General features: G+C 40.2%; 1 protein-coding gene and 1 pseudogene across 1 annotated transcript; one reads left to right on the forward strand and one right to left on the reverse strand.

The window, feature by feature from the left end:
• The first annotated feature begins 12008 nt into the window (after positions 1-12008).
• On the forward strand, positions 12009-92689 carry LOC118569940 (solute carrier family 5 member 4-like). Its single transcript, XM_036168233.1, has 15 exons — positions 12009-12143; positions 12761-12832; positions 16093-16197; positions 17560-17619; positions 37395-37499; positions 43715-43820; positions 45005-45085; positions 55020-55240; positions 66050-66185; positions 68547-68654; positions 74843-74993; positions 84356-84524; positions 86220-86435; positions 88636-88738; positions 92475-92689. Exons 1-15 carry the CDS (start codon positions 12009-12011, stop codon positions 92687-92689), a joined length of 1983 nt encoding a protein of 660 aa, XP_036024126.1.
• Positions 92690-117666: 24977 nt separating this feature from the next.
• Positions 117667-117785, reverse strand: LOC118570118 (annotated as a pseudogene).
• Between the last annotated feature and the right edge of the window lie 4499 nt (positions 117786-122284).

The following is a 122284-nucleotide window of genomic DNA, read 5'->3' on the forward strand; positions in this document are numbered from 1 at the left end:
TAAAAAAAAAAAAAAAAGCGAGTGAACAGGAATAGGGGCGTCGTTTCTCCCGGAAAAACTGCAGCTGACTTGGTGGGCATTGGTTGGCCCTTAGGAGGGTAGGGAAGGGGGCTTCTGAGGTAGACAGGTGTCCTGGGATGGAAGCCACATGGAGCAGCTGAACTATGCCAAGTGAGACGGAACCCAGCATTAAGGTCCTGGAGAAGTTCCACGAAAGACCACCATTCACGTACACAATCAACAAGAGCATTTATTATCTCAAGAAAGCTTCCAGCATGCTGGGGCAGGCCATCCCATACAAAGGCAAGATGGCGAAGACCTTGAGAAAAGTGTGTGAGCGCCTTTTAAGCCTAACTGAGGGGAGTATCTAAGGAAGTTAGCTCATCTTAGATATGATTGGCTTATGTAAGTGGCAATGACATTAGTAAATTAGCTAGGGTTAGTTGGGCGTTTGTCAGAGCTACAGTCAATCCATTTTGGTGCAGGCCTGGACAAGTCTCAGGCTTTGTCCTTGAGCTGCTGTGGGGGCTGGCTCAGTGGCCCAGGCTTGGTGCATCCTAGCTCCCTTGTCTTTGTTGTCAGGGGCACCAGTGATTAATTGCCCTTTGTGGCTCTTAGACCTCAGAAACTGCCTGAAATTGAGGCCTGATCTCTGAGAGAAGACCGAGTTAGGGCATCTGCTGGGTCCTCTCACCAGCACATGGACAAACAGAACCCTAGTACTCATGCCTGAAGTCCTCCCAGGGGGCACAAGTCAAGAGCCACAGTATTTTCCCCATGAGGTTGACACTGAGACTTTTGTCAGACCATCACAGTTATTACTGAAGTCAATTTTCCCTTTGAGTGTAAAAACAAACACAACTCACCAGGAAGACTCACATAAAACAACATAGACAAAAAATAGAAAAGGTACAGAAGCTACAAAATAAAGATGCAAACACTCAAACAGATGTGCATATCATGACGAAGTAACATAGGAAACACTGCTAACACACCAGACAACACTACAAACACGACAATCTGGCTGCCTCTCAGCACTGCCAAAGACAAAGACAAAAACAGTGGGGGATACCAGAAAGAGATTCCAGAGTACTGGAGGATGCAGATAAACAGATAATGAATTTAATTCAAGACATAAAGAAGAAACTTATGCTGGGCAGAGGTGGTACACACAGGCAGATCTCTGTGAGTTCAAGGACAGTCTACAGAGTGAGTTCCAGGACAGCCAGGACTGTTATACAGAGAAACCCTGTCTCAAAAGACAAAACAAACAAACAACAAAACAAAACAACGTAAAATCTGTTCACGACATAGACAAGACAATGACCAAAGTTGGCAAGAGGATCAGTTAGCTGGAGGAAAAAAATAAAAAATATCAAGGAAAAAATTGGCAATGGAATAGAAACACTGAAAAAAAGAATGAATATAAATTCTGGAAATGAAAGAATCAGTCAATCAAATAAATAACCCAATATAAAGCATCGTCAACAGAAAAAAAAAAAAAAAACCTGAGCAGAATAACTAATATTAAGGATGCCCTAGATAATAATATATACAGACATAGATCACAAGGAAAAATGATTATAGCCAAAACCTCCAAGAAACCTGGGATACATTCAAGAGATCCAAATCTGAGAATCAATGGAATAGAATAAGAGGTGAGATACAGACCATTGGTTCAGCCAAGCTTTTCATTGATATAGCTGTGAATTTAACAAAGAGACATGACATTTAAACACGAAAAGTGTTTAAAAATCCAAATAGACACAACCAGATGAACCTCCCCACAATCCATCAAAATACCAAAAATTCAAAGAAACAACTGTAAAATCTGTAAAATCTGTAAGGGAAAAATGACAACCATTACAGAGGCTAAAACATCAGACCAACGTCAGATAGATGGCTACAACCTGCAAAATTGTCTTTTACAATAGATGACTGGATTTAAATCATAGCTACTACTCTTCTATGTCATACAGCTAGCTTATATAGATGTATGTTATGGATCATAAAGGGGTTTAGAGGGCCACAGCATAGTTCAAGGAGTTTCAGGCACTGGGGAGATGGTTAAGAGCGCCTCTGCACCATCTTGAGGATCAGAGTTTGGATCCCAGGAACAAGCCAGGGATGTCAGCCTGTAACCCGGCTGACCAATGGGGAGGTAGGATTGGTTATGGGCTGAAAATATTGAGGCTACTATCACCAGGAAGGCAGGCACAGAGCAAATATATCAAGTCAGCAGCTCACCCTAGGCCCTATCATGGTGGGAACCTCCCTCCTTTAGGTTAAAAATGTATGGCCTCTCTCATTTATCACATAGGGAAATCCTAGATAACATGGTTAAGACTCACATTTGGAGTCACAAAAGCCAGAGCCTAATCACCAACTCCCAGAACTCTTTTTGTCCTTTATACTGTGGCACCTGTCTGAATCCTCCTTCTCCAAATGCCCTATGAATGTATTAAAAGTTCCTTGAATTATAACAATATGACTCTAGCTTCGAGAAGGACAGAGGCAGGAGGTTTGCTGGATCTTGCTGACTTCCAGATAAAATAAAATAAAATAAAATAAAATAAAATAAAATAAAATAAAATAAAAATAGATGAAGAGATTGAAGTATTTCAAAACAAACACAAGTTAAGGCAATTCATAACAATTAAACCAGCACTTCAGAAAATTCTCAAAAGAATGCTGTACACAGAGGAAGAAGAAAGTTGTACATACGAATATGGTACAGTATATACAAGAGTATGGTACAGTATATACAAGAGTATGGTACAGTACATACAAGAGTATGGTACAGTACATACAAGAGCATGGTACCATATATACAAGAGTATGGTACTGTATATACAAGAGTATGGTACAGTATATACAAGAGTATGGTATAGTATATACAAGAGCACGGTACAGTATATACAAGAGTATGGTATAGTATATACAAGAGTATGGTACAGTACATACAAGAGTATGGTACTGTACATACAAGAGTATGGTACAGTATATACAAGAGTATGGTACAGTATATACAAGAGCATGGTGCAGTATATACAAGAGCACGGTACAGTATATACAAGAGTATGGTATAGTATATACAAGAGTATGGTACAGTATATACAAGAGTATGGTACAGTATATACAAGAGTATGGTACAGTACATACAAGAGCATGGTACAGTACATACAAGAGCATGGTACAGTATATACAAGAGCACGGTACAGTACATACAAGAGTATGGTACAGTATATACAAGAGTATGGTACTGTATATACAAGAGCACGGTACAGTATATACAAGAGTATGGTACAGTACATACAAGAGCATGGTACCATATATACAAGAGTATGGTACCATATATACAAGAGTATGGTACAGTATATACAAGAGTATGGTACAGTATATAAAAGAGTATGGTACAGTATATACAAGAGCATGGTACAGTATATACAAGAGTATGGTACAGTATATACAAGAGTATGGTACTGTATATACAAGAGCATGGTGCAGTATATACAAGAGCACGGTACAGTATATACAAGAGTATGGTATAGTATATACAAGAGTATGGTACAGTATATACAAGAGTATGGTACAGTATATACAAGAGTATGGTACTGTACATAGAAGAGTATGGTACAGTATATACAAGAGCATGGTACAGTATATACAAGAGCATGGTATAGTATATACAAGAGTATGGTACAGTATATACAAGAGCATGGTACAGTATATACAAGAGCATGGTACAGTATATACAAGAGTATGGTACAGTATATACAAGAGCATGGTACAGTATATACAAGAGTATGGTACAGTATATACAAGAGTATGGTACAGTACATACAAGAGTATGGTACAGTATATACAAGAGCATGGTACAGTATATATAAGAGTATGGTACTGTATATACAAGAGCATGGTACAGTATATACAAGAGCATGGTACAGTATATATAAGAGTATGGTACAGTATATACAAGAGTATGCTACAGTACATACAAGAGTATGGTACCATATATACAAGAGTATGGTACAGTATATACAAGAGTATGGTACTGTATATACAAGAGCATGGTACAGTATATACAAGAGCATGGTACAGTATATATAAGAGTATGGTACAGTATATACAAGAGTATGCTACAGTACATACAAGAGTATGGTACAGTATATACAATAGTATGGTACCGTATATACAAGAGTATGGTACTGTATATACAAGAGTATGGTACAGTATATACAAGAGCATGGTACAGTATATACAAGAGCATGGTACAGTATATACAAGAGTATGGTACAGTACATACAAGAGTATGGTACTGTATATATAAGAGTATGGTACTGTATATACAAGAGCATGGTACAGTATATACAAGAGCATGGTACAGTATATATAAGAGTATGGTACAGTATATACAAGAGTATGCTACAGTACATACAAGAGTATGGTACAGTATATACAATAGTATGGTACCGTATATACAAGAGTATGGTACAGCCCCTGAAAGCAAGAGATCAGTCAAGGAGAATGGGGAAGGAGCCAGTCATATCCAATATAGCAAACCAGCAAGCACCCAGTACTACAACAATAAAAGAATATAACTAACAATTAGCCACTGAACAGAACAACTAAAATAAAATAACAAACCATAGCAAACTCTCCTCATTCATAATAGTGAACATAGTCACCTTAACTCACCAATTCCAAGACACACACTAATTGACTGGATTTTAAAAAACAATGACTCAGTCATGTGCTGACTCCAAGGTCTAGGTACTTCTGAAAAACATCTGTTCATTCTAATATCTATCCCATTAAATGATTCTGCTATATTCCTTCTGCTTTTCTTTATGTTAGTCCATCTTTTTGCCCTTGAGCATCTCTGGACCATTGACTACATCACTACTGACTCTGTGACGATTCTTCTATAGTTATCCCTTCCAAAATCATTGTCTCTATGACTCAACACCTACTTTTACTTCCCCATGATCAAACGAACTCTCAATTTTCTCTCTCCTTCCTGGACCCTATATTTCTAGAAATCAACTACATAAAATACAAAAGCAATGGTTCCACCTTGTGAGAAGCTTCCAAATGACCCCAGTGGTGTAGAGAACATTGGGGGAGAATCTACACAGCATACTGGGGGACCCTTTGGGAGAAAGTCCCTCATAGACAATGTCAAGAACTTGGCACCTGCTGCAGAAGCTTGATCTTATCTCTCCCCTCAATGATTTTGTGTAGTGTGTACATACTGGTGAGGGGAAGACACTGGTGTAAAAGAAAGTCAGGTCATGGTCTAAGTCTAGACAGATCATCCCTGGATGGACTTAGGAGTGACTGAGAATTATCACAAATACCTTTGCTCTTCCCTTGGTGTGTATATTCCCTAATTTTACAACAATAGTGTGAGGGCCTCCATTATATATCCAGCCTCCAGATATGCCCTTTGGTTAGAGTTTGATTCTGATAGTGCCATGGACTTTGCCTCTAGAGTCACGTTTAGATGGCCTTCAGTGTGACCCATGGGCTGCAGATAACTCAGCTGTTCCCCTTTAGCCTGTGACACTGTTCTTGCCTAATCTCTATGAGGTGCAGTTTCCACCCCATCTACATCAAGGCAGAGGGGAGTATCCACACATCTACAAATGAGCAGCATTCCAGAAGTAATCTCCAGAATACTTTTCTTCACTAACATCTTTGGAGTAAAACTTAATACTCAATCTCTTGGTCTACTGCTAAAAATATATGGGTGATGAAAATCCCATTCCTTTCCTGGAAGGGATCAGTGCCAAATGTGGCCTCAAACTGGTGAGAAATCTGTAAGGCCCTGTGTCATGACCACTGTGGTCATCTTTGCCTGGTGTGGGAACCTGAGTCTAGGACCACCCATGTGCTTTAAGAGATGCTTATCAGAAGGAATCAGAAGTGACCTGGCGTTACCCTGAGGGGCAGGAAAAGTCAGACCCCAGAGTGCTAAAGGAAACATACAGAGGCTGACCCCCAAAGGGCAAATATCACATATTCTGTTGGCATGCGGTTCTTGGAATAGGCAAACTCATTTTGACAGAAAGTAGAATTGACTTTACCAGAGGCTGCTGAGAGTGAGAAAGAGAGAGGTTCATCCAGTTCATGTTGGTTCACTTTAGACCTGCTACTAAAAGCAGAAGGGGAGCCTGGCCACCTCTTTGAGTCCCAGATTTATGGAGTAATCCCACACCTACAGAGTACAGGCAACAAGTTTTTCATGTCCCTTACATGATTACAAACAAAGTCATCCCAATATCCCATATATATACATTTACATCTAAGTAACTTATTGCAGATCAACAGAACATGAGCAGACAGAAAGCATCATTTCATAGCCAACTCCCTTGCTGGCAGGCTGAATGCCGAAGCTACCAAGAAAGAATTCTACTGTGTATCTATAAAGTTAATCTTACAAGGAATCCTAAAGGAATCACAAACCTAAACTTTTCTACATAAAAGACAGTCAGCTGTACTTTAGATCTTCAGGGTGTATACCCATTTATCAATAGCATCTTATCTCAGGAGATTGAGGACAGGAATGGGTACAAGAAGTTAATCATCACTTTGATCAACAACCAACCTTAAGAGTTGGGCTACTTTGTATTTCTTAACCTCAGCTATGTGTCCTTATGGACATTAGGTTGTTCTCTGTGGTTTTTCCATCTCAAAGTTTATTGTCAAAACGTCTGATTTAACTTGAAGTATTACAAGACTTTGTTTCAGCTAAATGATGCACACCAAAAACTTGTAACTGTATTTTTTCAGCTTTAAGAGAATCAGAGCCATTTTGGCTCCTGAGTAATTTCTGTTGTTCTCTTAATCATTAACCTGAGCTGTGATCTAAAGCTCAGGTGGAACTCATGGGCCTTAACTGTGAAACATATCCTTGTATTTACTTTTATTCATCAAGGCCCTGTATAAGCTAATGTTGTTATTCTCAGACAGCGCAGTCTAGGAGGGAGTCATCTTCATAATAATTTGCAGGTAAAACTGCCCAGTAGAATGGGAAGTTTCCATGAGATAAACACATTACCTTACAGGCAGTGGGGGATCTCCCACACCCAATTCAACCATATCAGAGAGAGATAAAAACAGCATGCAAAGGCACAGCAGAAGCAAAAGACATTCCTGGGTCTGTAGTCTTGGGGGGTGGGGCTTGCCTACCTGAGCATTATCCACGAGGCAGTTGCCTCCTGGTGGGCTAACACCCTGAATCTTAATCATCACCTGTTGCCACCCCACTGTGGCTACTGGCAGTACCACATTTTTACTATCCATTTATTGTTTGTAAGACGTTGAAGTTGTTTCCCTTTCCTAGCTATTATGAAGAGCAGCACCTGTGGAGTAGCATGTGAAGTCCCTGGGGAATATGCTAAGGAATGGTATGCCTGAGTCATGATAGATTCATTTTTAACCCTTTAGGGTTCTCCACACAGATACCATAGTGGCTGCACCAGTTTTCAATCCCATCAGCAGTGAACGAGGGTCCCCTTTCCTCTGCATCTCTTCCAGCATTTGTTGTGGCTTGTCCTGTTCGGTTTTTTTTTTTTTTTTTTTTTTTTTTTTGCCATTTTGACTGGGGAAAGATGAAATCTCGAAGTTACATTGTTTTGCTTTTTTTTTTTAATTGCTAGGGACAATGAACATTATTTGAGATATTTCTTACCCATCTTTTTCTTCTTTTGGGAACTCTGTTCAGGTTCTAGATCCATTTTCTGAAAGGAGAATGGATTGCTTTTTTGATTCCTTTTTTTTTTTCTTTTTAGTTCTTTAAATATTCAGTCCTCTGTCAGATGTATAACTGGCACAGATTCTCTCTCATTCTGTGGGCTTCCTCTTCACCCAGTTAGCTGTTTCTTTAGTGGTGCAGAAGGTTTTTAATTTTCTGAGGTCCACTTGTCAATCAATTGTTGGCCTTAATGGACAAATGGAGTCCTAACCAGTAAGTTCTCTCCTACACTGATATCATGTAGGGTACTGTAAGACCAATTGCTAAACTGTCCTATTAATAAAAAACATGGAGCCAGATATTGGTGTGAAATCTGAGAGATCAGAGGCATAGGACAAGCCACAGCAAACTTCACCTTACCAACTCCTCAGCCTCCAGAGAGAGCTACTTTCTGTATACTCACACCTTTATACCTTTCTGTATTCTGCAATCTTACTTCTTCTCTCTGCCCAGCTATATCACTTCCTCTTTCTGTCTAGCTCTATCACTTCCTGTCTGTCTGTACAGACCTCCAGACCTCTATTAAAGGCACTGGGATTAAAGGCATGTGCCACCGTGCCTGGTTCTGTTCCCAGTGTAGCCTTGAATTCACAGAGATCTGGATGAATTTCTGCCTCCTGAATGCTAGGATTAAAGGTATGTGCTACCACAGCCTGACCTCTATATTTAATATAGTGGCTGGGGTTTTCCTCTGATCCCTAGATAAGCTTTATTGGGGTGCACAAATAAAATATCAGGGTACTGCCTATGTTTTCTTCTAGCAGTTTCACATTTAAGTCTTTGATTCATTTGGTGTGCAAGGTGATAGATACAAGTCTGGTTTCACTTCTACATGTGGGCACCCAGTTTTCACAGCACCATTTGTTGAAGATATTTTATTTTCTCCAGCTCATGTTTTTGGCATCTTTGTCAAATATTAAATGGATGAAGTTACAGGTATCCATTTTTGGCTCTTTTGTTCCATGGGTCTACGTGTCTGTTTTGGTGCCAATATCATATTGTCTTAATTATTACGACTTTGTAATACATATTTTAATTTTTAAACAGTAGAAGGACATGAGTCCATCCTAAATACCCATGGCAATATTTAATGATATCTTTATACAGATGTAAATAAACTATTTTTTCTATATAGTACATCTTAAGATCTGGAATTGTGAACGGGTGGAATTATGGTGTGAATCTGTGTGTTTTTGTTTGTTTTCTGGAAAGCCTTTCTTAATATTTCAGTCTCCTCATTTGTTAGAGTCTGTTTAGGCTGCTGACTTCTTGGTTTAGTTTTGGTGGTTTGGCTGAAACTAGAAATTTTTCCATTTCTTTTAGGTTTTCCAGCTTAATGCAGTGCAGCTTTTATAAAAAAAATAATTTATTTATTTATTGTTGATTTATCCCTTCATCTCTGGGATAAGGCCCAGTTGTTCATGTTGGATGATCTTTTGATGTGTTCTCAGATTTGGTTTGCTAATATTTTATTGAGAATTTATGCATCTGTGTTCATAAGGCACTGTGTGGCATGAGATCAGGTGGCTCTATAAATACTGAACGTATTAGAAGAGTTCCAGCCTGGTAAGAGGATTTGGTTAAGCCCTGTTTGGGGGGACCCATTCCTTTAGATCGTTTTAGCTAATTGTTTCCCATCCTGGCATCATATGTGTAATCTCTCAGAGCTTTAACCCCATGTGATAGAAGTTTCTTACACTCCAGTAACCAATAAGACTCTCTACCACCTGTAACGGAGGTTTCAATTGCTTCTCCTTTCTCTGAATAATTTCCTCTTGGACTGGAGTTCTGTGTTAGGTGTTTCTCAGCAATCAGAACTCAACAAGGACTTCCATGAATCTATTAATCAAGACTTCACATCAGTTACACATCTAACTTCACTTTCTCTCCAAGATAACCCAACCCCTAAGGAATACTTTGCCTTTTTTTCTTTTCATTTTATACTTTAGTCTTGTGTGCAAGGGTTTTTTGGTCACCCATGGTATTTCTTTTGGCCCTCTCCATACTCCCAAGAAACTTTCTATCTGGGCATCATTCATCACCAGCACCTTGTCAGACCCAAACAGTCACAGAGCCTGAAGCAGCAGAAGGCGATGGATGATTCTCAAAGCAGTGGAGGGCAATCCACTGCCTTGGGACGTCCAGCTACCCCAAAAGCCCCGTTTAGTACCCTCAAAAGTTAATTGATGCCCACTGAGTCAGCTGGAAGAAGTTTTGGGAGACACCGAGCCCCCATTCCCATTCTGCTATTTTAATAATAAACCAAGAGTCTGGAATGTCAGAGTTCCTAGCCACTCCCCCAGGTACATGCCTGTACATGTGCTGTCCAGTGGCCAAGCAAGAGGCTTAGTCATCTGAGGACCTTATGTCCTATGTAATCTGTGCACTGCGTGATCACATAATTTGCATGCAGCATGATCATACAATCTATATGCATGCATGGCATAGCTACATAAGCCCATGTGTGTGTGTATAGGGAACCTATAAAAAGCGGGTTCCATCTATCCCTCTCCTCTCTTCCTGCATGATCTTTTATTCCATAGGCCTAAACACCCCCTTCTGTTCCCTTCCCCTAATAAACTCTTATAATGGGTTTTGTCATACCTCGTGGCTTTTCTCACACAGTAAACTGCACTGCTTAATGAATAACACAGCATTGCTTAATAAATAACACCTATGTCAACACAACGGATCTAAAACTCTTCAATTTAGCCTCAGGAAAACTTTTCTGACAAGGGCAAAAACAGCCACATTCTTGGCCAGAATATCATAAGAAAGATCTCTAGGCCACATACTAACATTGAGCGAGACTCTCACAGTACAAATCACACTCAACACCAGTGTCTCCCATGTTCCTACTGGGATGGCCAATTAAGGCCCACTTATAGTGTTCAACTGTTTTTCTAACTCAAAGTCCCAAAGTCTGTATTCCTTCATACAGAAGCATGGTCAGGCCTATCATAACAATACTTCAGTCCCTGGTAACAACCTCTGTCTTAGTTTGGGTTTTATTGCTATGAGGAGACACTATGATCACAGCAACTCTTATAAAGGAAAACATTTAATTGGGGCTGGCTTACAGTTTCAGAGGTTTAGTTTATTATTGTCATGGCAGGAAGCATGGTGGTGTGCAGGGAGGCATGGAGGCAGACATGGTGCTGGAGGAGGAGTTGAGAGTTCTACATCTTGATCTGCAGGCAGCAGGTCTTCCAGTGATGGTAAGCACTAAACCTGGGCTTGAGCTTCTGAGACCTCAAAGCCCACCCCCCAGTGACACACTACCTCTAACAAAGCCACACCTACTCCAACAAGGCCACATCTCTTCATATTGCCACTCCCTATGAGCCTATGGGGGCCATTTTTATTCAAACTACCATGGTAAGCCTTTCCAGAGTCCTTGAAAGAAGGAAAACACAGCTGCTATGCACCTTAGTCTCTGCCAAAAGGCTTATGTGAGACCTTGCTACATTGCCCAAGTAGCCCCCTCTTCCTCCACATCCAGGTCACCTATAGAATCACACCTTGAAGTTTTACAAGAACCCATAAAATGATAAGTTATCAGGTATGGGAGATGAAATAGCAGAAAATCACATTTAGAAAGCCCTATTATGCTGTTCTTGTCATTTGGTTCTTTTGAGCAGGGCCTCTGCCCAGTGTGTTAGCATAAATAAAACGTGTTCCACAGGGAAGCCTTAGAGTCCCATCCAGAACTCTGTCAGGATCCCACAGTACCCATAGTCTTGAACTGTGACGTAAATTTCATCCAAATTATAAGCCCCAAAGAAATACAGGGCTTTGGAAACTTTGAAATAAATAAAGAATTAACCTTGTTTTCAAGGGATACCGTTTTCACCATAGATAATACTATGTGCTTTAAAAGGAACCTTTCCCCAGCCCTTCCTCCGTTCTGCTCTGTCACCTCTTTGGCTCTCTTCCTCTCTCCCTAGTCTGCAGCTGAACCTGTCCAGTCGTGAATGTGCTGTCTTTTCCATCAACGAACACTCTGCTCATCACTTCCAGTTTGTACCCCATTTCTCACTTTTATCACTGACTCTTACACACTACCAAGTATATTGACTGCTGAAGGGGCCAAGGTCCCCAAACCTGGACACATGGGAGAAGTTTAAGGTCCATATGTCCAAGATCATCTCTGATATCTTGCTCCATTTGCCTGAGGATTGATCATTAACCCCATGCCTACATAAAGATAGAAGTCATCTGTAGGAAGGAAACATAACGGCCTGAAGCCATGGCTAGCACATTAAGTCCCGGTACTACAGCTCAGACCGAAGGGCCTCCTGCAATGTCAGCGCGCATTCAAAATGCCGCTGACATCTCTGTTATTATCATCTACTTCATACTTGTGCTGGCTGTGGGGCTGTGGGTATGTGGGAACCATGCAGGCTTTTGGGTGGGCAACAGGCTCGGGGGACAGTGTCTTAGAATGGAAGAGGTGTGTCAGGGTAAACCGACACAACAATAGATTGTTACTAATGTCATTGTCTTTCTATATGAATCATTTTCTGGTATGTGGTAGTGCTGGATGGGCTCATTTTTAAGGCAACCCAATTATTTGAATAGAGAGGTAAGACTGAGAGCAGCAGACTTACTCTGTTTACATCTCCAGCATCTGTAAAAAAAAAAGCGGGGGGGGGGGGGAAGACATACTATCTCTTCTTTATTTCTCCTTATTGACTGAATTTCTGACTTAGTGAGTTGACCACTGAAATCATTAGTGTTCTCTTCATTCACTTTTCAGTATTGAATTCTATGGTGCAAATATTTTACCTAGCACAGCACCTCGTACTGTTTTCGCAGCTCACAGTAAATGGCTGCTCCTCAGAGAGAATGGTTTCTTAAAATCCTCCTGGTCCTTAAATTCCACCGAGAACTGGTCCATGCAACAGTGCTGAAAACCCACGACTGCTGCCCCGTGGCCAGTGGCACTGGAGCACTGCACCTGCTGCTCTTTACCCCTCTCTCCTCTTCCTTCCTGCTCAGGCAATGGTGAAAAGCAACAGAGGCACTGTTGGAGGCTTCTTCCTAGCTGGTCGAGATGTGTCCTGGTGGCCGGTAAGTGGGACAGAGATTTCTGGAGATGAATTCATTTATTCATTCATTCTCTGTGTTTACATTGGGAATATTAATCATTAATGATGTGCTGGCGGCTCCTTTCTGAAATCCTTGACTTCATGGTTATGGCTGATTATAGAGAAGCTGGAGTGCCACCAATCGAGAGGCTCAGCCTTGCCTTCAGGAGGCCTCAGTTGAGCTCTACTCCTGTACTTTCCCCAGAAGTATTATCAAGAACCTTCTGCCAGCTGGGTGGTGGTGGCACACTCCTTTAATCTCAGCACTCGGGAGGCAGAGCCAGGCGGATCTCTGTGAGTTGGAGGCCAGCCTGGGCTACAGAGTGAGTTCCAGGAAAGGTGCAAAGCTACACAGAGAAACCCTGTCTTGAAAAACAAAAAACAATCAAACAAACAAACAAAAAAGGGTTGGGGATTTAGCTCAGTGGTAGACTGCAAGACCCTGGGTTTGATCCTCAGCTTCAAAAAAAAAGAACCTTCTGTCTTGGCTTCTTACTAGCTCCACACACTCTTCCTTTGTTCCCAATCCTGAGCTAATTCTGCCCTGTGTCCAGGTTAGTCTGACTCTGCTTTTCTTTCAATGTCCAGATAAGTCCCTGATCATTCCAGCCCTGTTAGGTATTTCTGGCTAACTCTTTTGTTGTGTGTAGTCTCTCTGATAGTCTTTTGTACCCTTGTGATGGTATTTATGGCCATCTTCTTCAACTCTTGCCTCTTGGGCATTTTCCTTTCTGTGTTTTAATGTGTAACTATTTTGGCTAGATGTCCATTGTAAGAAGCTGCATCTTTCTGACCCTAGAAAGTGTTGGAGTTGGATTCTGTGTGTACTAGGCTCTCAGGAAATGACTCTATCAAAAATCTGTTTTACTAGTCTATATTGGTTGGAAGGAAATGGGGATTGGGAAATGACCTACCTTGCTGCAAGTACAAAATAGACTTTCACTTTGGACATGTAGTCAGGCATTGCCTACCCCAAAGCTGCAATGTATCTCAATTTCATCCAGTTAGCTGAACAGAAAAAGCAATGTGTAGAGGACTGAAAGTGTGGGAGTAGATGCAGCACTCTGAGGTTCCCAAATACCAATTTTGCTGAATAAGGTTTGGTACTCATCCATGGCCTCTCATAAGACCACCCTTGGCATTTGAGGCTTAAGAACAGCAGCTAACAGTACAGAAAGGAAGGTGACTAAAACGAATGTCCTAGGCTTGGAGGTTGGAGAGGAATTCCCTCATTCTGGAGTATGAAGTCCTTACGATTGGTTTAAATCATAAAACTCTCTTGAGGGCCTGGCAGTGGGCCAAAGAGGCTAATTTAAATGTATATTGGCAGAAACATCAAAGTACCTCAAGGTGGTGCTCGAAAAGCTTTTCTGGGAGGCAAAATTATAAACGTGTTAGGGTCCATGGGCTGTATAACCTTCAACAACAAAGTCCTGCCAATGCAGCACAAAAGGTGCCCATAGTCAATGTGTTAAACCAGTGATCTTGGTTATCTTCCAACAAAACTGTTTACAGAAAAGGAATTTACCTTTATTTTCACTTTCCCCAAAATGTCATCACTCTGGAGCCATACAAAATCCTCAAGTTGCACTCTGTTGTGTAGATGAAGGGTTAGGTTTGCTCTGTGTCATGCAAGAATGCGTCCTCACCAATAGGCAGCTGACAGGGAAAACCTTGGAAACTCTACAGTTAAATGATACCATAATTCAATGAACCTAAGAGCTGTCTAAAGAAAATTCCACCTACACAGCAGCCCATGGAGCTTTCACCAAAACAGATCACAGATGAGAATCCAAAGCCAGTCTTACCAAAAACAGATAGGCTATTCTAAAGAATCATAAGAATTCCACACACTGGAAAATCTAGAAAAAAAGTGAATTCTAGATAGATATAACCTACCAAGACTAAAACAAGAAGAAGTAAATCACTTAAGCAGAAATACGGTTGTTGTGGTTATATGTTAAATTGGTGTGAAAAGAAACTCAGTTCCTATGAGAATAAGCAGTCAGTGGACCAATGGAGTCTTTAGGACTAGTCAAGAAGGAAAACATGCTTTAGAGATTGGGTGGTTAGTGTTTCTCCTCCTTCTTCTCCTTTTCTTCTTCTCCTTCTCCTCCTCTTCCTCCTTCTTCTTCATCTCCACCTCCTCCTCCTCCTCCTCCTCCTCCTCCTCCTCCTCCTCCTCTTTCTTCAAAAGAGGTATTTTGCTTTAAAATTTTTTTTAAAATTTGAGACAGGGTCTCTGGAACTAATTCCCAGGCTGGCCTCAGACTCAGTTCTTCTGGCTCCACCAGTCGAGTACTGGAATCATAGGTATGCAGTGCTCTACATGGCAGAGCAACCTGCTGTTTGCTTTGGTTTTTGTGAAGTAGGATCTTAGCGTACAGCAGAGGCTAGCTTTGAACTTGTGATCCTTTTACTTCAGCCTCCCATCTGCTACGTTTTCATGTATGTGCCACCACACCCAGCATGCAAAGTAATTGTTTTACCCTGTGTATGTGTGTGGTATTTGGTATGTGTGTGGATGCATGTCTGCATGTGTGTGGGTGTATGTGTGTATGGAGCTGTGCATTTGTATGAGTATACACTCATGTGGAGGCCTAAAGTTGACACTGTTTCTCCCTGGACCACTTTCCACTTCATTGATTTAGACAAGTCTCTCCCTGAACCTGGAGCTCACCACTTCTAGCAAGAATCAGCTTGACCCAGAGAGCCCCAGTTTCTACCCTTGAGTCCTGAGATTTAGGTTGCTGACACAACTGCTTGGATTTACTGATTCTGGGGTCTTAAGTACAGACCTCAACCTTGCACCAAAAGTGCCTTTATCCACTGATCCATCTCTCCAGTCCCTGTAAGGCAATGTTTAAAGGAAACCATTGGAGGGTGGGTATTTTTCATTGAAATTCAATGATACATCCTATGTAAACATCTGGTTTTCTTCTGCCTCAGATGGTGTCTTTTGTCCAGTAAAACAAAAGGACTCCTCCAAAATTTCTCTCTGTCTTTCTGTCTATCTGTTTGTCTCTGTCTCTGTCTCTGTCTGTCTGTCTGTCTCTCTCTCTCTCTCACACACACACACACACACACACACACCACACACATGTGCACACACAATTTTAGACCATGAACTGCAGTTGATAGAATCCTATTCTAAGAAGCGATTGAAACACAACATCCTCTATTGTCAATTACTCTACTTTGGATCTTTTTAACTCCTGACACACTCTTTCTTTTGCATTTCAGATGGGCGCCTCTCTCTTTGCCAGTAACATTGGCAGTAACCATTTTGTGGGTCTGGCTGGAACAGGAGCAGCTTCGGGGATCGCCACTGCAGCGGTGGAATGGAACGTGAGTGATGTCAAAAGATGTCCTATGACTCCACATCTGCTTTCACCTCTCCAGGACCAAACAAACTCTCCATTTTCTCTCTCCTTCCTGGACCCTATATTTCTAGAAATCAACTACATAAAATACAAAAGCAATGATTCTGCCTTGTGAGAAGCTTCCAAATGACCTCAGTGTTGTTGAGAACATTGGGGGAGAATCTGCACAGCATACTGAGGGACCCTTTGGGAGACCGTCCCTCATAGACAATGTCAAGGACTTGGCATATGCTGCAGAAGCTTGAGCTTATTTCTGTCCTCAAAGATTTTGTGTAGTGTGTGCATACTTGTGAGGGGAAGACACTGGTGTAGAAGAAAGTCAGATCATGGACAAAGTCTAGATAGACCAACCCTGGATGGACTTAGGAGTGACTGAGAATCATCATAAATACCTTTGCTCTTCCCTTGTTATGTATATCTCCTAATTTTTACAATAGTAGCATAAAGGCCTCCATTATATACCCATCCTCCAGATACTCCCTTTGGCTAGAGTTTGATTCTGATAGTGCCATGGACTTTGCCTCTAGAGTCATGTTCAGATGGCCCTCGGTGTGACCCATGGGCTGCAAATAACTCAGCTGTCCTCCTTTAGCCTGTGACATTATGCTTGTCTAATCTCTACAAGGTGCAGTTTCCACCTCCATAAGGATAACTGCTTAAAGTAGCTGAAGTGAGCGACATGGATACATCTGTCAAGAACATACAAATGCCATGTGCTAACAATCGGTTGTGTCTTTGCTATTGTTTTGTCTTGGGGGGTATGATTAGCACCCAGAATCTTGATGTAGCTCCAGATTTCCTTTTGATTGCTTTATCCATTCAAGAATATCATGCCCACTGCCTACCATTCAAGGGCAATACTTTGTGATAAGATTTTATGCTTTTCCAATGGCCCAACTAGGCCCCACCCTGCCATGTTGTCTGATCATCTTTCATCTCACATCTTGGGTCACATCCCATGTCTCAGAAAATGTTGGCCTCTATTTTTTTTTTTTTGTGTGTGTGTGTGTGGTTTTTTGAGACAGGGTTTCTCTGTGCAGCTTTGTATCTTCCTGGATCTCGCTCTGTAGACCAGGCTGACCTCAAACTCACAGAGATCCGCCTGGCTCTGCCTCCCAAGCCCTGGGATTAAAGACATGCACTATCACCACTGGGCAAGTGTTAGCCTCTGAATCACAGAGGAAAAGGAGTAACAGTTGTCCAAGGATCTCAAGTGTTCATTAAGACAAAATATAATGAAATGTCTTTTTCTGGTTTCCTATTCAGTGGTCTATTCCTCCCAAGCAGTAGCTCTTTAATTTCACACTCTTTCCTTGGTTTCTTACAGGCCCTCCTTATGGTGCTAGTTCTTGGGTGGGTGTTCGTCCCCATCTACATCAAGGCAGGGGTGAGTATCCACACATCTACAAATGAGCATTCCAGAAGTAATCTCCAGAATACTTTTCTTCACTAACATCTTTGGAGTGAAACTTAATACTCAACCTTCTCCTGGTCTACTGCTAAAAATATGTGGGTGACAAAAATCCCATTCCTTTCCTGGAAGGGATCAGTGCCGAATGTGGCCTCAGACTGGTGAGAAATCTGTAATGCCCTGTGTCATGACCACTGTGGTCATCTTTACCTGGTGTGGGAACCCGAGTCTAGGACCACCCATGTGCTTTAAGAGATGTTTATCAGAAGGAATCAGAAATGATCTGGTGTTACCCTGAGGGGCATCTCCTTTGTAGGCAGGAAAAGTCAGACCCTAAAGTACTAGAGAAAACATACAGAAGCTAAACATCATGAAACATCTTGCATTATTTGGAGGTCAGTTAAAAAAAATAGAGAGCATGTACAGGAAGTGTGGTGAAGATTTTTTCCCACTTGTAGGCTGTTGTTTTGTCTTATTTTACTGTGTCCTTTGCCTTACAGAAGCTTCTCAGTTTCAGGAGGTCCCATTTATTAATTGTTGTTCTCAGTGTCTGTGCTACTGGTGTTATATTTAGGAAGTGCTCTCCTGTGCCAATGCATTAGTCTACTTCCCACTTTCTTTTCTATCAGGTTCAGTGTAGCTGGATTTATGTTGAGATCTTTGATCCACTTGGACTTGAGTTTTGTACATGGCAATAGACATAGATCTACTTGCAATCTTCTACATGTTGATATCCAGTTATGCCAGCACCGTTTGTTGAAGATGCTTTCTCTTTTCCATTTTATGGTCTTGGCTTCTTTGTCAAAAATCAGGTGTTCATAGGTGTGTGGATAAATGTCAGGACCTTCAATTCAATTTCATTGGTCCACATGCCAGTTTTTATTACTATAGCTCTACTGTAGAGCTTGAAGTCAGGGATGATGATGCCTTCAGAAGTTGCTTTATTACAAAGGATTGTTTTAGCTATCCTAGTTTTTTTGTTTTTCCATATGAAGTTGAGTATTGTTCTTTTGAGGCCTGTGAAGAATTGTGTTGGGATTTGGATGGGGATTGCATTGAATCTGTTGATTGCTTTTGATAAGATTGCCATTTTTATTATTTTGGTTCTACCTATCCATGAGTATGACATTTCCATTTTCTGACATCTTCTTTAATTTCTTTATTCGAGGACTTAAAGTTCTTGTCATACAGGTCTTTCACTTGCTTGGTTAGAGTTACCCCCAGGTATTTTATATTATTTGTGGCTATTGTAAGGGGTGATGTTTCTCTGATTTCTTTCTTGGCTCATTTATCATTTGTATATAGGAGGGCTACTGGTTTTTTGTTGTTTTTTTTTGTTTTTGTTTTTTTTTTTTTGAGCTGAGGATTGAACCCAGGGCCTTGCGCTTGCTAGGCAAGTGCTCTACCACTGTGCTAAACCCCCAACCCTGATTTCTTTTTTTATTTAATCTTGTATCCTGCCACATTACTGAAAGTGTTTATCAGTTGTTGGAGTTCCCTGGTAGAATTTTAGGGGTCACTCATGTATACTGTCATAGCATCTTCAAATAGTGAAAGTTTGACTTCTTCCTTTCCAATTTGTATCCCCTTGATCTCCTTTAGTTGTCTTATTGCTCTAGCAAGAACTTCAAGTACTATGTTGAAGAGATATAGGGAGAGTGGACAGCCTTATCCTGTTCCTGATTTTAGTGGAATCACTTTGAGTTTCTCTCCATTTAGTTTGATGTTGGCTGTCAGCTTGCTGTAAATTGCTTTTATTATGTTTAGGTATGTTCCTTGTGTTACTGATCTCTCCAAGACCTTTATCATGAAGGGATGTGGGATTTTTGTCCAAGACCTTTTCAGCATCTAATGAAATGATCATGTGTTTTTTTTTCTTTCAGTTTGTTTATATGGTGGATTACATTGACAGATTTTCATATGTTGAACCATCCCTGCATTCCTGGGATGAAGCCTACTTGATCATGGTGTATGATACTTTTGATGTGTTCTTGGATTTGGTTTGCCAGTATTTTATTAAGTATTTTTGCATCTATGTTCATGAGGGAGATTGGTCTGTAATTCTCTTTCTTTGTTGCATCTTTGTGTGGCTTGGATATCAGGGTAACTGTAGCCTCATAGAAAGAGTTTGGCAATATTCTTTCTGTTTCTATTGTGTGGAACAACTTAAGGAGTATCAGTATCAGCTCTTCTTTGAAATTCTGGTAGAATTCTTCAGTGAAACCATCTGGCCCTTTTTTGTTTGGGTGACTTTTAATGACTGCTCCTATTTCCATAGGAGTTATATGTCTATTTAAATTGTTTATTTGGTCTTGATTTAATTTGGGTATGTGGTACCTATCCAGAAAATTGTCCATTTCTTTTAGATTTTCCAATTTTGTGGAGTACAGGTTTTTGAAGTATGACTTAATGATTCTCTGAGTTTCCTCATTGTATTGTTATGTTTCCCTTTTTTACTTCTGATTTTGTTAATTTGGATATTCTCTGTCTGCCTTTTGGTTAGTTTGGAGAAGAGTTTGTCTATCTTGTTGATTTTCTCAAAGAACCAACTCTTTGTTTCATTGATTCTTTTTGCTGTTCTCTTTGTTTCTATTTTATTGATTTCAGCCCTCAATTTGATTATTTCCTGGCATCTATTTCTCCTGGGTGAGTTTGCTTCTTTTTGTTCTAGAACTTTCAGGTGTGATGTTAAGTTGCTAGTGTGAGCTTTCTCCAACTACTTCTTCTTCTTCTTTTCTCCTCCTTCTCCTCCTTCTTCTCCTCCTCTTCCTCCTCCTCCTCCTCCTCCTCCTTTTCTTCTTCTTTTGGTTTTTTGAGACAGGGTTTCTCTGTGTAGCTTTGCACCTTTCCTGGAACTCACTTTGGAGACCAGGCTGGCCTGGAACACACAGAGATCCGCCTGCCTCTACCTCCCAAGTGCTGGAATTAAGAGCGTGTGCCACCATCTCGTGCGCCATCCAACTTCTTTATGTAGGCATTTAGAGTTATGAACTTTCCTCTTAGTACTGCATTCATAGTGTCCCATAAGTTTGGGTATGTTGTGGATTCATTCTCATTGAATTCTAGGAAGTCTTTAATTTCTCTCTTATTTCTTTCTTGACCCATTGGTGATTCAGTTGAGCATTATTCAGTTACTATGAGTTCATAGGCTTTCTGTAATTTGTGTTATTGTTGTTGAATTCTAGCTTTAAGCCATGATGGTCCAATAAAATACAGGAGGTTATTCCAATTTTTTTTTTTTTTTTTGGTATCTGTTGAGATTTGCTTTATGACAGAGTGTGTGGTCAATTTTAGAGAAGGTACTGTGGGATGCTGAGAAGAAGGTATATTCTTTTGTGTTTGGGTGAAATGTTCTGTAGATATCTATTAAGTCCATTTGAGTCATGTCTGTTAGTTCCCTTATTTCTCTGTTAAGTTTATATCTGGTAGACTTGCCCATTGGTGAGAGTGGGGTGTTGAAGTCTCCCACTACTAGTATGTGGTGTTTGATGTGCAATTTAAGCTTTAGCAATGTTTCTTTTACAAATGTTGGTGCCCTTGTATTTGGGATATAAGTGTTCAGAATTGAGACTTCATCTTGATGGATTTTTCCTGTGATGAATATGTCCTTCTCAATCTCTTTTGATTAATTTTAGTTTGAAATCTATTTTGTTAGATATTAGGATAGCTACATCAGCTTGCTCCTTAAGTACATTTGACTGGGGTTGGGGATTTAGCTCAGTGGTAGAGCACTTGCCTAGCAAGCACAAGGCCCTGAGTTCGCTCCTCAGCTCAAAAAAAAAAAACAAAACAAAACAGTACATTTGACTGGAAAGACTTTTCCCAGCCCTTTACTCTGAGGTAGTGTCTGTCTTTGAAGTTGAGGTGTGTTTCTTGTATGCAACAGAAGGATGGATCCTGTTTTCATGTCCATTCTGTTAGCCTGTGTCTTTTTATAGGTGATTTGAGTCTATTTATATTAAGGGATATTAATGACCAATGATTGTTAATTTTTGTTATTTTTTGGTGGTAGTTTTCCCTCCTTTGGGATTTGTTGGTGTGGGATTATCTATTGTCTCTGTTTTCATGGATGCATCTAACTTCCTTATGTTGGATTTTTCCATCTAGTGCCTTCTATAGGGCTGGATTTGTGGAAAGTTATTGTTTAAATCTGGTTTTATCATGGGATATCTTGTTTACTTTGTCTATGGTGATTGAGAGTTTTGCTGGGTATAATAGTCTGGGCTAGTATCTATGATCTCTTAGTTTGCCTAATGTCTTCCCAAGACTTTCTGGCTTTCAGAGTCTCCACTGAGAAGTCAGGTATTATTCTGATGGGTCTGCCTTTATATGTTATTTGGCCTTTTTCCTTTGCAGCTCTTAATATTTTTTCTTTATTCTGTATGCTTAATTGCTTGATTATTATTTGGTGAGGGGACTTTTTTGTGGGTCCAGTCTATTTGTTGTTTTGTAAGCTTCTTGTATCTTCCTAGGCATTTCCTTTTTTAGGTTGGGAAAGTTTTCTTCTATGATTTCATTGAATGTATTCTCTGTGCCTTTGAGCTGGTATTTTTCTCCTTCTATACCTCTTAATCTTAGGCTTGGTCTTTTCATGTTGTCCCAGACTTCCTGGATGTTTTGTGATATGACTTTGTTGGCTTTAATATTTTCTTTGACCAATAAATCTATTTTCTCTATTGTATCTTCAATGCCAGAGATTCTCTCTTCCATCTCTTGTATTCTGTTGGTTATGCTTGTATTTGTAGTTCCTGTTCATTTACTTAGATTTTCCATTCCCAGCATTCCCTCAGTTTGTGTCTTCTTTGTTGCCTCTTTTTCAGTTTTCTAGTATTGAACTGTTTCCTTCACCCGTTAATTGCTTTTTCTTGGCTTTCTTGACTTTCTTTAAGGGATTTATTGATTTCTTCCAATTTTTTGTTTGTCTTTTCCTCCATTTCTTTAAGGGATTTTTTTTTTCATTTCCTCTTTAAAGGCCTTTATCATTTTCATACATAAAGTCATTTTAAGGTCATTTTCTTTTGCTTCTTCTAGGTTGGCATGTTCAGCTCTTGCTGTAGTAGAACCATTAGGTGATGGTGGTGCCATGTTGCTCTTCATGTTGTTGAATGTATTCTTGCACTGGCGTCTACCCATCTCTTTCCTCTAATCAGTGCAAAAGGTGTCTGTGTCTCAGGGAGCCACTCTTTTTTTTTTGAGACAGGGTTTCTCCTTGTAGTTTTGGAGCTTGTCCTGGATCTCACTCTGTAGCCCAGGCTGGCCTTGAACTCACAGAGATCCACCTGCCTCTGCCTCCCAAGTGCTGGGATTGAAGGCATGTGCCACCACCACCCGGACAAGGGAGCCACTCTTGGTTGAATTGACAATGGCAGTGTTTGTGTCTCAGGAAGTTGCTGGGGCCTCAGGTGGATGGGTGAGTTTGGGGGACAGCGTGGGGCTTGTAGAATGCAGGGTCCAATGGGGGGATTTGAAGGTCTGCCCTCAGGATTCTTGCCTGCTGGCCTGCAACTGGGGCTGCAATGAATAGGAGTATAGGGGCACGGGTTGTGCCTCTGGGCCTAAGGCATAGAGGCTGGGGTGAGCAGTTAGGAGAATGAAGACTCACTTCTTGGTCCAATCAGAGCTGGAGGAGTCTCTGTCTCAGGGAGCAGCTGCAGTCTCCATGGGTGGGTTTGTGGGGTGGAGTGGATCTTGTAGGTTACGGGGTCTGATGGGGGGTTGTGGTGGTCAGGCATGCCTGCAGGAATCTTGCCTGCTCGCCTGAAACTGGGGCTCTTGGTCCAATTGGAGGTGGTGGAGACTGTGTCTCTGTTTTAGTTAATTTCATGTGTCTATCAAAAGGCCAGCTGTCAAATACTTTGTAGAGAAAACGAATTTATTTAGCTCACAGTCAGGGAGATCAAACCACATGGTACCTGAAACACTTTGGCTGCTGCCTCACCAAAATATAGAGAAGAGATGGAAAAGGAATGATTGCTTGGGGAAAAGTGCCGTGTACTTGCTTTATAACCACCCACCTCTAAAGAACTCACTCACTCCTGTGAGAACAGCACAATCCATCTTTGGTGGCAGAGCTCCCATTGCCTACTGTGTTCCCACTAGCCCTACCTTGTACAGATTGCCCAAGCCCAACACTGTCATGTGTAGCACCAGATTTGAACCTCATGAAACCTTAAGGAAAAGAATGATTCAAGTCAGAATCCTGTCCCTGGTCTCCAAAGAGCATGTCTTCCTCATCATAACACACACACACACACACACACACACACACACTCAAACTAGAGCAATGATTCCAAGGTCTGAGATCATCTTAGAAACGGCTCAAAAGTCCAAATTCAAATTCTTATCTGACACTTGGGAAAAACGCTTAACTGGGAGGCTGTAGACTTAGAAACTAAAAACAAACAAATTTATCTGCTGTCAAGATAAAATGCTATTGTGAGAATAAGATAACATTTACATTTCAAGATGGAGAAATAAGCTTACCTATAGAGGCTGACATTTCCTATCAATAAAAAAAATCACATCAGAACATTAAAAATTTCTTTTCAGATAGACTTTGAGTGTATTTCATTCATTGTATTTTTCTTTAATTTTTTTCTCTAAATTCTTTTCACATAATGTATTATTCTTTCCATTCTTCTAACTACTCCTAGATCCTCTCTCCATTACTACACACACTTCATGTTTTTTCCTTCTAATAAAAAAAGAAAGAAAAAAAATACTAAACCAAACCAAAACACTAACAACAAAACCCAAACAAACAAAAAACATGGGATCCATTTTGTGTTTGCCAACTACCTCTGAGCATGAGGCTCTGCCCTGGAGTGTGTTTGATATACCTTGATACTCAACTAGAGAAGATTGATTTTCCCTTTCTCAGCAGCTGTCTGTTGCAAATAACTTCTTTGTTAGGGGAGGGACTTTGTGCCCTCTTCTGCTTCTCTGTGCTGAGATAGTGTCTGGATTGAATGTGTGCGGGTCATGAACACGCTGTCACAATCTCTGTGAGTTCATATGTTCCTCAGCCCCGTTTGGCTAAAAATGCTGTTTCTTTGGAGTGGTCCACCATCTCCAGGCTCTTATACTCTTCCTGTGTAGGTCTGAATAGATCACTGTCTTAGTCGGTATTCCATTGCTGTGAAGAGACACCATGACCAAGACAGTTGTTATAAAAGAAAGCATTTAACTGGAGCCTTGCTCACAGTTTCAGAGATTTAATCCATTGTCGTTATGGCAGGGAGCATGGCAGCAAGCAAGTATGGTACTGGAGAAGTAGCTGAGAGCTATATCCTGATCCATAGGCTGAGAGAGATTCTGGTCTTGACATGGACTTTGAAAAACTCAAAACCCACACACAGTGTCACACTTCCTCCAATAAGACCATACCTCCCAATCACTGAGATTTAAGATGAGGAATGTGATAAAGACCTCCCATTTAGTGCTGAGTGCTCCAAAGTCTTTTATTCTCTGCACATGGACCGCTTCTGGATCTCTGGCAAAAAGAGGCCTCTCTGATGAAGGTTGAGTGATGCACTGATCTTTGGATATAGCATATGTCACTAGGAGACATTTTATTGCTTTGTTCATTTGGCAGACTAATAGTAGAAGGTTTCCCCCTATGGCATATAATCGGTCTTATCTCAGGTTCTTACCTTCAGTAACAATGTCAGTTATGGACCCATCTCTTGGAACAGGGCTTAAATCCAATCTAACATTGGTTGGTTACTCCCACATCATTTTTGCCCCTATTGCACCATGGATATATCTTGCAGCAGGTTACTATTATAGCTCACAGGGTTTGGAGGTGAGTGAGATTGGTGATTAATTTCCTCTCTCATTAGTTTCTTTTTCATGTATTTTTTAAATTAAATTATTTTTCCAATTTACATACCAACCCCAGTTCCCCCTTCCTCCCTTTCTCCTGCCTCCTCCCCTCCCTCCCACTCTATCTCCATCCACTCCTCAGAGTGGGTAAGACCTCCCATGGTAGTCAACAAAGTCTGGCATACCAAGTTGAAGGAGAGCCTAGCCCCTCTTCATTGTATCAAGGCTGAGCAAGGTATCCCACCGCAGGGAATGGGCTCCAAAAAGCCAGTTCATGCACCTGGGATAAGTCCTGGTCCTGCTGCCAGGGACCCCACAAACAGATCGAGTCACATAGCTGTCACTCACATTCAGTGGGCCTAGTTCGTTCCCATGTAGGTTCCTGAGCTGTCAGTCTAGATTCAGTGAGCTCCAACTAGCACCGGTCAGCTGTCTCTGTGGGGTTTCCCCATCATGTTCTTGATCCCTCCTCCTCCTCCTCCTCCTCCTCCTCCTCCTCCTCCTTCTTCTTCTTCTTCTTTTTTTTGGAATGTCAAACGTCATTTATTGAAGGAGGGAGGAGGTCTTGAATATAGACTTACAGCACAAAGGGGGAACCCCAGTTGGCAGAAGTTTGCTTCTGATGTGGTTTTTTTTTTTTTGTTTGTTTGTTTTGTTTTGAGCTGAGGATCGAACCCCAGGCCTTGCGCTTGCTAGGCTAGTGCTCTACCATTGAGCTAAATCCGCACCCCCACTCCTGATGTTTTACAATCTTGTATCTAAGTAGTTAAAGCCCAATATGCTGGATTCACAGATGAGGAGCTTCCCTTAAGAATTCAGGAGGGTGGAATCTTGCAGGGAATTAGCATAGGGAGGATATCAAGGTCAAAGTCAGCAAGCAAGACAACAGTTACCCAAAACAGGGGCCAGGGACCTATAGGTCCCCCCTTTTAATAAAAAATGAGCTTCTGACTTAGGTTGCATGGGACGTCAGCAGGTCACCTTACCTGTCATGGAGACACCTGTCTAAGGCCACACAGGTGTTCTGTCTTAAGTTGGTGAGCGCCACCCAGGTATTACCTGTCTCTGAATACTCATTATTATACAGGCTCAATTGTGTGAGAGCTGTATAGTTGACTGTTGCCTAAGATCTCTAAGTGGCACTGGGCTTGCAATCTCTGTGTTCGACACAGAAAAGACCAACAGAAGTTTTAATCCATCCATAGCCAGTAGGTTAAAGGCAACTGAGCCTTTCCCTTCCTTAATGAGTTTTACTGCAAATTGGAGACCTTGTAAGATGGTGTCCTGAGAGCATGTGGAACTTGAGTTTGTAAATTTATAGCTTTCAAGGCCAATTGAAATGTATATAACTATTGATTTCAATTTGTCACGCCCAATAGAATGAAAGATTAGTTAACTGTGGTAGCTACTTTTGCTGCCAGGGTCCCCACTGTGCTAGGTGTAGTAACTAATTGAAACGGCAATCCCCGAAACAGTAATAGCAGTGGTCACCACTGTTATACCAGCAACACTGGCAGCAGTGATGTCAAATTCTCTTTTGGAGCATGTGGGTATCCATTGGCATGGACGCAACTCCAAGAACATGAACTGCTAAGGCCCATTATTCTTGATCCAGCATGACCCAAGCTGGCAGCTCTTACTATTGTGATGTTTCATTGAGGGTTGCTCAGTAATTGAGTAAAACCAGATCTTATTATAAGCAACAGTCATCCTAGGGTCCTCCATGTCATATATATATATATATATCCTTATGGTTCTGTGGGTTGCAGTCTGATTGTTCTTTGCTTTCTATCTAGAATCCACTTATGAGTGAGTACATACCATGTTTGTCCTTCTGGGTTTGGGTTACCTCATTCAGGATGATATTTTCTAGTTCCATCCATTTGCCTGCAAATTTCATGCTGTCATTGTTTTTCTCTGCTGAGTAGTACTCCATTGTGTATATGTACCACATTTTCTTAATCCATTCTTCAGTTGATGGGCATCTAGGTTGTTTCCAGGTTCTGGCTATTACGAATAATGTTGCTATGAACATAGCTGAGCATGTATCTTTGTGGTTGAGCATTCCTTGGGTATATGCTCAAGAGTGGTATGGCTGGGTCTTGAGGTAGTTCAATTCCCAATTTTCTGAGAAACCACCATACTGACTTCCACAGTGGTTGTACAAGTTCGCATTCCCACCAAGAGTGGAGTAGTGTTCCCATTGCTCCACATCCTCTCCAACATTGACTGTCATTAGTGTTTTTGATCATAGCCATTCTGACATGTGTAAGGTGGTATCTCAGAGTCGTTTTGATTTGCATTTCTCTGATGATTAAGGACGTTGAGCATTTCTTTAAATGTCTTTCAGCCATTTGTGTTTCTTGTTTTGTGAATTCTCTGTTTAGCTCTTTAGCCCATTTTTCAATTGGATTGTTCGGTATTTTGATGTCTAATTTCTTGAGTTCTTTATATACTGTGGAGATCAGTCCTCTGTCAGATGTGGGGCTGGTGAAGACCTTTTCCCACTTTGTAGGCTGTCTTTTTGTCTTATTGACTGCATTTTTTGCCCTGCAAAAGCTTCTCAGTTTCAAGAGGTCCCATTTATTAATTGTTGTGCTCAGTGTCTATGCTGCTGGTGTTATATTTAGGAAGTGCTCTCCAGTGCCAATGTGTTCAAGACTACTTCCTACTTTCTCTTCTATTAAGTTTAGTGTAACAGGATTTATATTGAGGTCTTTGATCCACTTGGACTTGAGTTTTGTGCATGGTGACAGATATGGATCTATTTGTAATCTTTTACATATTGACATCCAGTTATACCAGCACCATTTCTTGAAGATATTTTCTTTTTTCCATTGTATGGTTTTGGCTTCTTTGTCAAAAATCAGGGGTTCATATGTGTGTGGATTAATGTCAGGGTCTTCAATTCGATTCCATTGGTCCATATGTTGGTTTTTATACCAGTACCAGGCTGTTTTTATTACTATAGCTCTATAGTAGAGCTTGAGGTCAGGGACAGTGATGCCTCCAGAGGTTACTTTATTGTACAGGATTCTTTTAGCTATCCTGGGTCTTTTGTTTTTCCATATGAAGTTGAGTATTGTTCTTTCCAAGTCTGTGAAGAATTGTGTTGGTATTTTGATGGGGATTGCATTGAATCTGGAGATTGCTTTTGGTAAGATTGCTATTTTTACTATGTTAATCCTACCTATCCATGAGTATGGGAGATCCTTCCACTTTCTGATATCTTCTATAATTTCTTTCTTTAGAGATTTAAAGTTTTTATCAAAAAGGTCCTTCACTTGTTTAGTTAGTGTTATCCCAAGGTATTTTATATTATTTGTGGCTATTGTAAAGGGTGATGTTTCTCTGACTTTTATCATTTGTGTATAGGAGGGCTACTGATTTTTTTGAGTTGATCTTGCATCCTGCCTCTTTACTGAAGGAGTTTATCAGCTGTAAGAGTTCCCTGGTAGAATTTTTGGGGTCACTTATGTATACTATCATATCTGCAAATAGTGAAAGTTTAACTTCTTCCTTTCCAATTTGTATCCCCTTGATCTCTTTTTGTTGTTTTATTGCTCTGGCTAGAACTTCTAGTACTATATTGAATAAATATAGGGAGAGTGGACAGCCTTGTCTTGTTTCTGATTTTAGTGGTATCAGTTTGAGTTTCTCTCCATTTAACTTGATAGTGGCTGCTGGCTTGCTGTAAATTGCCTTTATTATGTTTAGGAATGTTCCTTGTATTCCTGGTCTCTCTAAGACCTTTATCATGAAGGCGTGTTGGATTTTGTCAAATGCTTTTTCAGCATCTAATGAGATGATCATGTGTTTTTTTTCTTTCAGTTTGTTTATATGGTGTATTACATTGACAGATTTTCGTATGTTGAACCATCCTTGCATCCCTGGGATGATGGATAATTTTTTTGATGTATTCCTGGATTTGGTTTGCCAATATTTTGTTGAGTATTTTTGCATCAATGTTCATGAGGGAGACTGGTCTGTAATTCTCTTTCTTTGTTGTATCTTTGTTTGGTTTGGGTATCAGGGTAATTGTAACTTCATAGAAAGAGTTTGGTAGTGTTCCTTTTGTTTCTATTGTGTGGAACAATTTGAAGAGTATTGGTATTAGTTCTTCTTTGAAATTCTGGTAGAATTCTGCACTGAAACCATCTGGTCCTGGGCTTTTTTTGGTTGGAAGATTTTTGATGACTGTTTCTATTTCTTTAGGGGTTATTGGCCCATTTAAATGTTTTCTCTAGTCTTGATTTAACTTTGGTATGTGGTATCTATCTAGAAAATTGTCCATTTCTTCCAGATTTTCCAATTTTGTGGAGTACATGTTTTTGAAGTATGACCTGATGAGTCTCTGGATTTCCTGGTTGTCTGTTATGTTTCCCTTTTCATTTATGATTTTGTTAATTTGGGTGCTCTCTCTTTGCCTTTTGGTTAATTTGGCTAGGGATTTGTCTATCTTGTTGATTTTTTCAAAGAACCAACTCTTTGTTTCATTGAGTTTTTTGTATTGTTCTCTTGGTTTCTATTTCGTTGATTTCAATTTGATTATTTACTGGCATCTATTTCTCCTGGGTGAGGTTGTTTCTTTTTGTTCTAGTGCTTTCAGTTGTGCTGTTAATTCATTGGTATGAGATTTCTCCATCTTCTTTATGTGTGCGTTCAGGGCCATGCATTTTCCTCTTAGTATTGCTTTCATAGTGTCCCATAAGTTTGGGTATGTTGTACTTTCATTTTCATTGAATTCTAGGAAATCTTTAATTTCTTTCTTTAGTTCTTTCTTGACCCATTGATGTTTCAGGTGAGCATTATTCAGTTTCCATGAGATTGTAGGTTTTCTATAATTTTTGTTGTTGTTGAAGTCTAACTTTAAGGCATGGTGGTCCAATAAGATACAGGGGGTTTTTCCTATGTTTTTGTATCTGTTGAGATTTGTTTTGTGACCAAGCATGTGGTCAATTTTTGAGAAGGTTCCATGGGGTGCTGAGAAGAAGGTATATCCTTTTGTGTTAGGATGAAATGTTCTGTAGATATCTATTAAGTCCATTTGAGTCATAACATCTGTTAGATCCTCTATTTCTTTGTTGAGTTTCAGTCTGGTAGATCTATCTTTTGGTGAGAGTGGTGTGTTGAAATCTCCCACTACTAATGTGTGGGGTTTGATGTGCGTTTTAAGCTTTAGTAGTGTTTCTTTTATGAATGTGGGTGCCTTTGTATTTGGGGCATAAATGTTCAGGATCGAGACTTCATCTTGGTGTATTTTTCCTGTGATTAATACGTAATGTCCATCTTGATCTCTTTTGATTGATTTTAGTTTGAAGTCTATTTTATTAGATATAAGGATAGCTACACCAGTTTGTTTCTTAGGTCCATTTGTTTGGACAACCCTTTTCCCAGCCCTTTACTCTGAGGAAGTGTCTGTCTTTAAAGTTGAGGTGTGTTTCTTGTATGCAGCAGAAGGATGGATCCTGTTTTCTTATCCATTCTGTTAGTCTGTGTCTTTTTGTAGGTGAGTTGAGACCATTGATATTGATGGATATTAATGACCAGTGATTGTTGGTTCCTGCTATTTTTGTGGTCGTGTTGTGTTGTCCTTCTTTGGTGTTTGTTGGTGTGGAATTATCTATTGCCTGAGTTTTCATAGGCGTATTTAGCTTCTTTAGGTTGGATTTTTCCTTCTAGTGCTTTCTGTAGGGCTGGGTTTGTGGACAAGTATTGTTTAAATTTGGTTTTATCATGGAATATTTTGTTTACTCCTTCTTGGTGATTGAGAGTTTTGCTGGGTATAATAGTCTGGGTCGGCATCTGTGGTTCCTTAGTGTCTTCATAACATTTGTCCAGGACCTTCTAGTTTTCATAGTCTCTATTGAGAAGTCTGGTGTTATTCTGATGGGTCTGCCTTTATATGTTACTTGGTATTTTTCCTTTGTGGCTCTTAATATTTTTTCTTTGTTCTGTATGTTTAGTGTTTTGATTATTATGTGGCGAGGGGACTTTTTTTTTTTTTTTTTGGATCCAGCCTATTTGGTGTTCTGTAAGCTTCTTGTATCTTCATAGATATTTCTTTCTTTAGGTTAGGAAAGTTTTTTTCTACGATTTTGTTGAATATATTTTCTGTGCCTTTGAGTTGGTATTCTTCTCCTTCTATCCCTATTATTCTTAGGTTTGGTCTTTTCATGGTGTCCCATATTTCTTGGAAGTTTTGTGTTATGACTTTTTTGTCTTTAGTGTTTTCTTTGAGTGACACATCTATTTTCTCTGTTGTGTCTTCAGTGTCTGAGATTCTCTGTTCCATCTCTTGCATTCGGTTGGTTATGCTTGTTTCTGGAGTTCCTGTTCGTTTAGTCAGGATTTCTATTTCCAGCATTCTCTCAGTTTGTGTTTTCTTTATTGTCTCAATTTTATTTTTCAGATCTCGGATTGTTTCCTTCCTTTGTTTAATTACTTTTTCTTGGCTTTCTTTGATTTCTTCCATTTTTTTGTTTGTTTTTTCTTCCATTTCTTTAAGGGATGTTTTTGTTTCCTCTCTAAGGGAGTTTTTCACTTCCTCTTTAAGGGAAATTTTTATTTCTTCTTTAATGGAGTTTTTCATTTCCTCCTTAAGGGAATTTTTTATTTACTCTTTAAGGGAGTTTTTCACTTCCTCTTTAATGGAATTTTTCATTTCCTCTTTAAGGGAATTATTTATTTCCTCTTTAAGGGAGTTTTTCATTTCCTCTTTAAGGGCCTCTATCATCTTCTTAAAGTCATTTTTAGGGTTGATTTCTTCTGTTTCTTCTGCCTTGGTATGTTCAGGTCTTATAGATGTAGAATCACTAGTTTGTGATGTTGTCATATAGGTCTTCATGTTGCTACCTGTGTTTTTGCACTGGCGTCTACTCATCTCTTCCTATGTTCATTGCAGGCAGTGTCTGTATCTGAAGGTGCCTCTCTTGTTCTAATTGTTAGTCTTGGTTCACTAGGATTTCTTTGTTAAATTGGTGCTGTTGGTCTGATTCTGGTGATCTGGTTCGGTGGTTGGGTGTTGCCTTCTTTTGTGTGCTCAGGTCACGTTTTGCTCTTTCGTGAACCCCTCAGCTATTCTTGTTTCCTCAGACTGCAGACTGTAGGTTTCTGATTCCTCTTCCAGATGGATTTCAGCTGAGCAGGGTAGTCTCAGTAACACCTCCAAGTTGTTGGGTTTCACAGGATCAGCAGCTGGGCCCTGGGTTGGCCTCAGACAGTGTTCAGATCCGTTCTGGTCTCCTCCCACAGAGTCAGCTCCTTCCCCAGGTGTTGGTATTAAAGGCATCCTTGTTCCAAGCTTTTGATCAGGAGCTTGTTTTCATCAACTCCTCATTGGATGGCAGCTCAGCTCCTGGTTTTTATTATAATTGCATCTAGCCCCCCCCAACCCCGATCCGGGCCTGCCTGCCTCTGCGGCCCTCTCGTTAGTTTTTAAACACTACTCAGTAGGGGTGAAGCTTCTAGTTGAGCACCAACTCTACTTGCTTGGTTCAGTGACGTAAGTATGCAATAACTTCAACAATAAGATCTTACCATTAGGCTGTGGAAGGTAACCAGTAGCGTTGACAATAGTCTGTAATATTTGGAGTGGGGTTTGGGAACCCATTGGCCAGTGACTCAAAAAGATATAACTCATTTCTAGTACTGGGGGTTTTATTTGGTAGGATATGATGCCTAGTTAGGGTATTGGTACACAAGGAAGACAGTTGTAAAGAGGCAATTTCATAGGTTTAAAGCTTCTCTAAAGTGAGTTGGGTGAGGGACTGATCTACAGGTATAGCAATAGGTCATTGGGAGTCATTTTATTGCTATGTTACTTTATGGGAATACCAGTATTAGGTTTCCCCTTAGGCCTGTTGCCTACCTACTCAGGTTCTTGGCCTCTTTAGCACTGTCAGGTGTGGATTCCATTTCATGGAGTGGGCCTTAAAAATCTGATCACAAAGTGTTTGGTTACTCCCATAACCTTTGAGTCACTATTGCACCAGAATGTCTTATAAGCAGGTCACTGATGTAGGTCATAGGGTTTGTAGCTGGGTGATTTTGATAACTACCTTTCTCCTCCAGTGGCATGCAGTGGACTCTGCAGTACCATGAATGCTAGTTAGTGGGGGGTGAAATTTCTAGTTAGGCATCAGCTTGACTTCTCCATGACATAAGTAAATGTTGTCTTCAGCAATAGGACATGCCATCAGGTTGTGGAGAATAACCAGTAACTTGGCAATAGCCTGTGGTGTTTGGGGGTTTACATGAGCCCCCTTGTCAATGATTCAACCAGATGTAACTCATCCCTGGCACTGGAGATTTTACTTGGTGACATAAGATATCCAGTGGAGCATTATTTGGTGACTCCATTTAGGTTGCGTTCATTTATGTACACATTTTAGGCAGTTTCTACAGTAGTTGGTTTCCATATGTTTTTTCAAATGGCTTCTAGTGGTAGTTTTCCCTCCTCACATTCCCTCCTCCCCTTCTTTTCCATTTCCCTCCCTAGTTAATCCCCCTAGTTTCTCCATAACAATATATCCACCTTTTCCTTCCTTAGGAAACCCTCCCTCCCTAAATCCTTTACTTGGTACCCAACCTCTGTAGTTATTTGAATTGTGCCCCACATTTCAAAAGCTTAAAAAGCTACCATCCACATATAAGAAAAAAAAAAAACACCCAATATTTGTCTTTTGGGGTCTGGGTTACTTCAGGATGATTTTTTTTTTCTAGCTCCATTTATCTGCAAATTTCATTTTTCTTATAGCTCAATAATATCCCATCATGTAAATATAATATATTTTCATTATCCATCCACCAGTTGATGGACACCTAGGCTGTTTCCCAGTTCTTACTGTTATGAATAGAGAATCAATGAATATGATGAGCAAGGATCTCTGTGGTAGGGCGTAGAAGGAAGCCTTGGCATATATGCCCAAGAGTGGTTGGTATAGCTGGATCTTGAGATAGATCTATTCCAAGATTCCTGAGGAACCACCACAAAGACTTCCACAGTGGCTGTAGTTTTGATTTGCATTTTCCTGATGGCTTTGGGCACTGAACCTTTCTTTCAGTGTTCCTCAGCCATTTGTGTTTTATCTTTTGAGAACTCTGCTTATTTCTGTACCCCATTTTTACATTGGGCTATTTGTTTCCTCAATGTTCAGTTTTAAAAATTCCTTATGTATTTTAGATACTAATTGTCTTTTAGATATGGGGTTGGTAAAGGTCTTTTCCCATTCTGTAGGCTGCTGCTTTGTCTGAATGACAGTGTCCTTTGCAGCAAGAAGCTTTTCTGTTCAATGGTCCCATTTATAAATTGTTGATCTTAGTGCTTGTGCTATCTGTTTGTTTTTGTCTGGATAATCTGTCTTTTGGTAAGAGTGGGGAATTGGTGTTACTAACTCTCATGTGTCAAGGTCAGTATATGATTTTTGATGTAGTAGTGTTTCTTTTATGAAATTGTGTGTCCTTGTGTTTGGTGCACAAATGTTTGGGGCATTAATATCTTCTTGGTAGGTTTTTCTTTTAATGAGTAGATAGTGTCCTTCCCTATCTTCTCTGATTAGTCTTCACTTGAAGCTATTTTATCTAATATTAAAATAGCTACACCAGATTGCTACTTGGTTCCATTTGCTTTCAATAACATTCATCACGCTTTTGCCCTAAGGTGTTTTCTATCCTTGATGGTTATTTATGTTTCTTGGATGCAGCAGGAAGATGGATCCTGTTTTCTAATCTAATCTGTTAGTTTGTGTCTTTTAAATGAGACAGTTAATATTGAGGGTTATTATTTATCAGTGTTTAATTCTTGTTATGTTGTTGCTTTTACTTCCTTTGGTTAACTGTTCTGGGATTATTTATTCCTTGTGTCGTCTTGGGTACAGCTAACCTTCATTTCAGGCTTGAAAATTTCCTTCTGGTGTCTTTTGTAGAGCTGTATCAGTGGACAAAATTGGTTAAATATGTTTTTATTGTATACTTTTTTCTTTCTCCTTCAATTGTGGGAGATAGTTTTCTCTGGGTCTAGTAGACTGAGCAGGCATCTTCAGTCTTATAGAACATCCATCTAAGCCTTTCTGGTTTTCAGAATCTCTGTTGAAAGGTCAGATGTTATTTTTTTATTTTATTTTTTATTTTTTTTGTCGGAGCTGAGGACCAAACCCAGGGCCTTGCACTTGCTAGGCAAGCGCTCTAACACTGAGCTAAATCCCCAACCCCCAGATGTTATTCTAATAGGTCTGCCTTTATGTGTGAATTGGTCTTTTCCCCTGGCAACTTTTTTTTAAAATATAGATTTATTTCTTATGTATACAGTGTTCTGCCTGCCTACAGGCCTGCACACCAGAAGAGGGCACCAGATCTCATTACAGATGGTTGTGAGCCACCATGTGGTTACTGGGAATTGAACTCAGGACCTCGGGAAGAGCAGCCAGTACTCTTAACCATCTGAGCCATCTCTCCAGGCCCAGCTTTTGTCCTTTTTTTTTTTGTTGTTGTTGTTTTGCACATTTAATGTTTTGATGATTATGCATTGTGGAGAGTTTCTTTTCTGGCCCTGTATTGTTTGGTTCAGTGTGCCTTTTGCACCTTGTAGATACCTCTTGCTTCTATTACTTGAAAATTCTTCTATCATTGAAAAGAATATTTTCTGTGCCATTGCCCTGGGTTTCTTCTCCTTCCTCTATTCCTGTTATTCATAGATTTGGTCTTTTCATGGTGTCCCCGGTTTCCTGGATACCTTGTGCCTGGATTTTTCTTTTTAGATTGAACATTTTATTTGACTGAGCTATCGGTTTCTTCTACCTTGTCTTCAAGATCTAATGTTCATCTTCCATTTCATTTAGTCTGTTGATATGGTTTTCCTCTGAGCTCTGTGTTTGAGTTCCTGAATTTTCCATTTTGAGGTTTATTTCTGTTTGGCTCTTCTCTAGTAACTTTATTTCTTTGTTAAGTTCTGTTTCCATGTCTTGAATCGTTTTTATTATTTCATTCAACTGTTTGAGCTTTCATGGTCTTCATATGATATTTGTTCATATCCTTGTTAAGGTCCTTGAACAAATTCATAATTGCTGTTTTGAACCCATTGACTTGTGCTTCTAATAGATTGCTTTTCTTGGGGAATTTTGCAATAGTGGTGCTGGCTTCTGGAATAGGAATGTTGTTTTGGTTGCTCATATTTGTGTTTTTGTTCTGGGATTTAAGCATCTGAAGTTATGACAGTCATAGTATTTCTTGGTGTGGATATTTGGTCTCGCTTTTATTGGGTGGGTATTTGGTTATTTGGTTTCTGTTACTCCAAACTGACAGGTTGTTGACCAGCAGAGTGATGATCTGTTTTCAGTCTTTGGACCACTCTGGGTTTCAGGTTTCAGATTCTGACAGGTCCCAGATCTGACCTTTTGGTTGGAACTCTGAGGTCAGACTCTAAACAGTCCCAGACCAGGGCAATGGGTGGTGTGGGTAATTGTCTAGCAAGAAGGGGAAGGGACTGATGCTGGAAGTGTCTTAAGTAGGGTGTAGGGTCTGGCTCCATAGAGGACAGCAGAGGCAGAACAAGGGGTATCCTGGGTCCAGCCACAAGTGTCAGTGAGTCCTAAGGGAGTGGAGATTGTCTGAACAGAAGGCATGAGTTGGAAGGGTTAGAAATACCCTGGAGGGACTAGAATGGGGGAGGGGAAGGAGAACACAGGTAGCCTACCTTGTCAGAGATTCACAGATAATAACAAGATATTTAAAACTATTTTTCAAGGGTCAATACATCTAGTAAATGTCAGGAAGCAATTGTGAAATGACCTCCCTGTGATTCACCTTGTGATTCTACCATCCTTCCCAGTTGATTATTCCCAAGATACCATACATAGTACTTCACTGTCCATAGGTGCTTAGCAGACTTAGGCTCTGAGGTGAATTCCCGTTGATGTCTGTCTCTGCAGGTGATGACCATGCCAGAATACCTCAGGAAGCGGTTTGGTGGGAAGAGGCTCCAGATCTACCTATCGGTCCTCTCCCTCTTCATCATGGTGGCCATCCAAATCTCCGTGAGTTTGATGCCCCCTGACAGTGGGGCTGTCAGAGGTCACTTGATACGATTGGGGTGACAAGGTCACAAGATGGGGTGTGTGCTTTCTCAACAGCCTGGAGCCTTAACTTCCTTGAGGTTTTTCTACGAAGCATCAGTGAGATAAGGGGGAACTTTAGAGAGGCTGTATCCATAGAGGTGTAGACCATCAAATCCTATGAGCCTTAAGAGTGCAAATCTGTGGGCTGGAGAGATGGCTCAGAGGTTAAGAGCACTGACTGCTCTTCCAGAGGTCCTGAATTCAATTCCCAGTGACCACATGGTGGCTCACAACCATCTGTAATGAGATCTGGTGCCCTCTTCTGGCCTGCAGACAGAATACTGTGTACTAAATAAATAAATCTTAAAAAAAAAAAAAAGTGCAAATCTGCTGTCAGTAAGGATATGAAAGTTGGGTATAAATGTATATATATATATATACATACATATATGTATATGTAACATACTTGTGTAATATACATATAAATGTATATGTAATATACATATATAGTAAAACTTCTCTTTAAGCAAGAGCTATTCAACAATAGAGAGGGCACATCTTATGTCTTTCATAAGACTGGAGACAAACTGTACAGTCAGAGGAGCTAGGCAGGCATAGTAATGCCTTTCCAGGTTTTTGTTGTTGTTGTTCCTGGTTGTTTTTTTTTTTTTTTTTTTAATTTTTGTGATGGGCCTGTACATATATGTGACTTGGTCTTTCTCTCTTGCTGCTCTCAATAGCCTTTCTTAATTCTGTACATTTAGTCTTTTTGACTATTATATGACATGGGAAGTTTCTTTTCTCTTCCCATCTATTTGGTGTTCTTTACAAGTTTTGGACCTTGATACACATCTCTTTCTTCAGATTTAGGAAATTTTCTTCTGTGATTTGTTGAAAATATCTTCTGTGTCTTTGACCCGGGGTTCTTCTCCTTCTTATCTACCTATAATTCATAGGCTTGGTCCTTTGTAGTGTTACAGAGTTCACACTTGTTCTGTTCCTAGTTTTGCCTTTTCTTTCTTTTTAATTTAACATTTCTTTGACTGAGTGATCCATTTCCCCTACTTTGTCTTCAAGACTCGATATTCTTTCTTAATCCAATCTGTATATGATACTTTCCTCTGAACCCTTCAATTATTATACAAACCATTAGGTTCCCATGTAGCTTTTTAAAAAATATATCCTTGCCGGGCGGTGGTGGCACACGCCTTTAATCCCAGCACTCGGGAGGCAGAGGCAGGCGGATCTCTGTGAGTTCGAGGCCAGCCTTGTCTCCAAAGTGAGTTCCAGGAAAGGTGCAAAGCTACACAGAGAAACCCTGTCTCAAAAAACCAATATCTATATCTATATCTATATCTATATCTATCTATCTATCTATCTATCTATATCTATATCTATATATATATATCTATATCTATATATATCCTTAGCACTGTCTAAATCTTCCTCCACCCTCTCTTTTAACACATCCCCCTTCTTCTACCCTCCCTTCCACTGTCTGTCCCTGGTATTCCCTTTGCTTCTACCTTCATGTCCTAGGTATCTCCACAAACACTCTAAGAACACAAATCCAAAAATTAAAAGCATAGGACGTGTGGCATTTGTCTTTCTGGGCTTTGGTTACCCCAGTCAGTATATTTTACAGTTTTGTTTTCCTGAAAATTTCCTAATATCAACTTTTTATACAACTAAATAAAATCCTTTTGTGTTATGTGCTACGTTTTGATTATTCCTTCATCAGCTGGTGGCCATCAAGGCTGATTCTATTCCCTAGCTACTATGAAGACAAGCAAATATCCCTGCATTCTGCAGTAGAACACACAGCATAGATCCAGGAATGGTATAACTGGATCATATGCTAGTTCCCTTTTCAGCATTTTGAGAAACTTCCACCCCGATTTCCATAGTGACTTCATATAGTGGCTTATATTCTGTCTTCATTTTAGTAGCTTTCCTTCCTGTCACACTGGGGACTTGTATTTATCACATGCAGATTCTCAGTTTTCTGGCTGAGCAGGCAATACCTGATAAGTTTTGACCCCTGGCTGTTGGGTATCTGCTGCCACTCAGGTAACAAGCCAATGAAGCCAAACGAATAAATCCAGGATTAATGAAACAGCAAACAACCCAGGATGACCCTTGGAAAGGCAGGGGAGGAGTCACATGTTAAATATGGTTCCCAGACCTTAAGTAACCTGTAGTTGTGGTCTTGAGCAGCCCCTGGGGGGAGGAGCTGGCCTTTGGCGGGCTTTCTGAGTGGGGAGGGTCTAGGGAGAGGGAGAGGTGGAACTTCCACCTAGTCAATACCAGCCTACTGAGATCCCTAAATTTGTGTCTGTGTACTGGCTAATGTTCTAGGTGAGGTGGAACGTGTCTCCCAAGTCTATTGAGGTGGAGAAACAAACAAAACATGGAGAAACATGTGTCTGCATATGTTTCAGTACTTACAGAATTGGCTAAGCATTGATTTCACTGCTAGAGAGATGTAGCTGTGGATGTCAGGTGGTTCAGAGTTCTTGGTTTCCTCGGAAGTGAGACTCCTGGGAAACAGGTTGCTCCAGAGGATCATCTCTCTGCTGACCTTAGGGATATCAAATTCCAAAGTTATAATCAGTTGATTGGGTCTGCTTCTGTTCAGTAAGGGTGGGGTCCCTCACATCATTGCCCGAGCTGAGCCTCCTGCTGCTCCTGCTTTGCTATCTACTCTGAACGTTGCATCCAATGGTTACCCCTGGATTTGGAGCTGAGGCAGGTTGATGACTCCTCCATGTTCTCAGGTCTTGGATAGCCCAATATTAAACAACAGGCACGGGCTGGAGAGATGGCTCAGAGGTTAAGAGCACTGACTGCTCTTCCAGAGGTTCTGAGTTCAATTCCCAGCAACCCCCCATGGTGGCTCACAACCATCTGTAATGAGATCTGGTGCCCTCTTCTGGCCTGCCGCCATAAATAAATAAATAAATAAATAAATAAATAAATAAATAAATAAATAAATCTTAAAAAAGGTTCTGTTCTGGTTGGCTTTATGCCAATTTGATTCAAGCTGGAGTGTTTAGAGAGAAAGGAGCCCTTGTTGAGGAAATGCCTCCATGTGATCCAGCTGTAAGTGATCAATGGGGGAGAGCACAGTCCATGGTGGGTGGTGCCATCCCTGAGCTGGTGGTCCTGAGGTCTATAAGAAAGCAGGCTGAGCAAGCCAGGAGAAGCAAGCCAGGGACAGCAAGCCAGTAAGCAGCACTCCTCCATGGCCTCTGCAATAGCTCCTACCTCCAGGTTCCTGCCCTGCCTGAGTTGCTGTCCTGACTTCCTTCAATAAAGAATAGTGATGTGGAAGTGTGAGCTGGATAAACCCTTTCCTCCTCAACTTGCTTTTTTGGTCATGGTGTTTCATCACAGCCATAGAAACCCTAACAAAGACAGGCTCCCTCTCCCTCTGCAGATGGCACATGGCCACACTCTTTTTAGTCATGGGGAGTGACAGAGAAGAATTCCTCTCTGCGCTGACACATTCTACCACAGGAGTCACTGTGAGGGCTGGGAGGACGTGTCCTGTGGGCACTGCCAGCCTTTTCTCAGGGCTGTCTGGTTTACCTTCTGGATTTAGCTTTTGCTTGTCCTTCCCCTCCTGGGGAGAAGGAAGCTCTGTGTTGCTTGTTTCCCAGTGAGTCAGCTTATTTCTCTATGTTTTCCACTGTTCACTCCCTCCATGTTTTTTTTTTTTTTTTTTCTCTTCCTTTTCCCGTCTTGCTTTGGGAATAGTCTTTTTTTTTTGTTTTTTTTTTTGTTTTGTTTTGTTTTTTTTTTTTTTTTTTTTTTGTTTTTTTTTTTTTTTTTTTTTTTCTTCCTTTTCCCGTCTTGCTTTGGGAATAGTCTTTTTTGTTTGTTTTATCCCGGCTCTTCTTTTCCAACCCATGCTATAGAGGAAGCATCTCTCATTTGCATTCCCACCCAGGAGTCACACTGTTTTTACTGACAGTCAATTTCCGAAGAGTGATTTGCTTTCACCAGCTTCATCCATGCGTGTTTGTTCCTTCTTTTCGTAACTGAGAAAACCCAAGCCACCATTTATTTGACGAGCGCTGTATATCAGGTATGGGCTCATGTGGGTCCATGGAAAGAAGACGCACAGGCAGTTCCAAGGATGAGTTTTAGCCTTTCCAGCTGCAGGGGGAATCAATCTGACTCACTCACTCATAGCTTAGCAAAGGGCTTTTTTTTTTTTTTTTAATTGTTGTCCAATTTACATCTTTAGCAAGTTAGTTAATTTCCATATCCCCACCTCTCATCTAAGCTTCCCAAAGGGACAATGCCAAATGCAAATTCTCAGTTAAGAAAAACCACAGTTTTCTGGGTCATTCCCCAATCAAGTTTTGCACAGGCTTTGCACCTTCAGGAAACTCTCAGACAAGATTCTCATAGAAGGTACTGGAGACAATAGGTAGAAATCACAAAAAGCAGATTAAAACTCTGTGTTAACACTCCAGAATCAAACTAGCTGCAGCTCTGCAGGAATCCCCCCAGCAGACCAGTTTTATAATACATCAAAAAATGTTTTTATAATTGCCTCAGCTATAACACAAAAAATCCTCTAAGCCCCAATTCAGCATTTTTTTGTAAAAAAATACAAAAAAGATACAATTTATTCTATTTTGTAAAAAATACAAAAGATACAACTTATCCTATTTTGTAAAAAATACAAAAAAGATACAATTTATCCTATTTCTGGAAGTTTTCCTCAGTGAGAATCCTATTGTCAAAGTGAATTTGGTGGTTTGATTTTGGAATTTCACCTAGTCTCTTCTGACTTTGTTCAGAATATAAAATGATACTCTTACAATCACCTACAGGTTACAGAGAAAATTTTGACTAACTTTATCTATACTTTTAAAATTGATTCATTGCTTCCAAGCTAACAGATGTTGGCAAGATGCGAATGTCTAATTCCCACATCCTTCATAAAGGTCATCATCTCTCTCCTTTCTAGACCCTTCTATCATCATTATTAGGGCTGAAGTCAATTTGTCCACATGCCGTACATTTTTGACGCATATAATTATCTTTTTCTTGTTAGTTTGACTATAAAATTATCCTGTCTAATGTAGTAGTTCATGAAGGTTCAAAAAACAAAATCAGACAAACAAAAAACACTGTCTCAGCCATAACATCCGAGGATAATGTCTGCATTTCATCGAGTAAACTCCCACAAGAGCACGGTAACAAAGTGTTTAATAGTCTGGGATTTGGAGGAGCATCATACAGGTTCAAAACTTCAGCTTACAACTATCTGTCCAGGTGACATAGGACAACTAGTCTGAGCTTCAGTTTCCTTGGCTTCAAAATGATTGTAAGAGCAACACCTGTGTAGGATCCTGGTCTCACTCCCGCACATGCGCAGCTCGGGGTCTTGCATCTTACATCATCAAGGGATGCTGGCGTGGTCACACAAGCTGCACCTTAAAAGCCGCATGCAGACCCCCAGGCTCTCTCTGCTCTCTTTCTGCTCGGCTCTGCTCCCTCCTTCCGGTACCATCTTTCCCTCTCTAGGCCTGGCTCTCCTCTTTCTCCCCCCCCCCCCACTTCCCTCCTAATAAAGCTCTGAAAACTAACACTGGGTTCTGTCATGACCGTGACCTTTCCACACGCTAACCAGCACCATGTGCTGTTTAACATCCTTTCAATAGGTAAGTTAGAAACAGCAGAGAAGTGTGACTGTGAATTCTTTCAAGAATTCTATGATAAATATATCCTCGAAGTTAAAATACTTCAGAGCAGAGAAACAAATTCACCCCAGCCATATTTTTTTTTTTTTGAACAGACCTAATCCTCCATGTGAAAAATAAAACCTTATACTCGTAAAGTTTTCATTGATAGAATGCTAATGGTAGTATATATTCTTTGCTGAACTCTGATCAAGAGACTTTCTATAAGCAATTGCTGAGCCCCGATAAGCCTCTACATACAGAAAAAGCTTTTGGGACATTCCGCCTAATTTCACGTCTTGATTGAGTAGCTGCTACCAATGTACAGAAGAGAGAGTGAGAATAGTTTGCAGGGATATTGTCGTAGGACCATCTCCGTGGTGTCCCAACAGATTAACACAAGTCTACCGGGAAAAGGACACGCAGCTGTTAAGAGTACAAAAAGCAGATGTCTGAAATCGTGCTTCTTTCTCATCCGGACTGTTGCTTTTTTAGTCGAGCATGTTTTCCGGAGCCATATTCATTCAACTAGCGTTGGGATTGAATCTTTACCTGGCAATCTTCATCCTCTTGGCTATCACTGCTGTTTACACAGTTGCTGGTGAGTCCACAGCTTGTTTTTAGTCATTCATACTGTGTTCTGTGTATCTTTCCCCAATTTGTGATTAGCAACCTTAGTTGTAGCCTTCTGATCGCCAAACTAAGGGTATCATTCTATGGCCGCCATGGGAGTAAAGCGCAGGACCGGAACCACAACTATAGTAAACACAACAGAATGCCTGTGATTAGATTCAAGGGGATTGGTCAAGAAAAAGATGGATTGGGGAAGTTATGGTCTCGCTCAGCTGGGTGTTTGGCACCTAAATCACCATTAAGATTATGCTGATGGGATGCAGCTTGGACAAGGGAACAGTTCCAGTATAAGACTGGAGAACACAATGTGAGGCTGAAACTGCTCTAGAATGCCAGATCACAGAATTGAACCATGGTTGTCACAACTGATATAGAGGAGCTGCAGGGGTAGGTTGACTGTGGAAAGTCTGTGGCAATAGTCCAAATAGACTCTCCTGAATCTTAGATGTTGGTCTAGTGTCTCATGCATACTAAACTAAACTTATTTCATACATTTTGAATCAGTTGGTACAGTTATGCTAGCGGACTTGGAAGAATTAAGATAATTTGAGGTGACTGTCATGCACTGAACACAATTTCAGATTCATGAGTGATGGGCCTGACCTCTGATTTTCTGGGTCATCCTTGTCTCCTCATCATGCTCCCCAAAAGGAAACACCTTTGGATGGAAAATCCAATGAGTCTAGAATTTAAAGAGGATTTTTTTTTTTTTTTGCACACAACATTGTCATTATCTCTGGATTCCAACTAATAAAACAACGGTGTATCCCAAACAAACAAGGCTTGCTACATTTGAGACAGGAGATACCAACCTAAATGGGGGTAATTAAATACATAATTATGATAAACTTTCAGGGTATAAAATCTTCTCTTTTCCCTTATGCAATATTCAAGAACTCAGCAAGATGGAACTCCACCGTAATTCACAGAACTTTGAATCTCATTAAGACAAGAGAAAGAGGAAATGAACTAAAACATAAATAAGCACTTAGGAGAAAGTGGTGCCAAGATAATTTGTGGCTCCCACGGGAACTATAACATGCTGCCTGTTGACTCACTTCTGTGTTTGAGATAAAGGAGAGCCCAGAGGTGAAGACAGAGAAATCAGAATGCATGGCTAAAATGTTCTGGTTTATTATTTTCTCTCCACAGGGGGCTTGGCCTCAGTGATCTACACAGATACTATCCAGGCTTTCATCATGCTGGTTGGCTCTTTAATTCTCATGGGGTTTGGTAAGTACAGTGTGTTGTACCCTGGGCTAGGAAATTATGGGAGAGGTTTCTGTCTGTCTGCTCTGTAGTATTGCCTCCCAGTTTTACTGGATCATATTTTCATATCCTATAGTTCCCTTAATGGGAATGTTAAGAGTTAGCTGTCTGTGTCCTTCAGCTCTAGTGAATAGAAAACATGGGTAGACAAAGAAAATCTCTTCAGCACTGGTAGTGCCAGGCCCATTTATCTGTTGATCATCACTATCATATGAACTTTTCCTAGGTAGATGTGAACAAATACCTATTTACCCCAGATGGGGAGCTAAGTAACAACCCCATATTTTCATTCAAGTCTAACTTAATGGACCAATGAGTTTAGCTGGGTTACCTGTAGGAGCATAGGCCAGGTGATACCTACAGTAACACAAACATATTACTAGTAGCTACATCCATTCATCCAGTAACCACCAACTGCTTATTTTCTCAGGGATGGGGGGAGCCTTCTGCATGTAGTGTGCTGCCTTGTGAACCTTCCTTGCTCTCCGCTGGAGAGCGCCAGTGGGATCTACCTTGTTAGTACAGCATGCATGTAATCACAGCTGCTCTTGGTTTTGAGAATAGTCATGCCATGCCAGAGAACAGAGTTCCACAACAGGCACCCAGGCTGACTAAATAAAATTGTGAATGGTGCCATGATAAAGGGGTTTACAGGTGTCCATTAACTTTTGTTTTTAAAGACACGTATCTGGAAGTGATATAGCTATATCAGGTGGTAGTTCTGTTTTTATCTTTGGGGAGAACATCCTCACTCACTTCTATAGTAGTTGGACTAATTTGCATTCACATCAATAGTAAAAATTATAACTTGTCCTGAAACCTTGCCAGAATTGAGAGGGAATCCTAATGTAGTTTGGTTTGGATTTGACTGATGACTCAAGATGTTGAGCCATTTTGTCATATTTTCAATGGTCAATTATTCTTCATTTGAAAACTGATCACTCCCATTGCCCATTTATACCACGAAGCTGAATTTTTCTTCAGATGCTGAAGTTTTTGAGTTTATTATTTATTTATTTATTTATTTATTTTTAAAGGTTTATTTATTTATACATACAATGTTCTGTCTGCATGTGTCCTTGCAGGCCAGAAGAGGGCACCAGATCTCATTACAGACGGTTGTGAGCCACCATGTGGTTGCTGGGAACTGAACTCAGGACCTCTGGAAGAGCAGTTGGTACTCTTTAACCACTGAGCCATCTCTCCAGCCCAAGTTTTTTTTTTAAACATGATCTAATGATGTGGATCAAGGTGCTTGAGACTCACTAGGTTGGCCTCAAGATCACGATTGTCACATTCCTCAACCTCTCAAGTTCAGGGAGGCTTTATGCTTTTTAAATATCCAATATGCTAATTCTCTGTTGGCAAAATACTGTGCAAAGATTTTCTATCATTGTATCCATGCCCAGAAACATGTCTCCTAGGCAACTCTAGAGTTTGTCAGATTCAGAAGCGTCAGACCATCATACCCACCATGTTGATTTCTCTTTGGGGAGGCCTTTCCCCTATAGCAAAACCAGCTCTCCAGGGAAGCCATCACTGTGTAAGTGCCAGCTCTTTACTACAGGTTCCCAGTATGAGGACAATGCACAGAACTTTGACTTTTTTTTTTGATAGTTGGATTTTTTTTTTGATATTATAATACATTTACAACATGTCTTCTTTCCCTTTCATCCTTCCAAGCCTTCCTATTACCTGTTTTGTTTTCTTTCAAATTCATGGCCTCTATTTTCCCCCAGATACTTACATATTCCTAAATATAACCTTCTCAGTCTGTATACTGTTACCTGTATGTACATACATTTTAAATGCCAACTTGCCAAAATTTAGTATCAGCAAGAAGAGCACCTCAGTTAATGAACTCTAGATCAGGTAGGCCTGTGGACATATTTACATGGGGTTGTTTGTTACTTGAGATGTTAAAACCCCACCCTGGGTGTGGGTGCAACCATTTTCATGGCTGTTCCTTGAACTGAATAATAATGAAGGAAACTGCCTGAGCATGAGTCTCTTGGGTGCATTAGTTTCTTTCTGCTCCTGTCTGCGGATGTGCAGTAGCCAACTGTCTCAAGATCCTGGTCCTTTTTCCTTCCTTAAGATGAAGGACTATAACATGCAATGTGGGCCAAATCCCTGCTGTTGCTCTTTTTCTGGGTGGGAGACAGGGAGGATAAGAGCAACAGGAATGAAACAAGGTCACAGTGTGTTGCCTCAGAATTGTTAATGAAGTCCCTAAACTTCACTAGAATTGATATGTAACTCCTGGCATCCATCCTTCCTTTTCTTTTATTGGAATTAGATTTTTCATACAGCATATTCTAATTACTGTTCTATTTCCCTTCTCCTCTCAGTTGTCCCCCTTCCATCCCATCCAGATCCATCCCCTTACTGTCTCTTGTTAGAAAACAAAAAGGAATCTAAGGAATACTAATAACATAAAATAAAAAAACAAACAAATAAGAATAGAAAAAAACCAAAAGAAGAAAATAAGCAAAAGAAATACATATACAGAGACACATGTTCACACATACAGGAATCCCATAAAAACCCCAAACTGGAAGCCATTACACACACACACACACACACACACACACACACACACACACACACACCACATATGGACCTGTAAGACAGGAAGAAAAACAAGCCCTAAAACAATATTATGAGATGAAGAGTCTCAAAAGATGCCATTGAATTTGTTATGGGTTGGTCACCTACTGCTGGGCATGGTGCCTACCCTTAAGAGTGGTTTGTTTCCCCAGTGAGATGTCCTTGGAGACATGGTTATAAATTGGAGATATTGGAGATAGCTTCTGGGTTAAGGACAGGGGCTTGCATCTACTTCTGTCTTCAAGCTCTGGGACCCCAAATAGTGCAGACCCTGTGCATGCTGCTACAGTCGCTATGAATTTATATGTGCACTGGGCATGCTGTGTTCAGAAGACTTGATTCCATCCTCTGTGGCTCTCACACTCTTTCTGCCTCCTTTTCTGCAGAGTTCCCTGAGTCTGAGGGGAGGGGTTTGATGGAGACATTCCATTTAGGGCTGTTCCTAAGTCTCTCACTCTCTGCACCTTGTCTGAGTGTGAATGTTTTCTCCCATCTGTTGCAGGAGGAAACTTCTCTGTTGATGGCTGAGCAAGGCATTGATCTACAAGTATAGGCGAATGTCTTAGGAATCATTCTATTGCTACATTCCTTTAGTAGAACAGTAGTGTTTGGTTTTACCATAGGTTCTTGGTCTATCTAGTCTCAGGTTCTTTCTTGGCCATCCAACCAGTGTTAGGTATGGGTTATAGCTCATACAGCAGGTCCTAAGTCCAGTCAAATATTTGTTAGTTTCTTCTACAAGCTTTCTGCAACTACTGCATTGGTGTATCTTGCACGAAGGTCACCACTGTAATTCAAAGGGTTTGTAGCTGGGTTGGTATTTACCATAACCTTTGGTAGTGTGAAGAGTACTCTTCCAGTACATGAACATTAGTCCACAGGGGTGAAGGCTCTAGATAGGCACCAGCTCGACTTCTCCACGTTCAATGAGTTTTGTAGGTCTTATCTTCAGCTATAGGGCCTTACCTAAGTCAGTTTGTGGAAAGCAACCAATAGCTTTGGCAACAGACTAGGTTGTTTGGGGGTTCCATGGGACCCCTTTGGCCAACAACTTGATTAGATATAACCCATTCTTGGCACTGGAAGCTTCATTTGGTGATGAGAAATGTCTGTTAGGGACTGTGTCTCCTCCATCATTTGGCCCATTTAGACTGCCTTCCTATATGTGTATACTTTAGGAAGCTTCTACTGTATTAGGTTTCCATATGACCCTTCAAATGACCCGTAGTTTTACCTGTCCTTCCTCATATTCCCTCCCTCCTTCCCCTTACCTTCTCCCCCCTGTTTGATCCTCCTTTTCTAGTCCCCTTATCTCATCCGTTCATTACCATCTATTCTATTTCCCCTTCCTAGGGAGATCCATCCCTCCCCTAGTCCCTTACTCTATACTTTTTTTTTCCTTTTTTTTAATTATGAGATTTTCTATTCATTTTACATACCAGGCACAGATTCCCCTGTCCTCCCTCCTCCCCCAACCCCCAGCCTTAACCTTCAGCCTTAATTTTTTTTCTAGCTTACTAAACCAGTAAGTTTACTGAGATCTTGCAGGAGTTTGGGTAAAAGGTCACTAGAAGAGTCCAGGTGACCTGAGAGGCAGCTGCCTCCTCAGAGCTCCTGCAGAACCCACAGGCGCTGGCTGGAGACGACCTTCTTCCTGGCAGTTGTGTAGGGCTTCTAGCACCTAGGGCAAATGCCTTGTGAAACTTGTAACTTACTAGCTTTCTGAGCCTGGAGAGCTTCGTTAGCTTTCCACATCTTCCATTTATTCATTTTAAAGACAGGCTCTCACTGGGTAGTGGTGGCACATACCTTTAATCCCAGCACTCTGGAGGCCAGCCTGGTCTACAGAGTGAGTTCTAGGACAACAAGGGTATACAGAGAAACCCTGTCTCAAAACAAAACAAAACAAAACAAAACAAAAACCCCAAGTTCTGATGATGCAACCCTGGCTGGCCTCAGATTCACAGAGATCCACCCACCTCTGCCTCCCCACTGCTGGGATTACAAAGGCTTGTGCTGCCATGCCAGGAAGCTATCTTTCAGCTTTAATCTGTGGTAGTCAGATAGGGTGTGGGACGTCATATGAATTTTCTTATATCTGTTGAGACTTGCTTTGTATCTGAATATGTGGTCAATTTTGGAGAAAGATCCATGAGGTGCTGAGGAGAAAGTTTTTGTATTTGGGAGGAATGTTCTATAAATATTTTTTAAGTCCTTTTGGTTTATAGTGTCAGTTAGCTCCGAAATTTCTGTTTAGTCTTTGACTGGATGATCTGTCTATTTTTGAGTGTAGATTTCTCCCGCCTCTTTTGATTTGCCTTTTTCTCAGTATCTGACCACAAGGACCACCAGAAACTATTTGTTTTCACTTGGTAAAACCAGCAGTATACATTTACAGTTTTTTCTCCAGGCTATATGCACTCTCCAGTCATGTGTCATAACTTTGCTCAAAGGGATCTTGATCGTTTCTCTCACAAAATGTCACACTGATCTACCACATTATGACAGCCTGATTGGACCATTGAGCAGGAGGCAGCAATAACTTTGGACTTGATGGTGATATATATATATATATATATGAATGTGAAATAAATCCAGCCAAAATTCAAGGGTCTTCTACCTCAGTGAAATTCTTAGGAGTTCAGTAGTGTAGAGCATGCATATTCCTTCTAAGGTGAAAGCTAAATTATGGCTCCTGGCCCCTCCCACCACCAAGAAAAAAGAACAACGTTTAGTGGGCCTATTTGGATTCTGGAGACAGCACTTTCTCCTCTTGGATGTGTTACTCTAGTCTATATACCAAGTGACTCAGAAAGCTCTAGCTTTGAGTGGGGCTCAGAATAGGGGAAGGCTTTTTAACAGGTCCCGGCTCTTGTAAAGACTGCTCTACCATTTGGACTATGTGATCCAGAAGACTTGAGGGCACTTGAGGTGTCAGTGGCAGATAGTGGTGCTATCTGAAGGCTTTGGCTGGTGAATCACTGAAAAGACCCTTGGAATTTTGAAGCAAGGCTTCACCATCATCTGCAGACAGCTCTTGGCCTGCTTTTGGGTGTTAGTGGAAACTGAACATTTGACAATGAGCCATCAAGTTACCATATTACCTGAGCTACCCATTACGATCTGGGTGCTGTCTGACCATAATGCTATAAAATAGGATGTGCACAATACCAATCGATTATTAAATGAAAGTGGCATATATGTGATTAGGCCCAGCAGGTCCTGAAGGCACAAGCAAGTTACATGTAGAAGTTACCCACATGCCTATGGTTTCTACTCCTGTTATGATACCTTCTGCTCCCAAGTATGCACCTATAGCCTCATGGGGTATGGTGTATGGTCAGTTGATGGAGGAAGAGAAGACTAAGGCATAGTTTACTGATGGTTGTGCACATTGTACAGGCACCATCTGAAGTGATCACTGCAGTATTACAGCCCTTTTCTTGGACAATCCTGAATGATGCCTGTGAAGGGAAATCTTCACAGTGGGCAGAACTTTGTGCAGTACACATGGTCATACATTTTGCTTGGAAGGAGAGATGGCCAGATGTGTGATTGTTTACTGGCTCATGGGCTGTAACCAATGGATTGGCTGGATGGTCAGGTATGTAGGAAGAATATGATTGGATAAGTGATGAGAAAGATATCTGAAGAAGAAATACATGGATAGATGTCTTCAAATGGGCAAAGGATGTGAAAATATTCATATCTCATACAAATGTTCACCAAAAGGGGACTTTAGCAATAATGCAGTAGTTAGCACAACACATTCTGTGGAGAGATAGCAACTTTCTCCAGTTATCTTTGTCATTGCCCAATTGGCCCATGGTGGCAGAGATAGACGTTATGCATGGACTCAACAGCATGGACTGCCACTCATCAAGGCTGACCTTGCTATTGTTGCTGCTGAGTTCCAGGTCTGCCAACAGCAGAAACCAACACTGAGACCCCAATATGGTACCCTTACCTGGGTGTCCAACCAGTGATCTGGTGGCAGATTGACTGTATTAGACTATTTCCTTTGTAGAAAGGGTGGTGACAGTTTGTCTTTACTGGAATAAATATTTATTCTGGTTATGGATCTGCCTTTCCCACATGTAATGTTTCTGCCAAAGCTACCATCTGTGGACTTACAAAATGCCTTGTCCACCTTTGTGATATTCCACACTGCATTGCTTCTGAGCAAGAAATGCACTTCACAGCTAGAAGAATGTAACAATGGTTCCAGATTCATGGAATCCTCTAGTTTTGCCATGTTCCCCCATGACTTGAAGCAGCTAGCCTGTTAGAAGGGTGGAATGGCCTTTTGAAGACATACCACAGTGTCAGTTAAGTGGCAGTACACTGGAGGGCTGAAGCAGGGTTCTCTAGAAGGCAGAATATGCTTTGAATCAGCCTCCAACTCACCGGTCCAGGAATCAAGAGGTAGAAGTGAGCATGGTTATTACCACTCCTGGTGACCCACTACAAAAACGGCCTAGAAGTTTTGGTTCCAAATAGGGAGCATTACAACCTGGAGGCACAAAAAAAATATCCCATTGACCTGGAAGCTCAGACTTCTCCCTGAGCTTTGGGTATCTGTTGCCCACAAGCCAACAGATTAAAAAGGAGATAAAGGGGCGATTGAAGCAGACTGCCAGGGGAAACTGGATTGCATCTCCACAATGAAGATAAGGAAGATTGTATCTGGAGTGCAGGAAATGCTTTAGGAAGACTCCTGGTTTTACCATGTCCTGTGATTAAAGTCAATTGGAAACGATAACAACCCAAATCCAGGCAGGATGGCAAAGAGCCCAGACCCTTCAGGAATGAAGGCATGGGTCACTTCTCTAGGAAAAGAAACAGGACCTACTGTGGTGCTCATGGAGATTGAAGGAACTCAAAAGAGTATAAGAAGAAAGTAGTTATAAATACCAGCTGAGGCCGTGTGACCAGCTCTAGGACCGGATTGTAGTTGGCGTGAGTGTTTCTGTCTTCTTTTGTTTAAAATTGTGTTCCTGCATATATACACATATATTAAGCAATGTTTGTGTTTTCTTTACTCTATTTTCTCATTGTGTAATATAACATTGATTGAGATAAAAATCAGTGGCTACTATTACATTTAAGTTATGAGACACTGAAAGACTAAACATTCTTCAAGGGATATTACCACCTGTTCTGAAATATATAATGCATTTGTGGTAGTATGTGGGATATTTATATCATGTCAGGTGGAATTATGATCTGGTTATTGTTTTCATTTGGAAATTAAGCATGACACAAGGATGTGTGATTGTGTGTCAACTAGACTTGTGATGGCTAATCTTGGTTGTCAACTATACATCTGGAATAAACTAAAACCCAAGCATCTGGAAACTCCTATGAAGGATTTTTTTTTTTTTATTCAATCATTTGAGGTGAGAAGAACTACCCTAAATCTGGGTCACCCCTTCTGGTGGCAGCCCACAGAAGAGGACATAGAAGAAGGAAGCTTTTTCTCTTTGGCTTCTTGATCTCATTCTCACTGGCAAGTCCATATGTCCTGCTACTGAGGCATTCCTTCACTGATGTTAGAACCCACTTCTTGGACCACAACTTGTAAACCACACTAATAAATCCCTCTTTAATACATGACACACACACACACACACACACACACACACACACACACACACACACACACAGTTCTGTTCCTCTAGAGATCCCTAACTAATATACAGCTATTTCATTCTTCCTGTTGCTTTTAGAAGAAACTGGAATTTCCCATAGTTCACTATGAAATTTTCAGGAAAAATGGATGGACTTAGAATACATATTATTAAGAAAAGTATCCTATTCTTTTGCCTGCTCTTGGGACCCTTTTCCTCCTACTGGGTTGCCTCATCCAGCCTTGTTATGAGGGTATGTGCCTAGTCTTATTGTAACTTGTTATGCCATGTTTAGTTGATCTCCCTGGAAGGCCTGCTCTTTTTTGAAGGGAAATGAAGAGGGATGGATCTGGGAGAGAGAGGAGGAGGTGGGGAGGAACTGGGAGGAATGGAGGGAGGGGAAACTGTAGTCTGGATATAATGTATGAAAGAAGGGTAAACAAACAAATAATTAATAAAGAAGAAAAAGTAAGGAAGGGAGAGAGAGAGAGAGAGAGAGAGAGAGAGAGAGAGAGAACGCCTAAACTTACAAAGGAAAATGAACAAACAAAAATTTATGTTCTTTGGCTAACAGAATCAACTAATCAGGGCCCCTGGGGCACACAGAGATCAGGGATCCTGTATGGGTCTGACCTAGGTCCTCTGCATTTATGTTGTGGTTGTGTAGCTTGGTGTTTCTGTGGGATTCCTAACAGTGGGAATGGGCTGTCTCTGACTCTTTTGCCTGCTTATGAGACTCTTTTCTTCCTACTGGGTTGCCTTGTCCAGCCTTAATATGAGGGGATGTACCTAGATTTATTATAACTTGATATGCCATGTTTGGTTGACATCCCTGGGAGGCCTGCCCTTTTCTGAAGGAAAATGGAGGAGGAGTGAATCTGGGGGACATGGGGTGATGGTGGCAGGGGGAGGGACTGGGAAGAGAGGAGGGATAGGAAATTGTGGTTGGGATGTAATAGATGATAGAAGAGTAAATAAACTTAAAAAATGTGTGTTCTCTCTGATAGAAAGATCCTAGCCTAGAAAGTATTCTTGTATATATGTAAACAGATATATGTGTGGGTATAGGAGAAAGTGACTAAGAAATGTTCACGAGGAAAGACAGACTGCAGACCAAAGAACACATGAGTTATGAAAGAGGATGTAAAGCTTATTATCTTCTGGGTTCAAAGGTCATAGATTTGTGTGTGCATGTGCACATTGGAGCATGGTTGATAAATGAATAAATATGTAATTGATAGTGAAAGTGTAAAACAATAAACAAAGCATTATCACTTCAGAATGGCCATTATAACTATATAGAAAGTTCACTGAGCTGTACAGAGTTTGGTACTGGGCAAATTGCCTGTTTAAGGGCAAATGCTGTTAATGCTATCTTAATTGAGTTGTCTAGTTCATTTTTACTTGTGAATTCATTATAGTAAAATGGTTTCATTAAGTAAAAAGAAACAATATTAAAGAATTATTTGTGTTGAGTACTCTGTGAAAGTCAATATTCTGCCATGGACAATCCCAGTGGAGAAACTATAAAGGCATGCATGGATCATTGGGAAAAGTACTGAAGACATGACCATACTAATGAGTAGTACTCAAGTACTTCTCTGCAATGAACATGAGGTGTTTGAAATTCTCACACATTTTATCTGATGCCTTTTTAGCGTTTGCTGAAGTCGGAGGCTATGAGAGCTTTACAGAGAAGTACATGAACGCCATCCCCTCTGTAATCGAGGGGGACAACCTGACAATCAGCCCCAAGTGCTACACTCCTCAGCCGGACTCCTTCCACATCTTCCGAGATCCCATCACTGGAGACATTCCATGGCCAGGACTGATATTTGGAATGACCATTTTAGCTATCTGGTACTGGTGTGCAGACCAGGTGAGCATCTATGTTTGCATGTGTGACTGTGTTTATGTGTATTTTTCTTGTCTCATGTAAAAGCATCTAGCTTCTATTTTGAACACATAAACAGTATTCAGTGTCTAACACTTTTATATGTCTCATCTTGTAGAAAACAGATGTTTTGGGCCCTCCTCACTGAACTTGTCTCACCTGCAGAGAGAAATGTGTTCAGCTCTTTCATTTAAATGTTTCAGTGTTCCCTAAATTATTGTATTTAGTATTTTCTTTTATTTATTTTTTATTTAATAATTTAATTTAATTTTACATATCAGCCATGGATTCCCCTGTCCTCCCTCCCCTCCCACCTCCCCCCCCCCCGTCCTCCCCCAAGCTCAACCCCCATTCCCATCTCCTCCAGGGCAAGGACTCCCCTGGGGATTCAGCTCAACCTGGTAGATTCAGTTCAGGCAGGTCCAGTCCCCTCCTCCCAGCCTGAGCAAAGTGTCCCTGCATAAGCCCCAGGTTCCAAACAGCCAGCTCATGCACTAAGGACAGGTCCTGGTCCAATTGCCTGGGTGGCTCCCAAACAGTTCAAGCTAATCAACTGTCTCACTTATCCAGAGGGCCTGATCCAGTTGGGGGCTCCTCAGCTATTGGTTCATAGTTCATGTGTTTGCACTAGTTTGGCTATTTGTCCCTGTGCTTTTTCCAATCATGGTCTCAACAATTCTCGCTCATACAATTCCTCCTCTTTCTTGCTGATTGGACACCTGGAGCTCCACCTGGGGCCTGGCTGTGGATCTCTACATCCACTTCCATCAGTCATTGGATGAGAGTTCTAGCACGCCAGTTAGGGTGTTTGGCCTTCCTATCACCAGAGCAGGTCAGTTCAGGCTTTCTCTCGACCATTGCCAGTAGTCATTTATTGTGGAGGTATCTTTGTGGATTTCTGGAAACCTCTCTAGCACTTTGCTTCTTCCTATTCCCATGGGGTCTTCATTTATCATGTTCTCTTTTTCCTTGTTCTCCCTCTTTGTTCTTGAACCAGGTGGGATCTCCTGCTCCCCTAAGCTCTCTTTCCCTTAATCCTTGCCCTTCATTACCCACCCCCCATACACATCTCGTTTGCTCATGTAGATCTCATCCATTTCTCTGTCATTGGATGATCCCTGTGTCTTTCTTAGGGTCCTGTTTTATAGGTAGCCTCCCTGAAGTTGTGAGTAGCAGTCTAGTCATCTTTGTTTTACATCTAGTATCCTCCTATGAGTGAGTACATATCATGTTTGTCCTTCTGAGTCTGGGTTACCTCACTCAGGATGATTTTTTTCTGGATCCATCCATTTGCCTGCAAACCTCATGCTGTCATTTTTTTCCCTGCTGAGTAGTACTCCATTGTGTATATGTACCACATTTTATTTATCCATTCTTCAGTTGAAGGGCATCTAGGTTGTTTCCCGGTTCTGGCTATTACAAACAATGCTGATATGAACATAGCTGAGCATGTGCCCTTGTGGTATGATTGAGCATTCCTTGGGTATATGCCCAAGAGTGGTATAGCTGGGTCTTGGGGAAGACTGATTCCCAATTTTCAAATTGAAGACCCTGAAATTAATCCGCACACCTATGAACATGTAATTTTTGACAAAGAAGCCAAAATTGTACAATGGAAAAAAGAAAGCATCTTCAACACATGGTGCTGGCATAACTGGATGTCAACATGTAGAAGGCTGCAAATAGATCCATATCTGTATTTAGTATATTCTGTGACATGTCGGAATCATTGTTATTTCTGAAGAAATAGATACCCTCCAAGTGTACAGTGACACATGAAATCAGAATTTTGTCATTAACTTTCCTGGAAGTGGGAGTGATTCAAATGCTTATATCTCTCTCTTTAGAGAGATTTTTATTTTTATGATTTTTCTGTTGGTTAAGAATTCAACTTTCCTTTTTCAATTCCTATCTATCTATCTATCTATCTATCTATCTATCTATCTACCCACCTATCTATCTATCTATCTATCTATCTATCTATCTATCTATCTATCTATCATCACCTATCCAAATATTGTTGGATGTGTAGTCTTCCACTGGAGTATTGCCAACTTATCATGGGCTAAACTCATAGAGGAAACCGTCTCTTCCTCTCTCAACAGCTAACAATTGTCCTTTGCTCTATGGTTATGGGTGAGATTGTATGCCCCACTCCCTTCTCTATGGTGGGATTTGGTCTGGCTTGGGCTTGCACAGTTTTGTGCATGGTATCACAATCACTGAGTTTCTGTGTACAGCAGCTGCCCTATGTGTTCAGATATTTCTTTGTAGTCATTCACTTCCTCTTGTTCTTACACTCTTTCTGCCCCCTCTTCTTCACTGATCTCTGAACCTTGGAGGAGTTAGTAGTAGTATATATGTTCCTTTTTAAAGCTGATTATTCTGCCAAGTACTTGGCCAAGTATGGGTTTTCTATGTTAATCATTTACTGAAAATCTAAGATTCTCAGATGAGAGTTGAGTTATGAGTATAAGGATAAGCCATTAGCAGTGAGTTTGGTAATAAGTCCATTTAGTAGCATAATAGTATTAGTTTCTACTGTAGGACCCATGTTTTGTCTAGCTGTAGGTTCTTGGGATGATAACCATCCAAGTATGAGTTTCATATTGTAGAGTGAGACCTAAATTCAATTATAAAGTTGTTTATTCCCATGATCATGTTTATACTTCACCAATCAATGGTCATGTCTTGCTAGGCCAGGCATTATTATAGCTTTCAGGGTTTACAACTGAGTAGAACAAATGATGACTTTTCTTTTATAGCTTGTTTAGCACCTTCCAGCTCTATGAAAACTACCCAGTAAGGATGAAGTTTCCAGGTCTGCATCAGCTTGATTTTCATCACTCAACTATGTGATGTCTTTAGTAATGGGGTCTTATTGTCAAATTCTCAAGGGTCACCAAGAGCTAGGCAATAACCTGTAATTTTGAGGGAGCTGTCCATTGCTGTGGGCCACAGGATATATCATAAGAACTCAGCTGGTTATGGCAAAGTCACTACCTGGAGGTATCAAGGATTTCCTCCAGAGGAAGCCAAATTCCAAGGAGCTTTTGGTGTTACTTGGCTTGTTAGATATCAGCTGTATTCTGTTATGAAAATCATGTGTGCCTTCATAGTTTTCACAATTGATTTTTCCAAGGGCTAACAGTGTAGACTGATCACTCTCTGGACATATACATTCCAGGTATTTGGAGAACAGCCTCAGGAAAGGCTTTCTCTGGAATAATAAGGTATCTCCCTTAGCTACTTTCAAGTACTAGCAGTAATAACAGTCCACATGAAAGTCTCCTGATTTAAGGTAAATTCTACAAGGCAACACCACCTAGGTCAGGTGGACGTTAAATAATAGCTTTACACAATTCAGCTTGGACCCTCCTTTCTTACAGCCTTACTAACTTTATAGACCTCTAATTCCTTACCTAACCACTTCTAGGAATATTTAGATAACTTTCTGTGCTGACAGCTATGCTCAGTCAGAACCCCAGTTCAAGCCTCCCTGTAATTATCATCATTGGCAGCATCCGGCCAGGACCATCCCCAGATGGAGGAAAGTACCTTATCAGAGATACCTCTGTACTCTCTAAGAACAGACTTAAGCATCCAGGCTACCTGTTTGAGAAGGCCTGGCGGATGTGCCAATTAAACTTAACTTCCTCATTTCCCAGATCTTACCTCTAGTTTCAGATCTCCCTTTAACTATCACCAGAGACATCTAGCTGTACTAAGGTTGCCTAGTGACCAAGCACACTTTCCCCCACCCTGCAGAAAAAATGGCAGATAGCTTGGACAGATATGAGCCACAGGAAGAAAAGAAGGCAGTTTTATTTTCTCCCATTGACCTAGGAACTTATAGATTCTTAACATTTTCTACCAATCACGTTTGAGGTTATAGTTGAACATATAAGATCCCTCTTCTTAGATATTACCCAAATTTAGCCTTTAGTTAATTCATTCCCCATTGGTCACTTCCCTTTGGGGTTGCAAATGATAATTAATGGTTACTGCCTCTCTGTGATTCTTATCACCCCTCCATTTGACCCTGGTAGCCTGGGTTTGTACTGCTAAGGGAATACTGCTTATAAGTGTATATATACTGGGACTCCCAGGGCACAGGAGGACAGAGAAGAAAAAAGAGAATGGAAGAACTGGATGGGTAAGAACTTGAGAGGAACTAACTGAGATGGGGAAGAACTAGATTGAAGGGCTAGAAGAGAGTACTAGAGGAACGAGATGGAAGATGAGGAAGAGCCAGGTGGGGAAGTACTAGCTGGGTAAGAACATGCTGAAAAGGATCTAGATGCGGCAGAATTAACACGAGAGAATTGAAATAGAACTTAGAGGGAGCAATAGATAAGTATAGAGAGAAATCAGGCAATAAAGGAGCTAGGCACGAGAACAGAACTGAAGCTGTGTATATAGGATGTTATGCCAGAGGAATTAAAGCAAGTGGACTATAGAGCTCGGTGTGCTGAGATTCTACTTCCTGAATATAGTCCTTGCCATTAGTAGTTCTCTCTCCTGAGTCCCTGGGATGTATAACATTAAGGCTGGCCCTGCTAATATTTTTTAAATTATATTTGTGTTTTAATTTTACACATCAGCCATGGGTTCCCTTGTCCTCTCCCCTCCTGCCCCCACCCCCACCTTCCTCCCAGCCCCTCCCCTCCAGGGCCAAGACTCCCCCGGGGATTCATTTAAACCTGGTGGATTCAGTACAGGCAGGTCCAGTCCCCTCCTTCCAGGCTGAACAAAGTGTCCTTGCATATGCCCAAGGTTCCAAACAGCCAGCTCATGCACTAAGGACAGGTCCTGGTCCCACAGCCTGGATGCCTCCCAAACAGTTCAAGCTATTCAATTGTCTCACTTATCCAGAGGGCCTGATCCAGCTGGGGGTTCCACAGCCTTTGGTTCATAATTCATGTGCTTCCATTCATTTGGCTATTTGTCCCTGTGCCTCTCCAATGGTCGAGAGAAAGCCTGCTCTGACCTAGTCTGGTGATCAGATGGCCAAACACCCTAACGGTCGTGGTGGAACTCTCATCTAATAACTGATGGAAGTGGATGCAGAGATCCTCAGCCAGGCCCCAGGTGGAGCTCCAGGAGTCCAGTTGTCGAGAAAGAGGAGGGACTGTAAGAGAGTGAATTGTTGTGGTCCCGCTAATATTATACAAGAGTCCATAGGACCTCATTATCCAACACTTTCTAAAGAAGTAGCCCATTCCTAGCACTGGGCTATTTTTTGTTTGTTAGCCTCTGGTGTCTAGTAGTGACATTCCTGTCCTGTTATAGGGTAACTCCAGTGTGTGTGTGTGTGTGTGTGTGTGTGTGTGTGTGTGTGTGTGTGTAAACTTTTTATAGTAGTATGTTTCCATGTCTTTTCAAAAGATCTTTAGTGTTATTTACCCCTTCCCATAGTCTCTCTTCTACCTTCCCAGTTTAACCATTCCTATTCCAATATTCCCCTCTTTATCCTTTATAACAGTGTGTTCTATTCCCATGAAATTCCATAGCCTTTTAGTAACTCCTTGATTTCTGTAGATATTCCACATGAAACACAAATATCTTAAGATTCAAAGCTAATATTCGTAGGTGGGAGAAAATTTGTGACATTTGTCTTTCTGGATCTGGGCTACCTCATTCAGAATGATTGTTTCCAGCTCCATTCATTTACCCGCCAATTTCATTTTTAATAGTTGAATACTATTCAATTGCATAAATATGCCATTTTTATTATCTATTCATCAACTAAAAGGGATTCATGTGGAGAAGCAAGTATCTCTAGAGTAGGATATTAAGTCCTTTGGTCAAAACCCTGAGTGGAATAGCTGGATCATATGATCAATCTATTTTTAGCTTTTTGAGGGGCCTCCACATCGATTTTCGTGGCAGTTGTCTCCATTTACATTCTCATTAGCAGTGAATGAATGTTCCTCTTTCTTCACATACTCCCCAGCATTTGTTTTGATTGTATTGTTAATCTTAGCAAATCTGATTGGGGTAAGATGAAATATTAAAGTAGTTTTGATTTCCCTGGTGGTTAAGGATGTTGAACATTTTAGAAAATGCTCCTCAGCTATTTTTATTTAATCTTTTGGTAACTCTATGTTTAATTCTATGCTCCCTTCTTAATTGGGTTGTTTGTTTTCTTGTTTAATTTTTTTTGAGTTCTTTATACAGTCTAGGTATTAACCCTCAGATGTATATCTGGTAGAGATTTTTTTCCAATCTTATACATTGACTCTTTACTCTAGCTATGGTGTCCTTCACCATACAGAAACTTTTTAATTTTATGAGATCTCATTAATTAAATATGGATCTTAATGCCTGCACCATCAAGATCCTGCTTAGAAAGTCTTTTATGTGCCAATAAGCTTAAGCATAGTCTCTACTTCCTCCTCTTTGGGTTCAGGATAGCAGGTTTCACCTTGAAGTCCCTGATCCATTTGATGTTGAGTTTTGTTCAGGGTGAGAGATAAAAACCTAATTTTATTCTTCTACAACTAACTATCCACTTTGACCAGCACCATTTGTTAAAGATGCTGTCTTCCCCCAATGTATAATATTGGTTTCTTTGTAAAAAATCTAAGTGTGAGTATAGGTCTGTGTGTGGGCCTTCAATTCTATTCCATTGGTCAATGAACTTGTTTTTATGTTAATACCATGCTGTTTTCATCACCATAGCTCTAGAGTATAACTTGAAATTAAAACAAAATAAAAACCTTCAGCAGTGTTTTTTTTTCAGGGTTATTTTTGTTCTATTTTCATATTAAGTTTAAGATTTTTTCCAATTTCTATGAAGAATTATATTGTAATTTGAATAGGGATTTCATTGGCTTTTGGTAAGATGGACATTTTCACAACATGAATCTTACCAGTCCATGAGCACAGGATGTTTTTCAATTATCTGATATCATTTTTAATTTTATTTTTTTTCAGTGTCTTAACATTTTCATTGTACAAACCTTTTACTTCCTTATTAGATTTATTCCAAGATTTTTTGAAACAATTTTGAATGATATTGTTTCATGATTTCCTTCTTGGTATATTTATCATTTGTGTATAGGAAGGCTACTGATTTCTTTGGTATTAATTTTGTATTCTGCTATTTTGCTGAATGTATTATCTATTAGTTTTGTCATATCTGTCCATCTATCTATCTATCATCTATCTATCTACCTATCTCTATCCATCTATATAATCATATCATCTGCATATTGAGATTCTTTAACCTTCATCTGTCTTATTACTCTAGCCGGGACTTGAGGTACTATGTAGAACAGGGTTTGAAGAGTTGACATCCTTGTCTTCATCCTGATTTTCTTTTAAAAGATTTATTTATTACACATAGTGTTCCATCCGCATTTGTGCCTGCAGGCCACAAGAGGGCACCAGATCTCATTACAGATGGTTCTGAGCCACCATGTGATTGCCGGGAATTGAACTCAGGACCTCTGGAAGAGCAGTCAGCACTCTTAAGCTCTGAGCCATCTCTCCAGCCCTTCATCCCAATTTTAATGGAAACACTTTGAGTTTTCCTCTATTCAGGATGATGATGGCTGTAGGCTTTCTGTATATTGTCTTAGTTATGTTATAATGTAATAACAATTAATGAAAAAAGAGGCCATAAATTTGAAAAAGCTCAAGGAGCAATATATAGGAGGGCTTGAAGGGAGGGAAAAAAGGAGAAATGTAATTATATTATAATCTCAAAAACAAAGTGAAAAAAAGGTATGTACCTATTCTCTTCAGGACACTATAAAAAGTATTTATTTATTTTTATGTGTGTGGTTGTTTGGCTGCATGTATATCTGTACATGTGTGCCTTGTGCCTGCCAAAGCCAGTAGAGGGCATCATACCACCAGTTACAAGTGGTTGCTGTCCACCTTGTGGGTCCTATAACTCAAAACCAGGTCCCATGGAAGAGCAACCAATGCTTTTAACCACTGAGCCATCTCTCTAGCTCTTTCCTGGACTTTTACTATGAAGAGATGTTAGATTTTGGTCAAAGACCTTTTATGATTCTGATGAGAAGATCATGTGGTTTCTGTCCTTTAGTCTATTTATTTGGTGGATTATGGGTATTGATTTACATATATTGAATCATTCTTGAATCTCTAGGATGAATCTGATTTTATCATGATGAATAATGTTTTTGATATTATTATTTGATTTGAAAGTATCTTATTGAGAATTTTTGCATCTATGTTATTTAGAGACAATGACCTATTGTCTTTTCTGTTGTTGTAGTTGTTGGTTCCTTTTCTTTTCTAGTTTGTGGAATATTTTGAGGAGTGATGGTAATACTTTTTTTAAAGCCTGGTGGAATTCTTCGCTGAATTCATTTAGCCCTTGCCTTTTCTGGTTTGGATATTTTTACTTATTGCTTTTATTTCACTGGGTGTTTGAGTCTACTTAAAAATTTTATTTCATGTTGGTTTAATTTTGGTAGTGTGTAAATATCTAGAAGAATATCCATTTCTTTCAGATTTTCCAGTTTGGTGGAATATAGAACTAATATACTAAGAACAAAACAGTGTGTGTTACAAAAGTTCAAGGCACGTGAATGTCTCTTGGATGATGAGAGAAATAGATCACACACAAGAACAGTCAACTTAAATTTGGAGAGCTAGCTCTTTTATTTAATACACAGAAACCCACAGAGGGATTGAAAAAATGTAGAAACTGGAAAAGATTTTCCAACTAATAGTAAGTAAAATATCTGTAAATGGTTCATAATGAAATTGGAGATAAGTGATATATCTAACATAGAATTCAAAAAGATGCTTACAAAGATTGGGGGTGGGGGTGGAGAAAGCAATTAATGGACATGGCTTGTTATACTATCTCTGCTGGCCTTATATTTTTCCCATTTTTCCATCTCTTAGCCTCTGATCTATTTTTAGGAAACATTTTCCTCCAGTTCTCTTGACTTTGTCATTAAAGCTTCAAGGGTCTTTCTTGGTTCTGTTGCTTCCTGGAAGAATATATATATATTTATATATATATATATATATATATATATATATACATACATATTCACATTCAACAAGGCTTTGCATTTATGGTATGTACCCCAAGAGAGGCACTATTTAGTTGAAAGCACTGTTTATAGCCTCAGCATGTGGGAAACAAAGGAATAATTGGACTATATTATATACAGCTTATGAGCTGAAGTGAATTCAGAGTCAGGCTCAGTGTTGTGAGGATAAGCTTTAAAGCTTTACAACAGGTTAGGTGTTTTTGTTTGTTTTGTTTACTATTTTATTATTTAAAACAATTTTAAATTTTAAATATAATTTGATCATATTTTTCTCCTTCCCCAAGTTTGTCTAGCTCCTCCTTCTCCCGACCCATATATTTCCTTTTATATCATCTTGGTTTGGTTTTGTCTTTGTGTTTTCAAGGTCTCTCCTCCCTGAAAGTCTTGGTAAACTTGAGTAGGATTGACACCTGTTTTAGCATGTCATGAATCAATGGCTGTGTTTTTACTATGAAATAAATGATTTTTCTCAACAGATCTTGCAAGCAATGCACCATTTCACCATGGATTTACCAGATTTTCTCTATTCTACATATACTTAATGTATTTAATTTCTGAATCCCTTACCTTAAATGGTCCTGCATTTCCACTTAGATGTGATACCTGACCATGGTAATCTGTAGACTGGGTTCCCTCCTTATCTTTGACTTGTGTTTATTATCCATGTGTGTTAATGGTCCTCTAAAAATAATGCTTTCCAATACTGAATGTTCCTGTTTGTATTCCTGATGAACTGTTTTCCCTTAAAAAAGAATTAAGAGAAAAAGGCAGCTATAGTTTTTGAGAGTCCTTGAAAAGAAAAATGTCATGGATTTATGATATCATTAGAAATCCTGCTCTTCTTTCTAGGAAATAATTAGTGAAAAACCACAGAAGTAGAAATTATGATATTATAAGCACACCTACCCCCATAAATTCCATCACTTTCAATTCATAGCTAGATGAGTTTTCAGAATAGTCTAAAGAAATCAAGGAATAAATGTTTCAAAGTGATTTTTCTCTTGGTTTCCTGACTATGGTGTTTCCATGGGAACTGGCTTGACTGCCTAGAAGTAAGTTACCTGATAATAACAAGGAAGAAGATGATGATAAGTACAATGTTTAAGACAAGAAAACATAGCTTATGGCAGCATCAGTAGCGGCATTTCTGTACACTGAGAAGCAGTCTGCCTTGTGTTACAATCTGAGTGCTATAACCATGCTTTAATAACAGATAATGTATATTATTTTCTATTTACAAGGGGTCACGTGCACATTGTATGAAATATTTACAACATCCTGTGAGAACTATTCCTACTGTAGAGATGAGAAACAGAAGACTCACAGAGGTCCGACACTGCAGACTTGATAGTAATTCAAATCTTGAGGCTGCTACAAAGATCATTGATTTCCACTAACCATACATTTTAAAAAAATGTCTTTAGATTTATTTATCTTAATTACAAGGGTATGGATGATTTGCCTGCATGTATATATTGCAATATGTACATATCTGGTGTTCATGGAGGTTAAAGGAGAGTGTCCATTTCCCCTGGAACTGGAGTCATAGGTGGTTGTGAACTACCATATGGCTGCTGGGAACTGAACCTAGATCCTATGTAAGAGCAATACATGTTCGTCATCACTGAGCCATCTCTCCAGTGCCAACAATATGAATTCTTATTATGAAATTAAACTTGAAAAATATATCCTCACTCTCCTTGAAGTCATTATTGGATTGTTGTACTAGTATGCTGTGTTTTCCTGGCAGGTCATTGTACAGCGCTGCTTGTGTGGCAAGAACATGTCTCATGTGAAGGCTGCATGCATCCTCTGTGGCTACCTGAAGCTGCTGCCCATGTTCCTCATGGTAATGCCAGGGATGATCAGCCGGATTCTGTACACAGGCAAGCCATGGATGCACACATCCTCTTCTCCTATGCTTGATGCCTGTGGTTTTCAAGACCAGAACAAATTTGATATGTTAGAATGAGAGATGGAGAGAGGCACTTCTGAGAGAAGGGTCAGAGGTAGAACATTTGGCAAATTTAGCACTTCTCTGTATCACTTCAAAATTTTGCCTGTCTCTTTGTAGACATTTGAAACCGTGTGTCTTCATTGGGGTTCTATTGCTGTAAAGAGACACTATAACCATGGCAACTCTTATAAAGGAAAACATTTAATGGGGGCTGGTTTTTAGGTCCAGAGGTTTAGTCCATTATCATCATGGTGGGAAGCATGGTGGCACACAGGCAGACATGGTGCTAAAGGAGCAGCTGACAGTACTACATCCAGATTGGCAGGCAGCAGGAAGAGGGTGACACTGGGCTTGGTGTGGGCTTCTGAAACCCCAGAGCTCACCCCCAGTGATACGGTTCCTCCTCAGGGCCACACCTCCCAATAATACCACTCCCTGGGAGCCTAGGGGGTCATTTTTAGGTGTCAAACCACTACACTGTGCATCCTGTTCCCATGAGTGGATTTAATGTAAGATACTCCAGAAGTGTACTGGGTGATGAAGTGCAATTGAGCTAGGGTAAGTTAGCAGAGCTGTTGTGGTTACATGCAGCAATGTCTTTGACCAAGAAGGTCTTAGAGGAACATGCTCACCCTCTGAGACAACCACAAAATTAAATTTCTTTTCAATGTTTAGAATCATGTTGTTTGGCAAAAAGGAATTTCTAAGTTAGATGAGAATAAATACTTGATATTTTTACTTGACATTTTATTCTATTTTTCTATGAAAAGTAAAGAAAATGCAACCAATCTGTTTTGATGAGTGGAAGACACATTTCTATTGGTGCAATCACCAGATTACACAGCATCGACTGTTTTCCCAATTAGGCATAAGTGTCATTCATTCCAAGATGACCTTCAGTGACCATTATCTCATCCTTTGCATCATTGTTGTATTGTTCATAACAATGAAGAATGTAGACATAGCCAAGGGGCAAGGAATAGCTAAATAATGACTGTAACCTTGCTCCCCCTGCCCCCGGCCTTATAGAGCACTATGCACAAGATCTTGAAGGCTGTGTCAAAGCTTTGGGAAGTATTGAGATTATTATGTTAAATGTAGAAATAAAGACCCAAAATATCTTAATAGTGGTCAAATAGGACATTTCTTCAGGGTGAGTGAGGTAGCTCAGTCTGTAAAATGCCTGCCACAAAATCATAAAGATCTGAGTTCAGAATCCCAAGAACCCCATGAAAGCCAGGTGAAGCATCTATAACCCCAGTGTTGGAATAGCAGGGGCAGGTCCATCCCCAGAGCTCATTGGCCACCAGCCTAGGCAAAACAGTAGGCTCCAAGCTCAGGGAGAGACCCTGCCTCAAAAATCTTGTTGTGTAAGCATGAGGATCTGATTATGAGCATCCAGTACCCAGGAAAAAGCCAGGCATGGAAGTCTATGGTGTAACTCCAGTCTTGGGAGGCAGAGACAAGAGGATCCTGTGTCTTGCTACCCAGATAATTCAGCTGAAATAGTGAGTACTCAGTTCAGTTAGAGAGGCTGATCAAAAGACATGGAGAAGGGCTATAGAGAAAGATACTTAATACTGACCTCTGGCCTACACACACACACACACACACACACAGATACACATACCTATGTTCATATAACATGAATATAGATATACTGCATACATGAATACTGCTTCTTGGTGAACAAGAATTATAAATGAACAAAAGTAGTTTTTGAAAAGTCAGTGTGTTCAAGTATTCTTGGATTAGGTGGTTCTTTATCAGATTTTTTTTTAAAAACAATCATTATAAATGCTCCAAGTTAAAATTTCATCAAGGTATTATACACATCGGAAAGTGACAAATGCCATCATCTATTGTATTGTCACCCAGATGATCCTTGTGAGTAACACTTTAGATGCTTAGAACTGGATAAGCGTGACTAGGTATAGGACCTAGCTTTCTGAAGGGAGGAGGTGTTGTTTATATTTGGAATTCACTGCTTCTGAGAAAATTGAGTCTTATCTGAGGATGGGAATGTCTCCCATGTCTGTTCTAATGCTGACTACCTCCAAAAGGGATCCCTGCCCCTCAGGCCAGTGCCAGGGGAGCTACCAGTTTGAGACACTGTGGGAGGTTCTGTACTGAGCAAGGAGTAACTAGACCCATGGTATCAAATTCAAAGTTTAGTATCCATTATTAGGTAATTATAGCTTCTCTCATCTATGTTCTTGCATCTTACCTCTGTCCTGTTTGCGGACTGTGTTGAGTTGAATCCTGCTCAATGAACTATATCTCTTTCTAGATAAGGTGGCCTGCGTTGTGCCTTCTGAGTGTGTGAAACAGTGTGGCACTGAAGTTGGCTGCACCAACTATGCCTACGCTACACTGGTCCTGGAATTGATGCCTAATGGTTGGTAAACATCCATATCATGTCTTAGAGGGAAACATGGGCCATGAGGAAGGATTATGGAGGAATTCAGTCCTAGTCATCAGATGTCTCTTGAGAATTAGTCACAGTCTACTAGTCACATGCTGGTTGGGTCTGCAGATCTCAGAGAGGAGCTAACTTCTATTAGAGGATATTGCTTAGGGTAGAGACTCTCTCCCAGCTCAGTTAGCATTAAATGATTTGTTAGCCAAAGAAAAAATTACAAATGTGCAAACTCAGGAGACTAGAAGATAAGTTTGTCTTGACATCTTTAGAACAATACTTCTCAATCTGTGTGCTTTATACCTAAGTGCATACCATTTTTCAGGCATTGCTTTGGGTCTTACAATTAATCAGTTAAGTAAGCACAGTTGCCCTATACCTTGGAACTCATTGTGGTTTTGCAGTATAGATAATAGGCTGCATGAGGTTCAGATTATTCAAATTTCCATCAATGATCATTGCTATGGGCAACATAGCAGAGAAGACACAGAGCTCAGAAGTGACTGGGTGGTCTGGGATCTTGTCTAAAGGTTTTGTGCTGATTCTCCTCCCTGATAGATACAAACATATTCAGGATAAAAGGAATATACTCCAATAACTCAAAGTAGCATGCATGCCATCTACCCTGTACTGGGAGTCCTGGAGTCACCACTAATGGGTGGAAGTAGCTGTCTGTGAAGCTCCCACAATGACTTAAAACCATCAGCTCTGCCCATAAAGGTTTATCACCAATATACCCTGCCAGGACTCTCTCTCTCCAATTCTCAAAGTCTTCAGGAAGCCACGAGTTTCTCCTCCTCTGAAGAGATGGTACCATATTATTTCCGCTCTTCCAAAGTAGGTTCCAGAACATGACTTTTAAGTAAACATTTAGCACTAAATTTATACACTGCATCATTCTCAGATTACTAGAGGAAAACTCAATAATGGATGATCTTGTGACTTGCTCAAGAAACACATACCTAGAGTATGACTTACTGTGCCCCCTCTTTCATGCTATTGTCAGGTATGGAAGCCCAACATATGTCACTAGATTCATCCACTCCTGCTGAGGGCCCTTACCCCCTGCCTCCATCCTTAGGCATAAATCCTAGACTCCCACCACCAAGCCCACCCACCCCACAAATTCTACCCATTCCCACTGTGCACACTTGAGCCCCTTTCTGGGCAGATACAAGAATCAGGCTACCAACTCTATCCATCCCCATGACCCAAGGATTGCTCCTCTCCAGATAGAGTCACTAGGCATACACCAGCAACTCCACCCTCTACGATGATCTGCCTTCCAACACTTGCATTCCATGCCCACAGTGCCTCCTCTTCAAGTAGGGATCCTAGAAGCACATCTTCAACTCCATCCAAACCCATTGCCTTAGGGAAAAGTACCACCTCTATGGTCCTTGTTCAATAATAAGTCAACATTAATGCTCTCAAATCAATAGAAGCCAGGTGGTGGTGGCACACGCCTTTAATCCCAGCACTCAGGAGGCAGAGGCAGGTGGTTCTCTGTGAGTTTGAGGCCAGCCTGGGCTACAGAGTGAGTTCCAGGAAAGGTGCAAAGCTACACACAGAAAGCCTGTCTTGAAAAATAAAAATAAAAAATCATTAGAAATGAGACATGAACTATCATATTGGAGCAGAAAACAGCATCCATCTTTTCGCTGCTTCCAATAAACACAATCACCACCATTGACAGTTACCACCAAAGGGTAAAATGTTAGGAAAAAGTATTCAGAGCGAAGGGAACTAACAAGCAAGCAGGAATAGCTATTCTAATATACAATGAAATAGACTTCAAACCAAAACTAGTCAAAAGAAATAAAGAGGGCCACTTTATACACATTAAAGGAAATATTCAATGATAGGATATTACAATTCTAAATATATATATGCACCAAAATGAAGAGGTACACAGTTTCATAAAATAAACACGATTAGCTTTAAAATCATAGATTGACCCCAACACAGTGATAATTGATAATTTTAATACATAACTGCATCCAATAGATGGATCAACTGGAAAAAATGAAATACAGAAATTCTGTAGTTAATGGCATCATAAATCAAAAGGACTGAATTGTGTCTATAGAACATTCCATCCAAACACTGAGAAATACACATCATGGAACTTTCTCCAAAATAGACTACATACTATGAAAACAAGAAGTCTCAGCAAATTTAGGACATTTGAAATCATATCTTGCATTCTATATGACCACTATACATTAAAGATGGATATCAATAACACAGAAATGGGAGAAAGTACACAAATCCATGAAAGTGAAACAGCACACTGCTCAGCCAAATTAGCTGAAAGAAGAAATGAAGAAAACCTTTTTACATCCTAGAACTGAGTGAAAATGAAAACGCAAAATACCTAAAACTCTGCAACACGATGAAGGCAGCCATGAGAAGAAAGTTTATATCTTTATATATCTATATATAAAATTTTAAAAGATCTCAAATTAATAACTTAATGACGTACCTGACAGCTTTAAAAAACAAGACTGATCAACAATCCCCTACCAAATAGTCAAAAATATATCATCAAAATCAAGGCTGAAATAAATGAAATGAAAACAAAAATAAGGATACAAAGAATGAGTGAAATAAAGGTTTTATGAAATGTTTAACAAGAATGACAAATATTAACAAAATTATCCAGAAGAAAGAGAACTGTGATCCAAATAGATAAAATAAGGAATGAAAAGGGGAAGAAATTCAGAGAACCATAAGGATATACTTTAAAAGCGCATAAACCATCAAAGTGGAAAAATCTAATAGAAATGGATGAATGAAATATATTCAACCTACCAAAGTTAAATCAAGATTAAATAAATAATTTAAATAGACCATAACATCCAGCAAGATAAAAACTGTAATTAGTAATCTCCCAACTAAAAAATAAGGCCCAGGGCCATATGGATACACCATAGAATCATACCAGAATTATGACCAATACTTCTGAAACTATTTTGCAGAATAGAAAAGGATATTTTCCAAATACCCACTACAAATCCAATATTATCATGATACCAAAGCAAGAAAAGACCCAACAACAACAAAAAAGAAAATTATAGACCAATATCTATCATTAACATTAATATTAAAGTTCTCAATGGATTGCTTATAAACAAAAAGATTATCCACCATGATCAAGTCAGCTTCATCCCAGAGAAGCAGGGATAGTTCAACAAACATAAATTAATAGACATAATTCACCACAGAAATAGACACAAGCACAAAACCATACATTCATCTCCTGAGATGCAGAAAAGGTCTTGAACAAAATCCAATATCCATTTATGATAAAAATTCCTGGAGGAAATAAGGTTACTGGGGACATATCTCAATATAATAAAGGCAATATATAGGAATCCCACAACAAAAATCCTCAGCAAAGAAAAACTCAAAGTATTTACACACACACACACACACACACACACACACACACACACACACACGGAACAAGACATGAATGTACACCTTCTCCATACATACTCAACATAGTACTTGAAGTCTTCGCCAGAGCAATAAAACAAGTGAAGAAAAAGAGAATACAGATAGGAAAGTAGAAGTCAAAGTGTGTTTATTTGTGAATGATGATTTTGCATATAAAAGGCCATAAAGATTCCACTAGAAAACTCTAACTGGTAGAAACTGCAGGATGCAAATTTAACACACACAATAAAACCAGTAGCCTTTTTATATACAAATGATGAACACACACAAAAAAAAAATCAAGGAAGCAATATCATTCCAAATACCCTCAATAAATTATCTTTGAAGAAATTTAAGTAAGAAACTGAAGGACTTATACAACAAAAACTTTAAAATACTGAAAAAATTGTAGAAGATACCAGAAAATAGAAAAAGCTCCAATGCTCATGAATAGGTAAGATGAAAATTGTGAATATTGTGAAAATAGCCAGCCATCCTACCAAAAACAATTCTCAGATTCCCTACAATCCCAATCAAAATTCCAACACAGATTTTAAAAGAAATTGAGAAAATAACTTGAAACTTCATATAGAAATATATATTTAAAAAAACAAACCATGATAATCAAAATAATCTTGAACAGCAAAAAACTGCTGGAGGTATCACTATCTAAGATTTCAAGTTATGCTGCAGAGCTCAAACAGACTCATTGATCAAAGGGATAGAATTGAGGACCGACATATAAACCCACACTCCTACAACCACCTGATTCTTTTCTTTTCTTTCCTCTTCTTTTCTTTTCTTTTCTTTTCTTTTTTGACAAAGAGATCAATGAAACAATATTAGAGAAAAGTTAGTATCTTCAAAAATAATGTTGGTCAAATTGGATAGCTATACAATGAGATCCCCTTTTTATCATCTGCACAAAACAGAACTCCAAAATATGACCTGGTATCATGAATCTGACAGAGGAGAAAGTAGAAAATTCACTTGAACTCATCAGCTCAGGAAAGGACTTTCTGAACATGAATTTGATAGTGCAGGCATTAAAACCATCAATTAATAAATTGGACCTCATGAAACTAAAACATTTTTATGCGGCAAATGACATAATCAAATGAAGAAATATTCCAGGGAATGGGGCAGGTGGGGGATCTTTATCAACTATATATCTGACAGAGGGTCAAAGCATTTCTCAATCTGAGAAGTTTCTTTTTGCAGTAGAAGGTAATTAGAATAAGAAACTACAGAAAGCTTAGTCCTAAGAAGAGCAAATGAACCATAGCCCCTTCTCCCAATACTCAGGGATCATTATAGAAGAATATGAAGACAGAGTGTAATAGACAGGGGCAGCAAGTGGCTGCAAAACAAAACAAAACAAAAACCGGTGTCTTCGGACACATCAGGGCAGTTATATATAAGAGCTCAAGGCAGTTGCATTAGCATGAACAAGATCTACAAAATCCCCAGGCAGACAAATCCCAGCATAGATATGGGAGTTGAGCATGAAATCTCATAGCTGTATAGCTATTGGCAATTGTTAGATCCTAGGAGAGGAAGAAACAGTTTTCTCTAAGTGTTTAGCCTCTTGTAAGCTAAGCATGATCCTATGGAAGACAATACACCCAAGATGTTTGGGTAGTGCAATTTGGTCTTGATATTTTTGGGGGGGCAGGTTTTAGATACAGAGTTGGGTCGTTAGAGAAAGGGAGATGAATCTGGAAAGAGTTGGAGTTGGGAGTAAATATGGTCAAAACTCATTGTAGGACACTCTAAAAGCACTAGTAAAATTTTGAAAAGAATTCTCAGACTGAGAGTTTGCAAAATCCAGTACTTTATTTTCAGCAGAAACAATTGAATTTATAAAGTATAGTTTCAAGTGTATACTTCTTTTTAAGAAACTAATTCAAAATCAAAAGACTCACTAAGCTGAATCTGAGCAATGAACCTTAGAAAATATTTGCATTATAATCTAGATATTTACATCTTAAGCTAATTATAGAAACTAACTAGCCACATGATAGCTTTGTATTTTAAAAATTAAATTTTCAGTTCAAAAGTCAAGAATTTCACTACTGTAGCAGAATTGTTAGAAGTTCTTATTAATAAAATAAACTCAAAGCCAAGTATTGGGGTGTGGCATAACTTACAAATGAAAGGATAGGTAGGTTGTAGGGTCTGGCAAAGGTATGGCGCTGTCCGGTAGTGTTCTCTGGAGAACTCTGCTCAGTCTACCTCTAGCGTCCAGGGTCTGGGCACCAAGAGATCCCTCTCTGTTGGATCCTGGGTCTTCAGCGTCCTCTCTCAGCCCCACCTTGTAGGTGTGACCATTACCCAAACCTCAGTGGGGGTTGGAACTTCCAGGCTAAGGCTGGAATGGCTACCCACTGCACACTACCACATTGTTTTTTTTATATTCAAGTATGGTTAATTTGATTAAACCTTGCTATAAATATTCTGTAATGATGTATTCACTTTACATGAATAATCATAGTATCCAGCACACATTGAACCTCTACTGTGTTTCGATGACTTTCTAAACCTTTTGTGTGCTTTAACTGGTTAAATTTCTAAGAAAAATTCCGTGATGATGTACACTGATAATTATATTACCTAATAACTTTGTAAGTGACAGTTTTGTCTTTACATGGCTCTTTGATGTAGTAAATCACTCATAAGCCATGACATCCCATCTAACCAGAGCTTGCACCCTCTCCTGACCCCAGGACTTCGAGGCCTGATGCTGTCAGTCATGTTGGCCTCTCTCATGAGCTCCCTGACCTCCATCTTCAACAGCGCCAGCACCCTCTTCACCATGGACCTCTACACCAAGATCCGGAAGAAGGCATCAGAGAGAGAGCTCCTGATTGCTGGACGGTGAGGAACCTGGTCTCTGCCTAGCACTGCTCTGAGGAGGGTGGATATAGACAGGAACTACAGACCCCTGGTCTCTGGATTCAGGGAAACTAAAACTGCAGTTCTACAATGGGAAGAATCATCAGGGAATGTTCAATTCAACCTTTCTCTTTACAGACACAAAAATGTTAGCCGTACTTACTTATTCCTTCCTCTCTTCATTGTCCCTACACCATATCTTCACAAAACTTCATCCATGTTTAATGGAATATACTTCACACTGTAAGTCTGATAGCTAGCTAACTGTGTTTTCTTTAACAGTTTCTATGCATACCACATGGAGATGAGCAACTTCCTCATCCACACACTTAACATAGGGAAGTTTACCAACTGCATTCGTTAAAGGATGAATATGCTAGACCGAGGCAGACCCCTAAAGAGATAAAATCCAAGAGCTGTGTCAGCCCAGTGGATCCTGAGTAGCCTAGGGGTCGTGAAGACAGTAAGATGGAAGGAAACAAGAAGAAATAATAACCAACATGGCATCCTTTTCTCCTTTTAATTTTCAAGCAGAATCGATATTGAGATATATTTTAATTTTTAAGGTATTATTTATTTTAATTAAAATATAGTTATACAGCTGGGCGGTGGTGGTGCGCGCTTTTTTAAAAAATTTATTTTATTATTATTATTATTATGTGTTTTAATTTTATATATCAGCCATGGGTTCCCCTGTCCTCCCCCCTCCCGCCCCCAGCTCCACCTACCCCCCAGCCTCTCCCTTCCATTCCCATGTCCTCCAGGGCCAAGACTCCCCTGGGGATTCATTTAAACCTGGTGGATTCAGTACAGGCAGGTCCTGTCCCCTCCTTCCAGACTGAGCATGTGTCCCTGTGTAAGCCCAAGGTTCCAAACAGCCAGCTCATGCACTAAGGACAGATCCTGGTCCCACAGACTGGGTGCCTCCCAAACAGATCAAGCTATTTAATTGTCTCACTTATTCAGAGGGCCTGATCTAGCTGGGGGCTCCTCAGCCGTTGGTTCATAATTCATGTGCTTCCATTCGATTGGCTACTTGTCCCTGTGCTTTTTGCAATCTTGGATTCAACAATCCACACTCTTGCAGTCCCTTCTCTTTCTCAACAGTTGGACATCTGGAGCTCCACCTGGGCCCTGGCCGAGGATCTCTGCATCCACTTCCATCAGTTATTGGATGAGAGTTCCAAGGCGACTGTTAGGGTGTTTAGTCATCTGATCACCAGACTAGGTCAGATCAGGCTTTCTCTCGACCATTGCCAGCAGTCTACAGAGGATATATCATTGTGGATTTAAGGGGACCTCTCGAGCACTCTGCCTATTCCTGTTCTCATGTGGTCTTCATTTATCATGGTCTGTTATTCCTCGTTCTCCCTTTCTGTTCTTGATCCAGCTGGGATCTCCTGCTCCCCTAAGCTTTCTTTCCCTCAAATCTTGCCCTTCATTACTCCCACTGTCGTTCAGGTTGTTCATGTAGATCTCATCCATTTCTGTCATTGGGTGATTGCTGTGTCTTTCCTAGGGTCCCGTTTTCTAGGTAGCCTCCCTAGAGTTGTATAGCAGTCTAGTCATCTTTGTTTTACATCTAGCATCCTCCTATGAGTGAGTACATACCATGTTTGTCTTTCTGAGTCTGGGTTACCTCACTCAGGATGATTTTTTTCTAGATCCATCCATTTGCCTGCAAACCTCATGATGTCATTGTTTTTCTCTGCTGAGTAGTACTCTATTGTGTATATGTACCATATTTTCATTATCCATTCTTCAGTTGAAGGGCATCTAGGTTGTTTCCAGGTTCTGGCTATTACAAACAATGCTGATATGAACATAGCTGAGCAAATGCCCTTGTGGTATGATTGAGCATTCCTTGGGTATATGCCCAAGAGTGCTATAGCTGGGTCTTGGGAGAGATGGATTCCCAATTTTCTAAGGAAGAGCCATATTGATTTCCAAAGTGGCTGTACAAGTTTGCATTCCCACCAGCAGTGGAGGAGAGTTCCCCTTGCTCCACATCCTCTCCAGCATAAGCTGTCTTCTGTGTTTTTGATCTTAGCCACTCTGACAGGTGTAAGGTGGTATCTCAGAGTCGTTTTGATTTGTATTTCCCGGATAATTAGGGATGTTGAGCAAATCCTTAAATGTCTTTCAGCCATTTGAACTTCCTCTGTTGAGAATTCTCTGTTTAGTTCTATAGCCCATTTCTTAATTGGACTGTTGGGCATTTTGATGTCTAATTTCTTGAGTCTTTATATATTCTGGATATCAGCCCTCTGTCAGATGTGGGGTTGGTGAAGACCTTTTCCCATTCTGTAGGCTGTTGCTTTATCTTGTTGACCATGTCCTTTGCTCTACAAAATCTTCTCAGTTTCAACAAGTCCCATTGATTGGTTGTTTCTCTCAGTGTCTGTGCTACTGGTGTTATATTTAGAAAGTGATCTCTGGTGCCAATGCGTTTAAGAGTACTTCCTACTTTCTCTTCTATCAGGTTCAGAGTAACTGGATTTATGTTGAGGTCTTTGATCCACTTGGACTTAAGTTTTGTGGTGCATGCTTTTAATCCCAGCACGTGGGAAGCAGAGACAGGCGGATCTCTATGAGTTCGAGGCCAGCCTGGTCTACAGAGTGAGATCCAGGAGAGGCGCAAAGCTACATAGAGAAACCCTGTCTTGAAAAAGCAAAAAACCAAAACAAAACAAAATAAAACAAAAAATACTGTTATACAATTACCCCTCCTTCTATTCCCATAAACCCCCATTTCTCCTGCCTCCAACCCCTTCCATGTCCTGCTATACATCTTCTCAAATTCATGGCCTTTTTTTTTTTTAGATTATTACACACACACACACACACACACACACACACACACACACACACACATCCTGCTGAGTCTGTTAGTGACACTTTCATGTATATGATTTTAAGTTTGAACACTTGTTAACTAATTAGGGGACTCATCCCTGGGGAAGACTAATTTTCCCTTTCAGTAGTCATTAATTGCTTACAGTTCTTTGTCTAGGGGTGAGGCCCCAGTGATATTTTCCCCTTCTGTATTAGCACATCTGTTCATGTTGTTATTGTTCATATGTCATGAGTATAGCTTCCCTGTCATTTCTAGGAGACATAATCTCACAGAGATATTCTAGTCCTTTGGCTGTTGTAATCTTCTGTGATAATCTCTGAGCCTTGGGTATAAGGATTTGTGTTGTAGATGTATCCTCTGGAGATATGCATGCCAAGATCACCTGATATCTACATTTTGACCAGTTGTTTTCTGTAATTGTATCCACCTGCTGCAAAGAAAAGTTTCTTGAATAAGAGGTGAGATGTATATTTATCCATGAATATAAAGTTAAGTGCATAGAATACACTTAGTATTTCTGTGGGCTTAGTTAAGTGGTATAGTAGGTTCTCCTCTAAGATCTATGACCTCACGAATCCAAGGTAATTGGCTGGGTTCCTAGTACCAGGCATAATTTTCCTCCCCACTGAGCCAGTCTTAAGTCCAATCAGAGAACCATTGGTTACAGTCAAACCGTGAGTGCCACTTTTGCACCTTTAGGGTGTCTTGCCATGCTGGTTGTCGTGAGTCATAGGTGTCATCATCGGGCAGGACTACTGATTGCTTCCCTCCCTTGGCAGCTTGCACAGCACATTCTAATACCAGGAAAAATAGACTTCAGGGAAGAGGCTTAGATCCAGCTTGCATCTTCTGAGTCCTTGTCCAGAGGCTATCTATGGCATCTTGGGGAATAGACATCTCTGGGAAGGAGCCAACAGCAACAGTAATAGCCTATATTGTTTTATGTATCTCCTGGACTACCCTGATCAACAACTCAGGGGGAGGTTTTGTTGTGCCAGACACTGGGGTTTTTGTTAGATGACAGCCTATGGCTCTCATAGAAAGTTATGTCAGCCCAACTGCCACAAGTTCGTTTAAAATAGATATGTCTACACAAACACATATATGTAGTATATGTAATTTTAGGTAAATAGATAAAAGGATATGAGGTCTTATTAAGGCTGTTTCAAGCAAGCTCAGAGTTATTTGTCCCCACTCCCTTTTGAATTGACCTTCCTTCCCACTACCCAATAATAGCTGCCTGCTCATTTTTCTTACTTCCCCCAACATAATGACTGTATCCTGGCAGTCCCTTCTTCAATCTCCTGGCTCCCATAGTTCCTTTTTACTTTCTGCCATTTTTCCAAGTCATATACTCACATATGATGATTTGAAACAAAGAACCACAAATTAGAGAGACATGTGTGTGTGTGTGTGTGTGTGTGTGTATACACACACACACATATATATATATATATATGTATATGTATATCACATTTTCACTAGCCATTTGTCAGATGAAGGTCATTTCTGCTGCTTCCATTTCCTAGCTATTGTAGATAGAAAGGCAATGAATATTGCTTATCAAGTATCTATGAAGTAGGGTATTGAGTTCTTTGCTCATATGTCAAAGTGTGGTCTATCTGGATCATATGGTAGATTTATTTTTGGCTTTTTGAGAGTTCCCCACACTGATTTCTAAAATGACTTCACTAGTTTATAATCACACCAATAGCAAGTGAGGGCTCCTGTTCTCCCAAACCTCTCCAGAATTTGTTGTTGGGTGTTTTGTTGATATTAACCAGTCTGATTTGGGTAAGAAGACATCTCAAAGTTGTTTTAAATTACATTTCACTAATTGATAGAGCTGATAAATAATTTTGAGATACTTTTTTATAGCAAATTTTATTTTTTCTTTTGAGAACTTTCCATTAAGATCTGTAGCTCACTTTCTCAATGTGTCTTTTTAAAAACCTTTTTTAAAGTTATTTTTGTATTCTGGTATTAATCCAATGTCACATGTATAGCTGGCAAAAAGTCTCTCCCATTCTGTAAGCTTCCTTTTCACTCAAGTGATTGTCTCAGTAGCTGTGCAGAAGCTTTTAATTTTCATGAGGTACTGCTTATCAATTATTAGCTTTAATTCTTGGGCAAATAGAGTTCTATTGAGAAAGTCCATTCCCACACTAATACCATGTAGGTTACTGCCTATCTTTTCCTCTAGTAATTTCAATCTTTTCACTTTCACTGAAATTCACACTCAGTTCTTTGATCTTTTGTAGTTAGTTTTGTGCAAGGTAATAGTTGTGAGTCTAATTTCATCATTCAACATGTAGACATTCAGTTTTCCCACTACCATTTGTTGAAGATGTTATCTTTCTTTTGGTGTATGTTTTTGGCATCTTTGTCAAAGACCAGATAGTTGTAGTTACATACACTCATGTTTGAGTCTTCTATTTTAGTCAATTGGTCTACACATCTGTTTTTGTGCCACTATAAAATGTTTTTTATTAAAATAGATCTATAATATATTGAAATACAGAATGGTTATCACTCCATCAATGTTTTCTTTTCTGCTCAGAATTGCATTGGCTATCCAGGGTCTTTAAGGTTCTGTATATGAATTATAGGATGCTTTTATTTCTGTGAAGTATGAGATAGATTTTTATTGGGATTGCTTTTAATCTGTAAATAGCTTTTGGTAGGATGGTCATTTTCACAATATTAATGCAACTAGCCCATGATCATGGAAGGTCTTTCCATTTGCTAGTGTCCGTCCCGATCTCTCGCTTCAGAAATCTAACATTTTCATTATAGAGCTCTTTCTTCACCTTCTTGGTTGAGTTTATTCCTCAATATTTTAAGTTTTTGGGGCTCTCATGGATAGAACATATTCACAATCTTTTTCTTGGTGTTTGTTGTAGGTATATAGAAAAACTAATGTATTTTTGTGATTTGATTCTGTATCCTGCCACATTGCTAAAGTTTTTTTTTTTGTTGTTGTTTTTTGTCATTCACCTCAGCAGAATGCCGAATGCCGTTTATTGAAGGAGGGAGGAGGTCTTAAATACAGGCTTACAGCACAATGGGAGAACCCTGGAGGGCAGAAGTTCGCTACCGATGTTTTAAAATCTTTCATCTAAGCTGTTAATGCCCAATATGCAGGATACACAGACAAGGAACTTACTTTAAGCATCCAGGAGGGTGAAACCGGGCAGGGAATTAGCGTAGGGAGGATATCAAGGTCAAGGTCAGCAAGCAAGGTAACAGCTACCCAAAATGGGGGCCAGGGCCCTACAGGTCCCTCCCCCCCCTTTTACTAAAAAAAAAAAAAAATGAGCTTCTGACTTAGGTTGCATGGGACGTCAGCAGGTCACCTTACCCGTCATGGAGACACCTGTCCAGGCCACACAGGTGTTCTGTCTTAGGTTGGTGAACACCCCCACCCCCCAGGCATTACCCGTCTCTGAATACTCATTATCATACAGGCTCAGTCCTATGAGCTGCAGAGTTAACTGCTGCCAAAGATCTCAAAGTGGTGCTGGGCTTGCAATCTGTGTGTTCGACACAGAAAAGACCAACAAAAGTCCTAACTCACTCTTAGCCAGTAGGCTAAAGGCAGCTGAGCCATTCCCTTCCTTAACGAGCCTTACTGCAAATTGGAGTCCTTGTATGATGGTATCCTGAGAGCAAATGGAACTTGAGTTTATAAATTTATAACTTTCAGAATTTTTCTGGTGAAATTTTTGGGATCTCATGTATAATATCAGGTCATTTGCAAATAGGGATAGTTTGATTCTTCTTTTCCTATTTGTAACCCTTTAATTATCCTCTCTTGCCTCTCTTGGTCCAGCTAGTGCTTCCAAAACTATATTGAAAAGGACTGGGTATAGTGGGCAGCCCTGGCTTTTTTTCCTGTTTTTAATGGGATTGCTTTGACTTTTCTTCCATTTAGAATGATGATGGCTATGAGTTTGTTGTGGATAACTTTGATCATGTTAAGATATGCTCTCCCCAGTCCTGTTCTCTCTGGAACTTTCATTGTGAAGTCATTGGATAAAAGGCCCTTTCTGCATCTACTGAGATGATCATGTGACTTTCGTCTTTAAGTCCATTTATATGATTTATTACAATTAGGAGTCGTGTATGTTGAACTATTCCTGAATCTCTGGATAAAGCCTACTTGACTTTGGTGGATGATCTTTTTGATATATGTCTGTATTCTGTTTGCAAGTATTTTATTGAAGTTTTTTTTTTCAGTCATGTTTATCAGGGATATTGGTTTGTAGGTTTTGTTATTTGCTATATCTTTACATTATTTTGGTTTTAGAGTAATCCTGGCTTCATGCAAGGAGTTTGGAAGTATTTCTTCTGTTTCTAAATTGTTTAATAATTTTTACAAACTACTAATATACATACATAAAATATTTACTTATTTTAAAGGCCAAACATGAGAGATGCATCAGTATTTAATGCTAAAATACTTGGTGTGAATGCTACTCATTCATTCTCAATAATTTAAATTAAATATTATAACCTGATACTTATTTTGCATTTTGATGCTTATATCATGAATCATATGTTTCTCTCTCCACGGTATAAGTTTTTCCTAAAAATACAATACATATGCTATGGCAAGTTCCCTCCTCCAGAGGGCAGTGCAGTACAAACTCAGAGGCATTGAATGCACAAAAATCCCACATTCCTATCTCATTCTAATAATAAATCTACACAGAAAAAGGCTCAGAATCTGCCAAAATGCTAGAACTCTTGGCTGCAAGATTCAACTATTCACTATTCAACTATTCAACCAACCATTCAACTATTTCTTCCACATGCCGCTCAAGTCAATTTCCCTAATTAGAGTTATTTTAAAACACAAATACGAAAATGATCCTCAGTTGGTCAGACACATCAGCACACGGTTGTAAAAACACAGGTGACAAAAACAATTTGCTTCAGTTCCTATGAACCTTTAAAACAAATCTTCTGTGTTCTCCCACCCAATGGAAGGTTAAGTGATTTTATAGTTTAAGAAGTATTAGCTTTAATATTCTTTGAAAGTTTGGTAAAATTCTGCTGTGAACCCATCTGGACCTGAGATTTTTTTAGTTAGAATACTTTTCTTTTTTTAAATCACTGTTTATAACTGTTCCAACACCTTGGATCAAATTCTAGCTACTTTGAACATTCATCTTCTACCTTGCATCTTCTATACAAAAACCAGTGGACAGGATATGGTATTTTTATTGAAAGCAAAGAGTCAGGTTCGTATATAGGGCATGTGAGAGTGACACAGCATAAGCTTAGCATGGTAGACAAGAGACACGAAACAGGCTCTCTGACTGACAGCACGGATTTAGGTTTGAGTATGTCTGTGACGGGAGGCACTGAGGTTAGGTGAGCTGGAGGGGCACATGTTTGTTTTCCAGTGATAGTGATGGATATGGTGGGGAGAGTTAATTGAGTCATTAATGTTTTTTGACATTATGCTAAAACTTTTCATTATTTGTTGTTCTAATGTGTGTTGTTGTTAAGAGTATAGTGGTTTATGAAGTTTGAATGGGACACTTATCCATCTATACCCTGACAAGTTGGGCACCCATGCATCCCACCATCACTGTTTGCACAGGTGGACACACTGTCTAGTAAACTATTTATTGACAAGCACAAGACACTAGGGTTCAAAAATCAAGTCATCTCCCATGGACTGCAGCTACCTCTAACAGCGTAACAGTATTTTTTAAAATTTATTATATTTGTGTTTTCATTTTACACATCAGCCATGGGTTCCCCTGTCTTCCCCCCTCCCGCCCCCACCCCCACCTTCTCCCCAGCCCCTCCCCTCCATTCCCATCTCCTCCAGGGCCAAGACTCCCCTGGGGATTCATTTAAACCTGGTGGATTCAGTACAGGCAGGTCCAGTCCTCTCCTTCCAGGCTGAGCAAAGTGTCCCTGTGTAAGCCCAAGGTTCCAAACAGCCAGCTCATGTGCTAAGGACAGCATTTTAACACATTCATCTTAGTTGCTGCAATACTCTAGTTAGGAAATGCACGCATAGCATTTCTTGCCATGACATGCAACATTCTTAGATATTTGGTATTTTAATTTGAATCTATGTAAATTGACTCAATTTCCCTCAAGCTATGAAAAAAGCCAAAACGTAAGTCTGCTTTATTTACAATACAAATGATTACTGATAGGTATAAGTAGTCTAGTGTTTCTTGATGTATATATTACAAACTACTAATTGCTGCAGTTTGAGTTGATTTTGTGAGTGGGAAGTTAAGGCTATACACAAAAATGTAGTGGCTAATCATTGAAAAGAAGTTTATTCATTGACATTTCACTGCCAGGTACCTATTGGGCATGGTGTTGGTTCATGCAAGGTCAAGCAGCTTGACTTTGCCTGGGACACCAATGAAAGAGCAGAAGAATAGCTTCAGGAGTGGTGGAGGCTGACATGATGCTTTTGCTTAATCTTTAAATCACCGTGTTTCCCGGACAGGCTCTTCGCCATTGTTCTAATTGTCATCAGCATCCTGTGGGTCCCATTGGTACAGGCATCACAGAATGGACAGCTGTTCCACTATATGGCGTCATTTTCTAGCTACATTGGGCCTCCCGTAGGTGCCGTCTTCATGCTTGCAATCTTCTGTAAAAGAGTCAATGAACAGGTAAGGGGACATTTGCAAGAACGAGGCAAAAATTAGAACTTCTTCTGGGATGGGAAAAGGTCTTCTTTTACTCAGGTGTGGTGGCCCACACCTATAGTTCCAGAATCTTATTCAGGAGCTTGTGTCAGGAAGACATCTTGAATTCAGAAGTTCAAGACCAATCTGGGCAACACAGTGACAATCCATCTCAAAAATAATGCATTCTGTCTAACCTATGTCTATCACTTAAGGGCCATTTCAACTTCAGTTGTGGTCAGACACAATTTATAATCCTCATAGATATATATGACTATACAGTGCCCACTCAAATGAAAAGTCTTCACATGTCTCATAAATTACATACATTCATGGCAAAGTGTTGACCAAAACACATTTTGGAGAGACTTCCAGGGTCTGGTCATAGCTCTACAATTTTAGTGTATTGACCTCAAGTAAATTATGCAAACCTGTAATACAAAATCAACAGTGGTACCTACCTTATTTGAGTTCTACTAAGATGATAGAAACAGAGGACATGTAAAATGTTTATAAGAAAAATCTACTGCATTATTACTAACTCAAATAAGTTAAATGCTATTCTTTTTTTTTTTTTTTCAGAGCTGAGGACTGAACCCAGGGCCTTGAGCTTGCTAGGCAAGCACTCTACCACTGAGCTAAATCCCCAACCCCTAAATGCTATTATTTTATAAATGATTGATTCTTGCAGACCGTTACCTTAATCCATGTTTCTGAGTGTTAGTCCTATTAATATAATTGTCATTTAAGGAACACCTGGAGAAATGGATGTCTATTTTGCCTGCCATGTCTTACTTAATAAGTAGGGTGTTAGAATTCAGATGTGGTCTCCTGTAGTCTAGAGCCCATGATCCTAATCACCAGTCATGCTGGTTCCTGAGAGCAGAACTGAGAGCAGGTGTTTCCAACACCATCAATCTCTGGGAGAAAAGGGAAGCTTTGACTTATCAAACATACCTATTTTCAGCCCTTAAAGCTATATAAGTCATAGATCTGCTTATTTGGAGAAATAAGTAGCAAGTGTTTAAACCTATAGATTGAAAAACAAAAGTGAAGAAAACCTCAGCTTTGGTTAGAGTATACAGCAGAGTTCTGGAGTTAAAAAAAATTAAAATGTGATGTTCAAGTGTGGAAATTAAATAATATAAGTCATTTTGTAATATATACATCATAATATAAACTATTTGTACCCATAAGTGTATACAAATATCATTTGTCAATAATGAATGGAATATAAGAGAAAGAAATGCATGCTAGAGAGCCGGAGAGGTGGCTCAGGAGTTAAGAGCATTTGCTACTCCTGCAGAGGACCCAGGTTGGCTTCTAGAACCCACACTTGGGTGCTGTTCATTGCCTGTAACTCCAGGTTCAGGAAATCTAGCACCCTCTTCTGGCCTCTGCAGGTACTTCGTGCATGTGGTACACCTACAAATAAGCAGGCACACATACATAGACATAAATCAAAACCAACAGGTATTAAAGTGCTCTGGTACCTGAGAAACAAGGACAACAATATCCCACTAGTACAGACATATATCTTCAACTTTCTTTGAAAATCCATCCTCATGGTTTGCCACTTACTTTTCCTTGATGGAGCAGGCAGCATGGTGACTGTGCTTACTTCAAAAATCTCATGTTTCCTGAGCATTGATTTCATTCTTTTTTTTTTTTTTTTTTCAGGGAGCATTCTGGGGACTAATGGTTGGACTTGTGACAGGCCTTATTCGTATGATCACAGAGTTTGCATATGGAACAGGGAGTTGCTTAGCTCCCAGTAACTGTCCAACGATTATCTGTGGAGTGCACTATATGTACTTTGCCATCATCGTGTTTTTTGTGACTATATTAATAACCTTGGGGATCTCCTACCTAACAAAACCAATCCCTGATGTTCACGTGAGTAAGGAGTGATGACTCCAGGCTAATTTAAAAATCGCATTTCTTCTCTTCCTAGCACTGTTGGCTTCTGTACAGGCTCAGGCAATGGAATTGGGGTAACTCTGGAGCTAGAACCCATCTAAACAACTTTGCACCTAGTACATACAAAACACCAGAGAATGGAGAAGTGAGATTAGGGAATGAACTGGGAATTCAAAATTCTCATAATGGAGCTGGGAGAAAGCTCTATACCACTTTTTCAGGATACCACAATGACAGAACTTGGTGTGGTCTAGGAGACCACAAAACACCCGAGAGCAGAAGAGACACCAGAGCTGGGCAGACACAGGGGCAAACCAAATGTCATCCACAACATGAAAAGAGATAAAATGCACACAGCACCAGGGACAAGAACATAGGAAATATGATACTCATTTTTGACCAAAAAATGTTCAGTGTTGGTAGAAAAGTGAGAAAATTTCTTCAATCCACATTTATTGATGAATGTGTAAATTTTACAGTTTGTAAGAGGGCAACTTGTATTTGCTGTTAAAAAATTCTTATACCTATGAGTTAATAATTCTACCTTTATTAGTTTATGTAGAAATATATGCACAAAAACAAGAAATATAAGTAGTTTCCTACAAATGTTTTCAAGTAAAAATTGATGCAATCCATATTTCTATCAGTAAGAGAATAAATATACAATGAGGAAGCACTAATTTATATTTAAATGTTCATAACATGGTTGAATCAGAAAAAAGCAATCAGAATATTATACTACCCTATAATGTCATTTTAAAAATAAAATAGACTTATCTTTAAAACAAGGGACACTAGTCTTTTAAAAATATGTATACTAATTATTTAATAACAATGTTTCAGTTTATCACTAGCATGTAATAATACATGTATTTTGTGTTTGTCGTTCACAATTTTTATATGCTTGAGGAGTAGCCAGTTCAAGATGTCTATTTTGGGAACTTGAAACATGTAGCCACTAAAAACAAAACAAAACAAAAACTTTGTTGGTGACATGTTACAGAATTCATCACTAAACATTTTCGTTAGATAGTGGGCATTGAGGCCGGGTGGCGGTGGTGCACGCCTTTAATCCCAGCACTTGGGAGACAGAGCCAGGCAGATCTCTGTGAGTTCAAGGCCAACCTGGTCTACAGAGCGAGATCCAGGAAAGGCGCAAAGCTACACAGAGAAACCCTGCCTCAAAAAAAAAATAAAATAAAATAAAGTAAATAAATAAATAATAAATAAAAATAGTGGGCATGGAACGAAAGCACACAAGAAAACACCTACTCGCCAAAGCAAAAATGTAAATATGAAAATATATGACAATAGGAATACTCATAGCTTAGTAATGATTTTTAAAGAACTGGTCTCAAGGATGAATGAGATCATCGTTTGGTTCAAATGTACTGTGAACTTTCAACTTCTGAAGCAGACCGACTAGTATCAAGAGCTGCTTCACAGATAGTCATGAAAACAGCTGCAAACTCACCTACCAAAGCAGTGATGGAGTATGCCAGGCAACAGGGGAAGTCTAGAATGAAGCCAGTGCAAGTCAGGGTTGGAATTCAAGGACTCTAAAGAAGAATGTTTTAAAAAACAAGTGGATTAATATAATGCATGATATTTTAAGCGTTTATATTGTATGGTAAAGGAACCTTAGAGATAACATAAAAGCGTTTAATTTTTATATCAAGAACAAACAAGGAAGCTAAATACTCACTAACTGGTAGAAGAAAATCAAGGACCAATTTGCGTAAGTTTGACAACATTATCGTTATAAATTAGGCTAACATTGAATTCATAGTCTTCCTGCCTCTCTCCCTAGTGCTGGTATTAATCAACAAACAGATCAAGCATGAAAATCTGAAATGATAGCAACCAAAATGAAAGCAAATTTAGTTTAAAATTGCAGTAGTAGAAGTTTGCATGTGTGTTAAGAAAGGCACGTGGAAAGGTGGAAGGAAATCAAGAACAGCTCACAGACACTATCTAAGCATGATGGATCCAGAAACAGAATTGATTCAAAATGTTTGGTGTGTTTTGGTGAGAGAGTTTGTGGGACACCTTCCCTCTTTAACCTATACAGTCCCGGCACAGCTGTGTTTTTAAAACTGTATACCGAACAAGGTATCACTGGATCATTGTAAGTATCACCCCATCACTAATGAACTTGTGTGTTGTCTCTGGTTAGCTATACCGCCTGTGCTGGAGTCTTTGGAACAACACAGAAAAACGGATTGACTTAGATGCAGAAGAGGAAAGTCACGAAGAAGTTGGTAGTACTCTTGAAGAAGGTACTATCTAGCTTACATTTGTTTTAATAAAAGAACACTATATATGGCTTGGCTGTGTGGGCTTTTATGGGTTATGTTTGTTTTTAATCTCTCTAGATTCAGCTTCTGAGATTTAAATGCATGTGTATAAAACTAAAACACTTAAAAGCATGTTCTCAACATCTAAAGCTACTGATCATTCAATATGAGATTCATTTATTCATTTCCAGTCCATCAACCATCCATCCATCCATCCATCCATCCATCCATCCATCCATCCATCCATCCATCTATCCATCCATCATGTATCCATGAAAATGAGTGCCAGCTGCCAAATTAATAATTAGTTACAGACTGGCCTGTCTCTAATTACATATTGTGCTCAACAAATCAGTCTCAGTTGCTCATGCCTGAGTGTCTGACTAAGTCTCCTCTGCACCCATATTCCTCACTATTCTTCCCAATACATCTTCTAGTCCAGGCAGGCAGATTCCTTCATAAAGGATTAAGACTAACCTAGTCTATTTTTTAATCAATGAACTAACTTTTAGGTTTGTTTCTCTTGATCATTATTGTTCTGTCTTATTTTGTGACCTTTTGTCATTGGTTTATCCTTCCATTTATAGTATTTAGAGTCCTTTTATTTGATATTGTTTCTAACTTAGGTTGGGTGTTGGGTTGGGAATTTATTTTCAGGCTCCTAATTTCAGCCTCTTTTAGAAACAAATCCCATTGGCTTCTCACCATCCTTCCAAATCCTTTTGTTGTGTTTAATAGGTTTGCTTTGTATCAGTTCCATTACCATGTATTTCTGTTTTGTCTTACTTTTATTACAATTTTTTATAGATTTCTGTTTAGAAGTATGTTTAAAATTTTTCCAATTCTACAATGAAGAGCATTGCACACAACTTTTTGTATGTGACCCACTACACCATTTGAAGATTTGAAGAAGCTTGACTGTTGAAGGGCGAGTGTCTATATAATTTTGCTGTATTCTCCAAATTTCCATAATTGGGAGTTAAATTTCTTTGCAACAGCATATAACAACTCCTTTTTCCACACAGACTCCATAACACAAATATAAAACCTTATATGTTTATTAATGATGAATGAGAACTAGTATTTTGAAATACTTTAAATACTTCTTTGCTGAGTGATTTTCTAAAATATATTTTTTAACTTTTTATTGATTGTTTGTGAATTTCACATCAGGTACCCCAATCCCACTCATCTCCCCATCCCTCCATATCTACCCACCACCTCTACCTACAACCTCTCCCCAAAAAGAAAACAAACAAAAATCTCACTGTGGAAGCTGCAGTATATCACACAGTAACCCTTTTGCCCAAACAGCTTTAGTTGCAAATGTTCATTGCAATGAGACATTGGACTGGTTCGAGGTCTCTGGCTCTGCTACACTATCAATACTGGACCCTCACCAGGATTCCTCTTGGATATCCTGTTGTTGTCTTGTGTCTTGGGGAGGCTGCAGCTTTGGATCTGCATGGTTTCACCCACTCCAGCAGTTCATGGATAGGGTAGATGTTGGGGTGGGACAAGTCTCAGCCACAGATCTGGGCCTGGGTGCTAGCTGAGTTAGGTAGTCAGCCTGTCTGCTCTCCTATACCCATGCCGCCAGAGCCAGCTTTCCTACTTTGCCCCAGGTGAGGGGTGTGGCCAGCTCTCCTGCCTATGGCAGCTGGCAAGGGGCAGGACTAACTCTCCCATGCCCACAGCACCAGGGCAAGCTCTACTGTGCTGCCTAGGCGAGATGGGGGGCCTGCTTTCCTGAGTGCTACAGCGTGTGTGTGTGTGTGTGTGTGTGTGTGTGTGTATGGGGTGGGGTGGGGAGGCAATCTCTCCTGGCCTCAGGTGGCAGAGCAGGTCATTCAGATCTGCATGACTCCCAGCAGCAGCATGGCCCTCTGTTATCCACATGGCTTCAGGTGGCAGCCCAGATCACACTGTATGACCTTTGGTGGTAACTTGAGCCGTGGACATCAGTACAGACCCTGGCTGCAGTAGGACCATGGACATGGCCCTTGGTGGCAGCCCAGGCCCGGACATCACAATGGCTCCAGGTGGCAGCACAGGACACTCAGAGCAGTTTGGCTCCCCTCAGGCAGTATCCCAGACCATGGATATTCATGTGGCCCTTGGTGGCAACATGGGCCATGGACATCACTGACCCCGGTTGTGGCAGGGCCATGGACCCGGACATGGCCTTTGGTGGCAGCCTGGCCTCCAGCATCCCCTGGCCCCAGGTGGCAGCACAGGCCACTCAGATCAGTGGCAGCATGGACCCAGGACAGCAGCATGGCTTCAGTTGGCAGGGCAGGCTCCTCATGTCGGCCTGTTCCTCACCACCATCAAATCTCCAGTTCCACTTCTTTCCACAATGTGCAAACCACTCCACTTCTCTTTCCCTCTCGTCTCTCCATCACATACTCTATCGTTCCCATCTCTCCATTATATATTTGTTAACTGTAGTGGCACCTGCTGCCCTGGCCTTGGGGACTTCCAGCTGCAGAATGATTTTATGTCATCGTTCTTTTCATGGTTTCTTCGTCTTTTTAGCATGCTTACATGAGGTTGTTGATAGTCCTTTTATGTGTTTTTAAAAACTCATTGATATTATTGTTACATATATACACATATGTATGTGTATTCATATATATATTTGTGTGTGTGTGTGTGTGTGTGTGTGTGTATAGATATGTACAACCTGCTGAATCTGTTTTAGTTATTTGTGCATATATGGTTTCAGGGCTGACCACTTTGTCTTAGATAACCAATTGGGTCATCCCTGGGAGAAGCTAATTCTCCTTCTTCCAGCAATCAGTAGTTGCCTGTAGTTTTTTGTCAAGGGGTGGGAGCCCTCAACATGCTCCCCTCCCATGTTCACATGGCCATTGATACGGTCATTGTTCCAGACTTGTTTAAGCAGCCATTTCTAGGAGAGACTGTTTCCTGGCAGATCTCCTGGTCTTCTGGCTCTCCTAGTCCTTCCCACCTCTTTCATGATGCTCCCAGAGCCACAGATGCAGGAGCCGTGATGTAGATGTAGCCACCATGGCTGAGGTCTTCACGATCTGTCAGTCTCCGCATCGAGTCCAGTTGTGGTTTTCTGTGGCCGTCTCCATTTGATGAGGGATGGCAGCTACATTCATCTGCGGCTACCAAGATGAGATTTAGAGTAAGAAATTATGTTGGTCTAGCAAAGTGGTGGGAGTAAGTTCTTTCCCAGGGTCGGATGCTCTCACTCTGGCTGGGAGGTTTGCACTTCCAGCCATGGTTTCCTTCCTGTTGGTGGACCTTGAGAATGGGAGGCTCATGGGAGGGGTTCCAGGGAGGCTAGCTGGAGTTGGAGGGAGGGAAAGGAGAAAGAAAGTGATAGAACTCTATTTCAATGAAAATATTTTAAAAAAAGAAAGAATCCAGTATACAATAAGTGTAAAAATGCTCAAACTTTCCCTCTTAAATAAACAGGTTATGGTATTGAGATATCAAAAATAAACCCATGACTGTGCTGTGTCAAGGCACTACCACTGTCACTTCCATTTCATTTTACTTTGCTTACTAGATTCTTACCATGCAGGATTTCCTATTTTCTGTAGTCAAATTTAACCATATTTTCCCATAGATTTCCATGACACTTGTAAGCGGTGGTGACACAGCTCAGTCATTTGCACAGCGCCAACAGTGATTTCAGCTTCCTGTCTTTAGTGATAATGCAGCCATGCGTTTCCTGTTTTAGATGATCCTGAGCAATCCCGTGGATGTCTCAAGAGGGCATGCGGCCTATTCTGTGGATTGCAGAATACAGGGCCTAAGCTAACCAAAGAGGAGGAAGAAGCCCTAAGGGAAAAATTTACTGACACATCTGAGAAGCCCTTGTGGAGAAATGTGGTGAATATCAATGCCATCCTCCTCCTGGCTGTGACTGTCTTTGTCCATGCCTATTTTGCCTGAACTCTGAACGAAGCGAAGAGTAACTGTTGAACTTCCTTTTATAAATGTTTGCTCTCTGACAAACTTAGATGACCAATTGGAAGTGTTAAATAATAGATTACCATGCAAATTTCTTGTTTTTAGCACGCCTTTGTGTCAGTGAGGTAAAAATTCATTTTCCTCCTCTTTTTTAGATGTAACTTGAAATGAAAATTGTATATATTTAAGGTATACACAGTGATTTGAAATGTGCACACACTTTGAAGTGATTACCATGATCAGACTAATTAATATATCTATCACTTCATTTGGTCATTTGTATGTTTGTGGTGATAATGCTTAAGAATTGTTCATCTAGTAAGTTTTAGTTTCATAGACTATTTTTATGTATGGTGACAATCCCAAGAATTCTTTTTTTATATGAAAGTTTATTCCCTTTGACCATATCTCCTTACTTCAAAAGTTTACAACTTATGAAAACTTGGACCATCAATATTTGTGTTGGTTTGAATGAGACTAGCCCTTACAGGCTCATGTGTTTAGGTGCTCAGTCACCAGGGAGTAGAATTGTTTGAGAAGGATTAGAAGGATCAGGAGGTGTGGCCCTGTTGGAGAAAATGTGTCACTGGGGATGGGCTTTGAGGTTTCAATAGCTTATGCCAGGCTGCCTGCTCATCAGGCAGATATAGAACTCTTGACCACTGTTCCACTCTGTGCCTGTCTGCTTCCCATCATGATAAACATGGACTAACCCTCTGAAACTGCAAGCAAGCCCCCAGTCAAATGCTTTCTTTCCTAAGAGTTGCCTTGGCCGTGGTGTCTCTCCATGGCAGTAGAAGAGTAACCAAGACAGTATTCATCAGATGTTATGTAAAATGACAATGAATCAGTGTCACGTGGCTGCATAAACAAACTTGCTTCCTCCTGTGCACACGATTCAAGACAGTTTCTCCTCACCAATTGTTTCTGAGGAGTGAGTTTCCTTATGCATTGTATCTGTACTTACAAAGATTTGTTATACATTTGTACATTTGCCTTGTGTATATACCACCTCCCTGAAAATAAAAAGAATTTGAATATGATAACAATGAACTAAAACTCTCATTTTGTTTTTAATAGAAATCTCTACTCTCATCTATACACACATACGTGTAGTTAGAGTTTTCCTGCCTGGCCCACAGTCAGGACAAATCTCTCTCACCCGTCAGTCCCATAGTCGCTTAGACCCAACCAAGTAAGCACACAGAGACTGATATTGTTTACAAACTGTATGGCCGTGGCAGGCTTCTTGTTATCTACTTCTTCTGTCTTAAATTAACCCATTTCTATTTATCTATACTTTGCCACATGGCTCGTGGCTTACCAGTACCTTACATCTTGCTTCTCATGGTGGCGGCTTGCAATATCTCTCCCTCTGCCTTTCTGTTCCCAGAATTCTCTTCTCTCTTGTCCCGCCTATACTTCCTGCCTGGCCACTGGCCAATCAGAACTTTATTTACACAGAGTGATATCCACAGCACTTCCCCCCCCCCTTTTTTTTTTTAAAGGAAGGTTTTAACTTTTACATAGTAAAATTACATATAACAAAACAAGAATTACAGTTACAATATTAAAGAAGATATCCTATCCATCTTATATTTGTGAGTCTAAGGTTTTATATCTAACTTATCTTTTATCATAACTGAGGAAATTATAACCATCTAGTCTTCAACCACATCAAAGACCTCAGAAGGATATAATATTACCTGAGAACTGGGAGAAGGATTTAAGCAACTTTTGGGAGTCTTGCAGGGTAGACAGAGACAGCTGGCAGCCTGGACAGTCACCTAATGTTCCTTTGTAAAGTTGGGGCATTTGTGTTTAGCTCACAGGGCTAGAGTCTCTTGGTCACTTCTCTCAGTGTCCTGTAGAATGTCTGGCAGTTTTCTCTGCAAAGCAGGAACCTGAAGGACCATTTTGTCAAGCAAAGTTCAGTGGTCACCTTTCTATGGGTCTTGCATGTCCAGTCAATCAAGCAGTCCAGGCAAGAACAGTTTCTTGCCCAAATGGCTATTTTTGCCAAGGTGAAGATAAACTCCATATGAAGTGTCTTTAATACCCATCCTCCTCTCTGAAGTAAATTGGTGCTGCCAGGAGCAGACATGTCTCACTGTCCAGAAAGTCTAAATTTTAAAAATATTTTAAATGCCATATTCTGTAGACCTTTGAAGTGTTTGAAGATTACCTGTCTATCTGAAATATCTCTGTGTATACCTAGAAGACTTAACTAACATGGCTATGAGTATGATTATCATAGATGACCAGTTATTAATCTATTTTTAATTATCCATTACAATTTTAAATGAGCTGTACAAACATAATACCTTAAACAAGAGTAGAAATATACACATAGTATAACAAAATTAACTTTAAGTTTGTATCAATAGACTAAAATCTATACCAATGTAAAACATTTTAAATGAGTTGTTGCTCTTTAGAAGTAAGTTCATTAATCTACCCTTTCATCCTATCATATCTATATCATATCCCCTTTTTATCTTTAGAAAGAGATTGCATTTATAATCAACCTGTTTTAAATAAAATATTGGTTTTTTATCTGTCCCACACCAGAGGGCTCTTCTGATTTGGGACACAAGAATCTCTTAACCTTTTCTTTTAACAATGTGCTTAGGTTTAGAGAAGGAATGAGCCAATTCCATCTCCAAAGCCAGCTGGGAATTTGGGCATAGTTTTTCTTGCTACTTCCTGCTGGAGGGGGGCGCTGTATCTTATGGGGACACAAAGAAAATTTTAGGATTATGGAGTAGTCCGTAAGGGTAAACCTCTGAGCCAGTTGCCTTGAAACCATTTTGGATATCGGATCATCTGGGCCATAGTGTCATCGGAGACCTTTCAGGTGGTCTTGGCTGATCAAACCTGATGTATCTTAATCTGGAAGAAATCCATAGCCTCTGGCTTTCTGTGGAAACAAAAGCAGAGACTCTTTTCCAAAGCAACATATCCTTATATCCAAATTTTGAAGTCAAGGTACCTTTAAAATTTACATATTTGTTTAACTCAACAGCTTTTATGATCAAATCTTTTTTTTTGCAGTTAAAAATCCCAAAGACAAGACAAACCAGATTTTCTGTGTAATATCCATCTTTGTAAGCTTCCCAAAGTGGCGGTGGTACAGTTTACCGCCAGCTCTGGGTCTGGAGCCATGTGTACCATCAACTATCAGAAGCAGTTCTATCAAAGCAGTGCATAGTCCAGAAACTTTTTTTTTTTTTTTTTTTTAACTCGCAAAGGCTAAATCCAACATGCAGCAGAGTAAAGTGCCGCTTGTAGACTCATTTCTGCCACACTGCAGGTCAGACGCACACGCCAGGAACCCGCCATAGTAGCTCAAACCGGCAGGCTGCAGCTAACTTGAGAGAGACAACTAGGAAGCTGTTTTTAGCTCAGTTTTAGAATCTTTTTTCTTAGGTTTTAGGTGGAAATTCTTGCCAACATGTTGGGTGCCATTTGTAGTTAGGGTTTCCTGCCTGGCCCAAATCTCTCTTACCCACAGTCGCTCAGACCCAACCAAGTAAACACACAGCAACTTAAATTGCTTACAAACTGTATGGCCATCCGGGCAGGATGGGGTTGAAGATTAGCAGTTATAGTTACAACTTAGTATATATACATATATAAAATCTTAGATAGAATATATTAATTATTAGACTCAGTTTCTTTAGGATAGAACACCTTTTGGAATGATCTTTGTAACATGCCACCTACCCATGCTCTAGACTTCCCTGGATTTCACTATGTGTTTTTTGCTTGATATTGTTTGCACTTATTGTAATTCCAACTTATCTAGGTCATTATCCCTCATTACTCCTGGACAATATTTGATAACCATCTCTTTGTATATAGTCTTGTATTAGGTTAGAACTTTCTTATTTAGACAAAAGGGGGAGATGTAGTGGATAGCCATCCCAGCATTGGCCTGGAAGTTCTAACCCCCATTGAGGCTTTGGTAATGGTCACTCCCACAAGGCGGGGCGGAGGAGGAAGCGGAAGACCCAAGATCGAGAGGAGGGCTCTCTCTTGGTTCTGGGACACTGGACACAGGAGGTAGACTGAGCAGAGTTCTCCAGAGAACACCGCCAGACTGTGCCATACCTTTGCCAGACCCTACAACCTATCCCTTCATTTGTAAGTTACCCCACAAAATAAATCTCCCTTTTAACTACGTGGAGTGGCCTTAATAATTTCACCAATACATACGCTTCTTCCTAGGGAGATTATGTGGCTCATTTATATTCACACAATCTGATTGTGGGTAGTGCTTGTTCATAAATCAACATTTCCAAAGTTCCACATAGGTGCCTTTGTACAAAACCTCATGGTCACCCTTAATTACACAGGTTCTGGTATTTAATTCTAACCAAGACAAGTAGACTGAATTATGTATACTGTGCTCTGGTAAAGAAAGTCTGTGAAATTTGAAATTAGCATGTAATTGGCCTGTACTAGGACTTGATATTTTTCTTCAAGAGAGAGAGAAAACATTTTTTTCATTCTTTTATTCCTATAATTTTCTTCCTAGATGAAATCTACTTAGCACCCTTGATGTGAAACCATTAAGAAAGAATTGCTTTAAAATGCATTATATATAATATATATATAAATTTATTATATATAATATAAATATATTATATATAAATAATTTTTTTGGTTTAAAAAGAGTATTTTTTAAACCAAAAATATTGAGTTAACTGTGAAGTTTTTTTTCTTTAAGCGCATTACTGAGTTGCTAACTCAGGGTCCCACTAGATCTCCCTGGTGGCCCTTTCAGCCTTTCCTTCTAGACCATATGAGTCATTTGTGATTCCACAGAACTTTACTCTGCCAGGGACCAATAGCTGACACACTAAGCTGGGACTCAGGTAGGAGACATGTCTCCTCCTTTGTGCCCTCCATTATGGCCTTTCCAGACTTCCCCTTAGTCCTATTGCACCATGTCCACAGGATACTCTTCTCCCAACCCAACTCCATCCTCTTGGTGTGAACCTAGGGTCCCTCCAGCTCTTTCCGACTTCCCTTTTAACCCTTTCCTTCTAGCCCACTCCCATTCCTTCATGACTCTCTGCCAACTTGCAGAACAGATCTGCCAAGGACCACAGAGCCACCACACTTGGTTTGGACTCAGGGATCCCATAGCTGTGACACCTGGCTAGAACCCAGAGTGGGAAACAGTAATCAAAGAACAGAACACTCATCCAATAAAGAAGACCTGTTAGAATATCACCTTACTTTTCAGTGGCAGTTCTGAAAGCTAGAAGGGCCTGGACAAATGTTCTACATGTTCTAAGTGACTACAGATGCCACCCTAGACTACAATACCCAGCAAAACTATCAATCACAATTGATAGAGAAAGAAAAATATTTCCTGATAAAATAAATTTAATCAATTTCTGTCCTCCAAACCAGCTCCATAGAAGACACTAGAAAGAAAACTTCAAACCGAAGAGCATGTTAACCATATCCAAAAGGACACAAGGAATACATCATCTGCAACAGTTAGTCAAAGGGGCAATAATCCATACCACCACAACAAAATAACAAGGATTAATCAAAACTATTTGTTAATAATTCTCAATATTAATAACCTCAATTCCCCAGGAAAAGGACATAAACTAACGGATTAGATTAGAAAATAAGATCCATCTTTCTTCGGTGTCCAAGAAACATACCTGTGACCAAGAACAGGCATCACCTAAGGTAAAAGGACAGAAAATATTACAAGCAAATGGAGCCAAGACCAAACTAACATAAGAGATAGGGAAGGACACTACATATTTATTAAAGGAAAACCCACTAAGATGCTACAAACTGTAGGAAAATGTAGTGGAATTCAGCTACTGTGACAAAAGCTACTACCTGGAAAGTCAAGGACTTTTCCAGAGGTCAAGCCATAGCTTAAGGAGTCTTGATGATATTTTAGCTTTTATATATACATATATATGTATATATATGTATGTATGTATGTATAAGCTTATATATATATATGTTAGTTCCTGCAATGATTTTCTTGTATGGTATGTATACTTCCAAGAACTCTGAACAGTGTATTTATCTGAAATACTTCTCAAGTATCCCAGGCCATAATGGCAATCTCCTGAATTAAGGTAGACACCCTTCGGGAGACACCACCTAGCCTTGTTTCTTGTGCAAATGAGGCTTAGACCCTCCCTTTCTCTCACAGGCCAAAGGGCATTCCAGAGCAACTGACTCAGAACAAAATGACTTCTTTGGATACCAGGTGCAGTGAAGGCATGAGGCAGGTTTCCTAGCACCAGAGCAGAGTTGCCTAGTTTGAGGAGAAAGCAGCAGGGCAGGACTTTTTGCTCATGGTAGGTGTATTAGGAGGAAAGTAGGAGAGGAAGAGGGACAAGGATGGACAGAGGAACAGATGGAGACAAAGATGAGATCGAGATGAAAAGAGCTTAGTTAGGACTTGGACAATGAGAAGACATGCAGAGAAAGGACAGAAAGGAGCTGAGTGTGAGAACAGAGCAGAAGTCATGTAGAGAGAGAACTGACTCAGAAAATTAAAGCGAATGAACTAAGAGTTTCACACACATAGATTCATTTAGTATGACCAAAGATTAGATTATCAGCTGATTGTAGATTCTTCTCAGGCCCTAGGAGAGAGCTATCGAGGGGCTGGACCCCCCCCCCCATAGTCCCCATTGCTAAGAGGATATTATAGTTCTAAATATTTATACATTGAATACAGGATACTTAAATTGACACACACACACATTTTAAAAATGAAATATATATATTACCATTGATAAAATCACTTACTGACCTTGTCCCAGTGACTATGGGTAACTAGAATACCCCACTTTCACCAGTAGACAGATTATCTAGACAAAAAATAAGCAGAGATTGCTGAAGTTAAACAATATAGTGAGTTAAGTGCACCTAACAGACATCTAAGGAACATTACATCTAAACACCAAAGAATGTACTTTCTGAGATATAGGTGTAGAAGCTATGGTGTAGATGTATCTGTTGTGGCTGGGTTCCCCATGATCTGTTGATCTCTGTGTTGTGTCTAGCTGTGGATTTCTGTGAGGGTCTCCATTCAATATAAAGAAAAGCTTCTTTGATGGGGAGAGGTAGCTACACCTATCTGTGGTATAAGAATAAGATTTAGAATACAGTCTAGTAAAATAGCAGTAGCTGATTATTTTCAGATGTCCAAGTTCTCACTAGTTCCAGAAAGTTGGCTAGGTTTCCAGTGAAAGGAATGATTTTACAATGGAAAATGGGATGGGAAGATTACAAGAGCCAGAATACTAGGAAGTTTGCTGTAAATGGTTGCGCAATCTGAACAATAGAAATTATCAATGGACATGTTAAGATGGAAGGGAGAAATTTCATGGGTTCCCATCCTTAGACAAAGATCAACAGGCAACTATTAACTGCTGGGAGTAGACTTAGGTCTCCCAGGGATGAGTCCCCTTATTGGTTGTCCAGTGCAGAGTGGTCAGTTTTAAAACCATCTACATATAAACAACAAAAAAGACTAACAAGTTCTATTTTTACATGTTGACAAATATAATCAGTGAAAAGAAGCTATCAACTTGAGTGTGGGGAGGGCATAGGAGGGGTTCAAGGGGTGGCACCAGGAAGGGACTGAGGGAAGAAAGAGCAAGTGATCTAATTCTACCTCAATTAAAAACATCTTAAAAAGAAAGTCATAAAAATAAATAAAATTTATTTATAACCACTAATTGTTAATCAAATAATTAAAAAATAAAAATATACATTCATCTCAACAGCTCAAAAAACTTTTTACAAAATTGACCACATATTAGGACACCAAATAAGTCTCAACAGCTGTTTAAAAAATGAAATAATATCTTACATCCCATCTGACAACATATATTCAAACTGGATAGCAACAAAAATAGAAATGGCAGATAGTACACAAACTCAAGGAAGTGGAAATACTCACTTCTGAATGAAAAAAAAATGATGCAAGATATAAATCAAAAAGGAAATTTAAATTTTTTTGAAATTAAAGAAAATGGAAACAAAACATACCCAAACATGAGACACAGTGAGGGCTGTTCTAAAAGTCAAGTTCACAGCACTAAGTGCCTACATAAAAACAACTGGAGAAACCTCATGTTAATAATTTAACAACATACTTGAAATCTCCAGGAAAACAGGAAATAAAACTCCAAAAGTGTAGACTAGAAGAAATAATCAAATTTAGGCCTGAAAACAATGCAATAGAAACAAAAAAGTTACAAAGAATTAACTACATGAAGAGTTTGTTCTTTAAGATTGACAAACCTTTAGCCAAATTAACCAGAAGACAGAGAGACTCTAATTAATAAAAATTAGAGGTGAGAAAGGAGACATTATAACAGATACCAAGGCAATTCAGAGAATCTAGGGACACAGTTTAAAATTCTATATTCCACCTAACTGGGAAACCTTAAAGAAATGGATGAATTTCATGATATGTACAACCTATGAAAGTTAAATAAAGATGAAATAAACAAGTTAACAGACTTATAACCCCTAGTGAAAGAGTAGTAATAACTAAAAATTTCCCAACTAAAAAAGCTCAGAGCTAGAAGGATTCAGCACAAAAGTGTACCAGGCCTTCAAAGAAGAACCAATGCCAACATTCCTGAAATTATTCAGCACAATAGAAACAGGGGGAATAATTCCTAATTCTTATGAGACCACCATTACCCTGATACCAATACCACATATACTGAGAAAATAAAGAAAATTACAGACCAATATCCCTTATGAACATATATACAACAATAAAATACTTGCAAACTGAATTTAAGAACACATCAAAAAGGTTATTCTCAATTAACAAGTTGACTCATTACAGAGATGTATACACAATCAATAAATGTAATCCACCACATAAACAGATTTAAAAGACAAAGTCACATTATTGTGCAAAAAAAAAAAAAAAATGCTTTTAAGTCCAGTATCCAAGTATGATAAAAGCTCTTAAAAGACTAGGGATACAAGGGACATTCCTCAACATAATAAAGACAATGCATACTCACCCCAAAGCTAACATCAATCTAAATGAAGAGAATCTCAAAGCATTTCCACTAAAAACAGGAATAAGACAAGGTTGTCCTCTCTTTCTCTACCTAGTCAATATAGTACTCAAATTCTTAGCTAGAGCAATAAAACAACTGAAGGAAATCAAGGAAATAGGAAAAGAAATATAAGTATTCTTATTTTCAGGTGGTATTGTTTTATGCATAAAGGACCTTAAAGACTCCATCAGGAAACTCCTACAACCGATAAACACAATCAGGAAAGTAACAAGATTCAAAATTAATACACAAAACTCAGTAGCTTCCCTATATACAAATGACAAAATACTGGGAAAGAAATTGGGGAAACTACCTCTCACAATAGCCTCGAAAACACAAAATATCTCAGAAAAAATTATAGATAGATTATAAATTCATCTAAGCCATCAAGGTTAAACAAATAAAAGGTCAACAACTTAAACAGGCCCATAAAAAGGAAATTAAAATCGTAATAAAAAGTCTTACAACTATACAAAGTACAGACCCAGATGGATTCACAGCAGAATTCTAACAAACTTCCAGAGAAGATCTACCACCAAAACTAAATTATTCAGAATACTAACACAGAAGAAATTTTTCCAAATGCCTACAAAGCCAGCATTACTCTAATATCAAAACCAGGTAAAGACACAGGAAAGAAAGAGAGAGAGAGAGAGAGAGAGAGAGAGAGAGAGAGAGAGAGAGAGAGAAAGAAAGAAAGAAAGAAAGAAAGAAAGAAAGAAAGAAAGTTACAAGCCAATATTCCCGATGAACACAGATGTAAAAATTCTTTAAATACTCACAAGCCAAATATGGTCATATATCAAAAGGAATCACAATCAAGTTGGCTTTATCCTGGAGAGGCAGTGGTTCTTCAAAATAGGTAAACAAATAAATAGAGTAGATTAAACAAATACACTTTAAAGACAAAAGTCACATCATCATCATCATCATCATCTCAGTTAGACACAAAAAGGCTTCTGACAAAATCCAACATGACTTCATGATACCACTCCTAGAGAGAAAAGGACTATAAGGAATAAAGGCTATATACAACAAAGCCACAGAACATCATCCTAAATGGAGAAAAACTTGAAGCAATCTGGTATAAGTCAGGATCCTCACTTCTTAAAAATATAGCATGGGAAGCACCAGCTAGAGTGATAAGACAAGAGAAGGAAAATGAAGTTATATAAATAGCAAATGAAGTCAAACTTTTTCTGTTTGCAGATGATACAAAAGACATCCCCAAAATCCCACTAGAAAACTTCTAGAAATGAATACAACAAAGTCAACATGCAAAAATCTGTAGCATTTTTGGATACAAACAAGAAGCATGCTGAGAAAGAGATCATGGAAACACCCCCACTCGTTAAAGCCTCAAAAAGACAACAAAGATAATAATAAATTTAAGGAACAAACCTAACCAAGGAGGTGAAAAACCTCTATGGTGAAAACTTTACCTCTCTGAAGGAAGAGATTAAGGAAGGCTCTACAAGATGTAAAATCTACCCCCATCATACTCACAGATTGATAGAATTAAATTTGAGAAAATAAACTTTGTATCAAAAATACATTTACAGGTTCAATGCAATTCCAATCAAAATCCCCATTACATTCTTCAAAGAAATAGAGGAAAACCATCCTAAAATTTATGTCGAATCACAAGAGACCCTAAAGAGCCAAAGTAATCCTGAGCAAAAGGGACAATGCTGCAGGGATTATACTGGATTTCAGGGTATCTTACAGAGACACAGTAATAAAAACAGCCTGGTTACTGTCATAAAGGCATGGAGACCAGTGGAACAGAGTATAAGAGCCAGCCTTCAATGTGCATAATCAGAAGCACCTGAGTCATTTGACAACTATACCAAAAACCCTCCTTGGAGAAAAGGCATCTTCAACCAATAGTGCTAGGAAAACCAATGTCCATGTGAAGAAGTGAAATTAAACCTGTATACATCACCCTGCACGGAATTCAACTGAAATGTATCAAATATATCATTGTAGAACCCAAAATGCTAAAACCACTGGAGGAAAATGTAGACATTAGACCACAAGTTATAGAGGTAGGAAAGGATTCTCTGAATTTACTTGAGACTTCAGGTCAATTGATAGATGGGACCTCGTATAACTAAAAACCGTGCAGAAAAGAAAACACTCAGTAAAATGAAGATCAAGCCCACAGAGTGGGAGGGAAGCTTTGGCAGCTGTGCAACTGATATAGGACTATTTCCCAGAGTGTATAAAGAACTTAAAAGACAAGGAGTCGAGAAAACAAGCAACCCAGTTTTTTTATAAATTGTATTTGTGTTTTAATTTTATACATCAGCCATGGGTTCCCCTGTCCTCCCCCTCCCGCCCCCACTCCCCCCTTTCCCATCCCCTCCATTCCCATCTCCTCCAGGATCAAGGCACCCCTGGGGATTCATTTAAACCTGGTGGATTCAGTACAGGCAGGTCCTGTCCCCTCCTTCCAGATTGAGCAAAGTGTCCCTGTGTAAATCCAAGGTTCCCAACAGCCAGCTCATGCACTAAGGACAGATCCAGGTCCCACTGCCTGGGTGCCTCCCAAACAGTTCAAGCTATTCAACTGGCTCACTTATCCAGAGGGCCTGCTCCAGCTGGGGGCTCCACAGCCTTTGGTTCATAATTCATGTGCTTCCATTCGTTTGGCTATTTGTCCCTGTGCTTTTTCCAATCTTGGGCTCAACAATTCACACTCTACAGTCCCTCCTCTTTCTCGACAATTGGACACCTGGAGTTCCACCTGGGGCCTGGCCAAGGATCTCTGCATCCACTTCCATCAGTTATTGGATGAGAGTTCCAGCACAACAGTTAGGGTGTTTGGCCATCTGATCACCAGACTAGGTCAGATCAGGCTTTCTCTCGACCATTGCCAGCAGTCTACAGAGGATGTATCATTGTGGATTTAAGGGGACCTCTCGAGCACTCTGCCTATTCCTGTTTTCATGTGGTCTTCATTTATCATGGTCTGTTATTCCTTGTTCTCCCTTTCTGTTCTTGATCCAAACATAGGAGGATACTAAATGTAAAACAAAGATTACTAGACTGCTACACAACTCCAGGGAGGCTACCTAGAAAACGGGACCCTAGGAAAGATGCAGGGATCACCCAATGACAGAGAAATGGATGAGATCTACATGAACAATCTGGACGACAGTGGGAGTAATGAAGGGCAAAGTTTGAGGGAAAGAAAGCTTAGGGGAGCAGTCAACCCAGTTTTTAAAATCAGTTAAAGATCGGAATAGTTCTCAAAAGAAAACACAAAATGGCTAAGAAACATCGTTAAAAGTGTTCAGCATCTATGGTCCTTTTTTTTTTTTTTAAAAGATTTATTTATTTGTTTATTTATTATGTACACAGAAGAGGGCGCCAAATCTCATGACAGATGGTTGCGAGCAACCATGTGGTTGCTGGAAATTGAGCTCAGGACCTCTGGAAGAGCAGTCGGTGTTCTTAACCTCTAAGCCATCTCTCCAGCCCCATCTATGGTCCTTTAAATGAGAGCTTTATATAAGGTAAGATTCTGTTGCTGAAGACGTCATATACTTGAGTTACAGAACATGACACAACCAAACTGTCCTCACCTGGAAACTTCATCCTTTTTGGCTAGTGTTCACGGTGTTGGAAGGTGGCATGTAAGCCATTGGAGGAGAAATGTTATCCTCAGTCTCACCCAGCTGCAAACCCTGAAAGCAACAACAAAGACTGACCTCACAAGATATGCCTACCAATGCCATAGTGGCATGAATGTTATTGAAGTAACCACTTACTTGATGATTGGGTCTAATGCTTATTCCATAAGATGGAATCAGTAAATGGTACATTTCATGTGGCTGACAACCTATGACTTGATAGGTCTTGGGTCCTAGAGATAACTCCAGTTCTATTCCTCTGCTAAGTGGACATAGCACTAAAATGACTCTTAATGACTTATTATTAGAATTGAAAAACTTTATACGCAGGCTACATCTGCTGTCAGGTAGACCATACACCAAGACAGACCTCACTCCTAAGGCTCTCTGGGTAACACAGACTGGACTCAATGGAGAATAAATAAATAAATAAATATCTAAAATTGTGTGGGAAGGAATGGGTGGGCAGAGAGGGTGATAATCAGAGGAGCCGGGGATGGGGGAAGATATGTTCAAACTACACTTTATGAAATTCTCAAAGAAATATGAAAATTGCTTTCAAACCATCTTTAAAAGTATTCAACATCTGTGGTGGATGGAATGAGAAATATCTCCTGTAGAACCAGGTATTTGAATAATTGGTATGCCTTGCAGGAGGAAGCAGGTCACTGGGAGCAGGCTTTGAGAGTCCATAGCCTTGACCTAGATCTAATTCATTCTATCTTCTTTAGTGTTAGCAGTAAAATGAGTTATCTCCCAGCTTCTTATCTTCATGCTCTTTCTGCCAAGCCTGCATCCTGCCAGGTGTCCACACCATGTGCACTTTTACCCTCTGCAAGCACAAGCAAACAGCAACAAAAGACCTCTTCCTTCTATAAGGTGCCTTGGTCGTAGTATTTCATCATAGCAACAGAAATGTTTGAACGGAGAGTGAGGTGTTACTGTAAATAAACTGATCATATTATTTGGGGAAGAATATAGAGGATGTTGGAATTTTGGACTAGAAAAGCAGTTGGATATTCTAAGTAGAACTTCATAGTCCATCCTAGTAGAAGCCAGGAAGACAGCAGTGTGAAGGGTAAAGTGGAGTCTAAAGGCCCAAGCGAAAAGATTTCAGAAAAGATAACAGAAACTGGGCTAAAGGCTATTCCTCGGATATTTTGTCAAAAAACAATCCAGCCCCATCTGCCCTTGTCCTAAGAATTTTGCCTGAGGCTAAATCAAGAAGTTAAGGATTCTTTTTTTTTTAACAGATAATATTTCAAGACAATATATCTTGAGTCTGTGTTATGGTTTCTACTTAGAATATGTATGCAAATGTATAATGAAAAAGAGCAAGTGGGGCAGAAAGAAATACAAGATGTACATTTTGGAGAGAAAAAGAGAACTAGAAATCTTAATGTTACAGTCAAAACAGTGCTGAAAGAGAGGCTGTAGTCAATAAGGAGACTGATAACATTAAGGAGAGGATATAGGAACAATGAGAAACAATAAGGAAGATGCCCAAAGGGCAGGATCCCACTGGGCGAGGCTTTTAAATAGTGAAAGAGAGCCTAAGGGGTCTTCCTCTTCTATAAAAGAGAATAGACAAAAACTACTAGAAATATTATTCAAGGAGACCAGGGTGTAGGTAAAAAGAGGCAGGTGAGAAAAAGAAAGAAAGAAAGAAAGAAAGGCCTGACCCTGAGACCAGAGCCAAAGAAACACACTCTGCCGCTAACTAATTCAGGAATTGAAAACCAACCAATCCTGAGCACGAAATGCAACTGATCTCTGAACTTGTCCCAAGCTCAGGAATTGAAATCCTACCAATCCGCAGCCTGAAAACCTTGGAAAGTTCTGCCCCTAAGAAATCCTATAAGAGCCCTTTGTGAGTTCAGTTTGGGGCTGCCCTTTTCCACCTTGACAGAGGCAGTAGCCAACTCTCCTAAATTCCTCCCTTCTAATAAATCTCTTCAGTGAAGTTTGTGGTAAAGACCTTCTCTTGCCAGAGCAGAACAGAGATATAACAACTTTCACCAGGGCAGAGCAGAACTGCTGCATTTCTGAGCGGAAGCTCCTTTAGCAGAGCAGAACTGTAACAACTTTCCCCGGAGCATAGTAGTACTGTAACAGTTTGGCTGGGGAAACTTTCTCTTGCTGGAGCAAAGTGTTACATTCTGGGGACACTGAGCAGAGCTGTAACATTTTCCTGGGGCAGAGCAGAGCAGATCTGTGTCAGCCTGGCTGGGGAAATCCTCCCCTGCTGGAGCAGGTTTATTACACTTGCATTAGGGAAACCTTTCCTGGAGCAAGGACTGTGTGACACTTTGCTAGGGAAACCACCCGCACTCCCACCCCCCCCCCCCCAGAACAGAGCTATCAGTACTCTTTGGCTTCCAAAACTGGCAGGATACCTTTTCCTTCAGAGCTGTAGGTAATCCTGGACTTCTGACTGCCAGGATTGATAGATAATTACATGTCCACACGGTTGGGCTTGCCCAGTGGACCGCCTAACTATTTCCGGTTCAGAATAGCCATCTCCGGGTCAGACATCTCAAGGGACCGGGACTCTGTGGCTTTACGTGGTTGCATAAAGCGCGCGTGCAGCCATGTAATCTATGTGCATGCGTAGAGTACCCACAGGAGTCCCTGTACGCATGCGCGGCCCAACCTTTAAAAAGCCGGTGCCATCTTGCATGAGTCTCTCAGTCTCTCTCTCCTCACCCACGTGTGTTTCACACAGGCCTGTCACCTCTATCCTCTTTAATAAAACTCTTCTGTGGTTTTGTTGTGTTCGGGACATGTTCCTAGCACCACTTAAATACTAACAAGGATACCTTCCCCTAAGAGCTGTAACACTTGCAGATAGGCATTCCTTGACTTCCAACTGCCAGGATACCCTTCCCTTCACAGGGTACACCCCAAAACAGCTGCTGAACTTGGCCATGTCATCCATGTGCTGCTGGCTTTAGCATCATGAAGGTGCACAAATGAAGAGGTTGTGTAGTCCTCTACTGAATTTTCTGAGAGCCTCTAAGAGCAGACACCATGGAGCAGGGAAATTCCCATGTGAAGTCTGAGAGAGAGCAGGAGGCTGTGAAAAGTTGCTGCAAGCCACGGAGAAAATGTCATGGAATCCAGCTGCCATCACAAAATCGACTACTTGGAATGGTCAAGGACTTTTCTGAAGGCCAAGCCATAGCTTAAGTCTTGGTGATATTTTAGCATATATATACATACATACATACATATATATATTAGCTGGTTCCTACAATGATTTTCTTGTATGTTATGTGTGCTCCCAAGAACTCCTAACAGTGTATTTATCTAAAATACCTATCAAGCATCTAAGGCCAAACGATCTCCTGAACTAAGGTAATACTGATGGATAAAATGGTGCTGGTTGGTGGCACTGGTTACCCGTGGAAAAAATCACCGGCCCATGGCAGAACCCAGTGGTACCTTTTAGAGCTTTATTGGAGGCTGGGGGATAGTAGAGGAGCCAGGCCTGGCAGGGGAGGGAGCAGAGAGAAAACACAAAAAGAGTGTGTGTGTGTGTGTGTGTGTGTGTGTGTGTGTGTGTGTGTGGTCCGCATCAGCTTTTTAAAGTGGGGATTGCATAACCACATAGCTCCCGCTGATGTGTAAGAGGCAAGATGCCAGGCCCCGAGCTGCGCATGTACAGAATCCTAACAAACATCCTTATGGACACAACACCTGTCTCCTAGGTCAGGCTTTATTTCTTGTGCAATTTAAACTGAGACCCTTCATATGAATTCACAACATGCCCCCACAGTTGGGCATGCCCAGCAGACCTAGACACTTCTGCCTAGCTATTTCCGGTTCAAAATAGCCATTTCTGGGTCAAAATGTCTCACGTGACCAGGACCCCGTGGCTTTGCGTGGTTGTGTAAAGCACGCAGCACAACCATGTGATCTTCACGTATGCGTGGAGTAGCCACAGAAGTCTGTGTACGCAGGTGCTGCTCAGCCTTTATAAACCGGCGCCATGTTCCCTGGTCTCACTTCCTCTCTTGACCACGTGTGTTTTTTCACAGGCCTATTCACATCTGTCCCTTTTTTTTTGCTATCCTAATAAAACTCTTGTTAGTGGATTTTGTCGTTTTTCAGGACATTTCCTCGAAGGGTCAGAGCGCCGCCAAATAACTAACAACCCTCCTCTCTTATACAGCCTTACTAACATTATAGACTCCTAACTTTTTCCCTAACCACTTCTAGGAATGCAGAGTGAGCACATAAATTCCCTTTCTGATATACTAACTGATCTTAGCTCTCAGCTGACCTCCTCCTTTAACTACTCCCTTTGTGGGTAGTAAAAAGAAAGCCCGACAGTCACTGTCTGAGGAAAATTCTTACCTGCCTTTTTGACCCCGTAGGAATTCAAGCCTGGTACCTGGCTGGAGGGGGCAGATTGCTATTGCTTGGGTTTATAACTGAATTCCTGAGAGACTTTGGGAGAACTTAGAGGAGGATTTTGACTAGAGAACTTGAGGACAAGATGGAAGATGAGGAAGAGCCAGATGGGGAGGTACTAGATAGGTAAGAACGAGATGAGAAGAACCTAGATGAGGCAGAATTAAGATGAGAGAATGAAGATAGAACTTAGAGGGGACAGCAGATAAAGGGAGAGAGAAATTGGGCAAGAAAGGAGCGAGGCACAAGAACAGAACTGAAGCTGTGTAAATAGGATTTTATCCCAGAGGAATAAAGTAGACGGACAAAGAGCTCGGTGTACTTAGATTCGTTTCCCAAAAATAATTCTCGCTGTTCGTAGCTTCTCTTCTGGGCCCCTGGGAAGAATATTCTTTAAGGCTGGTACTTAATAATAGTCAAGAAAAAGCCACTGCATGAAGCTGTGAAAGTGAAGCCAAGTTGCAATGGAGACCACAGGATGCTGGAGATGCCAGAGCCATGGGACATCTGGCAAGGCGGAGAGTGGAACCAGCCCCACACTGAGAGCTATGCTGCAGGCAGCTGTGAACAAAAATTCTTGAAAGAAGATGTGCCTGGCTGTGAACATGAAACTCCTGCAAGACGCTTCTGTGTCAGCAGAGACTGATGGACAGATTGCACTCTCAGTACTGTGGAGAGATTGGAAATTTGTAGGTTCAGAAGCTAATCACTTTATTCTGAGCTAGTGTTAGCCTTCTGAAACAGCCAGTCTTTACCCCACTCTGTATCAGAACCAACACCTTGTGATAATAAATAAAAATCTCATAGAAGATACCGACCTAAAACTAACACCTTGTGATAATAAGTAAAAACCTCTTAGAAGCTATTAACTTAGCAGAACACTCGCTTCCACCAATCCAAGATCTAAGAATGCCATGACATAGCATCTCGGGTCTATAAAATAGCTCCCCCATCTCGATGTGTATGGTGAGCCTGTCAAGTTCAAAGGAGACTCCACCGGCCACACACAAATGGTTTTTCTCTACCAAAGGAGCCATTCCTCATCACTGTCAGAAGGCTGTCTGTGGTGCCTATTACCATACCAAAGCTTATTCTGGCCTCTGTGATCGCTCAGTACCTGTGGCTCTTCTCAGCTCTTCTCACCCTGCCCCCCTACCCTAGACTTCTCCAGCTCATGGACTTCCCTTCCCCCAGCTTCCATTCCCGCATAGCCCTGCCATTTCAGCCATGCGCTCTCATTTTGATTGCCCCCCTTGGGTCCCTCTCTCGGTTTGATCTTCCCTTCTGCTCTCCTCTCCATCTCTCATGGCCAAGTCCAGTCTGCTGGCCAGGTTCAACCTACTACTTCCTCTCTATTCTGGACACTTCCAGATGCCTCTGGCTGTACTCTCCTTCATATCTACAATAAAAACCTTTTCCTCAACCACAGCTTGGATCAATCACATCACCACTTTATACATCCAGTTGCCGAATCCTTTATGTGGGGCATCCTCCTCTCCTAACCAAACCAAGCTGCTGGTTTGGGTCTCTTAAGGTACGTATGGATCAGTTGGTTCTGCTGGCTTCTGCTACCCACCATATTTGACTCCAAATTCTAGACCCTGCCGCTTCAGCTGCTTCTCTCCTCCCTCCACCTCCTACACTTCTCTGTGTGCTTCTGAGAACCTCTAGGCCTCTCTGGCTGCTGGAGCCTGCTAGACCTCCTGGGCACCCATCACATGGAAAAGCTCCGGCCCGCCCTCTGCCTCTCTCTCCATTGGCTCTCCGGAGCCTACTACTACTATAAAAGCCACGACAGTGTGCCAGGACCCTCCCCTTCCCCTCCTGAGCCCCATCCCATGGAAAGAGCCCCTGTCCTCTGTGATTTGGGACATTTCTCTCTGACAGTCTCCCAGAATTCTTGTCACCAGGACGCTATCCTTCTCTCTCCCACCCTTATCTAAGTCTTTTTTTACTTTCCACTTTTGAAAAACTTTAATCTCTATGCTCTCTTTGCTCTCTGCTATCAAAAGAAAAAAAAATCTCTTACAACTGTTGTATAAACCAGGCGGTGGTGGCACATGCTTTTGATCCCAGCACTCAGGAGGCAGAGGCAGATGGATCTCTGTGAGTTCAAAGCCAGCCTGCTCTACAAAGCGAGTTCCAGGATAGCCAGGGCTGTTACTGTCTCAAAACTAACTAACTAACTAACTAACTAACTAACTAACTAATTAACTAACTAAAACTATTGTGTAAATTATTTTTTATTTAAAAATTATTTTTATTCATTTGATATATCAACTACAGATCCTTTTCTTATCCCTCCTCCCGCTCCCCTACATCCTCCCCTCCTGACCTACCCTCTGTCCCTTCCTCCAAAAGGGTAAGGATTCCCATGGGGAGTCAACAAAGCCTGCTACATTCAGTTGAGGCAGGACCAAGTGTCATGTCATCCCGTCCCCGCCTGCATCAAGGCTAAGCAAGGTAATGGGAACTGTTGTGTAATTTATCCCTGAGGTTTGTAAGCCTCTGGTTAAAAATCTGTAAAATCTGTTGCAAAATGTTAGCTTAAAGCTTGTAATAAAAGATTGATAGTCGCCGGCGCCCGCGGCGGCACACGCCTTTAATCCCAGCAGCCAGGCGAATCTCTGTGAGTTCGAGGCCAGCCTGGGCTACCAAGTGAGTTCCAGGAAAAAGGCACAAAGCTACAGAGAAACCCTGTCTCGAAAAAAAACAAAACAAAACAACAACAACAACAACAACAACAACAACAAAAAGATTTTTAGTTAAAAAAAAAAACATGCATAGGCAATCAATTTGCTGCAGCACGTTATATATGCAATTTAACTCTTGTTTAGAAAAATAGATCTGCTGTGCCATGCTGTATATGTGACTCAGATTCAACTCTCACTGAGGAAAATCTATGTTTTTCAAAAGCAACCACGTGGCTTGCCTCCAACTTGGCTGATGACCTCATCAGGCTAGAAGAAACCATGGAACTGGCAGCCATCTTTACTAAGGTTGAAAAAAGAGCACATGCCACGTAACTTCAAAACCACCTTGACAGGATGACCAAGTGTTAGAAAGAAACCACAGGGGCATCCATGAAACTTCTCGGTCCTACTGAGCCCTCTGCCTACCAGTGGATCTCCTTCTTAGACTGAGGGGGCAACAACAGATTGCCAGGACATTTTACATTAGGATGGGTTTTTGTATGAAGATTTTTGTCTTGAGAGTAAAAATTATAGGTAAGGAACAACATATGTTTGAATAAAGTATTTTTGATAAATAAGGTTGATAAATTCCTCAGGTTATAAAGATCTATTCAGATTAACAAAAGCTGACTTAGAGATGTATGTTGGTACAGCCATACCTGATGGGAATGGCAAAAGTCATAAAGCCAACACAGCTGCTTGACAAAAATCTAGCAAAGTTGAGCCACATGATGGCCGCCATGCCACCTTCGGTTTTCATCTCTTTTTGTTACATACTTGGGGGACTTTTAATATTTGTATAATTTGGGGATATTGGATTGATGGAAAATTTGTTATGAATCATTTATACCTTTTTCTAGGAGTATTGCTTCTAAGCGTCCCCAAGAAAGTCCTGAACATACTACCACTCCAGCTTTTAGGGAAGATATCCTTATCTACTTGAAGGTCTTTATGCCTTGGAGGTTTTGACACATAAAGAATCCAGCAGTTTCTTTATGAGGGTAGGAGACATTCTTGAAACCTCTGTTTCTGTACTTATTCAGGAATAAGATACTCAAAACAAAGTAAACTTACAAAGGTTGACAAGATTTGGTGGGCTAGAGAAGATCAGATTGCAAGCCTCTTCCCATTATACACTCAGGCAATTATATGACACATATATACAGCAACAAATCAGCTGAAGTTACCTCTGCCCTACACAGAGACTTATATTGATGAGCAAAAAATGGAGCAGAAAGATAACAAAAGAATGATATGTCAGGACTTCCCTTTCTTAGAAAATTTAGCATATGCAGAGCCACTGGATACCATATGACCAAAGAACAACAGAATGCCAGGATTAGATATGTAAATACATTCTATAAAGATATAAAGTGTAAACAGTGTATTATGCCAGAATTTGAATAATAACTGCAGCAGCTTTGGCCTGAAGACTTCTTGGGCACTCTGACCATTAGGAATTAATAACACACTGCTTGGAATATGGCAATCTGCCCAGGCTGACTTGGAAACTTTGTTTTGGTGTAGCATCCTTGAAACAACCAGAGCTACTAGCCTGAGAACAGGTTGTCATATGCCCCTAGATTCTTAAAAATTGGGTTATGGGGTTAATGAGTAAAAATGATGATAACTCTTTTTTATCAGTGATGTCAAATCTTGAGGGAAAATGGTTGGAAAAGATAACTGTTCTGTCATAATTTACCAGTGATGACTAAACCAAGAGTAAGAGGAAGTGAAATATATGTCCAAAACGAAAAATGATATGATCTGTTTTGGAACATCATGAATGTTTCACTGCTTACTAAATTCTGTATACATAAAGAAACACTCTGGCTGCTAGTCAGTCAGGTTTCAAGATTCTCCTGATCATCATTGCTGGCTCATCCTTCCCTTGCCAACTCTTTACCCCCTCTTTGGGACCTGTCCACCACCCGGGATGGCTCCTGGCAGTATGTCTAAACACCTATATGTCTTTATTAACTGTGTTCAACACCAGGATTCTAGGAAATCTTAGATAAGGAACAACTTATGTTTAAATAAGGGATTTTTGATAAATAAGGTTGATAAATTCCTAAAGATTATAAAGGTCTATTCAGATGAACAAAAGCTGACTTAGAGATGTATGTCTAACCACTTACATTTTTTTCTAACTGTGTTAAACACCAGCCTTCTAGGAAATCTTAGATAAGGAACAACATATGTTTGATTAGTGAAGTGTGTTTGATAACTAAGGACTATAAACTCCTAAGGTTATAAAGGTCTACTCAGATTAACAAAAGCTGATTTAGAGATGTATGTCTAAGCACTTATGTCTTTATTAACTGTGTTCAACACCAGGCTTCTAGGAAATCTTAGATAAGGAACAACGTATGTTTGATTAATGAGATGTGTTTGATAACTAATGACTATAAATTCCTAAGGTTATAAACGTCTATTCAGATGAACAAAAGCTTACTTAGAGATGTATGTCTAACCACTTACGTTTTTTCTAACTGTGTTAAACGCCAGCTTTCTAGAAAATCTTAAATAAGGAACAACAAATGTTTGATAAATAAAGTGTGTTTGATAGAAATTCCTAAGGTCTGCTCAGGTTAACAATAATTGACTTGAAGATGTATGTCTAGCCTTTTTGCCCTTGCTAATTTTGGTAAGCTTTAGCTGTTTGGATAAACTGAGTCATACAAGAAACTGTGATATTCTGTAAAGGTTCACTATGAAAGGACCAGTAGAGTAAAGTTTCCAGTCTCTCTGTGGGCTATATTATGGCTTAAAGATTTATTTTGATGCTAAAGAATCTTAAATTTAATCTTCAATTTTTACTGCTCAAACTTAACAGGGATGAAACTGTAAAGTCTTAATCTTATAAAAGCTGCTAACTTCTTATAAACTGTTCAAGGTAATTTAGACATGCAAATTAATGGTAAGTTACCTTATAAATGATCAAATTCTTTACTGTATTCAGAATTATGATTATATTCATGCTAGTTACAGATATGATTTATTTTACAGGGACAAACTTTATTTAGCCTTCTGTATATATCTTCACGGTTAAGCCTGAAACAAGTAACTAAATGGAAGAAAACTTTATTTAAAATCAGATATACTTAACAGATGATGGCCCTCAAACTCCTTGAAGATCTGCTGAATATGGCATTTAAAATGTTTAATTAAAAACTTCCCAGGTTGGGGATTTAGCTCAGTGGTAGAGCGCTTGCCTAGCAAGTGCAAGGCCCTGGGTTTGGTCCTCAGCTCAAAAAACAAAACAAAACAAAACAAAACAAAAAACAACTTCCCATGGTAGACAGAAATTCCAGCTCCTAGCAGCAACCCTAAGGTCGCCTCCAAAAGAGACAATGAGGCACAAACAACTCCATGTAGACTGTGGTAATGTTAACCACTAGGCAAAGAACCACTCAGTGCCTTGTCCACTGCCAGGACCCTGCCCAAACTGTGGACACTGTTGGGTTGACTGCCCTACTCAGCCTCACCACAGCAGGTCAGTGTCTAAGTCAGTGAAGAGACACCATGACCATGGCAACTCTTATTTTAGAAGTATTTAATTGGGGTTTACTTATAGTTCAGAGGTTTAGTTCATTGTCATCATGGAGGACAGCATGATAGCATGCAGTCACAAATGTTGCTGGAGAAGTAGATGAAAGTTCTACATCCAGATCAGCAGGAAGAGAGAGAGAGAGAGAGAGAGAGAGAGAGAGAGAGAGAGAGAGAGAGAGACTGGGCCTGGCATGGGCTTTTGAAATCTCAAAGCTCACCCCCAGTGACACACTTCCACCAACAAGGCCACACCTCTTAATCCTTTCAAATAGTGCCACTCCCCAGTGACTAATCATTCAAATCATTGAGTGTATGGGGGTCATTCTTATTCAAACAACTGCAGTCAATTTTCCCAAGTTCCTCCTGTATAAATTAAGAACATGACCACTCCAAGGTATGGTAGAAGGTTTGTATTCAAGATATGAGGCAGAGTACAGATAGAGACAACTAGAAGAATCCAGAGAAGAGACAGAAAGTAGTAGACTAAACATGGTGTGGTGGTTTGAATAGGTATGGTCCCGATAGATGCATATGTTGGAATGCTTGGCACATAGGGAATGGCACTATTAGGAGGTATGGACTTGTTGGAGCAGGTATGGCCTTGTTGAAGAAAATGTGTCACTGTGGGGGTGGGTTTTGAGATCTCAGAAGCTCAGTTCTCTTTCTGCTGCCTGCAGATCAAGATGTAGAACTCTCAGCTCCTTCTCCAGCACCATGTGACAAGGGAGAGAGCAGGGAAGGAAGAGAGACCAGAAGTGAGGGGAGGAGTCTGTAACCCACTTTTTAAGGATTTCCTTGTACATGTGCATGTGGGCTTATGAAGCTACACCACACATGCACAGATTGGGTGACCACAGATGACATAAGACATAGGGCCTCTTGCTTGGATACTGAACTGTGCATGTGCAGTCATGCACCTGGGGGAGTGGCCAGGAATTCTAAAATGGACAAAGGAGAGTGGGCTGGTGTACAGAATGTGCCTCGTGGTCTATGCCTGGAATTATGGGGGTAAATCTGGCTTAATGGAAAGGTTGGATATTTAGAGGGGAAGGGTCTGTCGGATGATGGCTAGGTAGTGAGTTTCCTGGCAGAAGCTTAGAGATACTAGAGATAGGTTTTGGTGCAGGTAGGGGAGTCCAGAGTAGGCTGGGACACTGGATAGGAGATCTAGTCTAGATCTGGTAGTTAGGGAGTAGATGTGGATGGGGAGGTCACAGTGACTCACTAGACTAGACCCTGGAGAAGGAAGTGAGAGCTCTGGCTGGGCAAAGAAGTTGAATGCAGTGCAGAAGGGACCTGTAACAGGTAGCGTAGGGTAGGTCCTTGCAGAAGCCTAGAATATGGTTTGCAATGAAGGTGGAGGATGTCCAGAGTATGCCCCAATAAAGCTCTGATAATGGGTTTTGTTGTGCCTTGTGGCTTTTCTCGCTCGGTAACAAGCGTTGCGTTTAAAACTAACACTGGTGCCATGATGAAATAGGCTCTCTTAGCCTCTGCATCCAGGACCCTGTACCAGGGTTTCTTGGATCTATGACTGCCCGCCTTTTTCATTTGCCCAGCCACTGGACTACTACTCACAGCATCTGATATTCCCGGGCGGTCTCCCATCCAAGTACTAACCAGGCCGGACTCTGCTTAGCTTCTGAGATTAGATGAGATCAGGTGCGTTCAAGGTGGTATGGCCGTAACAGTCCAGCTAAAATTCCAGCACTGAAAAGGGGAAATAGACACAAAGTCCCCTTCCTAACTGTGAAGCTATTTGCAACGGATACCCGCTAGGAAGGAAGAGGAGTTTCTCCAATGGACTGTCACTGAGTGTGTCAACCACCTTGCGAGGCAGGCTCCATGCCCATGATTCTTCTAGTTGGTCAAGAGAAAATGGGCTCTGTTTTATTTTATTTTGTTTTTGTTTTTGTTTTTGTTTTTTTAATCTGTTCTGATTTTTGGTTTTTGTTGTTTTTCCTGATTTTTTCTTTTCTTTTCTTTTCTTTTTTATTTTTTAGAGAGATAGAAAGACAGAGAGAGGGAGAAAAAATGACGTTGGATGGGTAGAGAGGTGGGAATGAGCAGTGAGAAGTTGGGGCAGGGGAAGAATCTGATCATAATATACTGTGTGAAAAAAAAGTTACTCTACTTTTTAAATGGGGCTGAGGAAACTGAATATCCACATGTAGAAGAAGAGAAGTAGATCCATATCTCCCTTGCCCTGCACAAAATCAGCTCCAAATGAATCCAAGACCTTAACCAAAGACATGGAAGTCTGAAAGTGCTGGAGGAGAATATAAGAGATACACTTTAAGATACAAGCTCAGGTGTTGGCTGCAGCAGTTTGGTTCAGAAGTGTTAGCACCTAGCTTTAATCTGCCTTTTGATTGATACCTTTTGTGTCCGGTACCTTCTTTGTGAATCTTGTCTGAGAGTTTTCTGAAGGTGCAAAGCCTATGTAAAACTTGATTGGGAAATGACCCAGAAAACTGTGGTCTTCCTTAACTGAGAATTTGCATTTGGCATTGTCCCTCTGGGGAGCATAGATAAGAGATTTTGGGATATGGAAATTAACTTGCTAACAATGTAAATTGAAAACAATAAAAAAGCCCTTTGCTAAGGGACAGAGTCAGTCCAGAGAGACTGATCCCCCTGCAGCTGTAAAGGCAAGATGTCATCCTTAAAGTGCCCCTGTGCTTGCTTCCATGGACCCACGTGAACCCACACCTGACATACAACATTTGCCTCACTCACGGCTTGAAGGACAGAGGATCTGGACATTTTAAGGACTGGAGGAAAACTCGCTCTCAGGGTAAAAGAACTCCAGGATTGGCAGGGTTATGGGAAATTTCCCATCTCAGGAGTAATGGTATGTGCCGTTATTAAAATGCCTGTTCAAAGGAAATGGAGTAAAAGTGAAGGAAACATGACTTACAGAGCTTTTGGTATTAATTAAACGCCGTCGTCCTTGGTTTCAGGCAACTCCTCATGTTCAGGTAAAACTGATGCTATGAAAGCAAGCTTTGAGAGCCTTGAGGGGAGGTCATAAGAGAGAAGAGCCCAAACCATTAAAAATTTGGTCTTTATGCAATTTATTTTCCAATGCTCTAGAGCAGTTGCAGAGTGAGGAACCACTGAAAGCTGGATCTGAAGTAGAACAGGAAAGTAAAAGGAAAGACATTCAGGCTAGAAATCGTCAGTCAACAGAGGAGAATATTCCTTCCCAGGACAATAGGAATGCTGTTTTGGAGGACAGTGAAAGTGAGGAGAGCCAAGACACTGGAGATGACTCTTCTCTTTCATCAGGTGAAACGGATTCAAAAATGAGAAAGGGTAAAAGGCTAACTGCATGTTTAAAAATACAAGCGCTCCTGGGACAAAGAAAAAAAAAAAAAAAAAAAAAGGAAAAGGAAATCTTCCCAGTAGAAAAAAGGGAAGGAAAAAGAATTAAAAAGAAAAATTTCCTGGGTTGGGGATTTAGCTCAGTGATAGAGTGCTTGCCTAGCAAGCGCAAGGCCCTGGGTTCGGTCCTGGGTTCGGTCCTCAGCTGGGGGTGGGAGAGAAAGAAAGAGAAAAGAAAGAAAGAAAGAAAGAAAAATTTCCCAATAGAAAAGGGGGAAGGAAAAGCAAATTCCCTCCTAGAAGAAAGGGAAATCCTTACCTCTAGACCTATGGAACCACCTTATGATGGAACGGAGGAATGGTTGCTTAAGGTCATAAGGACACCCCACAGGTGCTCCCAGTCACTATGCAGCATATGGCTGCAAATGATCAATATCCTCAAGATTATGCTCAGACTAATTGGAGACCTATGGACATGGCAGATCTAAGAAGATTTTAAAAAGTGATGGCATATGGGATGCATTCACCCTATGCAATGTATATTTTCAATAACTGGGCTGTTCAGTATAGAGTTATTGTACAAGATTGGAAGGACATCATGGCAGCTATACTCAATTACAATGGCTCACTTGGTGGAGAAAGGAAACAGCAGCTGTGGAACAGCATAATCAGACTAGGGGAGTGAATAAAATAATGGACCAATTGTTAGGAGAGGGTCAGTATTCCAATTTACAAAGACAGAGTTTGATGATGCCACTATCATGCAGTGCCATTTAGTTGCTTTAAGGGCCTAAGATAAGGTCAAGGATCCAGGGAAAAGATCTAGCTCCTTCACAAAAATCACACAAAGTGCAGGAGAAGCCTACACTAACTTTTTGCAAAGATTAACTTCAGCAGTGCATAGAGCAATATCTGAACCTGATGTTAGAAAGATTTTGATTGAGTCTTTGGCTTTTGAGAATGCTAATACAGAATGTTAAAAGGCCATAAGGCCCTTGAAGGCTCAGGGAGCTCCTTTAGAGGAATGGATTAAAGCTACTGCTAATGATGGATCCACAGAATATAACGCTAATATAATTGCACAAATTTTAGCTGAAGATCATAGATCTCAGAGTACAGATACCAGCCGGGCAGTGGTGGCCCATGCCTGTAATCCCAGCACTCGGAAGGCAGAGGCAGGTGGATCTCTCTATGAGTTTGAGGCCAGCCTGGTCTACAAAGCGAGTTCCAGGACAGCCTCCAAAGCTACAGAGAAACCCTGTCTTGAAAAAACAAACAAACAACAACAAAAAAAAAAAAAAAGAAAAGAAAAGAAAAGAAAAAGAAAAAAAAGAAAAAACAGAATACAAGATACCTTAACTGTGGAAAATTAGGACATTTAAGGAATGATTGTTAGCATTCTGTCACTAAAGCAGATAACTCTTTGGAGAATAATCAGAATAGAAAGCCTCAGTCATCAGGAATTTGTATGGGATGTGGGAAAGGGAAACATTGGAGTAATGAATGTAGATCAAAGAGAGACATGCATGGTAACCCTTGATCATTGGGAAACTTGATGAAGGGCCTACCTAGCTCAAGGACCAGGAACAAACAACATGGGGCACCCATTTCCTGTCAGCAATGGAATGGCTCATCAACAGAGCCATCAGGGGAACATGGGCTCTACATTCGATATTTAATGCACGCTACTTCAGGAAGTGCTGCTTTACAATTGGCAGTGAGCAAACATTTTACATTATCTCCACAAACTCCTTGTTATAGAATATCCACTGGGATGTAGGGTCCTCTTCCCCAAGGAACAGTGAAGAATAAGTTTGGGAAGAAGCAGTTTAACATCTCTAGGATTTATTGTACACCCAGGAATTATAGATGAAGATTACCAGGGAGAAATTAAAACTAAAATTATAGCTAAAAATGCTAACACATGCTAATACATGCTAAAATTAAAATTATAGCATATGTAAAAAAGGATTATGCAAATAGAAGCTGGTGATACAATTGCTTAGTTGTTATTGCTCCCATATTTTAAAGGTAAATCTGCTCCTATATGTAGGACAGGAAGTTTTAGAAGCACAGGAAAAACGGTATTTTGGCAAATGGTCATCAATGATGAAAGGCCTGAATTAAAAATAAAATTAAATGGGATTGAGATTGAAGGATTAGTGGATTCTGATGCTGATGTATAATTTCACAGGTGAGATTCCAACTGGCCCTTACAAGAAGTCTCCACTCAATTTGTAGGCACTACATTAGAATTCTGCCCTTACTCCAGCGACACATGCGCAGCTCAGGGTCTTGAGTGTTAGGTCATCAGTGGGCGCTGGCAACTACATACACGTGGTGTGGTCATACAATCTGTGCCTTAAAAAAGCCGGATGCAGACCCCACCCTCTCTCTGCTCTGCTCTGCTCTGCTCTCCTCCACCATCTTTCTCTCTCTGCCCTCTGCACGTGCTCTTTCCCAGGCCTGGTCCTTTCCCACCCCTCTTCCTCCTAATAAAGCTCTAAAACTAATGCTGGGTTCTGTTGTGACTGTGACCTCTCTGCTGGTAACCAGCGCCGTTTACCATCCTTTCATACTGGAACTTTATATCAGGTAAAACAGAGTGTTGAGTGGATTAAATATATAGGGCCTGAAGGACAAATAGTGATGTTAAAACCTTATGTAGCTGATATAGCCATGAATTTCTGGGGGAGAGATTTGTTACAATAATGGGGAGCTCAAATTAATATTCCCACAATTTCAGAAATAGCTCATAAAAATGATCTCAAAAATGGGTTATATTCCTGAAAAAGCTATTGGAAAAATTTGTCAAAGAACATCACAGGATATACAGGTTCTCTAACAGCAGGATATAATGGG

The sequence above is a fragment of the Onychomys torridus genome, chromosome 18 (genome assembly GCF_903995425.1).
Source record: "Onychomys torridus chromosome 18, mOncTor1.1, whole genome shotgun sequence".
Classification (NCBI taxonomy): Eukaryota; Metazoa; Chordata; class Mammalia; order Rodentia; family Cricetidae; genus Onychomys; species Onychomys torridus.

What these genes read in the sequence shown, in the direction of transcription:
- LOC118569940 (XM_036168233.1), top strand. Translation starts at nt 12,009, where the DNA reads ATGGCTAGCACATTAAGTCCCGGTACTACAGCTCAGACCGAAGGGCCT. An exon ending in CCATCTACATCAAGGCAGGG is followed by an intron (nt 17,620 to 37,394) that starts GTGAGTATCCAC and finishes CTGTCTCTGCAG; the next exon opens with GTGATGACCATGCCAGAATA. An exon ending in TTTAATTCTCATGGGGTTTG is followed by an intron (nt 45,086 to 55,019) that starts GTAAGTACAGTG and finishes ATGCCTTTTTAG; the next exon opens with CGTTTGCTGAAGTCGGAGGC.